General features: G+C 43.8%; 2 protein-coding genes and 1 non-coding gene across 8 annotated transcripts; 2 read left to right on the forward strand and 1 right to left on the reverse strand.

Annotated features, from left to right (window-relative positions):
• Nucleotides 1-10,718: 10,718 nt before the first annotated feature.
• Nucleotides 10,719-36,465, forward strand: TAF1A (TATA-box binding protein associated factor, RNA polymerase I subunit A). 6 transcript variants are annotated; one of them, XM_060246188.1, is made up of 12 exons: nucleotides 10,719-10,905; nucleotides 11,248-11,424; nucleotides 13,527-13,676; nucleotides 18,640-18,809; nucleotides 19,357-19,470; nucleotides 20,455-20,653; nucleotides 23,833-23,963; nucleotides 24,666-24,824; nucleotides 28,474-28,540; nucleotides 30,800-30,923; nucleotides 32,268-32,428; nucleotides 36,150-36,465. In XM_060246188.1, exons 3-12 carry the CDS (start codon nucleotides 13,529-13,531, stop codon nucleotides 36,266-36,268), a joined length of 1,392 nt encoding a protein of 463 aa, XP_060102171.1. In that variant the 5' UTR covers nucleotides 10,719-10,905; nucleotides 11,248-11,424; nucleotides 13,527-13,528; the 3' UTR covers nucleotides 36,269-36,465. The 6 variants fall into 6 exon arrangements, with proteins under 6 accessions (XP_060102171.1, XP_060102181.1, XP_060102206.1 ...); XM_060246198.1 differs by having other exon boundaries at nucleotides 11,276-11,424; XM_060246223.1 differs by having other exon boundaries at nucleotides 10,721-10,905; nucleotides 18,640-18,749.
• Nucleotides 36,466-42,321: 5,856 nt separating this feature from the next.
• Nucleotides 42,322-99,033, forward strand: HHIPL2 (HHIP like 2). The gene is made up of 9 exons (XM_060246238.1): nucleotides 42,322-42,762; nucleotides 55,006-55,658; nucleotides 61,195-61,338; nucleotides 67,935-68,266; nucleotides 72,320-72,446; nucleotides 74,094-74,239; nucleotides 74,948-75,029; nucleotides 95,481-95,563; nucleotides 97,992-99,033. Exons 1-9 carry the CDS (start codon nucleotides 42,334-42,336, stop codon nucleotides 98,408-98,410), a joined length of 2,415 nt encoding a protein of 804 aa, XP_060102221.1. The 5' UTR covers nucleotides 42,322-42,333; the 3' UTR covers nucleotides 98,411-99,033.
• Nucleotides 99,034-100,373: 1,340 nt separating this feature from the next.
• TRNAT-UGU (transfer RNA threonine (anticodon UGU)) lies at nucleotides 100,374-100,446 on the reverse strand. The gene has a single exon. It is a non-coding gene; the product is annotated as a tRNA-Thr (tRNA).
• Nucleotides 100,447-144,179: the final 43,733 nt, after the last annotated feature.

Raw genomic sequence — 144,179 nt, forward strand, 5'->3', positions numbered from 1 at the left:
TTTTGGCCTGTGCAGTTCCTCACAACCTCCTCCCCATTTTTGTAGGCTGGGGCCAGCCACCAAAAAAAGGTGTCTTGAGCCCCTGGTGGGTTGAGTGCTGCTTGTTAGACTGCAACAAACCTGAATTTTAGCCACTATCACTGCAAGATTGGGGTGGGTGGGGGGGTGGGCTCCCTCTGGGTATCCTACCCCCCCAGGGAAAGTGTATGCGCAATACATAGCCTCTCCTCTCCCGGTGTAGTGAATGCCGCGTGGTCACTGTCTGGCTATGCCTGGCAGATGGCCCCAGTTGCCCCACAGACCCTTCTCCAGAAGCACTCTGGGAACACCTAAAAACTACCGTCCTGCAGATCTCTGAAGAAGTCCTCGGGTTCTCCACAAGAAAGAACAAGGACTGGTTTGATGAGAACAATCAAGAGATCCAAGATTTACTGGCGAAAAAGAGATCTGCCTACCAAGCACATCTTGCTCAGCCCTCCTGTCCTGGGAAAAAAGCAACCTTTCGCGCTGTATGTAGCAACCTCCAGCGCAAGCTTCGAGACATTCAGAACGAGTGGTGGACCAAGCTTGCTGAGAGAACCCAGCTGTGTGCAGACACTGGTGATTTAAGAGGGTTCTACAAAGCCCTGAAGGCAGTATATGGTCCATCATATCAGACTCAGAGTCCCTTGCGTAGTGCAGACGGCCAAGTGCTCCTCACAGACAAGGCATCCATATTGAACCGGTGGTCGGAGTATTTTCAGGTTCTCTTCAGTGCCAACCGCGTAGTTCAAGATTCAGCAATTCACCTCACCCCACTTCAACCAGTGAAAACAGAGTTGGATGAGATCCCCACTCTAGAAGAGACTGTTAAAGCCATCAAGCAACTGAAAAGTGGCAAGGCAGCAGGAGTTGATGGAATTCCACCAGAGATCTGGAAGCATGGGGGCACAGTACTACATAGCTCACTTCACAAAGTACTTGTCACCTGCTGGGAACAAGGCAAATTACCACAGGACTTTCGCGATGCAATCATCATCACCCTATACAAGAACAAAGGGGAAAAGTCAGACTGCTCCAACTACCGGGGGATAACCCTGCTCTCCATCGCAGGCAAAATCCTTGCCAGAATACTCCTGAACAGACTGGTGCCCGCCATTGCAGAAGAACTCCTCCCAGAGAGCCAGTGCGGCTTCAGAGCTAACAGGAGCACCACCGACATGGTATTTGTTCTCAGGCAGCTCCAAGAGAAATGCAGGGAACAGAACAAGGCTCTGTATGTGACTTTTGTCGACCTTACCAAAGCTTTCGATACCGTTAGCAGGAAAGGCCTGTGGCAAATCTTGGAACGTTTAGGATGTCCCCCAAGATTCCTCAGCATGATCATCCAGCTACACGAAGACCAGCGAGGCCAAGTCAGACACTGCAACGACCTCTCGGAGACCTTCCCAATAGGCACAGGTGAAAAGCAAGGCTGCGTTCTCGCGCCAACTCTCTTTACGATCTTCTTTAGCATGATGCTTCAAAGAGCCGCAGTAGATCTAGATGATGACGATGGTGTCTACATCCGCTATCGCACCAATGGCAGCCTGTTCAACCTGAGGCGACTAAAGGCCCACTTCAAGACAATGAAAAAACTCATCCGAGAGCTACTGTTTGCTGATGATGCTGCACTCGTCTCCCACTCGGTATCAGCTCTGCAGCATATGACGTCCTGCTTTGCAGAGGCTGCCAAGCTATTCGGCCTAGAAGTTAGTCTGAAGAAGACAGAAGTTCTCCACCAGCCTGCACCCCAGGAAGATTATCACCCTCCCTGCATCACTGTGGGTGAATCAGTTCTGAAGACAGTCCAGCAGTTCAGCTACCTGGGGTGCATCATCTCCTCAGATGCTAAGATCGACAAGGAGATTGACAACAGGCTGGCAAAGGCAAACCGTGCCTTTGGCCGACTGCACAAAAGAGTGTGGAGCAACAAGCATCTGAAAAAAGGCACAAAGATCAATGTTTACAAAGCGGTTGTGATGACAACCCTCATCTACGGCTCCGAATCGTGGGTTTTATACCGTCATCACCTGCGACTCCTCGAGCGCTTTCATCAGCGCTGCCTTCGCACCATCCTCAACATCCACTGGAGTGACTTTGTGACCAACACTGAAGTTCTCAAGCGGGCGGAGGTTACCAGCATCGAGGCACTGCTGTTGAAGATGCAGCTGCGCTGGGCAGGGCATATTTCTAGGATGGAAAACCACCGCCTTCCCAAGATTGCCCTGTATGGCGAACTCTCCACCAGCCATCGAAATAGAGGGGCACCAAAGAAGAGGTACAAGGACTCCTTGAAGAAATCCCTTGGCACCTGTCGCATCAACCATCACCAGTGGTCTGACCTAGCCTCAGATCACAAAGCATGGAGGCACACCGTCCACCAGGCTGTCTCTTCCTTTGAGAACGCAAGCATAGCTGGTCTTGAGGACAAAAGGAGATTGAGGAAGAATCGCACTGCTACAGCACCAACCCCAAATCAGACTTTTCCCTGCAGCCACTGTGGCTGGACCTGCCTGTCCCGCATTGGTCTTATCAGCCACCAGCGAGCCTGCAGCAGACGTGGACTATTGCACCCTTCTTAAATCTTCGTTCGCGAAGCCAAGCCGAGAGAGAGACTGCAAGTTTTAATTTAATTTCAATGGCTAGTCAACCTCTTGCCCATCTTCCTTGAAGCTCCCCTTAATCTTTTTGGTTCCTACACACTAAGGATGTTAGGTGTGTGCTATGAGAAAGCCATTTTTGGAACCAACAGATAAGAATTATGTACATTAGCATTATATTTATATACATGCAGCTTCTAAGAATTCAGCTGAGTTAGGTTGAATAATTTTCAGGCACATGGGGGGGGGGTCTGATATAGATCATGTGCACAAGTAGGGGTTTAAATCACCCTTCCCCATGTCATTTACTTTCCCTGGCACTCTGGGCAAGTTTCTGGTTGGGAGAATGATGGGGTGAGAATCTTTAAAAATTCCTTCCTTTATCAATAGCTCCAAACCAAATTTGGGCCCTTGCACTTGAAAATTCAGTTTAAAACCTTGTGAGAACATAGAGCATCCAGTGTACAGCTTGTTTGACTCTGAAATTCCTGAAACACTTACCTTGTGGTGACATATATGATAAGTTCATTTTTCTGTCATTAGTGTGAGAAAACGACCCCTAATTTCAGAACATTGTAGTCACCTGTTTGGTTGCCAGGGTGCCTGGAGAACGTGGGTTTTGTCTACCAGACTCACACACATCTGCCAGGAGAACGTGGGTTTTGTCTACCAGACTGTAAGGGACTTATGTGAATACTAAAAGCCACAACGTTGCAGCAGCACTCCGTGTCTCTGGAAGGGTGCTAACCAGGAGAACATATGGGTTTCCAGTCGCTCCATGTGATCACCATCTCGGCCATTGCAGCGGAAGAAGTTGCGCCGCCAGGAACTATCCAGGCAAGCAGTTTCCAGCCTTGACCATAGAATCCATATTGGGAGGCTAACATCACCAGCAACTATCTTTCTGCAGTGCTGGACTCTATTACAGCAGGAGGCTCATGTACTCAACAGATGTCACCTATGCATGAGACCATCAAGCTTATCTTAGGCATGGACTCTGTCAGACCGCCTAAGCCTTTGTCCAATGGAACTCAAGACAAAGGATGGTGCCAGTAGAGGAATGAAGAAGAGGGAGAACATCTTCACCCAGAGCCAAGTTTCTTTGTATAGATCAGGTGTTACCTTAGGTTGCAATTTGGCCATCTATTGTCACCTTTTTAGATAAGTTTGATAGCCTTAATCACCTCCACCCCAATAATTTCTCCCATTGTTTCCCTTAATGGTTATCCTGGAGCCTCCCCCTTTGGCCCATTGTTACCTGGAAGTCCAATCAGGTAACTAAGGCCAAGTCTGCTCATTGGCCAGGTACGGGCATCCAATCAGGTGCCCCCAACAAACTGGCTATTGGCTACCACATAAGTCCAGCCCTTATGGTCATTGCGGAACCTCCCCTTTTTCTGAGATCATGTACCAGCTGACCACCTGTTATCCGCCCCTGTACCTCCCATCCCCTAAGGGCTCCAGGTAGTCCTTATAACCTGTGACCCAGCTTCCCACAGGTGTGCATCTAGCAGTACCCCATTCCTGCTGTTTAGATACATCCCCGATTCCTGATCAGTTGAGGGTTCCTTCCCCCTAGTCCTTGTTTGTCGCCATTGGAGCCTTCTTTGAAGACTACGATAGGTAATTATCACCCTGTTTGTCCATCCTTATGTTACCTCTATGCATTTCTCTCTATTTTTAATAGGACTGTATGTATGTTTATGAGTTTATTATCTTGTGTGTGTGTTCCATATTTTTTTGTAATAAATATTTAATGGTTTTACTCAATTAGTGTTTTTGGTAAATTCAGCAATAATTTCTGGAGGTAGAATCCTGTATACATAGATTCTAGATCCTTTTTAAGCCATAGGTGCCCACCTGTCAATTTCCCAACCTCTTTTGAGGGCATTTTGGCTTACATTAGAATGACCATCTCCTACACTGATTTCATCTGAGCAATCCAAGGGGGAAATAAATCTCATTACATGCTTTTGAGCTGGATTACTTTTTAGAAGTCAGATGGACAACCAGAAATGGAGCTACGTGTTTGCAATAGGATGAAAATTGACCCTCATGCAGTTGTGAGGCTAGCTAAGTATGAGCAAAATATTAAATTGAAAAGATACCTTCCCCCCACCACAAAAAAACACCACCCCTTAAATAGTCTAATGAGCACTGAGCATACTTGTAACATATCAGGAGCACAGAACATTGAAAGCAGCCAGTATGAATTAAAAGAAAAAATCTCCCATGGAAAGAAAAACCAGGAGGTGAAGTTGACCAACCAAGTCCCTGTCAGTTTATATTTTCCTGGTCCAGACCTGGAGGGTGTGCAGTGAAATATCCTCCTCCTGATTCTAATTTGCCCACCGTTATTTCAGTTTGGTATAAATTTTAAAGGCATTGACCAGTTCAATATTTCAGAAGTTGTCTTAGGGGATTTAATTAGGCAACAAGTTATCTCTGATATTAATTAATTGCACTCAAGGGCTCTTTATGCTATAGAGGGGCATCTCTTCACAGTGTATCCTGCATCTTCCTGCTTACCTGCTGAGATTCAGAGCTAGGTTAGGAAGATGCCACTCATCTGGTTCAGCAGTGTTGGCTGACTGTACTCACTAAATTTATATCTCATCGTCCATCATTAGATTCAAGGCAGCATATATTGGGTTTCTAGGAGACCTCCCATCTAGGCACTGGTCAGACTAGGGGTCCCCCCATATGGTGCCAGAGGACACCACTGTGTCCTTCTGACTTCTTTCCTGGTGCCCACCAAATGTTTTTGGAATGCGGGCAGGGCCAGATGGGGCTTTTGTCCAACAGGCTTATGACCAAGTATTGGAGATCTGATTGGATGTGAATATTTAAAAAAAAAATTGCTTTGGCAGCAGCTGGCACCAAAGCACAAGGATCCTAATTGAATGTTACTCGCGTTTACTTCATACTGCGAGACAAATTTCCTGTCTATAAACTATGTAAAATCCAATTTGTCCCAGCTGCCATCCATGTTTTTAATGCTAAAACAGTTTCTCAGTTGTTATATGGGGTTCCCATTTGGGTTTGCACCCTCAATTTCCAACTTGAGCAGATTCAGGCAGTATTTTTACGCCGTATTTTGGGGGTCTCCAACTGTGTTAGTTATGCTGCAATGTGCCTAGAGACTGGAACCCATTTGATTGAGACCAGGGCATGGCTACTAACTATAAAGTTTTGACTACGCCTACACTTTAGGGCAGACCCTGCTAGTTATATCCATATGATGCTAGTGGATTCCTTTGTTTCCACTTGATATAGTCAGATCTAGGAGAAAATACATTCCATAAGTGTACCCCTGGACAACCTCTGTATGCTAAGTGAAACGCAGACATTCAGAATCCTGAAACAGAGGATCTTAGGTATTGAGAAACAGTCCCTTTGTTCTTCTGGACATAAAACTTGTTCCTCTTTAGCATTTGGTATCTACCCAGATCATGGGCTGCCTGCTGCCTACCTTTCCCAGATTACTTCACCCCAGTTACACTGCTCTTTTATGTTAGCAAGTATAACAGCACCCGCCTCACGGTCCTACTGGATCGCTTTTATGTGCTGTTTATGGCTACCCCAGCCCCTCTTTCTCCTCAATTCTTCCTTTTAAAACTTTTCCCTCAGGACCATAGAACTAAAAAGGTGGCTATGATATGTGTCACAGCTGGGGCCGGGTCAGGCAAAGTCCAGGGACAGTCCAAGGTCTGTAGCCAGTAAGCAGGAGGGTCCGAGGCGCCAAATCCAAATCAATGTACAAGTATCACAGATCCGAGGTCCAGAAGCCGAGGTCAGGGAGTCCAGAAGTCACAAGCCAAAGTCAGGGAGTCCAGAAACCAAAGTCAAGCCGGAGTGGATGCTAGAACGTCAGAGAGATGACTAGTTGCTTCCACAAAGCCTCCTCCCAAAGCCTACAGCTATATAGCCCTCTGCTGGCTGTTGCCCATTTGGGCTAATTGCTGGCTCAGAGAGGCAGTCAGGATCCTGTTACAACTCAAGCATCCTTGCTCTTAGAAGGGCCAGAATCCTCTCAAAACTCAGGGCTCAGGGAGCGTCTTGCTTGTGAGCGTGCCGCCCTCCTCCGATCCCTGAGGTCCTGACGGAGGCGGTCACGCACACGCGCCACCCGAGAGGGCAAGGCAGGGGGGCTGGGATCTTCTCCAGCAGGAGGCAGGGGCACTGGTGCAGGTGGCAGGGGCACAGTTTCTTCTGCAGGCTCCACTTCCTCTGCAGGGTCCCCAGCACCCATGACAATATGGATTTCTCTGTACAAGTCTCTTCGGGGTTTTTGCTTTCAGATGTATAATTCTATTCGTAGGGGACCACAGCAGCTTGGCTAGTTATCCCAAAATATATAGGCTCCAGAGAAACTTGAACGTAAACTACAGATATTTATTGTAACACAAAGTCTTAAACTGGGGATATGGGAGATATTTACACGGGCTATAAAGTATCTCACGCAGTTAACTAGTTGCTCAGTATCTTCAGGCTCTATAATATCTTATCTTTTTTTTAGGTCTCCCAGGTTCACAGTTCCTCTATAAACATTCTCCAACACTAGCAAAGGCTGGCCTCTTGGGTGTAATGTGCCAAGTCTCTCAAGTCGACTGGAGCCTCTACTCCCAGCCCTTCAGACTCCTAGACCCACATATATTCCCTCAACCACCTCTCTAGTTCTTAAGAGATGTATATGTGTCTGTGACCATTCAGGTCTTCACAGTGACTCTCCTTCTTAGTCACACACAGCCCCTTGCTGTTTTTATAGAGCTAGCAGTCAGCTTTTCTTCTCATGAAGACTCTCCACAGCTACTGCCCCAGCTCCTTCAAAGACCAACTCTCTCAGATTCTGTCAGGCACTAACTGACTCTCCTCAGCCGTTAGCTGTCCATCTCACCCTGAGAGTTCCGAGCACTCTGGCCCCCACCTTCAGGGCACCTGACGCAGGCTCTATGCGTCCTTGGTTTTCTGTTAACCCATACCTTACTGTCACAGCAAGACTCAATGTTCTACCCTCAGCTGTACAGTGGGAGGTTTGCCAATATCCCTTATCAGGATAGAGTCTGCCCATGTAATGGAAGGCACCTTGAAATGGTTGCCCATGTCTTACTTCATTGTGATTTTTATGGGGAAGTGCAGGACTGTATAATCAAACCTATTCTGTCTAATTTTTATGGATTATTTGAAGCGAAGTTAGTTTTTTTTTCTACTATCTGATCAATGTTCCCATATCACAAGCCTAGTTGCAAAGTACCTTTTGGCTGCCATAACAATCAGGGAGCAAAAGACTAGCTCCCCTTCTTGATGTTTGACTGGTTTTTATAGCTGAAACTTCATGTAAATTTGCTATGCTGTACTTTTTATTTCTATGCCAATAAAGGTATTTAGAATTGGACTGAAGATATGTGCAAGCAGGAAAATAATTTTGAACGATATGTTCATGTTAAAAGGTAAGCTGCATCTATGAAAAAAAAATTATTAAACAATACATTCATTTTAAGGGGCACTGTATTAAGCAGAGCTTCAGCTGAAATGCTGAAGGTTTGCTATCAGTTATGCATAACCTCATGCCCTGATATTTTGGGGTTAGCTCTGCCTCCTGTGGCAGCCACTCTGCGGTTATACCCACTATGAGTGTCATAATTCCAAAGGTGTGTGCAGGTTCAAATACTTCAGGGAACCCTGGATCAGACCCAGACCAACCTAGCTTCAGCAAGAATACTGCATCATGAATTTCCTTATCTTTTCTCTCACATGCATGCTATATCAAATCAAACTATCAAAACTGCCTCTTGATATATCACAACTGAAATTTGTTTAGAAACTAGGGATATAGCAGGAGTTCCCAAAGTGTTGTCCATGGGTATCATGATACTCATCAGCCTTTTTTTCTGGCACTTGCCAAGTGTTTTTAGAAAGTGGGTGGGGCTAGTAGAGCGTTTGCCCAGCAAGGCTTCTGATTTGACTATCGGATTTTATTGGCTATGAAGATTTTAAAAAATGTTATTTGGCAACAGCTACCACCACAGCATGAGGAGCTACACTGTGTTACTGAAGTTAATCATTTTGTGGCTGGCTCCACCTCTTGTGGAAGCCATTTGGCAGCCATTTTGTTGCTGTGCCCACCATGCCGTGTCAAAATTCTGAATGTGCCTACAGGCTTAAAAAAGGTTTGGGAGGGGACCCCTGAGATACAGTATCAAGCTAAGAATTCTCAAAGGTTGTGTAGTACAGTTATTGTTTTTAAATTGTAGAATATTGCAGAATTCTATAAGCCCTTCCTACTAGGGTTGCTCTTCCTCCTAGGCTTGGAAAATTTCTGGAGATTTGGAAGTAAGGCTGGACGGGTGCAGTTTGGGAATGAGAAGGAACTCATAAATGCAAATTATATTCTGGTACCTGGTTTCTGAGATACAAATACAATATAGAGTCTACATTTTCTAGAGCATGAAATGATGTAGGTAATGGTAAACTTGGAGGGAGAGGACAATTACTTTCAGTAGTGAAAAAACTGTTCATATTGATTAAAATTTTAATTAAAATGGGGTCCAGTTCTGTCGAAAGTCTCTTTTTTTGGTGGTTAAGTGTAGCATTAAAGCCAATACTAGAAGATTTAGGCTGCACTCATAAGAGCACTTTCCTGAGAGTAAACACCATTGAATAAAATTGGACTTGTTTCTGAGTAGACCTGCTTAGAATCACTCCCAGTGCAATCCTAAATAGGGTTTACATTTTCCATTCTAAGTAGACTTGCTTAGAATCATTCCCTTCTAGTGCAATCCTAAACAAGTTTTCATCCTTCTAATCTAAATCAATGGGTTTAGATGGGTGTAAGATGACCCTGTAAAACACTCTTTCATGGATTTCTCTTTTGTGGAGACTATTCTGTTTTATTTCATTCTGCACTATCATTTTGCCCATCTAACAACAGCTGGAAGTGTCTCAAACCCATTCTGATGAAGTGACCTGTGACTCCAAATTCAATTATTCAATGATTATGTCACACACCTATGTCATGACCTAGACCTTCTGGCTTCACTATGTCTGACAAAGTGGTTCACAAATGCTTATGCAGGAATGAATTTTAAGATGCCAGGAGATTCTTGTTTTATCCTGTTTAGCCTTTATAAATGACAAAAGAGCATTGTTATCAGGTGACATCACAACCCTATAACACTGAAAGGTTGCTAATATTATTCATGTACAATGTTTCTGACTGTTTCATTAAGGTTTCTTTACTAGAGGAGTTAACATTTAACCTCATAAATGTTATTCAATGATTATGTCATGACCTAGACCTTCTGGCTTCTTTGAAATAACCCTGTCCTGTCCTGTCCCTGTTAGGACATTGGGTATAACGCATCTGCACTCACAAAAGCTTATGCTGGAATAGTTAAAAAAAAATTCTAAAGCGTCACTCGAGCCCTGGTTTAATTTTATTAACCTGGAACAATCTTACAAAATAGGGCAGTCCCTGGAAGCGAAACGCGGGGGGTGGGGTCTTTAGATAAGTAAAAATGTACTTCGTGCTATTAAAATGACCACAGGAGCTCGTAACAAAACAAAACAAAAACTAGAAAACAGGGCTTGTCCTTCAGGCATTTTTGAAAAGTTCAGTGTGTCAAATCCACGCTCGTTCCTACGTCCAGCATCAGCGCTCGAGACCCACACCAAAACCAGGAGCCGTCGAGAAAAAGAAGCTTCTCCCCTTAATTGCAAGGATTTGGGAGAGAAAAGGAAATGAAAGGTCCCCTGTGCAAGCACCAGTCGTTTCCGGCTCTGGGGTGACCTTGCTTTCACAAGGTTTTCAAGGCAGACCTTTTTTTACGGGGTGGTTTGCTATTGCCTTCCCCAGTCATCTATACTTTCCCCCCAGCAAGCTGGGTACTCATTTTATCGACCTCAGAAGGATGGAAGGCTGAGTCAACCTCGAGCCGGCTACCTAAAAACCCAGCTTCCACCGGGGATCGAACTCAGGTAGTAAGCAGAGTTTAGGACTGCATTATTGCAGCTTTAACACTCTACATGCTCCAAACTCGAATTCTAGAACGCCATCTTGCGCATGCGCTCTCAAAGGCGGAAGGTGTCACAACGTGTGAAGGTAACGTCACGTGCCCTACACAAAAATGGCCTTTGTAGTTATGGAGTGCTTGGAAGCAAACGAAAAATGCCTCGCCAGCGCTTTGCGATTTCGGTTGGGCGCCTGCTCTTTCGTTCTCAGCGCTGGCATTGTGTAGTGGTGGGTGCGCTCTTCTGAGAGAAGTTGCGGAGGACGAGAAAGAAGGTAGGTTGAGCAAGACGGACTCTGTTTCTGTTTGCCAAAGGGTTTTCCCGGGAGGCAGCAGCCGTTCTCGAGCCGGAACTGCCGCATGGCAGCATGGGAAACTTAGTTCTTCGTTTCCTTAATTTCAAGGGAAGTTCGTTCCTCGAAGCCACCTGGAGGCTTCCATGGGAAGATGAAGGCTAATAATAATAATGTTTAGTAATAAGCATGTTTGTGGTGCATGTTCCTTTTGCATACTGTTTTTCTGGTCAAGTTTTTCCATATTTTCTTTGAACTTTTAGTAAGCGTTTTAAGCTGTGTTGAGCATTTTTCAATGGAAAGATTTTTTTCTTTGTCGTCAAGTTGCAGCTGACTTATTGTTCGCTCTAAGGCTAAGCTGTGTGTCCGTGTGAAGTGCTGCTCATTAACACAGGAGGTCCTACTCAGCAGAAATCTCACTACCCATTCTGCTCCGTATGTGAACGGTGTCGGGGGTGGAATCAGAGGAAACGTTGATGGAGACTCCATAGGGCTTTCAAGGTAAGAGGTGTTCAGAGATAGTTTGCCACTGGTTGCCTCTGCATAGTGACCCAAAGAAAGAAAGCTCTTTCAAAAGAGGGAGGGTTAGGAAGTTGGAAATAAAGCAAATGGACATAAAGAAATAAATGAATAAAGAGGGGGGAGTGGGATAATAGACAGGGAGAAAGAAAGATAGATTGGGGGGAGTTGGAAATAAAGCAAATTGACAGGGAGAGAAAAGTGAAGGACAGAAAAAAGAGAGGGGCCCCTCCCAACCACCCACCTGGAGAGGCCATGCTGTGCAAAGGCTTCCCCAGCTGGGAACATCTCTCCGGCCACTCCCCCCACAACTGTTGCAAGGACAGCAGGCCACTTGCCCACCGGGAGAGGACCAGCTGCAGCAGGCTTCCCCAAGCTGGGGTAGGCCTGGTGAAGCATGGGTGCTCTCCGGCTGCCCACTCCCTGCCCCTGCCAGGCCCAAACCCCACCTGTTGCTCCTCCAGAGAGTCTGTGCTGCTTCTAGGCCTCCCCAGGGAAAATCTTCCTGTGGACAGCTGGGGCAGGCCTTGCATGGCATGGGTGCTCTCCGGCTGCCCTCCCCTACCAGGCAAAAAAACCACCCACCACTCCAACTCCCACCCCAACTCACCCAGTTTGGTGTAGTGGTTAAGTGTGTGGACTCTTATCTGGGAGAACCGGGTTTGATTCCCCACTCCCCATTCCCCTTGGCCACTTGCACCTGCTGGAATGGCCTTGGGTCAGCCGTAGCTCTGGCAGAGGTTGTCCTTGAAAGGGCAGCTGCTGTGAGAGCTCTCTCCAGCCTCACCCACCTCACAGGGTGTCTGTTGTGGGGGAGGAAGGTAAAGGAGATGGTGAGCCGCTCTGAGACTCTTCGGAGTGGAGGACGGGATATAGATCCAATATCATCTTCTTCATCTTCTTCTTTTGACTGGACTGAGCGTTGCTAGTGGTGGGGCTAAGCTGCTGCTGGCTGCCTGCCTGTCCTCCTGGTGAGTCTTCAGTTGTTTATCTTCACATGTGGAGGAGTAGGTGGGGGGCCACCAGAGGTTCTGGAGTGGCCCAAACTGACAATCAGGCCCATAGCCGCAGGATGGGGGCTGTGGGGGCACTGCCCCCAACTTCCAGGCAGGGCCCCCTGACTTCAAGGGAGCCCACCAGGGGGCAGCCTTTTTTTTTTTTTGCCATGGCTGAGCCACTGAAGCATCAGCAGCAGCAGCTGGAGCCAGGAGAGCTGAGCAGAGCACAATGCACTGTAGCAGCAAAAGCAGCAGGTGGAGAGGACGGAGGCAGAGGAACAGGAAGCAGAGGAAGCCATGTGAAATGGGCCGCAGAGGGGGGGGCAGATGGAACTACTGGCTGCAAAGTGCCAGGGGTGCGGAAGAGGGAGGTGGAAGGAAACCCCCCTGCTTGCATGCAAGGTGCAGTCCCTTCTTGACTCCAAAGTTTTAGGCTTGGCTGCCTTGACTTGGCCACTTTTGGAGTCTCCAGCTTTTGCCCCTACCGCAGAAAGTTTCTGAGAAGCAGCAAGCCCCACAGTGGATGGCAAAGGGTGCCCCCTCCCCCACTTTTTAAATCCTGGCTATGGCCCTCCTGATAACTTATAATATAGAACTAGATTTCTCCAGAATAGCCTATTTACAGTCCCATCCTAAGCATTTTATGCTATTGCTAGGCCACTGGTATCACTGGTCCTATGAAGAGTGTTACTTTGCATACAGTTATCACTTTGGTTTGGTAGAATCCTAGAGTGAATTTCCCTGTGTACTGTTGTGGAGTTTGCTATTGTGCATATTTCCTATCTGTTACTCATTCTTCATGTGACTTTGTGCAGGCTCCTTATAATGCAGTCCTGTGCTTGTTTACTTAGGTTGCATTGTATTATAAATGGAGTTTATTCACAGGGAGGTATGCATAGGATTACACCCTTAATTGCCTTATGTTGCCACTTCTATACATAGACCTTTTTGAACTGAAAATATTAAAAAACTAGCTGTGTTTCTTTTTTGATATAACATAGCACATTATTTTTTTCCCTTAGGTGAATTCTGTATTAGCCTAATTTTGTGTAATCTTGTCACACATATTTTTCTTTCTCTTCATAGAAATGGACAGTTTTGTTGATGGACTGAGAAGAGAAGGAAGCCAGGGATCTGTAGAAGAAGAAACTGAGGGTGCATCTGTGGGAACAGCAGGAGATGCTCAGCTTCCTGGAATTTATTTACCTCTGCTCCCAAGATATTTTCAACATCCAAGTAAGTTTAATTGTGTGGTTTGCAGGCTGCTGTTGCCATTCTCCCCTGTCCTGATTCTTTTGTCCACTCCTTTTCTTGCTTGCTAGGGCAGGGGCAAAATTAAAGTCTACTAGCAACAGCTGTTGCGGGGGGGGGGACTATGGACAGGAGGACCTTAGGAGGGTGGGAGTAGGAGCTGAAGCCTTTTAAAATGAATTCAAGCACAGATAGGACCTTTCCTTTGCATGACTCAGGCCACTGGTCTTATCAAGATAATACTGCATGATGATATTATTTCTCCAGGATGAGTCACTGCCATGGCCTGCTCCTAAAAGTAGTATTCTGGGTGACATTAAATTTAAAATTAATTACATTTTCAAAGTCTTAGATTAATTTTAGGTGACTGCATTGTGAAGAGATAAAAACATTCCAGAATCCTAATACTAGCACTCAGTGTATTCTTTCAGTGATGCTGTTATGTGGCTTGTTTATCAGCTACAGATTTAAAATTCATTGTATCAACTAAGCCTCCATATATTCTGTAATGCTTGAGAGTTCTATGTCCATGGGAATTTTACATGGTGGACGTAACTACTCTCTCATATGTCGTGGTGATTGCAATGCATGATCTGTTAGCCAAATTGCCTCTGAGATCAAATTGGGGAATTAAAATTAATAGGCAAATGACAAGGGCAGGATCAGCAACCTGTGTCTACGGGAGTCAGACTTCTCCAGGGACCCAATGAAGTATGAGGAGATTGACTGGTAAAATTCAGTGTGTTTTATTGGAAATTAAAGATTATACAATCATACAGTTACACTAGCATTCACACAATCATTACAGAACAAAGAATATATAGAGGTGAAAATTAGATAGAGACATAGAACATAGAAGCTGCCTTATACTAACTCAGACCCTTGGTCCATCGAAATCAGTATTGTCTACTCAGACTGGCAACGGCTCTCCAGGGTCTCAAGCTGAGGTTTTTCACGCCTACTTGCCTGGACCCTTTTTAGTTGGAGATGCCAGGGATTGAACCTGGGACCTTCTGCTTACCAAGCAGATGCTCTACCACTAAGCCACCATCCCTCCCCCTTTGCATTAGCAGATTTGAAGCAATGATCACAGGTTATATGATTACCTGTCTGAAGGGCAGAGAAGGTCTCAACAGCAACCGTCAGGAGGGAATGGGGTAGCAAGAACCAACCAGTGGATCTCACAATAATGGACCCACACCTGATCAGAGTATGGGGGCTGTCACTGCTAGCAGTAAAAGGGAAATACCATCAGGAGAACAATGAACAACCACTTAACTGGCCTTAAATAGATTCATAACCTAGGGTGCAGGGGCAGTGACCATTTGGGCAGTCACTCTGATTGGAGTGGACACCTGATCCCTGCCCTATTGATTGGTTCCCATGGAGGACCAATGAAGTCCAGGATTATGTTACCATGTGAGAATTTGGAGTCCAGATGCTAACTACCTATGACACCTCTAGGAAACTTCAGCAAGACACAAAGGAGGAAAGGCAAACAATGGATGTGGCCTGTTGAATACCCAGTCTTGATGGTGTACTCACAAAAGAGACAGCTGTGCAAAAGCAAACAAAGCACAAAGCTCACGACCTATTCACTGCAGTCTAAGTATGTTTTGAATATCTCAGACCCATTCTCAAACATGAACAAATCAATAATACCGGTTACATATAAAGACACTGACTTGAGAAAAGTCCACAATACAGATTGCTCCTCCACCCATCAAACCTGCGTCTTGTTGGTTAAAGAGCCCAAGCTCTACTATCTTCACGCAGTCACTGGGTGGTGAGTAGATACCTTGATGGCTATTTTTGCAGAATGTCTTCAAATAATTGTTGTGAATGGATCCAATGTCAGATATAAAAAGCGCAACGGTGGACCAGTAAAATGAAACCATTTCCCAGAAGATTGCTTCCTCAGGTGCTAATCACATGCATTGGAATTCGCTTTCATGGGAATAAATATAAAAGATGCACAGGTTAACTCATGTACAGATGCTATACAAAATCATTGAAACAGTAATAAAAATTGCTTACCTAGTGATACAATCACAAAAACTAGTCGAGTCAGAGCAGCTGGACTGGCGTTTCTGGAAGCCCAGAATGAAGCTCCCAGAGCGCTCACATTCTAAAGCACTGATTAGCATCAGCTGTTGACACACCACTTGCCATTCTTAAAAGGACATTACAATTTATTATATATAATATAAAAACTTGTTTGCAATTATGGAAATTTATTTGTGGAAAATCCTAACCTTATTCCTTAATATAATAATAAAGTTAAAAATCTATTTGACATTAGGCGAACCTACACTTCATACAGAAAATTCTAACTACAAAAGAAATTTTGCACTACAAAATATGCTAAATCCAGATTTGTATTAAGACCCTCTGGTGCCATAGCCCCTAATTTGAACGTGCAATAGGACTCCTGTAAGAGGACCCTTTGGGCAGTTGAACCATCCATATGTTCTGGCACCTTGTATATGTCTAAGAACTTGAAATCTTCCATGCCATGGTGGGCAGATTAAAAATGGCTCACAAGAGGAGCATCTTGGACAGCCAGGTGAACCCTGGATTTATGTTCCAGCAAATGAGTCTTTAAAGGTCTTGTGGTGCTCCCCACATAGATCTTTGAACACCCACAGATGAGACAGTACACTACCCCCTGCATTTGGCATGTTGTAAATGACTTTGCTGTTGATAGCAATTATATTGCTATTTAGAGAAATATGAATGCTTAATATTGCTGAAAAGCTTGGAACTCTTGTTGCCAATTTCATAAAGAGTATATTTAAGATCATAAAGAGGGCCAACTTAAAGAGAAATATAGAAACTTAAGATCTTTGAAGAGCTTAGTGTCCACTTCATAAGAGACCCAACCCAAAATTCCGCGACACCAGTGACCACGACAAAAGACTATCTAACCCTAATAGTAAAAGCAACAATTATTTAACAATAACTCAGATATAATTCTTCATTGCAAATTAGCCAATTTCTTTAAGCAACTAAGTTTATCTTCCACCTGCTCATATTGTTGCACAGAAGTGGCAACCATGTAATGTAGTGCCCCATATTTCTTCTTTTCTACCTCTAAAGGACCTGCCTGTGCATTAGCCAATGATAGTTTGTGATCCCTCTGTAGTCTATCAAATAGAGACCACACACTGGGGTGACTGAAATGCAACAAGGAATTAAGAGCATTGTGCCCCCACAACAGTTTATCTGGAATCAATAGCTTCATTATTTCGAACATTCTATTATAAGTGTCCATGTTATTTTTTTGAAGTAAAATGTAAATACCTGGTGGATATGAATTACCCACCTTGGCATGCCATGTGTACAGTTGGTAAAACATATTTGGCACTTTATCAAAGGTGCCATCTCCATAGTCCTTTAATTCAAGCATAAGATCTCTATCACCTAAAACCAGAATTCTGTCTGGATTTTTCCACACTGGAATCGTGGTATCAGTTGCCTATACTTTTCAGGAATGTCAAAATGTATGGTTTTTGGGTTAGGCAAATTACTGCTTGCTCTATGATAGCTTCTCTTTCTTAAATAGCAGAAGTAGTTAAGGCCTCATAGATCTAAGAAGCTAAGCAGGACTTACTCTGGCAAGTATCTAGAAGGAAGAAATCAATAAACAGTTGGAATTAATAAAAAAAATGGTATAATGGAGAATTGATACACGGGTATCTGGGACATTGGGAAGGCTGTTTTTTGAGGTAGATAAACCAAATTTGCAGCATAGCATCCAGTGCCTCTCCCCAAAATATCCTCCAAATTTCAAAAGGATTGGACTAGGGGGTCTAATTCTATGAGCCCCCAAAGAAGGTGCCCCTATCCTTCATTATTTCCTATGGAAGGAAGGCATTTAAAAGGAGCGTGGTCCCTTTAGATGTGATGGCCAGAACTCCCTTTGGAATTCAATTGTGCTTGTCACAACCTTTCTCCTGGCTCCACCCCCAAAGTCTCCTGGCTCCACCCCCAAGGTTCCCAGATATTTTTTGAATTGGACTTGGCAACCCTATTCTATGTGGACTTCTTTCCATGTAGGCTTCTTTCATTATGGGCTTTTTTCCATGTGGGCTTCTTTCCACGTGGGTATTTTTCCATGGTGGTTTTTTTCCTGTGAGCATTTATGTCCATGGGGTTTTTTCTTTGGGCTTTTTTCCTAGAACCGGGAAGAAGATATGTTGTCATTTTCCACCCTCCCTCTGAAAATGGCTTTTCCTTGGCTTCCTAGCTTTCTCCTCAGTATAGTGAAGCCTGGTCAGGGATGAGGGATGAGTGGGACAGTAGTCTTCCTGCCTGTTACTGTGTGTGTTAAAATGTGCATCTTGAGCTTGTGCATAGCTCTGTATAAGTCTCTGGAATAAAGCTTCCCACTCCTGGCAGCCTTTGGCTAACTGCTTGGAGTTGAAATACAGTCCATTGCAGATGACCACCAATAGATCACCAAAGCATACAGATGCCTTGCTCAATACAGCAATCCCCAGAATTGTTATTGTTAATATTTTTTTACTGCTACTGAGGTTGTTCACTAGTGAATATTTTTCATATTTTAATCCCTGTAATTTAAGAACATGTTACTTTTGCAGGGAGTGTTTGCATGCTCATAAGAAACAAGTGGCATAATATCTTGAATAAACTCTCTTGTTATTGGTTGCTGCTCTGTGACTGAATATACCAGTGTACAGCAAAAATAGACAGAAATGGGTGCTGCGACATATTTGCAAAATGTTACAAAGGCAGTTAGAGTCACCACAGAAGTTATATTTCAAAACAAGATGAACTATAGGCTTGATTTCTGCATTTACATACTTGCAAAATCCATTTTTGAATGAGTGTTTTAACATCTTTTTCTTTGAACTGTTACTGAAGTCTGTAACTGCATTGGGAACACAATTGTTGAACATTTATTGACAAAATAATGTTTTTGTAGCAACTGGAGGCCGCAAGCCCTCAGATTTTCAGAAGGCTAAAGAGGACTGTTTAACATACATACAGGAAGCCCTCTTGCAAAGTCAGTGGCAGAGGGCTGCGGAATTAATGGTAAGCTATGTAGAGACTCTGGAGAATACAAGCGTAGAGAAACAGCTGGCGGCAACTGAGGTAAGTAAGCAAGCTAATAATTTCATCCTAAACATTCAATTGGAAGAAGTTGCACTTTCAGTGTCTGAACTTCTAGTTAAATGACTTACATCCTGTAGTCTATTTCCATTGAAGAAAGGGGACTTCATTGGTCAAGGCTGCATAATTTGCACAGATTTCCTCCTTCCACTGATGGCTCCCTTCTTTTGCCTCTATCCTGTTTGTGAGGATCACCTATAGAGGGAGGAGCCAGGAATGTCCTGTTCTGCAAACTGCACCCTGCATATGGACCTTATTGAATGCAAGCCAATATGTTTAGGAATGAACTAGAAAACTACTTGGTCCATTCAGATTAATGTATCTTTCTGTGTTACAACTGAACCTTTCAGAATTGTTAGTTAGGTGTGTTATGTTTTGCTTCCTTGTATTTTAACAGCTTGTGTGTATTTAAGCTGCACCTATGCTTACTTAGTAGTCATGGGTCACTTTTATGGGCATGTGTTATTTTAGTCTTGTTTCTTATTGTGTAGCTTTTATTTGTCTCAGCATTTTTTTCTCCCCATGATAGGAGATCTGGAGAATAGGAACTGAAATTGTTCATCATCATCCAAGAAGCAACATAGAGGAGTCCACCCATTTTGCAGATCAAATGAAAAATTTAGGAGTAAAGAGATATTTAAAGGTAATTTCTTATTTAAAGCTCGCTAAGGGTGAAAATAATATCCTTCAGAAACTGACATGCTAATGTTGGAAGTGCCACCAAGGAGAGGGCTCTTGGTTCTTGGAAGTAGAAGAGTGGACCATGCCTAAAATTACTGCACACAGAAGGCAATTTTTGCCTTCCCTGCCCCACAGCAGACATTCAAACACACTCAGCTATTTCTGGGGGATGGATGTCTTTTTGAGGGACATTTTGGGCTACAACAAAGTAGGCAGGTAGAAGTCATACTTGCATGGATGAAAATGCAGTTTCTGGAAATTTTAGGCAGGATCTAGTTATGAAGTGGTTTGCTGAAACTCAGAGAAGCAATGCTCATGCATGATTATGTAGAATAGAAGATTAAAGCTTGTTTCTTGGGCACCCTAGTTGCATGAAGCTATATGTTCTGGTTCAGTTTTTGAATGGAGTGTCAAGGGGATATCATTGTATGCAGATCTTCACCCTGATTTCAGGCCAGTAACACACACACACTAGCTTGTACAAAATACTCCATCTGTGTGGTCTTTTCTGGGCTTGTTATACAGTGGCAGATCCAACGTGTGTTTTTTATATGTGTGTGTAAAGTGCTGATAAGTTACAGCTAATTTACAGCAACCCCATAAGAGCAAGGGATTAACAGAGGAGGTTAGTCATTACCTTCCTCTGCGCAACAACCTTGGAATTCCTTGGTGATCTGCCATCCAAATACTAATCAGGGCTGACCCTGCTTAGCTTCCAAGATCTGACAAAATCAGCTGGCCTGGGCAATCAGGTCAGGGCATGTTGTTGATAGCTTTGTAGATTCACTCCTTTATGCATGGGTCTGTCAGTGTCTTTTGGTACTGAAACCAATGAGGGACATCTACTTAAGATGGAAACGGAGAACTCCCATTGAGTTTGTATAGTTGTGGCATTGTATTCAAAGACAGTTGGTACAAAATTTAAGTGAGTTTGAAATTATTATAGGTTTCTTTAGAACATGCCTTCCACCTCCTGTGTAATGGGTATGTGGATGAGGCTTATCGGAACCTGGTCCTGGCAGAAAGCTGGCGCTATGGAGAACAAACAATTCTTCAGGAAAAAGAACTGAAACTCATTCAAGGCTACAAGGGGCTACTTGACTACTTTCAGTGGTTAAAAAAGAAGACTGAAATGTTGCAGCTTGGTGAGTATGTGATAGCAGTTGCCTGTGGGTGTGATTTGGACTTGGGCTCAAATCCCTATTCAGACATGACCTTGGACCAAATTACTTTCAGCCTGTCTTACTTCACAGGGTTGTTGTGCAGGAACAAAAACAGAGGAGAGGAAAACCATATATGTCACTTTATCCCTTTGGAAGAAGGGCAAGTTTAAAATTGTTTGATTGAAGGAGTTTCTTTCATTAATGAGGTCAACTACATCTAGGGTTGCCAGACCATCTGGTGGAAGCGGGAGTCCCTTGTCTCCAGGCCCTATCCCTAGGCACTAATCAGGTGACTGGGGGGGGGGGCTTACCAGGAAAAAGGAGAAGGTCTAGGCTTTGCCAGTGGCATCACACTAGTGATGTCCAGTTGACGTTCTGGTATTTGGGAAAGCACTTTATGGTAGAAAACAGTTTTATCATAGAGTTTTTCCCCAAATACCAGAGTGTTGCCCAGGTGTCACCAAGTGATATTACTTCTTGCGCAACACCAGCAGTGAATGCCCCCCATCCACGACAGGTTGCCAGGAGGGACAATACCACAGGAGGAACCTGGCAGAAGGAACCTGATAACCCTAGCTACAACACAGACTCTTGACTAAAAGTTTCACCTGTGTTCTAATGGAAAAACATTGGTGGAACTTGTAGTCAAAAGATCCCATGCTGTAGTTTACCGTATAAATTGCCTAGGTTAGCCTGATTTCATCAGATCTCTGAAGCTAAACAGGGTGAGCCTTGTCTAGTATTTAGAAGGGCAATCTCCAAGGAAAGTCAGGGTTGTGATGCAGAGGTAGGCAATGGCAAACTACCTCTGAAACATCTCTTGCCCTAAAAACAAGCCTAACTCATAAGAACATAAGAGAAGCCATGTTCGATCAGGCCAATGGCCCATCCAGTCCAACACTCTGTGTCACACAGTGCCCAACCCCGCCCCCCCCCAAGTGCCATCAAGAGGTCCACCAGTGGGGCTAGAAGCCCTTCCACTGCCCCCCCAGCACAAGAATACAGAGCATCACTGCCCTAGATAGAGAGTTCCAATAATAAGGTGTGGCTAATAGCCCCTGATGGACCTCTGCTCCATATGCTTACCCCTCTTGAAGCTGTCTATGCTTGTAGCCGCCACTGCCTCCTAGTGATGCATAATGCTAAAAGAGCTAGAACTTCTGGCTGCCAGACTATCTTAGGATCTTCTGGCTATTCTACACACAATGCCATACTGTAATAATAATAATTTAATTACCTCATAATTTAGAGATGTTGCTTCAGTTACAACGAAATTTATCCATGTGATAAGAATGTTTTCTAACTGCATGATTTGGGCAATCCACTGTAAAAATTAACATTTGTCACCAGTTAGTGTTTTGAATTAAAAGAAATAACTACAACTTGTCAAAATTTTATTTTTTATAATGTAGTGTGAAATAGAGGGGCATCTGGATCAGGTAAATAGAGGTTCAGGGTCTGATTTTCAAAATACGGTAAAATAGTTTTCCCTTATTGGACAAAGAATCACCTGCTTTGACTTTATTACAATAATTCTCAGCTTTTGTACCAATTCACTTAAACTCTGAAAACTCACTTTCAATTTCCACACATATTACACTTTCACCATATTTTATGATTTAGGGAAATTATCTTTATGAACAAAATTTGCACATATTCCTGGTGAGATGAATATTAGGCCCTGAAGTGATCTGTCTTTCATTGTCTCCACTGTGACAGCTACTATTCTCTGTCTACCAGCTTTTGTTGAACGTCTTCCCTCACTTAGGTGTGTTCAGAGCAACTACAGACTGGAGTGGCCTCCTTTGAGGCAATCGTCGTCTTACTAAAATTTGTGGAGCAGCTCCCTCTTCTGCAAACAGAAATGCTGCTCTATTGGAGATTGTGCAAAATTGGATTCATATAATTAAGTTTATAATGGCATGATAATAGTAGAAGACCAATGTCTGCTCTGAGTGAACCAAAGCAATTTTATATTTGTGTGCTTCATCAGATAAAATTTTGGGTGTCTTAGCATTTGGATGTAAGCCATAAAAAATGAAGTTGTATGTGTTTGGGCCTGGCCTGGTTGATTAAAATATTCATAACCTGACTATCTAGTTTGCACCTGGCTTCTTTGGGACCAAACACTAGAAAGCTAAAATGCTGATATGACGATCTTGCCCTCTTTTGTCCCTCACACGCAGGATTACAAATGAATGCTGGCCCAACCCAGGGAACTGAGGAGAGAGACAAAATCACCATCTTATGTACTGCTTTTGAAATGGCAGATAAGAGGCTTTTGAAAGATCAAAATAAACAAAATGTTTTATTTAACTTGGAGTAGAAAAGGTCAGATGGAATCAGGGGTAGGATGTATGAGGTGAACAGATAATAAAACTGAGGCAACTCTATATTCATACAAATGCCAGATAATTTGTTGCCAACAAATAAGAGTTTCTGCTATTCAACAAGGTCTTTTAAAACTTTGAGGAGAGAGGTTTCTTTTCAGTTTCTGCTTAAAGCACTCAAACATAGGTTTCTGAGTTTCATGGACACAAAAAAATTTAGAAGGCAGGAACATACAACCAAGCTCCCCAAATCCTTCGTTATACCTAAACCATGGATCTCTCCTTTTATCTGTTCTAACCTGACAGCTCAGCAATTTCATTGAATGCCCAGGAGTTCTTGTATTGTGAGAAAGGGAGAAAAGAACTTCTTTCTCTACCTTCTCTGTCCCATGCATGAACTTGTAAACCTCTATCATGTCACCCCTCAGTCGACGTTTCTCCAAGCTAAAGAGCCCCAAGTGTTTTAACCTTTCTTCATAGGGGAAATGTTCCAACCCTTTAATCATTCTCGTTACCCTTTTCTGCACTTTTTCCAATGCTATAATATATTTTTTGAGGTGTGGTGACCAGAATTGTACACGGTACTCCAAATGAGGCCACACCATCAATTTATACAGGGGTAGCCTGTTAGGCATTAACCCTTGACAGTCCATCACAGCACCTTGAAGTTGTATAATTTTTTAAAAAATTATCTCTCTAGTAGCTGTGCTCTCCTTGCTGTTTCTGTCTTTGTAAGCTCATTGTATGAGAGGTGAAAGCTAAAGTTGTCCTGGAGAATAATGTACTTCAGCACCCTCTTGTATTATCTTGTATTCCCTACCCCCACCCCAGAGGACAGTGGTTATGCAGAGTCTTCCATTCAGCAAGAAATGCACAGTTTCCACCGGCAGGCTGCAGTTGGCCTTAAGGAGATTATTAAAATTCCTGGAGTTTGGGATCCTTTTGTGTTGTGTTATGTGGATGTAAGTGCACACTTTACTAGCTTATCATTTGCTACTTTGTCTAACTATGGCTAGCAGTTAAAGATTTTGTAGCTTTATGAAATATTTGACACTTTCATAGCCATTAGCAAAAAAAAAAGGCATTCAGAAGTGTCTAAGCATGGATTGGGCAGTCTGACAATGCACTGCTATATTGTATTATGGTAGGCACTAGTTAGGATGGCTTTAATAAAGGAAGGCCACAGGCTTTCACAAGCCCACTTGCCAGGATCAAGGGTCTTAGCTTTCAGGTGGAAAGGACACCCCCCCTCCCCACCCACATCTGATTCTCTGATCCAGCGCTGTGGTTTGGGGAACATAAGAAATGGCAGGAACCTCTCCCCTTCTTTATCTTCTCCAGACCCTAGTGCAAGTGAGAGCATTACACAGATGTAGTTCCGTAATCAAGTGGGATAGCCAATCAGCCATAAAGCTTTCTGGGTGACCTTAAGCTTGTTCCTTACTCAGTCGCACCTATCTCAAATAATTTTTTTGAGGATAAAATGGGGAACAGAGATTCTTATATGCACCTTTGAGCTTCTTGCAAGTAAAGTGTACTAGACAGTAGCTTTCATTTGAAAAGCATTTTACATCTTGCATTATTTTTATTTTGGCAATACTAGTGATAATATAAGCAAATGTAATGATAACTAAATAATACTGGCACAATTTGTGTCCCCACAGCTCCTAGAATACTATAAGGAGTATGAAGAAGCCAAGGAAGTGCTAAGAGAGTATGCTTACAACTCCAAATTTCCTCCCAACCCTAATGCTCATGTCTACTTCTATCAGTTTCTAAAGAGAAGGGGTGAAACAAGGAAAGCACAGATTGCTGCGCTGCGGGTATGGAATTTGGTTCAGTAGTGTGGCTACTATTCTGAAAGCCAGTATAATGTAGGGTTAGAGTGCTGAACTAGGATTTGGGAGACCCGGCTTCAGAGCCCCACTCTGCCATTAACCTCTTAACCTAACCTACTTTGAAGGATTGTTGTGGAGATGAAGTAGAGGTGAGGAGAATATCTGTTCTGTTGAGGTCCTTGGAAGAAGAGTTGGGTGAAAAAGGTACTAAACATTTAATACATTACTTAGTAAATAACTAAGAGCCTAATCTATCCATGTCCAAGTCATGATTTCAGCAAGATTAAGCATAAAATTAACATGATGTTGAAATCAGTAAAATTTTGTGCTTCATGTTGGCTTAATCGGGCCCTAATTTAAGAACATAACAGACTTGCTAGATCAAACTCTGGAGTCAAAGTAGATCTTACACACACACACACAAAAGAGTTGTGTGTGGGTTTTCCAGACTTAACTCTCTCTGGCCATATCTGTGTGGATTGCCTCTTTAACAATAAAGGAGCACCTGATTGATCTGGGAATGATGATATGGGGGAGAGAGGCTGTTGCCTTCTCCATGCCTTTCCTTAGCTAGAAATGGTGCTGGGGAGGGGGAGTTATTTCCCTCTTTTTGGCTGTTGGAGTTCCTAACTCAATTGGGCTCTCTTGTATTTTAAATGGACAGTCCCTACAGCTGCTGTATGGTTGTGGTGCAAGAGGTGTAACATCTATTTTGACTTGGGATCCATCTAGTTTAGAATTCCATTTCCAATACAGGAGCCAGATACCCTCAGGCAGCCTGCAAGCAAGGCATGTAAACATCAGCTCTTCTGTATTATGACCCCAGCATCTAGTGGTCAAAGGCATACAGCTTGTGGAAGCTAGACATCCTCATTTCCTCATTACTTTGTCTAGCACTATGGCAGTGAATGCCACAAGCTAATTACATAGCTCATTAACACACTGCTGTATTTGTTGGATGACATAAGTTCTAGAATTGTGAGTGGGAGAAGAATGGGTTGGATCCAGTGACAATAGAAGGAATTCATAGATTTTCCCCCCCTGCCTTACCTCTCAGCAGCCTGCTGTCTTGAAAATTCTCTCTGTGGGCCACAAGACTTTTGTGAACAAAATGCACTAAGGGACTCTAATAAAGAGGGAGAATGAGTGAAATCAAGACAATATAAGAACATAGAGTTGGCAGGATCAGGCCAATGGTCCATCTAGTCCAGCATACTGTTTCATAGTGATCAACCAGTTGCCATGGAAGGCCAACGAACTGGTCGTAGAAGTCAAAGCCTTCCCTGGGACAGCTTCTAGCACTGGTATTCAGAGGTTTGCTGCATCTGTACATGGGTGTTCCTTTTAATTTGTATGGCTAATAGCATTTGATGGATTTTTCCTCCATCCATGAATCTTTCTAATCTCTTTATAAAGTCATCTGTGCGCCTGACCATCACCATTTCCATTAGCAGTAAATTCCACAGTTTTAATTCCTTGCTGAGAGTAAAAAGTATTTCCTTTTGTATGTTCTACACCGGTTTCCTAAGAACTTCATTGGGTGCCCTCATGTTCTAATATTATGAGAAAGAGAGAAAAAGCTTTCTCTATCCTATGCATGATTCTATATACTTCTTTCTCTCCTTAACTGTTTTTTTTTCTACATGGGAAAGCCCCAGACTCTCCAACCCCTTTATCAATTTGGTTGCCCTCTTTTTTTCTTCTGCAGCACTCCACTATTTTCTGAGTCAGAGAGATCTATCCTAATGTCTTTATGCACCATTTGTAATTTTATAAATCTGTTGTAACTTTTGCCTTTTTGTGTTCTTGTTTTTCTTAACTAAAAGGTTCCCAAAGTGTCAGCATTTCTATATAAGGAAGGTGTCCTTACCACTTGTTCATTTTAGTTGCCTTAATCTATTCCTTTTGCATAGCTAGAAAGTCCTTTCTGAGACTGAGTATAAAGATACATATATCAAATGTATTTTAAATAAGGACACATCCTATATTTGGAAGGCAGTATGATACTAGCAGTTTTTTATGTCCTTTCCCTGATCTGCCCTGAGCCCATTTGCAGAGAGGGCAGAATATAAGTTGAAATCCTATAGATATAAAACTTTTGTCTTGGCAAAATGGATCTCTCCCATTGGTAGGGGGTGCACTACATCAATGTTTGACCCATTAAACCATCAATTAAGAGTACTTCTGATCCATTGGTTGAGTGGCTGTTGCTAGCCAACCGAGATGATTGTATCAGTAAAAGGCAACCAACCAGTTTCTGGCTCTCCCTGCTCTCCCATTGGCTGAGCCGCCTGTTGCACTGCTTCACAGAGGAGCGAAAGAAACCCTTCCTTCAATTGACTGAGGGAGGGGGGAGGAGGGAAGGAGCCAGAGAAAACCTTCCCTTGTTTGGCTGAGGACTCCTTCCTATCCTCTTCTAGAAGGGAAACAGCCAGAGACAGGGGGAAAATGGCAACCTGTAGCAGCAGGCCAGATACAGAGAGAGAGATTGAAGTCCTGTGCTTAAGACCAAAACATTATCAGAGAGAGAGGGTGTTGGTCTAAAAGGTATCACTAAAGACCTCTGAGGGAGAACTCATTGAGGCCAGCCCTGACTAGGGCTGCCAGTTTCAGGTTAGTAGGAAATTCCTGGAGATTCTGTGGTGGAGTTTGAGGAGGATATAGGAGTTAGGGCTTCAGAGTGGGGTCTGCCAGACACAGGTTCTTGCTGTAGAAGCTGACTGGATGATTTCAGACCAGTCAGAGACTGGCCTAACCTACCTCACAGGGTTGTGGTGCAGATCAAAGGGGGAAGAGGAGAATGATGTAAGCTGCTTTGGTCCCCCCTCCCCCGGCACTGTGGAAAGAGACTGCCCTTTTCCTACATAGAGGCTGCAGGGAGTGGGGAGGAGATGGAAAGCTGAAGTCAGAGGGGCAGATAAAGGGAAGGAGATAGGCTTGCCAACTTCAGGTTAGGAAATTCATGGAGATTTAAGAAGTGGAGCCTGGAGAGGGTGGGATTTGAGGAGGGGTGGGACCTCAGACAGTTACAATGCCCTCCAAACCAGCTATTTTCTCCTGGAGAACCACTGTTACCAATCTCCAGGTCAGGGCAGGAGATCACTCAGAATTACAACTGCTCTCCAGATGGCAGAGGTCAGCTCCCCTTAAGGTGAGAGGGGGAGTGAATGCCTTCACTTGGGTGGGTGGGAAGACAGCAAAACTGGGGGAGGGTTCACCCAGAGCCTCTTTCTAGAGCCTATTGTATTTTTCTCCACAACAGGCCTTATTCTTAGTAAATAAATAAATCCACAGTATGGAATATACTCTTCCCCCCCTTTTTTTGCTGTGGCCTCTCACACAAATATAAAGTAAGGATAACCCACTGGTCCACAGTAGATATGTATCATATTTTTAATATGTTCTTTGTTTTTTGTGTTCTAGTTTTTTCCATGTGCAGAGTGGGGTGGGGAAAATATATTCAGAAATGAAGTCTGTAATGGTGCATAATGTGTTTAATTTCTCATAGCGTGCACTAGGGTGATAGTCCACACAATGCGCATCACTTCATAGTGCTACCAACTTCAGTGAGAAGATACAGATGTCTGTGCTTAAATTTGCACTGAAAATGTCTAACTTGTCTTTTTCTTATTAGGTCTTGCATGAGCTTGTTCCTTCCCATGAACTGATGTTGGAATTTTATGACATGCTTAAAAAATCAAGTAAGACTTTTATCTCCCCTCTTCCCCTCGAACTGAGAGCAGACCAGCTGTTGGACCTTTTTTGCTTGTTATGGGGTAGAGGAGGCCAAGGCCTTAGACATAATTGTGTAGACAAATTGGGTAGACAAAGCTGTATATCTCTGTGATGTAAATAAAGGTTATGTATTAATTAGCATAGTTTTGGTGCAGAGGTTGAAACTTCAAAGGACCTTAGAGTGCTTAACATCTTTGTTGTGAAGAATGGTCTCTATGTTACCAAGTGCCCTAAAGATCTAAGAGTAAAACCTAAGGTACCTATTAAGCAGGAAGGAAACTAAAGCTTCAAGAGCTGTATTTATTATTAAGAAATGACAGAGCAGAAGTTGGATTTAGCTTGTGAATTTGGATTTTGAAGAAACTGCCTTTAAAACTGATTGAACTGAAAACAAGCCACAAAGCTCCATGTTTACAAAACTTCTTGAATCTGTTACATCCAATAAAATGATATATCTATAATAAAGTTTAAAATAATTCCAATATGTTCAGACTGATCTCTTTGTTGAATATCAATCCCCATCAGTACATTGGATCAGGACTTGCATACAGGTTCTGCTTGTTGCTGCCTTCACACTTTAAATGGATTTGAAATTGGCATTCTTTAAAATCTTGGCACCAGAAGTAGTGTGAATCTGGTTGGAAGCTTGTGGACTGAGTTCAGTGATGTATAAGGATTGTGTGTTCTCCATGTCCAATATATTTGTGGGGACTGATATTCAACAAATAGGTAAGTCTGAACATATTAGAATTATTTGAATGTGATAGACTCAAGAGGTTTTCGTAAACATGAAGTTTTGTGGCTTGGTTTCAATTTTTCAGTCCCTGTGACTCTTTGGGTTGCTTTTTAAAACAGATGAGGCTGATGAAGAAGAACAAAGAGCCCGCAGGTGAAAAGAAACATAACTCAAGCCTTAGTGTCTGCTGTAGTTCCAGAGAGGTTGAGTATTAAAACAGCCATATCCCTGCTACTCTGGGATTTGACTGATGCTTTGTATTTTGGAATAGATATTAGTCCCCTCTGAAATGCTGTTCAGTTAATAACAGGACAGCCAACTTGAGTACAGTAGCAATGCAACACCTTGAGACAGGTGCTCTTTTACTCAGGAATATGACAAATATCACAGTAACCAGTGCTTTTAGTTTTTCTAGCCACCCACAAGGCCATCAGAAGGAGAGAATGTGGCGAAGCACCCCTCTGTTGAGCCTGGGTTGAGCCTGTTGACCATACACTGAGAATCACATCCCTGAGATGTATTCATTTGTGTTCATTTGTTGTTGTTTCCTTTTGCATGGGAGTCTATTTAGGGTTGCCAACTTTAACTTCATGCCATAAAAAACTTCAATTGCTGATTTCTGCTCATTATAGCTTTAAGGGACAGCAGTTATTTTCCCTGTTCAGCTGGCAACCTTAATTTTATTCTTCAGAGCTGCCTGGAAACCCATCTTGGGCTTAAAAGTGGGATAAAACAATTGTTCAAAATCATAAGTGTCATTGTCTTTAAACAACTATATTTCAAAGTGTGTGGCCAAGTTAGTCTTTTGGTTATTGAATCGTTCAAATGTTTTTATCCTTATGCTATCAAGCTTTCAGGACTGAAAATTGTAAAAGCTTGAGATTCTGTCAGGAACCTGGTATGCTTTAGAATGTGTCTTGAGGGCTACTACTCATTGGTCCACATCTGCTCCAAATTTTGGTGAATTATTTTGTCATTGATATTAATGGTCATCTTCACATGAGGGAAAATGGAGCTTCTTAAAAACGTCTCCAGCACATTGCAAATCTCAGAGCTGGAGTTAGATTGTGAGTAAACAGGTATATATTTCTCACCTTGCTGGATAGGTGAGTAAGTTGTCTTAAATGTGTTGCAAGTTGCCGAAGCATTTATGAATGTTTCCAGCGCAGGAGTCTAATACAAAAATAGTTATGTGTAGTCAGGTTTTGCTGTATGAATCTCATACTCTACAGAATGATAGAATGAATGGGTTTTCTTTTCTGATGATGTGTCACATTAGCAAGAATCTGAGAGCCCATACAATTAAACTGCTCCAAGGTGAGCAGTCTCAGTTGCATGTAGTGTTTTGCCAAATGGTTATGAGAATTTGACTACATGTTGGATACAGACGATGTAAAGTGGTTAGCTGTTTTCACCTTGTAAAACAAAGTAGAATTTGTTGGTTACTAATTAACCTAGGATGCTTCAATGTGGTCTGTTCTAATTGCAGAAAAAAGTAAAAACCACAGACTGTGTCTGAAAGTTATTTTTGAAGCCTTGGACTTCACTGGGTGGAAGGATAATGTAAAGGCTTGGAGCTGTCTGGCAAAACAGATTGTAGAAATACTGCAGAAGTGAGTGAATGACAAAACGCTTTTCTCTATTTGTTGCTGCACTGTGCCACTTCAGACTACAACTGTTCCCTACAAACTTTGTACCAGTATCTGGGAAAGCTTCTAGTTCTTTGCACCTATAGTTTTAAAAAATCTCATCGGTTTTGATGGGGCATAATAGTAATGATTGACTCACTTGAGCAGGGTTTTTAATAGCAGTTCTCTCACTTTCGTAATTCACTCTTGCAAATATATAGCGCAATCATACACTTTCTTTGAAAACAACACTTTTTTGAAATGAAATTTCAAGTCCCATTTTTTAAAAACCCCACTTGTTCTGCAACCAAAAATGTAAAAGAGGCCTCAAGGAAGAAAAAAGTGGAGGAATATACAGAAAAATTGTGGCTGCAATTAAATGGGAGTCTTTCTTACAGTTATATGAGCATTTTTTAAAAACTGCTGATTCCCTTTCCCAGGTTTTAACTGTTCAAAGAGGACACCACTTTTTTTGCCCAAGTGGTATCCATTTACCAGCAAACAGTACAGGGCTTTGCAGAAGAATCATGAGCTCTATGACATCATCTGGAGACAGTTTCTAATCACTATTAGCTACCAAGTGACCTGTTATGACATCAATGCAACTCTTCTGATACTAGCAGAATAGTTTCCTGTTTTTCACTTCGATTTCTAAAATTCAATGTCTTCCAAGTATTGAAGTGTTCTTGCTGTAAGCTCTTAGTATAGTTTTACATTGCTGTTGGTCAATTTAAAATGTCACTCAAGTTTAGTACTGGTTTCAAAAGTTTTCAGGCCCTTAAATAAAACAACAACAACCTTTTTGGCATAACATAAGTAAAGCTACATATTACAGTACAGTATAGCACAATTTACTTCAAATAAAGAACAAAGCTGCAAGCATCCAGATTTTGACATTTTAAATGTTGACTACCTGCAGTGTTTTGGTAACTTGTTTTTAAAAACCAGTTTTATCTTTCCAGTAGCAGTATGAAAGAGCCAAGACTCCAGTAGCACCTTAAAGACTAACAAAATTTGTGGCAGGATATGAGTTTTCATGAGTGAAGAAGTGTGCAGTGATTCATAAATGCTCATATCCTACCACAAATACGTTTTTTTAAAAACACTTTTCTGAAATGAAATTTCAAGACCCATTAAAAAAAACAACACTTGTTCTGTAACCAAAAATGTAAAAGAGGCCTCAAGGAAGAAAAAAATGGAGGAACTAAAGTCTTAACTCTTTTCTACTGCTACAGACAGACTAACATGACTACTCATCTTAGTTTATCTTTCAGTATTAGAGTATTACAGATTAATCTAACTGGTGCTTGACTTTTCCCTCCTCTCCAGTTCCAGCAAGCAATTTGGCTGGCTCAAAAAGGAATGGGATACTCGAAAGGACTGGTGGCCAGCCTTCCATTTCAGCCATTATTTGGCAAAAAGCAACTGGAAAGAAAATGAAAGTCTTGCATGTGAAAAAGTCCTAGTGGCTGGAATGCTGCTAGGGAAAGGTAATTTTAAAATAACATTCCTCTCCTTTCCATAGAAGAATTGGAAGGATTCTAGCAAAGCCAGATTTCATCTTCTTTTCTTGAACAAAGGTTTGAGGATTCAACACGAATGCGGTTTGATTTTATTTTTGGAAGAACTTAAAGTTGTCTGATACTTTGGTATGCAAGTGCAAAATGCTTTATAATTTGTTCTAGGTACACCTAGGTGGAGTCTGGTAGCCAAAGCAGTCTTTTAGCCAGCTTACAAGAAATACACATAATATCAGCACAAAAATGGTACCCATTTTAAAAAAAACCCTTTCAAACCTGTCTAACAGGCATGCTGAAAAATCACAAAATAAGTTACAGTAGTGTTCCAGAAAGGCCTTCCAAAATGAAAATATTTTAACTAGTTGTCTAAAAATAGGGGTTGCTGGGTAGGCCACTTCAGACACTCTTTGATATAATTAAGCAAGATTTATTACTTGAAAGCTAGGGTTTCGGGGGGGCGGGATTAGAACATCTAGCTGAAACCAGACTAGATTTCAGTAAAGAAAAGGAAGGTATTGGACTTGGAAGGGTAAAGGGATCAAATAAGTGCTGCTGCTTTGGATATGCCATACTATTGCAGTAATCTTTTCCTGACATAAGGTGGTAAATAAATGTGTTAGATTAAACGAAAGTTTTCACCTTTCTGAGCCTGATGGAGGGTAGTTTTGTGTAGCAGGGTAGTTGATTGACTTATAGGGACAGACTGGGAAAGTCTTAAGAACTATGCTTTTCTTCAGTATAGAGAGATGCATTTGCTATCTGTTTGTTCCAGAGTATGTACTATGTACAGTGAAGCCATCAAGTGAATAGTGCCATATTTATTTAATTCTTTTTGACCCCCAATTTTATGATGTTGTAGTGCAGAAAAATAAATAATGCTAATCAAAAAGACTAACTAAACACATAACATTGGACAGACCAGTTTTATCATGTGGATGTAGGCATCAGTCCTCAGCCAGACAGCGTAACAAATCCCAAGCTTGTTCTGGGAAGAGTGACAAGCAGGGCAGCAAATCCTCTACCACACCCTACCTACCTAGTACATCAGATGGAGGGTAATTAAAGGATCCCAACCCTCATGGGCATTCCAGACTGCCCAATAGGAGTTGTTGTCCTATTACTTCATTAGGAGGTTACTCAGCATAATTGCTCTGACAGTAGTAATTACCTTTGACAGTCATACTGTGACAGCTGTCAAAGCTACAGCCAGTGACCTAAGTCCACATTGACCTAAGCAGCAATTGGGCTTGTCTTGCAGGTGGGAAAGCCAGGCCAATTTACCTTCCAGACACTTTCTTAAAGGGGCCCTCCGTTACTGTAACTTTGCCCATACAGATAGGCCATTAAGTCTGATTTGGGACTTTAGGGATCAAGAAAAGCCAAGGCTAAGAAGCTTTTTCTTGACACAAGTGTTGTTTGCATGCTCTTCAGTGGGCAGAAGAGGAGAAGGAAATGAAGTTAATGCTGGTTGCTGAAAGGCCCTTCACCACATTGGCACCACAATTGTGGAACTCTCTTTGCTTTTTTCTTTTTAAGCATTTAAACACCAACCAAAGGTGACTCTCTTATTGAAGGGCTTTTGGGATATCATGACTGTCTTGATATGGATTGTTGCTGCATTTGTGTATTTTGCTTTGTATAGATTCTTGTATTTTGGTTCATCATGAACTTTTTGTTAGCTGACTCTCAAATCTTATTTATAATGATATAATATTTTAATTAATAAAATGGTAGCACTTGAGTCAGAGTGAATCAGTATGACATTCAGCATTCAGTAGTGCTATTTGTATTTTGTCAGTTTCAGTATTCCCACAGGCTATATTTCCAAAGTTGTTGTCAGATCCAAGGATCCTGCTTTGATTTCCATAAAACTGCCAACAAACACTGCCAGGTTTCTGGCATGGTGCCATTAGGCATGTGAGTTCCAGCTGCCCTGAGCCTGCTTTGGGGAAGGCAGGATATAAATCCAATAAAAATAAAATAAATTTTGGATATACTTGTTAGATTATTTGCTCTATGTTATAAAAGGAACAATAGTCTCATCTCATTCTCTTATGACACTTGAGAGAGAATTCCACTTAGTTTTGCTTAAAAATAGAGCACTATTCCCAGCCCTTGCAATACACTTGTGGAGTGCTTGATTCTTAGGCATGCTAAAAGGGAGTTTTTACTTTTTCTCCCTTTGAATAGCAGAACCCTTATACCAGGGGTGGGGAACTTCTGTCCTGAGGGCCGTATGTGGCCCTCGAGGTCACTTGGTGTGGCCCTCAGGGATTGCTGGGCCGAACCGAGCCATGTGGCAGCCTCTCTGGGGCCTGGCTGGCCAGCAAGGATCGTGGGGCCCAGCTGCGCTGTGCAGCAGCCTCCCCAGGGCCAGGCAGGGATCACAGAGCCCAGATGTACTGTGCGGCAGCCTCCCTGGGGCTTGGCTGGCTGGCCAGAATTGCTGAAGGACCTGGAAAAGTTACTGTCACAGTTCAGTTTGCACTTGATTATCCCAGATGGTGTGGCCTAATATGCTAATGAGAGTGTGACCTAATATGCTAATATTAGGGGATGTGGTCTAATATGCTGAGTTTCTGCTGGGCTTTTTCTACAAATGCATTTACCTAGAGCAGTGGGCCGAGTGTGTGTGTGTGCGTGCCAGATTAGGCTCTCTCCACATGACTTCAAATAGAAAAACAATTATTCGTATTAATTTTGCCAGCCTAAATCGTTCTCCCTTGGCAGAGCACTGTTTTTTTAAGCTGATAATTTTTTATGGCCCACAAATGATGTTATAAATATCCACATGGCCCTTGGCAGAAAAAAGGTTCCCCACCCCTTCCCTATACCATACCAAGAAATTATTAAGTCTGATTAATTTCAAAAACTGCTTACTATTCAGGATTGGTGAGCACTATTTTAAGAGCCATAAGTTGCTTTACAGCATCAACAATTAGATTAATGAAAGATAGATCTCTCAGTAGTTACTAGCTGTGGTGAGTGCGGGAACTTCCACATTCAGAGGCAGTATACCTCTGAATCCCAGTGCCAGAAGGTAACATCAGGGGAAGGTCTTAGCCTCCATACCCTGTTGTTGGCCATCCGGCAGAACTGGTTGGCCACTGTGTGAGACAGGATGCTGGACTAAATGAACCTCTGGTCTGATCCAGTAGGGCTCTTCTTATGAATCCCAGTTAATGGTAGCAGCCAGGCATATGCATATTTTAACATATCTTAGATATTTGTGATCTAAGGACATGACTGTTTTACAGACATGAATCAGGTTAAGAAACGCATAGAATAGCAATTTTATGATGTTGAGGTGTTTTTTTTTGTTAGAGAGCACTACGGTTTCCAAGGCTTGTTGAGGGAAAGCGTCGAATGTAACTTCTTCAGTTTGTAGAATAAATGCAGCCTCACTGATGCTTGGAGCGTGTAGTACCATCACGTTCTTTAATAAGGTTTTGTTTAACCGAACATATTTATCTTCATTTAACCAAATGTATTTGAGGAACCCTATGTAGCTACACTAAATTTATTAAACAAGGCTAAAGAAGAGAATAGAAGCCGGATGGTTTCTCCTTGTATAGCGATAAAGTGTATGGTTCAGATGTAATAGAACAGATTGCTTGGAGGAGCCCTGCTTGTTTCTCATTCTCATCCTTTTCATTCTAATCTCAATAACATTTCACTTTTTTGGGTCTAGATTGCAAATACTTCAAGTATGTCATACATCAAGGAAGTAAAGCCAAGAAGAAGTTCAAAATGCTGAAGAACTTTGTAAAAGAAAATGGCTGGGTCCATTTGAGATTGTCAGATACTTGATTGCTTCAGAGGTCAAATGTCCTTTTCTTTTTCTAAGAAAGATGCAGCTTATTTTTCCAGGTTGTATGATTTTCCATTTTATGATTTCCAGTGCAAAGTAGTATTTTACTGTTGGTTTTTTAAAAACCTATTAATGACAACCTTCTGTGTGCTGAGTTCTTATTTTTAATTTGAATAAATGCACCACTCCATTTCAAGTTGTTATTGGGAAAGTTTTATCATTTATACTTCAAAAGTCTCCATGTTTTCAAATAAATTCCTGAATAGAGTTGAGTGAGCATGGCACAATAACAGACCTATAGTGTATGTGCAATGTAGCTACAGCTTGCATGCTGCAAGCATGGGCCTTGGAAATCCTTTCCTCCTCCCAGTGCTTCTCTAATAAGAGGGGAAGGCCCACTCCTTTATATAATGTTACATACATATCTTGTCAGATTTTCAAACTTGATTATTTGCAGGCATGCAACATACATGTTTTGTATGCATAGTGTTTATTACAAAAGTTATCCTGTTTTGTGGATGACACCCACTTCCTGCATGTTTTTTTTGCCGTTGGTAAATGACTGAGTGTATCAAGATTAGAGCACATTTCTTAAAAATAGGGATTAAAATAGCTAACTATATATTTATATTTACCAACTGCAAAAAAAAACATGCAGGAAGTGGGTGTCATTCACAAAACAGGATAACTTTTGTAATAAACACTATGCATACAAAACATAGCTTTATCAACTATTCTTTATCCAGAAAAGGGCAACTAGAATGATTAAAAGTTTGGAACACTTTCCCTATGAAGAAAGGTTAAAACGCTTGGGGCTCTTTAGCTTGGAGAAACGTCGACTGCGGGGTGACATGATAGAGGTTTACAAAGTTATGCATGAGATGGAGAAAGTAGAGAAAGAAGTACTTTTCTCCCTTTCTCACAATACAAGAACTCGTGGGCATTCCATGAAATTGCTGAGCAGTCGGGTTAAAACGAATAAAAGGAAGTACTTCTTCACCCAAAGGGTGATTAACATGTGGAATTCACTGCCACAGGAGGTGGTGGCGGCTACAAGCATAGCCAGCTTCTAGAGGGGGTTAGATAAAAATATGGGGCAGAGGTCCATCAGTGGCTATTAGTCACAGTGTGCGTGTGTAATATATATATACATATATATATATATTGGCCACTGTATGACACAGAGTGTTGGACTGGATGGGCCAATGGCCTGATTCAACATGGCTTCTCTTATGTTCTTATGTTCTTATTCTATGCCTCTCCCCTCACAAGACTGACTTTTCTCCTTGGTTTGGATTGAATGGCCTCTGCTGGCATATTTTATACTCAAAGTTATCTTATGCAGCGTTCAGCGGTGAAAAACCTTGAAGAATCAACATTAACAAAATATCAAGACTTGAGCAAATACTTTCATGATACATTTTGTACTTCTTCACACCATTGTTTGTGCTAGCCAAAATATGGATTTTTTGTGAAGCTCAACTAAACTGTTTGCTTAGAAGGAAATAGTCTATGCAGCGAACTACCCAAAAGGGGGGTTGGGGGCAGGAACATGGAGTAGGCTTAAAGTATGATTTTGTATAATATACATTGATGGTGTTATTGCTCAACACATTGTTGAAGAAGGCTGTTAGGTGCTGATCTACACAAAGAAATATCTAAGGTATAAAACAGATCCATTGGGGCTCACTAAGCTGAGCACAGCCCATTAGTCATGTATGGTGGTGTAACTGCCTCAAGCAGATCTGTCAAGTTTTTACTGCCTGCCTTGGTGAATAATAGGGTTGTATTCAAAGTACTATTAATGGGGCTCTGGCTGTGGAACAGGATTTCCTTCTGAAACATTGTCCCCCTCACTGGTGACAATTCCTGGATGATACATGGGAGTCTACATTGGTTTATTTATTTATTTGATGGTTAGGAAGGGGCTTGACTAGAGATGTGAAAACCCAAAAAAAATGGAATTTTTTTTGTTTTTTTCTGAAAAGTTGGAAAAAGAAAAATTGATTATAGAACATTTTATTTTAACATGATTAATAAAATATTTTAAGACAAGGTGTTCAAATATTTTCCAAATCATTTCTAAAAAATATTTATGGTATCAGATTATTCTAATTTCTGTGCACTGAGGACAAGCAAGTCCTAGGTTACAAACTGAACTCTACAATGCAAGAACAAGATGCATCTCTTCCTTTAGAAGTCCATAATAACATAATGACAGACGCAACAGAGTAGTTGCAGAAGCAGAGACTGAAACTTATACCGATAATTACAGCTCAGAAAATGATTCTGATTAAATTTCATGTCCATTCATTGAAACTTAGTCCTACACTCCCTTCTATACACTTCTGCCCTCTTCAATTCTTTTTATGAGAGTGGTTTTAAAAAAAAAAATTAATACTGCAGAGAGGAAATATGAATAATTGATTACTTTTGGATTTTTAAAAATGTTTTGTGGGGATTTTTTTGTCTGTTCCACATAAACTAGTAAACAGTTCAGGAGATGGTTGCTCCATTTGTTACAATTACAAATTATAAAAAGTAAATTCTGTTTGTAATTGTTTGGATACACTATTTTTAATATGGTAGTTTTGATAATTTCATGTCAAGTAAAATTGTCCATAGTGTCATATTTTATGTTCCTAAAGTAACAATGACTTTCACTCTGGAAAAGAAAAAAAGTGCTAATGTATCATTTTTTTCAATTTTTCTGAAAATTTCAGTTTTTCCCCTGGAAAAGGGATTTTTTCAGAGCTTCAAAATTTTTGGAAATTTTACATCTCTAGGTTTGACACATTTATTTAATAAAATATGCATATCCTGCCTTTCCTCTGGCAGAGGTTGTCCTTGAAAGGGCAGCTGCTGTGAGAGCCCTCTCCAGCCCCACCCACCTCACAGGGTGTCTGTTGTGGGGGAGGAAGGTAAAGGAGATTGTGAGCCGCTCTGAGACTCTTCGGAGTGGAGGGCGGGATATAAATCCAATTTCTTCTTCTTCTTGGCTCAGTACTAATTAAAACATTACAAATTAAAACCAAACAAAATAACTCCAAAATATTCCTCCTCCAAAAGAAGATGCCTGTTGTTTATAGCCCTTCAAAAGCTCTGACAAACAACAAACCTTGTAAAAGCCACTGAAAATCTCCATTGAGGGGCCTCCCCTCACCTCTTCAAAGAGCTCACTCTGTAGAGGGGGAGCTATGATAGAAATGGTCTAGGCTTGCTCAGTACTGGATAGGCCACCCTAAACTGCACTTCCTTCATTGGTTAAAGTTCTCTTATGCAGAGAACAAATCAGCTTGGGGTTCATGCTTGTGATAAAGTAGACTGTAATGCATGAGAGTCTAAGGTAGAATAAAGATGTTGGTCTTCCAGGTGCTACAACAATCCTCTGCTTCTGTGACAACAAACTAACTTTGCAGCCCTGGAGTTGAGAGGCATTGTCACGTTCCTATAAGGCTATAATATATAGTGGCTAGGTTTTAGTATTGTAGTACAGTGAAAGGCTGTTGGAGTCCGGACTATGTCTACTGTACAAAGCAAGAACCTGCTCTACTAACCTAAACTGCATAAAAAAACCTGCTCTGCATAAATTAAGAACATAAAGTAAATTTGGAAAACCTATTCTACTGAATATAGATGAGAAGCTGGACAGAGGACTGAAGCCCTGCTCCTCTGACCCCAAGAAAGCTGATTCACAGCCCCTCTCCCTCGAGATTGCACAAAATATTGGTTATATATTATCAAAGAACTACTCCTAATCTGGGTCAGATGAAGACATACTGAGGCTCCATAACATTAAAAAAAAATCCCAATCTCTTTAGTCATTTTTGGTAATTGTTTATATTTAGTGGCTCCTCATAATTTGAGGCCCTCAACTGTAGTTGCCTTAGCTTGGCATGAATTCAGATCTCTCTTTAGCCAGAAACAAACTCTTCTATAAAAATAAAATGAAGGCTGGGAATCATAGAAATCTGAATTTTGCACTTGTTATCACACTAAGGACACTGGAAGTGCTTGTTTCCATCACTTGGCCTTGAATGAAAATAAAACTCCTTAGTATAAACATTGCTTTATATGCTTCATGAAAGTTCAAGTGCCAAGTGACCTGCTATTTGGGATCACTTTGGATAGTAAGTGCACCTGATAGGTGGATGTCACTCATGCTCAGAATTGTTTTGTTAGATATAATGGACATTTACAAAGTATTTCCTATGTACTGAATCTCATGTTGAAACAGCGTGTCCCTCCAACACAAATATTCTGGACAAACCAATCTCAAAGCTGTGACTGTATGAAATAATCTGTTCTGGTCAACCTACATAAAACCTAGCACTGAATGCTTCCAGTGAAAAGGTTGTGAGAGTAGTTCCCATTTCAATAGAGCTATGAACAGTGACGCTCTGCGGTGTCTGACAGGCACTTGCAGAGACACCATGCAGAGAATGTCTAGACTTGGAAATGGCAGGATTTTCTGTGGATGATAGTGAATGAGGAAAAGAGCTGCTGCTAAATGAAAATCTCTTGATTTGGCGCAAGTATGTTTTCCCAGTTATTATATTTAACTATTAAAACAATTAAGAGGTGAGAATACAATAAGATGAGGAGGGGACAGGAGGTAAGAAGGGATAAGCATGTTCCTAAATGTTCCTTTGGAATTATCAATATACTTAATTCTCAATGTGGCCATATCTGAGGGTACTAAATCTGGAATCAGAGCCACAGACAAAACAGATCAGAGAGACAGACAAACATATTTCTACAAATCTGAGGTTTGCAGAAAAATCTGAAATCTTAAAAAGGGGGGGTTAGTCCCCCAAATAACATAAGCAGTATCTGTGGGAAGGAGAGAAGGAAGCAGAGAATGCATCTTGACTCCATTTAGCCCTTCCTGGCAACCATTCCCTCTCCACCTCTATGTAATGGGTGGCAAAGTCTGTTTCAATGTATGTGAAGAAGTGTGCATGCACACTAAAATAATACACAGAATTAAACTTTGTTGGTCTTAAAGGTGCTACTAGACTCAAACTTCGTTCTGTTGCTTCAGACCAACACGACTACCCACTTGAATCCATTTTTATTAAACCAATTAATGTTCAAACGCTTTGAGCTGAATGTTCACTTTTTATTTCCAGGTCGAAAGTAATGCTTTTGGGGTAGAAAATAAAACTATTCTGTGATAGGATTCCCAGCTTTGAGTTGGAAAATTCCTGGAGATTTGTGGGCGGTGGAATCTGCAGAGCAGCCTCAGCAGGATATGATACCATAAAGTCTACCCTCCAAACTAGCTATTTTCCCCAGGGGAATTTTGTCATTTGGAAAGCAGCTGTAATTCTTGGAGATCTCTAGGCACCACCTGGAGGTTGGCAATCCTAGATTGTAACTGTTAATCTTGCCTTCCCTCTGTCTCTATCTCTTTCAATCCTGAATTACTTCTACTGAAGTGTATCATCTGGCAAAAAAACAAAACAAAACCCAACAAAATATAGGGAATCCTATGACCTAAAGGTGTAATTTAACATTTTATAGATTTATTTACTAAACAATGGCAGACCAACTCATATATCAGTTTTCAATGAGTAAAATGAAGACTGTCATTTTAAAATATAATTGTGAGGAAAACTCTATTAATTTTATCCTATTGCAATACGAAACATGTTACTGGGGAACATATAAACTGCTGATCATCGTCCTATTTGTATTTCAACATACTACTTATGAATTGGCAGGGGGAAAATGATTCATTTTCCTTCCACGCTGTTTGCTGACTTATGGGAAGCTTTGCTTTGTGAATGAGGAAAAATTCTCACATGGATTTCTAATTGTAGAGTGCTTACAGCATTTGCAGTTTATGAAAAATTTCTGAAACTAGTATTAAATTCTTTAGCATGTTACCAGGTAGCATCTGCCTCCCTCTGGGCTCTTCAAGTGGTCAGAGAAATTCACACAAAGGGGGCGGTGTGAATTTTGCAGTGTGAAGCGTGGAGATGCAGAGGCTGTCTGGAGGGTTTGTTTCTCAGCTCACCAAGAGCAAATGAGGAGTGAGCATGAGAAAGTAAGCAAAGCTATGCAAACACTGAGCTATGTGCTGCTGGGATATTTCAGAGCTCTGAAGATGAATAGCCTTAATCTTCTAAGTGGTCACATCTCTAATACTTCTCACCTCAGGAAACCTCCACTGAAGAAAGTTTCTAGTTGCTCGCACAGGAGCAAAAGCTGCAGGATTTTTTTCAGTTCCTCCAGTTTTCTCCTCTGCCTGTCCTTTGGCTTGTTGTACCAAACAGGGGTACTTCTGGGGCACCCTCAATGCCTTGATTATGGTCCTCCTTTCCAGCCTCCCTTTCACCTGGAGTTTTGTTCTGCCTATGAGACATTTGGCTGTTGTGACCAGGAAAAGGATAATGTTGTTGCAGCCAAATACTGGGAGATCATGGATTACATTGATCCCCAAGCACATGAGTTGTGTGGAAGATACATCAAAGATATCTTGTGTCAGGTAAGACACTTTTATGAGCTTTATTAGAAACTACTATGACCTTTTAGGGGGCACAGAATGAATGTAACTAATCAAATGATTTTTTAATTTGAGATGATTAGGGAATACCTCAGCAAGATTTTTTTTCTGTAGGCAGGGTGGTATGTATGAATGTGATGGAGTTGTTAGAATGTCAGGCTAAGACCTGGTTCAAATCCCTACTTATGACTCTTAGGCCAGTCACTCACACCTTCATGTGACCTACCTTGCAGGGTTGTTAAGAGGAAAAACAGAGAGAATCATTGGCTCCTTGGAGCTAGGATGGAATAAAAATGTATAAATATATAGATGGCCCTGGCATGAATTACCCAGGGTTGAAAATGATAATTCCTTGATGAATTCCACATTTCTGTCCAATATCACAGTATTGTGATGATGTTCTAACCAAAATTGTTATAATAAATAATTCCAAAACTACTGTAGAATTCTGTCTGGCTGTATGGGAGATCTACATTCACACATGTTAAGGCTAGAGAGAAAAAGTAGATCCCCCTCTGCAATCTGAAATTCTAACAGTGGGACTGTGGCTTCCAGTGTGGGCCACTCACAACACTTTTGCATCAGTCACACAATTTTTTCAGGCTTTTGCATTTGCTATTATTTGCAGGCGCTGTGAGACAAAAGAATCTATCTCTCTCTCTGAGCCACAAAACCTCTTTCAAATAAACTGTCTTAAAATTATTGACTGTCTCCAGACCAGGTGGGTTAGGCTTCTCTTGATTAATCATTCTCAACCCTGCCTTCTCACAAGACAATTGCAACACTCAGTAAAACATTTTTTTTTACATGGAAAAGGGCTATGAAAATATTCTTAGTCAGAATCAAAGCTTTGATCAGGTAAGTAAAAAACAATCTGTTGCTTGTTGGAAAGCTTATACTAATTTTTTATATCTGAGGACATAACAAAAAGATAATTGAGTCTTAATTTTGCTTGCAAATGCAGATGGATCAGACAGCAGACCAAAATCAGCCTGTACTGTTTTGATTCCCAGATACCGTGAAGGATATGTTTAGACTGTGCTCCTACCTAGTAGCCTGCAAAAGCTGCCATTCTGAAAGCAGCCCCAGATCAAACAGCTGCCTTTCTTCTGGTCTCAGTTGTGCCTCCTGTCTGCTTTCTAGTTCAGACTGACCCATCTGGCTAAGGGGATGAGTCAGTACATGGGGAGAACAATTAGCTAAGGGAGCAATCCTTCCTGGCCTCCTGCCTGTCCATTGATTTATGAGCAGAAATGGCTGTCATTTTAGTGACACTGTGTTAGTCATGCAGGTTGTTGTTCATCAGCTGCCAGCACAAAGCATCCAAAACACACACCAAGTCAAACACTTAATATTCTTCCAGCTAAGCTTCCTTAGTCCTCAAATATTATCTGTGTGTACTGAATCCCCTTTCAGGAGAAACACTGCTATGATTGTGAAGTCAAAATGAAACCATTTTCAAATGGGGGTGGGGGGCAGAGAAACCACACAATTTTCAGGAAAGGATGCCCAAAATTTTTACTGTGGGTCCATATAAAAACACATACACATGAAAAAACCCTGGAAGATACTTAAAACAAGTGTTTAAAAACAACTGAATGGAGAAACTAATGCAATTCTAGGAACTGTGAATAAGCTTGAGGATTGCTGACTCCTTTGCATTGTGGTCAGTTCTGATGAAGGGTTGTCTTAATCACATTTAATATGCCAGATGGTAAAAAATATTGCAAAGATTAGTGTTTATGTGGTACATTTTGGGTAAAAGCCATGACATTTTAGAAATCAAAAATGCTACATGAATTATAAATAGTTCCAGAAACTAAAAACTGTATGGCAGTTTATACTTTAAAGTGTTGCTCAAATTCACAATAAAAATAGAGGCACAAGTATATCCACCACACACTGCATATGAGCCTCCTTTTTTGATGGAAATGGGATTTCCATTTGTGGAAGGGGGCAGTGATTTGCCCCCCAAGTCGGAATGAAGAGTCGGACACAATGCATTGGTATAAATAATGGGCCACTTTATTAATCATAATAAAACGGCAAGGGCACCCAAACTGCGGCCTCAACAGATTGCTCCCCTGCCATTCGCGGGCGAGAGACCCAACCCCCAGCCAGAGCTGTGTGACGCAGCTCCCGCCAGGCTGGCCCAGCTGGGAGGCACGCCCCAGAGGGCCCAACCACCAGACGCACATCTCAATGGAAGGCACCCTCTAGTCGAGCCTCCGGGACAGTCTGCATTCTCCCCACTCTGGGTCATCAAACCCCAGGGTTGATCATGCCAGACCCCAAATTCCCCAAAAGGGGGATGCTTCATGGTCCTCCCCTAGCTGCATAGTACCCTAATCCAGAAAAATCTGCCACCACTAAGGCCAAGTCTCTATTTAGGGCTTAGCACCCACAGCCCTTGCCGGAGATCTCACAAGAAAAGCATATTACCCTTTTCTGAGAGATGTACCCCATCCCCTCTGTAGAGGTCAGGAAATTCTGTAGAAATATCCAGATGGGGCAGATAGTGGCCCAACCCCCCTTCAAATGCCTTCCTAATTATTTTATTACCTTTGTAGTGTGCCCTCTCAATAGCTGCAGGGTCTCACACACTGCGCCAAACAAGGCGGGGAAGCATGGCTGACCAAATTATAGTGGTCCCAGGCCATCGCTCCCAAATGTACTGAAAATCCTCACGGGCCTACAAGACGCCTTGCCTTGTACTAGCCCGAGATCATTCTCTCCTAGGTGAATAATTAAAACCTAAGGAGGAAGGCCCATGTTCCCTTGGACTAACAAAGGCAGCAGGCCCGGCCACTGAAGGCCCCGGTGCCCCTGCCACTTGACACAAACATTGGCTGAGTCCCAGCTGAGAGCCGAACAAAGTTCTCCGTGCCTGATGAGTGGCCCAAAACACATGGCTATGGCCACAGACAAGAACTTGGCTCCTCTGGCCAGGAACAACAGCATCTAAAAAGAAAAAACATTCAAACAAGAACATATACCAGTAACATTACAGTCAAACAAGCAAAGCTAGGGACTGAGCAATGGTCGAACATAAGATTTGTAATCTGATGAGCGCCAACGTCCCAAGCTCTGAATGGAGGAGGAAAGATACCCCAGGGTAGCAGCTGTCGACGCTGACCCAATTCTAAAAGAGTGGGCTCCAAACTGCACCCCAGACAACCCCAGCTCACCTAAAGCTCGTGACGTCACAGCCCAAAACTGATGCTTTGACAGCGGGCTACCCTTATTGTGACAAAACAAAAACCCTTCCTTGGGCCCCCGAACTGCCAAATAAGCAGCCAAAGCAGAACTGGGCACAGCTCAAACTCAGAGCAGGTGCCAAGCTCCAGCACAGTACCTCTTTGACACTGGTCCATCTTAGAGCGACGGACAGTAATGACCACCTTACCCTCAGTTAACCTCAGGTCCCGTCGCAACAAAGCATTACTATAAACATTGTTTCTAGACCATGCCACTAGCTCACTGACTCTTAAGAGCCCTGAAAAAAGGCTACCAAGGACGCAGCATGAAACAAAGTGGCCTCAAAATATGAAGCACACACCGTGCCCCAAACCCCCTTCAGGCCCCTAAGAATCAGAGGGGAAATTGGTTTCTGTGCGGCCAGCCTAGGACCAGCCTCTCTGGCCCAACTCTCCAGCATTTTTTGGAGACAAAAATCAGCTGTTTCCTCCTTATAACCCGGCGCTTTACTGGCAAAAGCCAATGCAGACAGGTGCTCCCTAATGGATCGCACGGCCAGTCCCTTACCTCGTAGAGAAATACAGTAGTGGAGCAACTGCTCACTGGGAGGAGCCAAACAATGTGATACCCCACTTCAGCCCTAAAGTCCTCAAACTGCTCCACAGCACGTTCGTAAGACTTCCTGTTGCTAGGTGCAATGGCTAGGCCTATTGCTCTGCAAGCCTCTGCTCTCCAATCAGCCATAGCTCCTGGAGCATTGACACCGCCTCTCAATCGGCATCTGGGGCCAGCTGACGAAACCTCTCCATCTGTTTATGAGCGAGAGCGTCAGCCACCTCGTTATTCACCCCAGGAACATGCTTGGCTAAAAACAATATGTAAAGCCACAGACAACGCAGAGTGAAGGCCCACACCAACCTCATAACCCGCTAGGATTTGGATGAAAGGGAATTAATGACATGGATTACCGCCATATTATCGCACCAAAAATGAACTGTGCGATTGGCCATATCCTTCCCCTACAGCCAAACTGCAACTAGAAAGGGAAAAAACTCGAGAAACGTAAAATCTTGGTTCACTCCCGCCTGCCTCCAGGAGTCTGGCCAACTGTCTGCGCACCAATGTCCGTGGAAATAGACTCCAAAGCCCAGAGATCCAGCAGCATCAGACATGACCTGAAGCTCAGCTTCAAGCCTCATGTCTTCTCTCCAAAAGGAGATCCCATTAAAGGACTCTAAAAATTCTTGCCAAACCCCCAAATCCTCCCTCATAATGCTGGTAACCCCTGTTCTATGCTGCGACAAGCGTAGACCTGTCATTGCTTTAACTACCTGCTCTAAACCCTTAACAGAACTAAGGTTCCCAGACAAAAACGGAACCCGGGGCCCCTAAAAAGGGATCCTAAAACTGAACTTGAAACCATTTAACAGGTAAACGCTGTCAGCTCTCTGTGGATACCTGGACAGCCAGCGTTCAAGAGGACCCACCTTTATTGGACTGGGCCCCTTTTCCAGCCTGATAACTTCCCCCTCCTCCTCCTGGCTTCTTTTGATTCTTATGCACCCGGGCTTTAGGGCAGTTATTGAAGGAGTGAGGCCCGCCACACATGGGGCATTCGTGCTTTCTGCTACACACTCCCTGAGAACCGAACTCCTAACAAAGCAGGCAGGGTTGAACCCCCTGCCCCGCAGAACTGTGGGAAGAGGCTGCAGAAGCCGAGGAGGTAGCACCCGACCTGGCCACCAAATGACCACTATCAGAGCCATCACCTAAATTTGGCCGGGCAGGAGACATGACCTGCAGCCACAGCTGCTGGTGAATACGGTCCCACTGAAGGGAAGGGTACAATGCGGCCCTCATCCTGAATTCCTCGTCATATTGAATCCAGGCAGGCCCACTAAACATAGTGTACCCTTTATAAATTATATCCAAGTACTGGATGAGTACAGCCGCCCTCCAAGGCTGGGCACGTGCAATCACTTCAGCATAGATAAAAAACCCTGGAACCAATTCGCCCAGCTCCAATCCACCTTGCGCTTCTTCAATTTTTCCTTCTCCTTGTCGTCCAAATCCTCCTTATCCTTCTTTTCCAACTCCCAAAAACAGAAGGGAGAAGATATCAACATACTCCCCCTTTAAGATCTTATCTTTTGTTGCAGGCAACAAATGATCTCGTAAAGGCAAAGCAACCTCCCCAAAAGGTAAGGCAGTAAAAGGAACCATCCCATAAGGAGAAAGGGAGCCCCAATTCCCGATGAAAGAGTCTGCACTACCTTGCTGTCCCACACCCGGCCAAACTACACCGGGGCCACATTGCCCAGTAGGCCAAGTCCAATTTGATAATGGCCCCACACCTGTGGGGGAAGCAAACCCTATACTCACAGCAGGGATGCCCTGCCCCACAGGCGAAGCCGGCCCCCAAGGCCAAGCCAGCCCTGCATACGCTTGCGAGATGTCCCCAGCCTTACCGACGGATCCAGATGGCACCACCAAGCTCCTGCAGCTCCAGATGATGACACCGATCCCGCGTCTGGATCGCCAAGGCCCATGGCACTGCCAGGAAAGAATGCACCAAATCTGCCCTCAAGAATAGACAACCTGGTTAGTACATTCGCTTGGAGCTCCCTCTTTGAAACCCTTTCCCCTCATGCCCCTTCAGAAGGAGAAATGCCCCGACGCCTGTTCCAGCACTCGCAGGCTTTGCGTAATGTTTGCATTAACAGCCTCATCACCCTCCTTGTCAGAAGATGACAGCTGGGGTGGAGGCCTCTTAGCAGGGGCCTTAGGGGCCTTTGGCGCCGGCTGCTTCCCTTTTGGCTTTCCCAACCCCTTTCCTCCAGGCATCTCTATAACTAAAGCAGACCCTCAAAATGGCTTCTGCACAATGCCAACTAAAATGGCTGCCCTACCTTAACTAAGAAGAAGGGGACCCAATATGGCCGACCTACAAAATAGAGAAGCAAAATGGCAATGCAGCTAAAATAGTAATCCTCCCCCTGCCTGCTTGAAGTAAAACCACCTAACCCAACCACTTCCCTGTCAAAGAAGGGAGGAGGCCGGGCACCCCAACAATAAGAAGAGAAAAAAGACCGCCTTGCGTGACTCTGGCTCCAAACAACTGATGACCCTCAGCGTTTGTCCTCACCGCCCCAAAATGTCAAGAGAGTGCACAGTTCACAGGAGAGGCCCTTCGCCCGTCAAGATGGCCACCACTGCCAAAGACGTAGCCTCCAAGCCTGGGGAGTGTCCAGCTCCCAAGAGACTTCCTTCACCTGCAAATATGGCTGCTGCCGCCACAGACCCGGCCTCTGAGCCTGGTGAGCGCCCAGCTCCCAAGAGACTTCCTTTGCCTGCAAAGACGGCCACTGCTGCCACAGACACGGTCTCCAAGCCTGGGGAGCGCCCAGCTCACAAGAGACTTCCCTTGCCTGCAAAGACGGCCTCCGCCTCCACAGACGCAGCCTCCGAGCCTGGGGAGCGCCCAGCTCCCAAGAGACTTCCCTCGCCTGCAAAGGCGGCGGCTGCCACAGATGCAGCCTCTGAGCCTGGGGAGCGCCCAGCTCCCAAGAGACTTCCCTCGCCTGCAAAGGTGGCTGCTGCTGCCACGAACACAGCCTCTGAGCTTCAGGCTCCTAAATCCCCGCAAGGCTGCACTAACCCCAACGAAGAGGCAAGGCCTCCTCCTCGTCAGCACTCCAAGCCTACAAAGATCGACTCTTCAAAGCCGATCGTCGTCGAGACTGAAGCGGGGAGCGGAGGTCTGGCCATTACAACGGCCTGGCCCCGCCCTCTCAAATACGTGCCCAAATGGGCTGTAGATCCTTCCTTCCCTCCCAGGGAGGCAAACCTTGCTACTGTAGCCTAGCAGCATTGCTGCAGGCTGCAAGCATCGAATTCTGCTGATTCTCCCCTTCCACTGTAGATTTCCATGTTGTCCCGAGTACTGTTCCTGAGGGTCTCCTGGTCCCCAGGAACAAAATTTTGGAGGCCTGCAACAAAGGAAGAAGTAGGAAGTTGCAGTTGCAGTTGTTTGGATAGAGACCAAAGTCTACCATCTGCTGTCACTGGATACATTTTAGTTGAATAAGCGTTTTTATTTAAATTGACACTCAATTTTAAAGGAGCATATTGCCAAAAACTAAATATTTATTTATTTACTTGATTGGTTTATTGGAATCTATTGTATTCCCTGGGGTTAACAGACAGATGGACAGAAGAATTTATGATGAAGTGCAAATTCAATTTTCATTAGAGTTCATATGTCATCAATCCTGTGAATTAGAATTTGGAACAACTAATAGCAACTTCACACAGATGAGAGACGTGAAACAGACAGAACAGCCTTTACTGAAAGACCTCTTAATTGTAGAAAGGTTATGTAGGCCCTGAGGAATGTCTTCACCTCAGACATTTAGCCACAACAGACATGGTTTGCATTCTTTGAAGCACAGACAATGCATGGGCAAATTCAGGATTTTAAGAGAGAGTATTGATCCAAAGAAAATGGTGCGGGAAGGAAATATGTTCATTTCTCAGAAGGAACATTTGGTTCAAGTAGAGTCCTATATACCATAATGATGTCTGAGGATTTAACAGTGTATCTTTATAAATGAGAATTCCATGCAAAACTAGATCACATAATAATTTGTGCTTTGCTAGGGTTACTGAGAGGCCTGGAGAAGAATGTCCCTTTAACAGAAATTAACTATGTGGAAAAGCCAGTCACAACTCTTCATAGGATAGAGGTGGATGAGATCCTCTGGGAAATAACATCTTATTAAGATGGGACATTTCCCCCCTCCAGGATATCGATAACCTGAGTGCCTTATTCTACAATCCTAGACAGAACCATTTTCTGACACATTTCCAGGCCTTCCATAATTTCACAGAGGCATAAGAACATAAGTGAAGTCATGTTGGATCAGGCTAATGGCCCATCTAGTCCAACACTCTGTGTCATGCAGTGGCAAAAAACCCCCAGGTGCCATCAGGAGGTCCATCAGTGGGGCCAGGAATCCAGAAGCAGCTCCCTTCCCCAAGCACCATGAATACAGAGCATCACTGCCCCAGACAGAGAGTTCCAACAATACGCTGTGGCTAATAGCCACTGATTGATCTCTGCTCCAACCCCCTCTTGAAGCTGTCTATGCTTGCAGCCACCACCACCTCCTGTGGCACTGAATTTCATGAGTTAATCACTCTTTAGGGGAAGAAGTACTTCCTTTTATCAGTTCTAACCCAACTGCTAAGCAATTTCATTGAAATGGTCTCATGTTCTTGTATTGTGAGAAAGGGAGAAAAGTACTTCTTTCTCTACTTTCTCTATCCCATGCATAATCTTGTAAACCTCTATCGTGTCACCTCTCAGTTGATGCTTCTCCAAGCTAAAGAACCCCAAGGGTTTTAACCTTTCTTCATAGGGAAAGTGTCCAACCCTTTAATCATTCTAGTTGCCCTTTTCTGCACTTTCCCCAATGCTATAATATCTTTTTTGAGGTGCTGTGACCAGAATTATACACAGTGTTCCAAATGAGGCCACACCATCTATTTATACAGGGACATTATGATACTGACTTATCTGTTTTCAATTCCCTTCCTAAATTCCCAGCACAGCGTTGGCCTTTTTTTATTACACTCACACACTGTCTCGACATTCAGTGAGTTATCTACCATGACCCCAAGATCTCTCTCTTGGTCAGTCTCCACTAGTTCACACCCCATCAACTTGTATTTATAGTTACAATTTTTGGTCCCAATGCACATTACTTTGCATTTGGCCATGTTGAACCTCATTGGCCATGTTGATGCCCACTCACCCAGCCTTGACAGATCCCTTTCGAGTGCCTCACAATCCTCTCTGATTCTCACCACCCTGAACAATTTAGTGTCATCTGCAAACTTAGCCACTTCACTGCTTACTCTCAACTCCAAATCATTTATGAACAAGTTAAAGAGCATGGGACCGAGTACTGAGCCCTGCGGCACTCCACTGCTTACCATCCTCCACTGCAAAGCCTGCCCATTTATACTCACTCCCTATTAATTAGCCAGTTTTTGATCCACAAGAGGACCTGTCCTTTTATTCTATGACTCTCGAGCTTACTAAGGAGCCTTTGATGAGGAACTTTATCAAAAGCTTTCTGGAAGTCAAGGTAAACAATATCTATTGGGTCTCCTTTGTGTACATGTTTGTTTACCCCTTCAAAGAAATGTAACAGGTTAGTGAGGCAAGATCTTCCCTTACAGAACCCATGCTGAGTCTTTCTCAATAACTGGTGTTCATCAATGTGCCTACTCATTCTGTCCTTGATAATGGTTTCTACCAACTTTCCCGGTATTGAAGTCAGACTGACTGGCCTGTAGTTACCCGGATCTCCTCTGGAACCCTTTTTAAAGATGGGGGTGACATTTGCTACCTTCCAACCCTCAGGAACGGAGGCAGATGTCAATGAAAGATTATATATTTTTGTCAGAAGATCCACAAGTTCACCTTTGAGTTCTTTCAGAACTCTTGGATGTATGCCATCTGGGCCTGGTGACTTATTAGTTTTTAAATCGTCTATCAGTTGTAGGACCTCCTCTCTTGTCACCTCAATTTGACTCAGGTCTTTCAACACCCCTCCCCAAATCAGCCGTTCTGGAGTGGGCAAGCACTTCTCATCTTCCACAGTGAAAACTGAAGCAAAAAATGCATTCAGCTGCTCAGCTATTTCCCTATCGTCCTTCAGTAATCCAAGGGCCCCACTGCCTCCCTGGCTGGTTTTCTGCTTCTAATGTATTTGAAATTTTTATTGTTAGTCTTTATGTTTTTTTGCAATATGCTCATCATTGTCCCTTTTTGCCTGCCTGGTCACAGACTTGCATGTTATTTGCCACAGCTTGTGTTCCCTTTTGTTAACCTCACTTGGACTAGCTTTCCGCCACTTAAAGGAACCCTTTTTACCTTTTACAGCTTCCATTACTTTGTTTAACCATGCAGGCTTTTTTTTTTCTTAACCAATTTGTGCCTTTCCTGACTTGTGGTATATATTACGTATATCTGAGCTTCTAGGATTGTAGTTTTAAATAGCTTCCAAGCTTCTCCAAGGGTTTTGACCCTATTTACCTTTCCTTTCAATTACCTCTTCACATGCCTCTTCATCTCAGAGAAGTTACCCCTTTTAAAGTTAAAAGTGGTTGTGTTGTGAAATTAACAACATTATGGTCACTGCTCCCAAGTAGTGCAATCACTTTTACATCTCTCACCAGGTCTTGGGCATTACTTAAGACTAAGTCCAGGATCGCCCCACCCCGGTAGGTTCTGTGATCATTGAGAGTATCTAGAAACTCAATCTCTTTCTCCCAATTGGAACACATATTGACCCAATCAATCTGTGGGTAGTTAAAATCACCTGTTATGACAGGTTTTACATTTAGTTGCTATCTTTAATTTTCATCATTTTATAATCATCCTCTATCTTTTGATCCAGTGGGTGATAACAAACTCACAGAATTAAATTTCCTTTTGGGCCCTGTATTTCAACCCAAAGCATTTCTAGAAGGGAATCTAATTCTCTGACCTCAGTCTTACTGGGCTGTATACCCTCTCAGACATACAGAGCCACCCCACCTCCAACCCTTCCCTCCCTATCCTTCTGATATAATTTATATCCAGAAATCATGGTGTCCCACTGATTCTCCTCATTCCACCAAGTTTCTGAAATACCCATAATGTCTATATTCCCCCCAACACTAAACATTCCAACTCCCCAATTTTACATCGGATAGTTCTAGCATTTGTATAGAAACATGTATAATTTCCCAGGCAAGTTAGGCCTGCAACCTTCCTCCTGCTGCCTCAAGACTTTGCCAGGCAGTCCATACTCTTTGTCATCTCAGTGGACAACTCTAACCCATTGCCTGGTAGAAAAGTAACAGCTAATCCGTCATCTCTTTGAGATTAGTCATTCCGAACCAGAGATGAGTCATCCTGAACCTGTCAGCTTTCCCCCAAGATTCAGTTTAAAAAACTGCTCTGCCAGCTTTTTGATTTTAAGTGCCAGGAGCCTGGTTCCTTCTGGGACAAGTGGAAACTGTCTCTTTTGTACAGCTCCCGCTTGTTCAAAAAAGCATCCCAGTGTCTAACAAATTTGAACCCTTCCTCCCTACACCATTGTCTCATCCATGCATTGAGACTCCCAATTGTGCCTTTCTCTTTGGCCCTGTGTGTGGAACAAGTAGCACTTCTGAGAAGGCTACCTTGGAGGTCCTGGCCTTGAGTCTCCTGCCTAGCAGCCTACATTTTTCCTCCAGGACCTCACAGAAGTTCAGCAGCTGAAGGCAAAAGTTCAACAGCTGAGATCTTCTTTTCCCATCACTTCATACCCATGGCAGAAAACCATCCCTCTGTTGGATGTGTGTCTATCACCATGGAATGGTTCAAGGCACAGGAGCCCTGACAGAAAAAAATATGGCAATCCTACTATCAGCATTCACACACATTTTTTTCTCAATATCTTCTACACTGCAATATTGCATGCATTATTTTGCTTTGTGTGTTATGTGAGCATTCAGAATTCAAGAGATGGTCAGATTCTTGCAGGGCATAAAGCACTGGACATTTCAGAGATGTAATAATCTGTCTACTAATTCACAGGCTGGTCAGGTATTTCAGAGGTGTAGTAGCAGGCACAGCATGCATTGCAGGTGTACAGCTAGAGAGCCAGCTTGGTGTAGTGGTTAAGTGCGTGGACTGTTATCTGGGAGAACCAGGTTTGATTCCTCACTCCTCCACTTGCAGCTGCTGGAATGGCCTTGGGTCAGCCATAGCTCTGGCAGAGGTTGTCCTTGAAAGGGCAGCTGCTGTGAGAGGCCTCTCCAGCCCCACCCACTTCACAGGGTGTCTGTTGTGGGGGGAGAAGATATAGGAGATTGTAAGCTGCTCTGAGTCTCTGATTCAGAGAGAAGGGCGGGGTATAAAACTGCAATTCTTCTTCTTCTTCTTCTCCTCCTCTGTCAGAACTCACAGAATTATTTTCTCCTTGATAGGAATGTTCACCCTATGCAGCACATCTTTACGATGCAGAGAACCCTCAGACACCACTTCGGAACCTCCCTGGCCTTTGCTTTGACTACTGTTCAGAGTTCCATTTATATTGCCGTTCTGCAATCACTTTGCTTACTGATGACAAACACATCCAAGAATGCTGTGAGAAGAATAAGACCCGCTTCTGCAATCTCCTCAACATCCAGGATCAAGACTATTGCTTCCCCAATGTGCTGAAAAACACAGACCTTAATCATAACCTAGGCTCTGTGGTAGAGGACAAAAAAGGCTGCCTTCAGCTGTGTCTCAGAGAAGTGGCCAACAAACTGAGGAATCCAGTCCTGATGGTGCATGCTAATGACAACACTCATCGCATGTTTGTGGCTGAGCAAGTGGGCATTGTTTGGGTCTATCTTCCAGATGGGAGTCGACTGGAAGAGCCATTTCTGGATATTAAGAAGTTGGTTCTAGCTACCCCCTGGATAGGAGATGAGAGAGGTTTCCTTGGTATGGCCTTCCACCCCAAGTACAAAGACAATGAGAAATTCTACATTTACTACTCCTATTTGGACAAGAAAAAAGTGGAAAAGATCCGAATTAGCGAACTCACAGTCTCTCCATCAGATGTCAACAAAGCTGATCCCAATTCAGAAAGGTAATGTTTATATTCTTTTTAAAAATGTAGATGGTTTCTTTGTGGAACAAAAATTCTTAGTAGCTGCCAAGGGTTTTTCTTATTTTGTGCTCATAACCCTGTGAGATGGCTAAAAAAATAGTAATAGAGGACTGATGTATTCTCACAAAAATAAATCCTACATAGGCTTAAAGAAACAATGTATTATCTGATCTGTATATAAAAAGCACATTTGGATAGTAACTGCAGATTAATATAAAAGAAGCACATTTGTTACTGCTAGACAATGAAAGAGAAAACAAAGTGGAGAGGGAACTGAGGTCAGTCACTACTGATTCTCTGACAGAACTGGCCTTTGGGAACACATGTCCACCAGGGTCACATATTGACATTATTTACATTCTGCCTGAGATTAAATTATTTACATTATTTACATTCTGCATGAGCTGTGAGCCGCCCTGAGCCTGCCCTGGCGGGGAGGGCGGGATACAAATAAAAAGTATTATTATTATTATTATTAAAGGCAAATAGCACAATGTATACCAATGCAATCCACAGGATGTGCCATCTAATAAGCAATGAAATAAGACTAGGAATTTCAGAAATTGGCAACAGAGCTGTCACCTGAAAACAACATGACATGTTTAACAATGCAGAACATGGTATTACTTCAATAGAAAGACAACCCAACAAAGAAAACCTTGAACAAACAAAGGCTTGGATCCACTGGGGTGTATTTGTGAGAAGTAATCAAAGAGAGGGCTCTATGCACAAAATAGGAACATCAATTGAAGGCCTAATTATCCATTATGTTTACTTGGGGACATTCCCTGGGATGAGTCAAGCAATGCTTACTGGCTTTGCCTGCTTTCCAGGTCCACAGGGATCCAATTTGGACCATGTTGTCAAGGCAAACAGGGCTTAGACCTTTCCTTGTGATACTTTTTCAATTTACAACAGCCTCATTGGTGGCTCTGCATTTATTGATACAGTATCTATTATGATATGATATCTGTTATGAATCTCGTGGTGCAGAGTGGTAAGCTGCAGTACTACAGTCCAAGCTCTGCTCACAACCTGAGTTCAATCCTGGTGGAAGCTGGGTTCTGGTAGCCAGCTCAAGGGTGACTTAGCCTTCCATCCTTCTGAGGTCGGTAAAATGAGTACCCAGCTTGTTGAGGATAAAGTGTAGATGACTGGGGAAGGCAATAGCAAACCACCCTGTAAAAAGTCTGCCATGAAAATGTCATGATGCAACATCACCCCAGAGTTGAAAATGACTGGTGCTTGTACAGGGGACACCTTTACCTCTATCTGTTATGTTTCCCCAAAGGGGCAAACAGTGTCTCCCTGAGGCCCATTCAGGGGCTCCCTTTCCCTGTGACCACTGTCTCAAACAGAATCAGAACCATGTGCTCCTGGGTAGCATGGAACTCAGCCCTACCCAGGGAAGTCTCTTGAGAAAACAGGTGTGTATAGTTAGGCCCTGAGAAGGCTTGCCATCTCTGAATAAACCTTCCTAGAAAGAGTAGCTGCTGAGCTGGTAAGTAGGCTTATATAGGGCCAGGTGGCACTTTGTGTATTTGTGTTTCAAATCCTAATGAGCTTTCTAGGTGACAATCAACACCATAAATTAAATACACAAATAATTAGGCAAAAAGTAGTCTTTAAACAGGCTTTAAAGAGAACAAGAATTCTGTAGCATCAGAAATTGTACTGTGCTCTGGTTCTTCTAATTCTGGGTATGATTCGAGACTACTGTCTTCGTAGGAAGCAGTAGCTCATCCAATGAAGACTTGTACATTGACCAAAGGCAGTGTTCAGAGGGCCACTCCCAGATAGGGCTGCCAAGTCCAATTCAAGAAATATCTGGGGACTTTGGGGGTGGAGCCAGGAGACATTGGGGGCGGAGCCAGAAGCAACGGTGTGATGAGCATAATTGAACGTCAAGGGAGTTCTGGCCATCACATCTTTTAAATCCCTTCCCTCCATAGGAAACAATGAAGGATAGGGGCACCTTCTTTTGGGGCTCATAGAATTGGACTTCCTGGTCCAATCTTTTTGAAACTTGGGGGGGTATTTTGGGGAGAGGCCCTGGATGCTATGCTGCAAATTTGGTGCTTCTACCTAAAAAAACAGCCTCCCCAGAGCCCCAGATACCCGTGGATCAATTCTCCATTATTTTCTATGAGAATAAATCTCCATAGGGAATAATAACCTCCCCTCTCCCCCCCCCCCCCGCACTTTCTTTCTCTCACTCACACGCTTAACTGTCTCTGGTGCCGCCACAACGAGGTCTGGAAAGTACAGGGGCTATGCTGCTCTCTTTTACACACACACTCACTTGTCTGAAAGAAAGCAAAACACTGTGAAGTCTACAACCCTGTAAGGTAGGTTAAGCTGAGTGACAGGCCCAAGGTCCTCCAGGAAGCTTCCATGGCAGAGTGGGGATTTGAACCTGGGTCCCCAAGCTCCTAGTTAACTAGTAACACTCTAAGATGAGGAAGAAGATATTGGATTTATATCCAGCCCTTCACTCTGAATCTCAGAGCGGTTCACAGTCTCCTTTATCTTCCTCCTCCACAACAAACACCCTGTGAGGTGGGTGGGGTTGAGAGAGCTCTTGCAGCAGCTGCCCTTTCAAGGACAACTTTGTGAGGGATATGGCTGACCCAAGGCCGTTCCGGTAGCTGCAGGTGGAGGTGGGGAATGGAACCCGATTCTCCCCCGAAGACCAGGACACCAGCAGCATGGGGACGAAGGCCACTCCCTGCGTAAAGGCACAGGGCATCGTCCCGCGCCACCCAGGGCAGGTCCCCTTGGGGATCAGTGGCTGCCTTTCGCCGGCAATGGGCATGGAGGCAGAGGCTGCACGGCTTGGAGGGCTTGTTAGCCGCCTTGAGGGTGAAGTCACAAAGCGCTTGAAGTCACACCAGTTTCCCTCAGCCTGATGAACACACCAACACCCACTCTCTCTTCACTTATCTCCGCAGGGGGACTGGCCTCACTTTCCTGCGCTATTCTTTCCTCACGGGGTCACTTCTTTTTCGGAAAGAGTGCGCAACCATTTGTCTGTTCTGCCTTCCTCACACCCGCTCGTCTGCCCTGGGGGTAAGGTGTTCCTCCCACGCCTTCCAAGCAATCTTCCCATTTTTTCAAGCACGCAGCTCTCACCCCTAAGGTGACTGTAGCGCGAGATTACTCTCGGCAGCCGCGATACGGTCCTCCTTGTTGCTCCAAGGACAGACCCAGAGAGACGTGGGGATCGCTTCCCGGTGCCACAAAGTTCCATCCGCGCCAACCGAGCAGGATCCGCCCTCTCCACCACCCCCACAGGGAAATTTCTCAAGCGCAAATGGACACTTCCTTAGATGGACCCTAGCGAGCTTGCGCAGGGCTTCTTTTGCCCTTTGCAAAATCTGGAAGTGGTTTCTCTTCACTGACAGAGAGGAGAGCGCTTCTCCTCCCCTCAGGAAGGGAAGGGGCAAGGAGATGCCGCTGCGATCGGGAATGGGTGGGAAGAGCCACCATTTCCCCCCACCCCCCGCTTTCCGGGTTTTTCACGAGCGGGGGACGGAGGCTCCAAATCTGGCGTCCCCCGGCCAGGCGGGGGATTTGGGAAGCCTGCTCCCAGATACTGGCCTATACATGCTGATAGACACAACATTCTGAAACAGGTTATGTCCTGAAATGGGATGAAGGACAGATAGGCTTCCCAAACCCCCGCCCTGGGCGGGGGACCCCCGATTTGGAGCCTCCTCCCCCGCTCGCCAAAAATCCGGAAGTGGGGGAAAAATGGCGGCCCTTCCCTTCCCACCCAGCCCCGATGGCAGCAACTTCAACTCGCCCCTTCCCTTCTGTCCCAGCCCCCATGGCAGCAGCTTCAACTTGCCCTTCCCTTCCCACCCAGCCCCGATGGAAGCAGCTTCAACTCGCCCCTTCCCTTCCCACCCAGCCCCGATGGCAGCAGCTTCAACTCGCCCCTTTCCTTCCCACCCAGCCCTGATGGTAGCAGCTTCATCTCGCCCCTTCCCCTCCCACCCAGCCTCGATGGCAGCAGCTTCAACTCGCCCCTTCCCTTCCCACCCAGCCCCGATGGCAGCAGCTTCAACTCGTCCCTTCCCTTCCATCCCAGCCCCGATGGAAGCAGCTTCAACTCGCCCCTTCCCTTCCCACCCAGCCCCGATGGCAGCAGCTTCAACTCGCCCCTTCCCTTCCCACCCAGCCCTGATGGTAGCAGCTTCATCTCGCCCCTTCCCCTCCCACCCAGCCTCGATGGCAGCAGCTTCAACTCGCCCCTTCCCTTCCCACCCAGCCCCGATGGCAGCAGCTTCAACTCGTCCCTTCCCTTCCATCCCAGCCCTCATGGCAGCAGCTTCAACTCGCCCCTTCCCTTCCTACCCAGCCCCAATGGCAGCAGCTTCAACTCACCCCTTCCCTTCCCTTCCCACCCAGCCCAATGGCAGCAGCTTCTCCTCGCCCCTTCCCTTCGCCTCCCACTAAGCCCCATCGCAGCAGCTTCTCTTTGCCCCTTCCCTTCCCCTTAGGCTTCGCAATCCCCAGGACCCAGCGGGGGATTCCTGGGCTTTACAGGCTTTCCCCAGCCAGCTGGCCGGCTAGATCTTGGGCAGGACCTGCAAACAGGTACAGTTTTAAAATGTGTGTGTGCTTTTAAATTGGAGCAGGAAGTACTTCATGGGGAAGTGTTAGCAACAGCAGACTGCGTGAGAGTGCAGCCCCTCTGTTTGTTTTGCTTTCTTTTCAAGAAGTGAGTGTGTTGTGTGTAAAAAGCAGTGTAGCCCCTGTACTTTCCAGACCTGGTTGTGGAGGCACCAGAGACTCCTGCTTTGTTCTACTGCTTCAGACCAGCACGGCTGCACCAGAGACAAGCATGTGTGTGAGTGAGAGAGAGAGAGAAAATGGGGGGAGGGGAGGGAACTCTATTATTCCCTATGGAGACTTATTCTCATAGGAAATAATAGAAAATTGATCCGCGGGTATCTGGGGCTTGGGGGGGGGGTAGCATCCAGTACCTCTCCCCAAAATACCCCCAAGTTTCAAAAAGATTGGACCAGGGGGTCCAATTCTATGAGCCCCAAAAGAAGGTGCCCCTATCTTTCATTATTTCCTATGGAGGGAAGGGATTTAAAAGATGTATGGTTCCTTTAAATGTGATGGCCAGAACTCTCTTGAAGTTCAATTATGCTTGTTACACCCTTGCTCCTGGCTCCGCCCCAATGTCTCCTGGCTCCACCCCAAAGTCTCCTGGCTCCACCCCCAAAGTCCCCAGATATTTCTTGAATTGGACTTGGCAACCCTAAGGACCAATGACATACTTGTAAAATGGTGATGCAGGGAAGGAATGTTAAGCTCCTTCTTGCTTAATCTACAAAAACGTAAATAGTGTGGAAACATCAAGCAAATTGTTCCAAAGATGTTCCTCATAGTGATTGAATAAGTAGTATGTTTTTGTAACCTGGTCAGGCCTTGGATCTCATCCAGATATTGCTACTGTCTTCCCCTCTCCTTTTCTTAACTCTGTTCTTTTTTTTTCTAGAAACCTCTTGGAGATTGAAGAGCCAGCCGCAAACCACAACGGGGGACAGGTCCTCTTTGGTCTTGATGGATACATGTACCTTTTCACAGGGGATGGAGGGAAAGCTGGTGACCCTTTTGGGAAATTTGGAAATGCTCAGAACAAGTAAGCTGGAGAATAGGCACATAACGCATCATGCTCTTATTGTATTTAAATATACTTGTTAAATATAAGAGGTAGCTATGTTTACCTTTAAAAGCAAATTATATGTGGTGATGATGATGATGATTGTTTTATTAATTCCAGTGTGAGGTATTTTTGGTTAGATTATTTGATATTTGATCTCTCTATTAGCTTGCTCATCATTCAACAGACATGTGGAATAGAAATCTTTATATAATTAAACAAATAAAATAATATTAGTACATTGGAGTAGATCCTCTGAACACCAGAGATACACTGGGAATAGGATTGCCAGTTCTCTGGTCCAGGCTAGAGTCCCCCTACTTTTGTGAGCTTCTCCCTACTGGCGGTCAGCTGGCTGGCAGAGGGAAACACTGCCTGCAATTGCCCTAAAACACGACATGCTGATGTCACTCAGAAATGCCATCATCACACAGCTAACATCAGGCAGCAATGCTTTAGTTTTTGGGCAAAACTCTACAGTAAATTTGGGCTCAAACCATAGTTTTTTGCCCAAAAATTAGAATGTCACTGCATGATTTCAGCGGCATGATGATGTCACTTTTGGGTGACGTCATCACATTGGGAACGTTGCACATGATGATGTTGCCTCCCCACTCCTGACTCCCACCCACTGCCAATGAGAGCTTAGGACATGGCAACCCTAACTTGGCAAGCAGAATCATAGGGGCCTCCAGTCCAACCCCCTGCACAGTGCAGGAACTTCACAAATACCTCCCCCCCCACATATTCCCAGTACCCCCTGCTCCATGCCCAGAATATGGCAAAAAATCTCCAGGATCCATTGCCAAACTGGCCTGGAGAAAAACTGCTGCCTGACTCCACAGTGGTGAACAGCATTTACCTGGGTGTATAAGAAAGGGCCATGAGAACTAAGCACTGATGCAACCCTTTCTGCCCTCCTTCTTGTGATCTGCCTAATTCACAGAATCAGCATTGCTGTCATAAGGCCATCTAACCTCTGTTTAAAAACCTCCATGGAAGGAGAGCTCACCACCTCCTGAGGAAGTCTGTTCCACTGAGGGACTGCTCTGACTGTCAAGGATTTCTTCCTGATGTTTAGGTGGAAACTCTTTTGATTTAATTTCAACTGTTTGGTTCTGGTACGACCTTCTGAGGCGACAGAAAACAATTCTGCACAATCTTCTATGTGACAGCCCTTCAAGTATTTGAAGATGGTAATCATATCACCTCTCAGCCGTCTCCTCTCCAGGTTAAACATACCCAGCTTCTTCAACCTTTCCTTATAGGACTTGGTCTCCATACCCCTCACCATCTTCATTGCCCTTCTCTGGACACATTCTAGCTTGTCTATATCCTTCTTAAATTGTGGTGCCCAAAACTTAACACAGGTGAGGTCTAACCAGACCAGAGTAAAGTGATACCATCACGTCATGTGATTGGACACCACACTTCTGTTGATACAGCCCAAAATCGCATTTGCCTTTTTTAGCCACTGCATCACACTGCTGACTCATGTTCAGTGTATGGTCCACTAAGACCCCTAGATCCTTTTCACACATACTACTTCCAAGGCGAGTCTCCCCCATCCTATAATTATGTGTTGAATTTTTCCTACCTAAATGCAGAACTTTACATATATCCCTATTAAAATTCATTTTATTTCGTTTAGCCCAATTTTTGCAGCTGTTTTCCCGGGTTCAATCTCTGACATCTCCAGTTAAAAGGACCAGGCTGTAGATGATGCGAAAGATCTCTGCTGGAGCCCCTGGAGATCTGCTGCTGGTCTGAGTAGACCAGGAGTGTCAAATTCTTTTGTTATGAGGGTCGAATCTGACATAAATGAGACCTTGTTGGGCTGGGTCATGTCGGGTTGGGCTGGGCTGGGCCATGTTGGGCCAGGCCATGTGTGTACTTAAGATTAGGTAGCAGAGATATAAACTTTATAAAGGACAAACACAATTAAATATATATATTTTTAAAAACTTAAAACATGCTTAAAACGTTAGCACTTGTTGGTCTTAATGGTGCTTTCTTTGTATTTCTCCCATGGGAGCCAGGGAACTGGGCAAAGGAAGCTGTGGCTCTTTCCTTCCTTCCTCAGGGAACTGAGGGGAGGAGCCTTTACCAATAGAAGGAAGAGAGGCTTGGCTTAGTAGCTGTGCTGTGTGAGTGAGAGAGCCTGGAAAAACAACCTCTGACTCCCACCCTTCCTCTTCAAGGGAGGAGCCTCAGCCAATGGAGAAAACAGAGGTTTTGCTCTGTAGCTCCTGTGCAATTGAGCAAGCCTTGCGAAGCACACTCTTATGCAGAAGGAAGCAAGATATAGGGAGAAGGAAGCAGATGATAGCCAGTTGCTCAGGGGCCTGATTTGGCCCCCGGACCGCATGTTTGATACCCTTGGAGTAGACAATACTGACTTTGATGGACCAATGGTTAGATTCAATTGAATCTTTATGTGATATTTGAATTATTATAGGAATGCATTGAGTTTCCAAAGAATGAAAGCCTTCAGACTTCCAGAATCCATCATCTTGGCTTCAGAATTGTCTGCAGATGCTCTCTGCAGCAACTCTGAGTCTGGTTGTTGGAGGGGTGTCACAGAAGTGATACTCCCATAGGGAAAGCTTGGAGAGCTTTCTCTTCGGCATGGGAATCCCACGGGGGGCAGGAGAGGGCCAGCAGCAACTGCCCCTGAGGCTTGTTGTGCATCCTGAAGCTCCGCAGCTATGAAAGCTGTTTTATCAGCAGAAAAAGAACTCCCGATTGCTTTTAAGCTTTCATTTTCTCCAGTACATCTTTAAAGCAACATTCTCCACTTCTAAAGCGACGACTCTACTTAACAAGTAGGGGTTTTTTTTCTTACTTTACCCCCCGATGGGTCATTCAGCATATCAACAATAGACTAGCTCAAGGATTACTTCAAAAGGCCTCGGAACATCATGAGCAGTCTTAAATATTCAAATTGGTTTGAATATAAGTATTAAAATTGACCCGGACTTTAATTGGATATATATTACAAAGATTATCAAGAATCTGCAATACGATCTCTCTTCAGTGGTTGAGGAGGCGGGCCACGTTGAGAAGAAAAAAACTGCACTTCAACCAGCTAATCTGGATTTGGAAGGCTATTCATAAAAAGGATTTTGGATTTTTTCTCTCTGCTTTGGTGAATGGCTGAACAAGGAACTCTGACCAAGAAATGTGAGGTGACATCAGAAGATAAACTATGGACAAATAGGCTGCCTCGGATACAATTTGGACGCAGAAACTAAAAGAACTTAAAAGTTTTTAACCCTTGGGAAGAAGAACTTTGGAATCTGGGTCTTTCCCCCCCCCCTCTCATTCTTCCCAGTGAATAAGTTAACATGTAACCATTAATAATGAGTAGATGTCAAATTTTAAAAGAATAAGAGAGATCTTGAAAAAGTGATGTTAAAGAGCCTAATTAACACAATTTTTTAGGTAACAGATGTACTGATAGTTTGCCTATTTAGAGAGACTGTTCCTAATGATGTGAAAATAGGATCAATGGTGAAAAGCCAGATAGCATAACTGCTACAAAATTTGAAAAACTTGGTAACTTGGCAGATAGTTTTTAACACATTTCAGGAGAAATGGTTTAGATGAAGATACATAAAGTAATCAGTTGTATTTGATGTATTTCATGTAATTTGCTATGAACAAAGAAAAGATTTTCATGTGCTTTCTTTAATAAGGCTTTTGCTAAATCAATAACCTAATTTGTGCTTGTTATAGGTGGAAGTTAATTTAGTAAATTTGATGATGAGACAGTTTTGTAAGAAAAAAAATATTTTTTCTTTTTGCTAGTTGGTTATATTTGATTTTTGTTTAAGAAGAATTGTTTAGTTGTATAATGCTTTATTAGTTTATTAAAAGAATTTTTTTATCCTGGTAAAAGAAGACAGGAAGGTAACATTTAAGGAGATTTTTATACTTGTAGGTAGAAAGATTTGAGTATTATATTGGGAGGTGGAGTTATAACTGATATATTTGTACTGTTTCCGTTTTTTCCATTCTGTATGACCCTCTTTCTCTCTTTTCCCCTTCTTTTATGCATCCTCTGCAATGCTTCTGTCCTGCAGTAGTTTAAATAAATAAATAAATAAAACTTTTAAAAACTAGAATGAAAGCCTTCAAGCAAAGTGGATTGGTTGTCAACCAACCACACACTTTAACAAAAATTAACAAGGGATTATGCATACATAAACACAATCATGGTTACAGAATTTAGAAATTACAACAAATAAGAGCATACTGACAGCATCAATACTTACATCTCATTCTTATTGAATTACCGGTCTTGAGTTTTTTTTTCTGACTTTTGAATTTTTATTTCAGTCACAGTTCTTAGAGATTATTGGGTAACAACCAGTCTCCTCTCCTTGTTTAAGCAAGGTCTCCTTGACAGCCAGTTTAGTGTAGTGGTTAAAAGTGCAGGCTCTAATCTGGGAGAACCACATTTGATTCCCACTCCTCTACGTGCATCTGCTGGCTGACTGTGGGTCAATCACAGTATTCTCAGAGTTGTTCTCTCAAGAGCTCTCTTAGCCCCACCTGCCTCACAGGGTATTTGTTGTGGGGAAACAAAGGGAAATGAGATTGTAAACCACTCTGAGATTCTGAATGGAGGGCAGGGTATAAATCTAGTCCAGTGATGGCGAACCTTTTAGAGACCGAGTGCCCAAACTGCAACCCCAAACCCACTTATTTATCGCAAAGTGTCAGCACGGCAATTTAACTGAATTGAATACTGAGGTTTTAGTTTAGAAAAAACAACTCATAATGAAATTAACAAACTGAAAGAACATTTGGTCTGGATAGCATTTGCTTAGGAAACCAACAAAATAGTAACATGTCAGAATGGGAGAATGATAGTGAGAGTGTCATAAGGCAATAAATGGAAACTGTTCATTGCTCTGTTGCTTGCAAGTCTGGGTTAAACTGAGAACATGCCTTTCCCAGAGGTGTTCTTGTCCACCTAATTTACTTTTGAACATGTAACATACATTATAAACATCATTCTAGTTTGCCATTAGGAAAAAAGAATACATTAAAATATAGTGTGTTTAGTAGGAGCTGGTGGTTAATGTCCAAATCTGCAAGGAAGTTTCCTCTGTGTGTTGTGCTTGGGGGCTGCATTGTGGTTGAACCCACCCCCATGTCAGAATTCCAAAGGTGCCCACAAGCTCAAAAAGGTTGGAGTGCCCTGGTTTCTCTCTGAAGTTGGCCCAGTTAGGATTGCCAGGTTTGGGTTGGGAAATATCTGGAGATTTGGGGGAAGGAGCCTGAGTTTGGGGAGAGGAGGAGCTTCAATGAGATATGACTCCATAGAGTCCACCTTCCAAAGCAGCCATCTTCTTCAGAAAAACTGATTTCTTATCGCCTGGAGATTTGTTGTAATCCCAAGAGGTTTCCAGCCACCATCTGGGGGTTGGCAACCCTGTTCTGCACCCATACTTGGAAGGGTATAATGCCACAGGGTCCACCATCCAAAGCAGATATTTTCTCCAGGTGAACTGACCTCCATCACCTGGAGATCAGTTGTAAAAGCCAGCAACCTCCAGCTACCACCTGGAGCAGGGGTGGCCAAACTGTGGCTCGGAAACTACAGATGGTTCTTTCGCAACTATTGTGTGGCTCTCGAAGCCCCCACTGCCCCATCAGCCAGCTTGGAGAAGGCATTTGTTTCTTTAAATCCCTCTCCAAACCAAGCCACTCAGAGCTCTCTCTATAGGTATGCGTGTTCCCTGCCCCCTACCGGCTTCAATGCGGCTGGCGCACCTTCTAACTCTTTGAAGCCGGAAGTGATGGGGAGCGAAGCTTTCTCCCGTGTGGGCTTCAAAGAGTTATAAGGTGCGCTGGCTGTCACTATTATATGTAAAGAGACAGCTTATAGCATGTGCTGCAGAACAGAAAGTAGATCTAGAGGCTTAGATGATCTACATGACAGCAGGTGGCTGGCTGCCAGAAGGATTGCATCAGCCAGCAGAGTCAGCATGACACAGCAAGTTGCTGATTGGCTGTCCCATGTATAAATGTACAGAGTAACTGTGGTGATTGTGGGTTAAAGGAGTTGGAGTGCAGCAGAGCATATTGTCAGTCAGGAGAGTGAGTGGTGTTGTAAATAAATGTATATAGTGGTTTTACAACTACTGTGTACAGCCTTCATTCTTGCGTTGCTAAGAATCACCCTCTTGGTCTCTAAGCGCATCGACACTGGCCACATCAAAGCTGGTAGGGTCCTGCATCATCGTGGCTTGGCATGCCTCTGAGGAGGAGGGGGGCCACGGAGTGCAGCTGCATTGCAGCTCCAGGGAGGGAGGGAAGGAGGTGGGCGGCAGTGAGGGGACAGCAGGGGGGAGCCGAGCCTCATACGCAGGGGGGGGGGTGAGGGAGCGCACGTGCCCACAGAGAGGCCTCTGGCACCCATGCCATAGGTTTGCCACCACTGCTCTAGTCTCTTTTTCTTCTTCTCTCTTGTGCTCTGTATATTTATTCTACCATGCGTATTTATGTATCTTCTGGTTTTATTTTATTTTCACTGATTGATTTATGACTTGATTTCCTTTCAGGAGCAGTCTCTTAGGAAAAGTTTTGCGGATAGATGTGGATGGAAGAGGTTCCAATGGGAAGCCTTACCGCATCCCTCTTGACAACCCATTTGTTTCTGACCCCAAAGCTTCCCCAGAAGTGTATGCCTATGGAGTGAGGAACATGTGGCGTTGTTCTGTGGATAGAGGCAATCCGGTTACTCATAAAGGAAGGGGAAGAATATTCTGTGGTGATGTTGGACAGAACAAGTTTGAAGAAGTGGACATTATTGTTAAAGGCGGGAACTATGGCTGGAGAGCTAAGGAAGGATATGAGTGCTATGATATAAAGCTCTGTCACAATGTCTCTTTAGGTAAGATAAAAGTTTTTAGCATATTCATAGAAAGACTTTCATTTCTAAAGAGTATTTGGTTAATATAATATATAGTATATTTCCTAAGGATTATGATCTTCTGGGGCTAACTACTGATTAAGAGGATAGGTGGCTATTAACCACACAATATAGATCAGAGGTGTCATGTATGTGGCCCATGGACCAAATACAGCCCGCACAGGGGTCAAATGCAGCCCCCAGCCCGCCAAGCAACTTCCTTCTCCTTCTTCCTTTCTAAGGCTGCTGCTTCAGCCACACCTTACCTTGCTTTTTCCCCAGGCTGTTTGCTTCCTGCCTCTTTCCTCCCTCCCCTTCCCTTGCTCTCTCTCATGCACTCAGAGAATGTGGCTGCTTTGTGTGGGATAGATATAAAGGTAAGACTGCCTCTCTCTCTCTGTCCCCCTCTCTGCCCCTTTTTCTACCACTCTCTCTCTCTCTCTCTCTCTCTCTCTCTCTGTGCTGCTCTCTGGTTGCCTCTCTGCTCCTCTCTCTCTACCCCCTCTTTGCCATTTTTCTGCCCCTCTCTCCTTGCCTCTCTCTTTTTCTGCCTCTCTGTCCCCTCTCTTTGCCTCTCACTCTCTGCCTCTCTCTGTTTGCCTCTGTGCCTCCTCTCTCTCTGCCTCACTCTGCCTCTCTCCATTAGCCTCTCTGTCCCTTTCTCTCTGCCTTTATCCCTTTCTCTGCCCCTTTATCTTTGCCTCTCTGCCCCCCTTTGTCTTTCTGCCCTCCCTCTCTGCCCCTCTCTCTTTGCCTCTCTGCCTCTCTCTGTCTTGTATTGGCCCCTTTATCTTGGAGAGTGGAGTGATTTCAGATGCCAAATGATAATAACACACAGTAGTAATGAAACAGGAAAACTAGCTCTCAGTTCAGTCCAGGAAGATGCATTGTCTTGAGCTTCATTATCAATTGCAATTCAGCAGTCTCTCTTTCTAATCTTCCTTTGAAATTCCTTTACAAGAGCACTGTCACTCTTAGGTCAGCAACTGAACGTTGTGATTCCTAATGTCACTTATGCAGGGCTTTTTTTTTTAATAGCAGGAACACACAAGAATGCAGTTCCAGTTGGCTTGGTGCCAGGGGATGTGGCCTGATATGAAAACAAGTTCCTGCTGGATTTTTTCTGTGGGCTTATGTCCATTTATTCTTTGCATCCTCCTGGATGGACCTGAGACCTCAGTTTCCTGTCTCGTTATCAATGCTGGTATCTCTACGCCTACTGCTGCTCTGCATATCACACCTAATCCAATCAAGCCTGTTATTGTCATTCACCTGCTATTGCAATTCGACATCTGAAATCACCTTTATAAAGTTTATATCTCTGATACCTTATCTTACATTTTATGGCACGTATAGCCCGGCTCAACAAAGTGAAATTTATGTCAGATTTGGCCCTCATAACAAATGAGTTTAACACCCTGATATAGATGGAACACTATGTCTGGGGCAGTGATGCTCTGTATTCCTGGTACTTGGGGGTAACAGTGGGAGGGCTTCTGGAGTTCTGGCCCTACTGGTGGACCTCCTGATGACACCTGGGTTTTGGCCACTGTGTGACAGAGTGTTGGACTGGATGGGCCATTGGCCCAATCCAACATGGCTTCTCTTATGTTCTTACATGTTTTTGAAATATCATGAGGAAAGCCTTTTGGGGAGGATCTGCAGCAGGGAAATGGAGATAGTTGTGGCAGGAAGGGATAGAAGTCAAACCCAAAGCAAAAAGATGCAGTTTATTTCTTGTTTTTCATTTATAGTATAACTTTCTCACAGGGACTCAAGCTGGTTCACAAGTACGATAAAACTATTATTCAATCAGTAAGCTGATTACAAAATATAATATTTGAATGATAATATTTGGATCTAGTAAAGACTCGTAGTAAAATTCCATGTATTTTGAAATTCTTCCTTCAAGTACTGTTTGAAACAGATGCAGATAAGCTGGTGAACCAGAGGAGCTGTGTCTGTTCATGATTTAGCAACTCCCTGCCACTTCCCCAACACTTCTCTGCTCTACTTTGTAAGTGTATCCCACATCAGTTTTTTTTAAAGGCATGGTTCCATGCATTAATGTGTTGCGAACCCTGAATTTCTTTTCCATATTCTGGAGCTTTAGTGATTGCCAAAGCAAGGACAGGATTCTGGATTGTGTGAAGTTTCGCTCTGTTCTTCTCTCAGATGTTTTGTTAGAAGACTGTGAGATGTTTCCACATTACATACTTAAGTCATTCATTCTTCTTAGAACACACTAGTAATGATACTGCTGTAGACGGGCTAGGGATCTCCAATAGGAACTTTTCAGCACCCTTGCCAAATCTCCAATATGCTTGACTTTTTCAAAAAAATTATGACAGTTACACTGTTGTTGCACCAATATATGTTTGTAATGTAGATATATCATTAGTGGAGGACTTTCCCCAGAGAGTACTGAGATCGGGTTCTCAAAATCTCCTTACAATCCCCGGGCCAAAGGAGGCCCGTTTGAAGTCAACTAGGGACAGGGCTTTTTCGATCACAGCCCCTTGTTGGTGGAACCAGCTGCTGGAAGAGGTGAGGGCCCTGCGGAACCTTGGGCAGTTCCGCAGGGCCTGTAAGACAGTCCTCTTTTGGTTGGCATACAACTGACAGGCATCTGAATATTTTAAGGAAGACTGTGGGATAGCACACTGATGAATTGCTTTTATTTTATTGTGTAAATTATTAATGTATTTTAATTCTTAATTTTATTGTTAGAATCTTTATGTTGTGAGCCACCCTGAGCCCGCTTCGGTGGGGTAGGGCGGGATATAAATCAAATGAAATAAAATAAATAAATACACTTTTACTGAAGGGTGCTTGCTCACCATAGCTGAGGTAGGAAGGGATTTTTGCACATAGCAGCAACACATTTGAGTGTTTTTGTTTGTTTTTGTTTTGGGTTACTATGTCCCGAAGTGTTTACCTTATGCTTCACTGAACAGAAAATATAGTCCAACCTAGAGCTCCTCAACCTTTTGAGCTTATAAGTGGCACCTTTGTAATTTTGACACAAGGTAGTAGGCAGAACCACAAAATGGCTGTCATGGAAGTTGCAGCCACACACAAAGATACAAAGCCCAAGTACAGGAAACAAGAGGAGTAATTTTAAAGGATACACTGGGAAAGAGAAGCATGAGAGAGATTAAAACCAGCACTGTGGTGGCAGCCACTATTTTAATTTGCATAGCCAATTAATTCTCCAAAAGCTAGCCAGAAGCCCTCCTAGGAACGAGCCCCATCCACTTTCTAAGAACAGTTGGCACATGCCAGGAAAGGTGCTGGCAGGTGCTCATGGGTGCCATGTTGGGGGTCATGGTCCAGACTCCAGCCAACTAGCACTAGTTCTTCAGTTGCTTCCATGATGCAACTGGCTTGCAGACTTTCTCAGCTTTTTAGGCACTCTGCATTAAACTGGAAAGCATGGGTATGACTAGGGAGTCTGGGGAGATGGGATGCAGGGGGCACTATCGATGATGGCATGATGTCACTGTCAGAGAAAACCTGAAAGTGAGATCTGCTTATCAGGAATGATGACTCCCCTCTCAATAACCAGTATAAGAAGACTACCTTAGGACAGTCATTCTTGTAGTTTCCCACCCCGCCCCCTTACCTAGTAGTTGTGCTCTTCTCTATCAAGCTGATTCAGAATCTGAAAGCTGAGGGAGAGGCTAAAAACTTGAGTCCTCTCTTACTTTTTGTTGAAATAAGTGGAGGCATGTGTTTGGCCCTTCTTTCTACTCAGCTCTCCTTCGATCATGCAGTGACAGTGCATATATTTTAAAGAGTCTTTATATTTTGTTTTGCAAACCATTGCAAATGTTGAAATGTCATATCGTACTTTAAGAAAACAGCTTGAAAGTGCTTTAACAAGTTTCTCCAATGGTAGGGGGTTATACTATTATGGACAAACTGTGCTGATTTTACTGAGATGCCCTATTGGGTTTTGAATCTCACTGTCAATTTACATGCATTGTCTTAAGATAGTCTGCTCATTGAAAGTTTTATTTTCTGTTTTAAAAGATGATATACTTCCAATATTTGCTTATGACCACAGTGTGGGAAAATCAGTCACTGGGGGATATGTTTACAGAGGATGTGAGTCTCCAAACCTGAATGGTCTTTACATCTTTGGAGACTTTATGAATGGGTAAGAAAAACCTACTTTCTGCTGAATGAAAGTCAATCAACTTGCATGAATTTCATACATAGTTCAAAGTTAGTATGGCGACCATTTGGTGCATGCTGAATGAGTGTCCGTGTTAAGTTTTTTAGATTGTGGTTCAACTTGGACCAAAAGGCAGTTATTAAGTAACAGTGGGGATATGCCCAAGGTTGCCAACAGTGATGGGGAAAAATGTCGCTCTCTTTAATAGAGCCTTGGTGTGTAGAAATGGACAGCTGGAGGCATGGAGGTAAATAATATCCCATTATGCCTAAAGGTATCTCCATGGCCCATTTTTTCCTACTGCTACAAGTCACAAAAGATGAGTAGGAGTTGATGGTCCACATCATAGACAGCATAGGGTGATGGGTCCCACCAGTAGTTAAAGAACTTTGCCTTGGCCTGGATAGTCCAGACTAGCATGATCTCATCAGATCTCAGAAGCTAAACAGGGTCAGCCTTGGCTAGTATTTGGAATTGTGACCTCCAAGAAATACCAGGGCCATGACCATGACACAGAGGCTGGCAATGGTAAACCAGTTTGGTGTAGTGGTTAAGTGCATAGATTCTAATCTGGGAGAATCGGGTTTGATTCCCCACTCCTCCACATTCAGCTGGGCCAGACACAGTTCTTACAGAGCTGTTCTCTCAAGAGCAGTTATCTGAGAGCTCTCTCAAACCCACCAACCTGACATGGTGTCTGTTGTGGGGAGAGGAAGGGAAGGAGATTGTAAACTCCTCTGAGACTCTTGAGTGAAGGGCAGAGTATATATCCAATCTCTCTCTCTCTCTCTCCCTTCCTCCACCTCTGAAATGTTTCTTGCTTTAAAAACAAGTCTAGCTTACCACCTAGTGGTGCATAATGCTAAAAGAGACAATCTTGGCTGCCAGACAATCTTAGGATCTCCTGGCTATTCTGCATACAATGCTATATGATAAAAATGTTAATAATTAAGTAAAGAATGTACTTTTTTGCCATGAAGTTGTAGCTAATTTATGATAGGATTTTCAAGGCAAGAGACATTCAGATGTGGTTTGCCATTTCCTAGCTCTGCATAGCAACCCTGGTATTCTTAGGTGATCTCCCTTCAAAATTCTGACCAGGGCCAGCCCTGCTTATCTCTCAAGATTCAGACAAGATTGGGCTAGCCTGGGCTATCCCGATAAGGGCAAACAATATCCTTTCTGAAGGGAAAACAATGCAGAGGTGATGATTAAGTGGTAGTGTAATTGTGCAGACTAGGAGTATTGGGTCCAGGTTAGGAAATATCTGGAGATTTTGGGAATAGAACCCGAGGGAAGGGAGGGACCAATGGAGTATAACACTATAAAGCACCTTTCAGAGTGGCCGTTTCCTCTAGGTGAACTGATTTTTGTCACCTAGAGATCAGTTGTAATCCTGGGAGATCTCCAGCCACCACCTGGAGTTTGGCAACCCTAGCAGGTCTCAAACAGTAGTCACAGCTGGCAAAATTGCTAAGGTCCATCTGCTTCAAGACAGTTTTTGATAAATGTAGAAATAAACTTAGATCAGGGATCCATCCAGCTAGTGATGTAGCAATTCATCATGAATTCTCTATGCTAAGGTGGAACTATGCAATTATAAAATATAAGATTTTATTTTTCACCCAGTCGCCTTATGGCTTTGCAGGAAGATGAGAGAGGAAGTAGATGGAAGAAGCAAGATATTTGCATTGGTAGCACTAAAGTCTGTGCTTTCCCAGGGCTGATCAGCTCTTATAGCAAATTCATCATCTCTTTTGCAGAGGATGAAGCAGGTAATGTATGTTATTGTTCTGGCATTTGGAGAAAGTGGGATTCTCTTTCACAAAAGTGGAAGTAGTTAAATAGAGAAAATGATGGCAAGCTGTTGGTAAATGCAGACAACAGAGGGCACAGCTATGATCTTCTTTCACAGTAGAGATTAGCAAAAATTCTTACTGTATAGATTTGCCCAGTTCCCAGCTGTGCTTATGCAGATAGTAATGTGTCACCCCCTCCTCCACCCCGAACAAGTGAGCACTCCTCTTTCCTTGCTTGAGTAGCACAGTGGGTGCATTTCAGAAACAACAGCATGAAAACTGATCAAATGCAACTGCAGAAAAAGGGTATATATGGTAGTGAGGAACAGCAGCCATACTGCTGTGAGCATAACCTCACAATGGTGGAAAGAAATAACACAAATAGTAGGTTTTAGTAAGAGGTCACATCAAGCTTGCTCAGCTCCCCTCCAGCCAAGCCAAATGCAGCCTGCTAGTCACATAAGGTGGACCATTATTTGCTGCCTGCCTAGTGTTGCAAGAATGGGCAGTTTGCCAGACACCCAGCAGAGCACATGATGTAGCTGATAGGCTGCACCTGGTTTGGTGGGGTCACGAATTGCGAAGACCTGGTTTAAGTAGCAATTATAAAACATTAAAGATTGTGCAGTTTTATCTGAACCCATTCATGTTACTGGCTTTATTGTCCCTTTCTGTTTATTCCAGGTGAACTTTATTTTCTGGCTACCTCCTATCCCAGTGCCTATGCGCCTCATGGCTCTCTCTATAAATTTGTGGATCCTGCAAGGTAGGCTTCTTTAAAATGCATGCATTCCTGTGTTCTGTTGTTGTTGTTTTTTACATTTTTTTTAGTAACAAAGGTTTTTTTTTGCAATATATTGAAAAATATTCTACTATCAGAATCTAAATATAATTCATCAATACATTACACATTCCCCCCCACCCCCCCTCCAAATTGTGACCTCCGCTGGTATACAGAACAAATTAAAAACCTTTTAAAAGTAAAAATTCCCATATATAGAATCTTAACTAAAAGTTATCATTCACTTAACTTTATCTTAACTCCAATATAATTACTATTCTTATTCCTTTACTTAATACTTTCTACTTAATCATCAACATTACACATTTAATCAGCTAGCCATAATCTATTCTCCTTTACACTTTAAAAATTCAATTATTACTTGTTAAACATTGAACAAAGATTTCGTAGTCATTAAATCATCACTAAAAATTATTCAAATCTTAATCTTATCTTAACTCACATGGATTTACTATATAAAATCAGCTACTTATATTTCGTCCCTAAAACAATACTCAGTAATCACAATCCTTTTTCTCTTTTTAAAATTCAGTTAATATTATCAAAAACCACTAGATGGCTCTTCCCTTTCCTTTGTATCTCCACATTGTTTTGGAATTTATTCCAATCATCTTTAAATTTCTCCAGGTTACAATCTTTTAAGATTTTAGTAAGTTTGTCCATTTCACTCCAATTAAGAATCTTTAAGATCCAATCCCATTTTTCTAGTATTTCATCTTGCTTCCACATTTGTGCATACAATGTCCTTGCAGCCGAAAGCAAATACCACAGCAATGTCCTGTCTTGCTTTGGAAAGCTTTCCATTTGTAATCCCACCAGAAAGACATCTGGTGCTCTCTTAATATTATATCCCAAGATTTTTGAAATCTCTTGTTGAATCATTAGCCAAAATTGTTTTGCCTTTTCACAAGACCACCACATATGGTAGAAAGAACCTTCATGTTTTTTACATTTCCAACACCTATCTGAAGCTTGATTGTTCATTTTTGCTAGTTTTTTAGGTGTCATATACCACCTATACAGCATTTTAAAACAGTTCTCTTTTATATTATAACACGTTGATATTTTCATAGAGTTCTTCCATAGGTGTTCCCAAGTCTCCATTTGTATTTCTTTATTAAAGTTTATCGCCCATTTAATCATTTGAGGTTTCACAACCTCCTCTTCTGTAGACCATATCAATAGCAACATAATATTCTACAATATGTATTACAGTTCTGATATTGTCTCTTATTTGCCTTCTGGGGAGAAAACCTGCTTGTTCCTCTTGAATAGAAATGCTGTTTGAGTCGTTCCGCTAGAATTCTAGCAAAAATCTTATAGTCGTTATTCAATAGTGAGATCGGTCTGTAGTTTTTTATATTCACGGAAACTCTATCATCTTTCGGAATCAAAGTAATAACGGCTTCTTTCCATGTGTTTGGCACCTTCCCATCTTGCCTTATACAGTTCATCAACTTTTGAAGTTTTGGTACTAGTTCTTCTCCCAAGATTTTATAAAATTTTGCTGAAAAGCCGTCAGGACCCAGAGCTTTTCCTAATTTCATTGAACAAATTGCTGCTTCAATTTCTACTTTCTCAATTGGATCGTTTAAAATCTTTTCCATATTCTCACTTAAGGGTTGTACTTTGATTTTTCGCAAGTAGGCATCAATTTTCTATTTACTTGTTGACCTTTAAATAATTTGGCATAGAATTTGTAGAACTCCCTTTTAATTCCAGCTTGATCCACTATTTCTTTACCCTCTGAAAAAATCTTGTTTATAAACTTTTTCTCCCTTTTTTATTTGCACGTTCAAATGATTTCTGTTGTAGCCTTTTAAAATTCCACTGCACCTCTTTATTCAATAAATGTCTCAATTGATTGTGTAAAATTGTTATCTCTCTCATTATACCCCCCCCCCCCCGGTCTTTTCTTCAAATCATTTTCTTTTCTGCCTGTTTCTACTTGCAAGTCCTTCAGTTGTTTTTCCTTGGCTCTTTTGTCTTTATTGTTCAATGTAATTAGTAATCCTCTCATAACAGCTTTATACGCGTCCCATACAGTCTGAATAATAACCTCTTGGTCTTCATTAGCCTGGAAGAAAGCTTTGGTCTCTTTTTCAAGAGATTTCACTACTTCAGCTTTTAACAACAGGTCTTCATTTAGTCTCCATCTTCTTCTCTTTCTCCTTCCCTTTGCTGACCACATTAATGGATTGTGGTCTATACCTATTTTTGGAAGAATCTCTACTTTATTAGTAATGAGTCCCAAATCCTTCGTAGTCCATATCATATCAATTCTTGAGAAGGAATCATGGCTTGCTGAAAAAAAAGTATAGTCACGTACATTAGGATTAAACTTTCTCCAGATGTCTTCCAAACCTTCTTGCTTTATTCTTTCAAAAAAAGATTTTGGCAGCTTACCATCTTTTTTCTTTTTGTTTCCCAATCTATCCAGAGAGTTCTTAATTATTCAATTAAAATCTCCCATTAACATTACCTGTTCATAAGTCATTTGATCAAGTTGTTGCTGAATGTCTTTTAAAAAAGCATCTCTTTTTTTACAAGCTTTATTTTTACATTTACTTTATTTCATTTATACCCAACCTTTCTCTCCAAGGGGGTGGGATTCCAAGTGGCTTACATTGTTTTCCTCTTCTCCATTTGCTCTTGGAGGGGTGGTGGATCAGAATGGACTACTGATACCAAATTATAAAGGAATACCACCTACTTTCATACCACCTACTTTCAGTTCCTAGCGTGAAACCTGCAAAACAGCTAGAACCCTGACTGGAAAGCCGCCTGCTTACACTAGTTAGTTTCTTCAGTTCATTTCTGGCCCCATTTTCAGATCAATCCTCAGAATAGTTAAAATGAAGTACATTGAGCAGAATCAAGGTGATTCCATTTCAGCCAATGGGACACAGTGTTGCCTATTCAAGACTGGGAAATTCTTGAAGATGTGGGGATAGAGCCTATTGAATACTGGGTTTGATGCATGAGGAGGCTCTTGCATAGTGATTAAAGCACTTTATCAGTGATTCATCATCTCTTCTAAGTGACTACAAACTACTGCTAAAGACCAGAACATGTGGCAATATATACAGTTGGGGGCAGAAGAAACCCAGCCCCCAAGAAGCAGAAACTAATCTGTGATTGTGCCCTTTTTGGATCCTTCATTAGAATATGCATTCTCATTGGCAGATCCTAGAATCCTCTCAGGCTATTGTGATGCGCCTTAAGCTCAGTCCTATAGCTCCAATGAGCCAGGCAGGAGCTTCACCCAACATGGCCAGGCATGCCTTCACATACATAACAGAGCCTATGGAGAGAGAAGTCTAAGGAGGAGAAGGAGCTCAGCAGGGTTGTGCTGCCATAGAATCCACCCTCTGAAACTGTCATTTTCTGCAGAGAAACCAATTTCTGTAATCCAAAGATCAGTTGTAGTTCGGGGATTCCACCCCTCACCAGCATATTGGCAACCCTGGTTAACTGGCTAAAATCACGTTTGAAAGACATGTAGATGGGGTATCTGCCAAAATTAACATTCAAGGGCCAAACTACATGTTATAAGTCATTTTGTGATTCTCTCCTCCCATTTTTTTCAAAGTAGGCATAGATGGTAGCATAAGAATGAGTGGAGGACTGGCTTAGATGTAATTTAGGTGACCTGGACAAACCTGACACCGCCCCCCCCCCCCCATGGCATGTTATCATTTCATGGAGTTGTACAGCAAATGCACAGTTAGAAACTTCAGTTGTTAGTTTTTTCCAAATCTGATGTGATGGCTGTTGTAGATTTTCTTGGCTGTGTGGCTGTGGTCTTGGTCTTGTGAGACCTGATGTTTTGCCAGCAACTGTGACTGACATCCTCAGAGGTATAACTCAGAAAACTGGAGTTCTCTCTGGGTCAAATTGACACAGTTTGACTCACAGTTGCTGGTGAAACATCAGATCTCACAATACCAAGACCACGGCCACATAGCCTAGAAAATTTACAACAGCCAATGGACTCCAGCTATGAAAGCCTTTGACAACATATTGCCATGTGATGGTTAGGAAATATGGTAACACTAAGAGGTAATCAGAAAATACCAGATATCTCCCTTACACAATGAAAACAATGTACATAAATACACAAAGCACTTGAAAATACACAAAACACAAGTAGTATAAGAAAATGATCAATCTATATGATCAATCTATATGATCAATCTAAATGCAAATGACAATAAATCTATTGGCATTGATCAATCTATATGATCAGTCTATATGATCAATCTATATGATCAATCTAAATGCAAATGCCAATAAATACAAAAGTAACCATGATATACCAAATCATCAAATAGCAATACAATTCCAGGCTTTCAAGCAAAATGTTAGCAATGTTCAGCACTCAAAATTATATGAATGTGAATTCTCCAAATGTGCATGAAGGTAAGAGCTCAACAGAATTTTGAGCATGTACATTATACTTCCCATTTCAATAAATATCTTTATCAAGAGATGCACATGCAAACAACCTAAGAATGTAAAAATAAGCAACATAGGTAGAAGCATCAATATCCAACTAGAATCTAACAACATTACAAAGACAAAAAGCAGATATATGCTTCAAAACCATACTTAAGCCTTTTACATTAAAGTTCTCATGACTATGCATCAAAGCACAAAATGTTTCTTAATGCTTCTTTATCTGGAGCTTTGCAGCTTCCATAACATGTATTTTATTTATTTATTTAATTTATAACCCGCCCTCCCCGCCAAGGCAGGCTCAGGGCGGCTAACAGGATACCACTCTTCCACTGGGCTAAGAGCTATCAATGAAAAATGTCCCAGCACATTTCAAATAGATACAATGTAGCACAGGTGCTTCAAGCAGGCAGGCAAGTCTTAAAGTGACAGTGTCTAATTACAAAAAGCAAGACAAATCATTTTGTTGGATAAGACCTCTTGGTTCTAATGAATTAAACGTGTATAAACCTGGCTTCTTGTTGCTGAAGTACCTTTTTGGTGCCAATATTACTATACAAACATGGCTTAACCTGTTGAATGACAGCAAATTTAAAATTATCAGGAGAGTGCCCCGCAGTATTGAAATGATTTGTCAGTGGGGTATCCTCTGTGGCATGTTTAAGACATGATTTATGCTCCAGCACCGTAGTTCTTAGCATTCTTAATGAACAACCTGTGTATTTGGTATATGGTTACTTTTGTAGTCAAGTCAAATTTTATTGTATTAGCCATTGGCCATAACAAGTTTGCAAAACTTTCAAATACTACAAAAATATTACAGTAAAATACCAAAAACCTAAAACTACAATCGCATGAATAAAATTATAAAATTAGACAATTAGATGGGAATAAGATTTCCACATACCTAAATCCATGCACAGTTGCAATCTATATGTGATACGTTCAAATGTTGATAAAGTTGTTAGGTTCTCAATCCATTGGATTATTATCTCTCTAGCACTGTAATATAAATCTTTTAGCAACAGGTGGGTAGCCATGTTAGTTTGAAGCAATATAAATGAGTTCAGTGGCACCTTTAAGAACAACAAAGTTTAATTCTGGGCAGGGCTTTCTTTCTGGTAAAAGAGGTGACAGAACTCTCAAGAGGAAAATGAAGGAGAAACACATGGGTGCCCCTCATGAGGGTATCCCTTATGAACTTTTAAACATTTTTCTGAGAATTTTGCTTCCACAAAGAGGTTTCAGAACTCCATTCTACCATGTTCCCCTGGGAAAAAAGTTCTGTTCTAAGTATAAACTTTCATGTGATGCACAGTTCATCAAATTTATTTATTTATTTAGTGGATTTATATTCTGCCCTTTCTCATATGGGCTCAGGGCAGATTACAGGCATAAAAACAGTTAAAATACAACAATAAATTAATAGTCTACAATTAAACAATACAACTCAGTAAAAATGTAATACAGGTGGGAGGGGCACATTTTGCAGATTAAAACATAGTTAACGGCCCGAATATAATGGGGCTTGGGGGGGGCTGTCTTTTGAAATAGAGGTACCAAATTTTCAGTATAGCATCTGGTACCTCTCCTCAAAATGCCCTCCAGGTTTCAAAGAGATTGGACCAGGAGGTCCAATTCTATGAGCCCCCGAAGAAGGTGCCCCTATCCTTCATTATTTCCAATGGAGAGAAGGCATTTAAAAGGTGTGCAGTTCCTTTAAATGTGATGGCCAGAACTCTCTTTTGAGTTCAATTATGCTGGTTACAACCTTGCTTCTGGCTCCACCCCCAATGTCTCCTGGCCCCACCCCCAAAGTCCCCAGGTATTTCTTGAATTGGACTTGGCAACCCTAGTACATGCACATGAAAACTTATACCCTGAATTTAACTTTGTTGGTCTTAAAGGTCACACTGGATTCAAACTTTGTTTTTATAGCAACAGATAGGGCATGGAGGGTTCATTTTTGTTGATCATGAGTCTCCTGGAGACAGGCAAACAGTTTAAGAGAGGCAGAGAGACTAAACACACCTAGTTATTCACAAGGCTAGCTCACAGCACTGTCTTCTTTTAAAGCTGTGGCTGAATAATTTGTGCTCTTGTAAGCCATAACAAAGACAGCCAGTGATCCTGGTAGCTATAAAATGCAATATTTTCAAAATAATCCTTCTTTATTGATTCTATATTCAGTGTAATCACTATTATCTTCTACTCATTCTCGCCCAGCTGGCTGCCACCACTGCAGAAGGAAAGCATTTAATCCTACGTGATGAAAGGCTAGTAACAGGAAGGGGAGCTCAATATGTTCAGAGAAGTTGATGGAATGCAATATTCTTTAAGGACTGAGGACTTAACAAGGGTTATTCAGTTCATTAATTCACAGACTGAACATTTTAAAGTGGATCCATATCCTGCAAAACAGCATTCTGGATTAGTGCCATTTTTCTTTCTTTTCTTTCTTCAGTGACTGCTGCTTTCTTTATTAGATCTTTTAGTTGCCATTCATTCAAAGGGTCAATAAGATAAAACCAACATAAAACAAATAACAAATACAGAATATTAACATCAAAATATTAAAACATTAACATGTGTGGCTCTCGGGGACAAAGGGTGGCAATTGGGGGCGAGCGGTCCCAGAGGCGCACACTGGATTGTGGAGTGCCTCAGGGGGCAGTTCTCTCACCAATGTTATTTAATATCTATATGCGCCCCCTTGCCCAGATCGCCAGGAGACATGGACTTGGGTGCCATCAATATGCAGATGACACCCAACTCTTATCTGCTAATGGACGGCCGGCCTGACTGCGTCCCAGAGAATTTAGACCGGGCCCTGCAGGATTTGGCAACTTGGTTGAGGAGGAGTGGGCTGAAATTGAATCCAGCGAAGACAGAAGTCCTCTGTCTAGGTCGGGGCGCTCGGGGAGGGGAAATACCTCTCCCTGTCTTCGACGGGTTAGGAGCCTGGGAGTTCTACTGGAGCCTGCACTATCAATGGAGGCCCAGATTGCAGCCACTGCCAAGTCAGCCTTTTTCCATCTAAGGCGGGCAAAGCAGTTGGCTCCCTTCCTAGAGCGCCAAGATCTGGCAATGGTGCTTCATGCAACGGTCACCTCGAGACTGGATTACTGTAATGCCCTCTACATGGGGCTGCCTCTGTACCGAACCCGGAAGCTGCAGCTGGTGCAGAATGCAGCGGCCAGACTGTTGTTAGGGCTTCCTAAATGGGAACACATACAGCCTGGGCTGCGCGAACTGCACTGGCTGCCAGTTATATACTGGGTCCGTTACAAAGTGCTGGTCATTACCTTTAAAGCCCTATATGGTCGAGGACCTGTCTACCTTAGGGACCGTCTCTCCCCATATGAACCCCAGCGAGCACTGAGGTCAGCCGGGAAAAACCTGTTGACTATTCCCGGACCGAGAGAGGTGAAGTTTCAATGTACCCGCAATCGGGCCTTCTCCTCTATAGCTCCGAGCCTATGGAACCAACTTCCAGAGGAAATGCGGGCCCTGCGGGCCCTTGAACAGTTCCGCAGGGCCTGCAAGATCTTCCTCTTCCGACTGGCTTTCGCTGATGAAAATGAAAATTGCTAAGGAAACCGCCATCATAAAAGCAAACATAAAGTAAACATAGCATTAGCACTTTTATTAATGTAATTTAATTTTAAAACTTAAGCAGATTTTTAATTAAATGTTCATGTTGTTTAACTGTAATTTTATCTATCTGTATAGCTAAACTTGAATTGTGTTGTTAGCCACCCTGAGCCTGCTCCGGCGGGGAGGGCGGGATATAAATAAAATTTTGTTGTTGTTGTTGTATATTAAAACAGCCCAAACATGTGGTTACCCTCCAAAGGCCAACCTAAATAATTCAGCTTTGCTTGCCTTGTGGAAACTAAACAAGTCTGGTGGGGCATGGGCATAATCTAAGAGTTTATTCCAGTGTTGGGGCCACAACTGAGAAGGCCCTTTTCCTGGGGCCAGGCACCTGCAAGAGGCCACTAGACGATGACAAAAGGGAGCGCAGGAGGTTGTAATGTGAGAGGACAGTCCTGTAGGTATGAATGTCCCAGACCATTAAGGACTTTGAAGGTTAACACCAACACCTTGAATTGAATCAGGAGACTAATTGGTAGTCAGTGCAGCCACCGCAGAATTGGAGTAATATGTGCAGGCCATGATGTTTCAGTCAGTAACCTGGCAGCTACATTCTGGAACACCTCAGTTTCTGAAGCATTTTCAAGGGTGGTCTTATGCAGAGCGAATTGCAGTAGTGCAACCTGGAGATGACTGTTGCATGATCAGTGTGGCAGGGTCTGACCCAGACAAATAAGGGGCCAGCTGGCAGACCTGGTGAAGGTGGGGAAATGCAGACCATGCTACTATGGACATTTGTTTATCCAATGATGGTGTAGAATCCGACCACACCTGAGACTCTTTACAGAGTCTACAGCTGTCAACTGGACACCATCAAGTCTTGGGAGTGGCCCTCCAGCTAGCATTTCAGTTTTTCTCAGCCAGATGACCTCTGTCTTGGATGGATTTAATTTCAGCCAATTCCCCCTTAACAATTAGACCACAGCATTCAGACACTGGGATAGTGCCAAGAGCCCTACTGCCGGCTGCTTATCCAGCAGGTGGAGCAGCTGAGTCATGAGCAAATTGATGGCACCCAACTCCTAAACTGCTGGTGATCTTGGCAAGTGGGTGCATATATATGTTAAATAACAAAGGAGAGAGAATTGAACCCTGTGGGACCCCACAATTCAGGTCTCACTGGGAAGACCTCTCTTCCCTGATAGTGACTCTCTCAGAGCATTCCTGGAGGAACAAGTACAACCAACTTAGGGCAATGTCCCTTACTCCCAGGAAGGCAAAGCAGTCAATCAGGACCAAATGGTCAGCTGTATAGATGCAAAAGGATCAACAGAGCCAGCATGCTTTCATCCATATGTAAACAGAAATCATCAACCAAAACAAGCAGTGCTGTCTCAGTCCCAAAGTCAGGCTTGAAGCCTGATTGAAAAGGGTCCAGGGCAGATGGTTGCACCTAACATTTATACATCACTGGATCTGAAGCCCACATTTAATTTTTTAGTGAACAAAAGAATTATGTACTGTTTTTGCACACAGCTTACCTCGCAGTCACAATCCTGTTCCCTCCGCAGCGTCTGGTCGGATTTCCCACCATCTGCGCCAGAGTTACAGGAAGTGCCGCAGCTTCTGCATAGCAAACATAACTGGGTTTTAGCAGTTTACGTTTGCTACGCAAAAGCCACAGCACTTCCTGTAACTCCAGCGCAGATGGTGCGAAATCCGACTGAACGCTGCAGAGGGAACAGGATTGTGACTGCGAGGTTAGCTGTGTGCGAAAACGGTAATGGTCTTTAACTAAGAGAAGCTGTTCACTAAGTATCCCCTGCTGTCAGGTGTATCATAATATTATTTAAATAGTTGTGGAAGTGTCTGTATTAGATTTATAGACCACAAAACAGTAGCTATAGTTACTGTGGTACAGGCAAGAGTGTTCCCATAACCAAAGGTATTCTTATTATCCAGATGAGGAGGGAACATAATTCACACTGTTGACATATTGGGTTCAAACCTGTGAATTTGTTCCACTGATTCTTCAGGTGCAACATCTGAAGACAGTTGTTGTAAGGACAGGGCCTGGAGGGTGGGGACACCAAATTGGGCGGCGAGGTGGCAGCTGCACCCCCTTCCCTTCCCCTTCCCTGCTGCCGTGATCACTGCGTGCGGCGAGGCAGTGGCGGCACCCCCTTCCTTTGCTCCCCCCCCCCCGTGCTCACAGCCTGACGCAGGTGAAACTTATCTTTAGAACGACCTGGCTGAAATGAAGGCTTGGCTCCCCCCTCCCTTCCGGTTCCAGAAAGGAGGGGGGAGCCAAGCCTTCATTTCACCTGCCAAAGAACAGTGGCAGCACAATATATGAAATACAAAAATACAAAAATACAAAATATTGTGCACAAATACTCTTAACTGGTGTAAATAAAGTTCTATTATAATGAAATGAACAGCCTACAACAGTGGGCATACATTCATACAGTATAAATAGAAATAGAAAACAACAGTCTCAAAACAATATTCCAAGGAGGACCCCACACAGTCACAGAGTTTTCAAAATGAGTACAATGACTCAAAAATAAAGTTCCACAGGAGTCCCTCCGTTGTTTGTTGACTTCTGAAGGACAAATTCTAGCCTTCACGCAAACCCCGGATTTGATTGCGTTCCGCTGCTCCTGCAGCTTCCTCGTAAGTCAACTGTAAACAACAAAAGTGACCGATAAAAACCACCCTAAACCCAAGTGATTTTAACAAAAACATACAGATACAGTAGGTAAAACAACCTGAAAAATCCAGCCAAGTTCTTTCTCAAACGCCCATTTTGATATCTTAATTTGCAGCTTGGGCTGCCAGAGCCCACGGCTTTTTTTAAAGGGACGGACACAGCTGTTGTTGTTTAACCATTTAAAAGAGACCACACCACACTCTCCAACATACCCAAGAAACACCAAACATTATATATAACAAGAGAAATCATTGTGTTGGTTAAGGCCAGAGGGTTCAATGGTGTTTAAACGATGTATCCACCGTGCCTCTTTTTGTAACATGGTCCTTTGTAAATCACCACCTCTACTATCACCAATTTTCTGAATCACAAAGAATTTTAAGGCTTCTAAGTTATGATCAGTCTCAGTAAAATGTTGAAGGAGAGGAACACCAGGAACTTGATGGCGAACCCTTGAGATGTGTTCCAGAACACGTGTCTTAATAGCCCTACGGGAACATCCTATGTACATTTTAGAGCAATCTCCACAGACCAGGGCATAGATGACCCCTTTAGAGTCACAATTAGTGAAACCTGTCAATTTAATGGTTGTTTGGGATCTAGGATCCACATACTCTTTTATTTGTAGAGAGTACTTGCACGCTTTGCAACCCTTGCAACGGAAATGACCAGGGGGCAATCGAGAAGACGTCTGTGCAGTATTCAAATCCATATGTACCAAATAGTCCCTTAGATTCCTAGATCTACGGAAACCAATTATAGGTGGGGAGGCACATCCTGCAATGCTGGAAACAATACCCCAATGGCGCAAAATGATGTTTTTAATCGCTAATGCCTTCGGAGTATATTGTAATGAACAAAATAATCTTTGATTTTCCCTAGCCTCTCCATTCTGTTTGTTCGTACGCTGAAGCATAAGGGAACGTCCTTGTTTGGCAGCCCTCGTCTCCGCCCCTTTGATGACTGTTTCTGGATAACCCCGTTCCTTAAACTGCACTGTCAGTTGATTACACGATTTTTTATACTCAGTGACTGAGGTGCTGTTTCGTTTCATGCGTAAGAACTGCCCATAGGGTATATTATTCCGCAAAACGGGAGGATGGAAAGAGTCATAATGTAGATACCCATTCTTAGCCACCGCCTTTCTATGGTTCTTAATAGCTAGAGTATTATTGGCAGTGCGATACACCACTGTGTCCAAAAATACAATGGTGTCAGGATCTCTATTAAAGGAAAACTTAATGCTAGGGTGACAAGAGTCCATCCATTCAACTAAACTCTCCAATCTTTCTGCATGTTTCATAATCAAAAAGATGTCGTCCACAAACCTAACAAAAAACAATATGTCTTCAAAGAAAGGGTTAACGTCACTGTTACAATAAAAATCATTTTCCAGCACAGCCATAAACAAACAGGCAATAGATGGCGCCAGAGCGCTCTGGCGCCATCTATTGCCTGTTTGTTTATGGCTGTGCTGGAAAATGATTTTTATTGTAACAGTGACGTTAACCCTTTCTTTGAAGACATATTGTTTTTTGTTAGGTTTGTGGACGACATCTTTTTGATTATGAAACATGCAGAAAGATTGGAGAGTTTAGTTGAATGGATGGACTCTTGTCACCCTAGCATTAAGTTTTCCTTTAATAGAGATCCTGACACCATTGTATTTTTGGACACAGTGGTGTATCGCACTGCCAATAATACTCTAGCTATTAAGAACCATAGAAAGGCGGTGGCTAAGAATGGGTATCTACATTATGACTCTTTCCATCCTCCCGTTTTGCGGAATAATATACCCTATGGGCAGTTCTTACGCATGAAACGAAACAGCACCTCAGTCACTGAGTATAAAAAATCGTGTAATCAACTGACAGTGCAGTTTAAGGAACGGGGTTATCCAGAAACAGTCATCAAAGGGGCGGAGACGAGGGCTGCCAAACAAGGACGTTCCCTTATGCTTCAGCGTACGAACAAACAGAATGGAGAGGCTAGGGAAAATCAAAGATTATTTTGTTCATTACAATATACTCCGAAGGCATTAGCGATTAAAAACATCATTTTGCGCCATTGGGGTATTGTTTCCAGCATTGCAGGATGTGCCTCCCCACCTATAATTGGTTTCCGTAGATCTAGGAATCTAAGGGACTATTTGGTACATACGGATTTGAATACTGCACAGACGTCTTCTCGATTGCCCCCTGGTCATTTCCGTTGCAAGGGTTGCAAAGCGTGCAAGTACTCTCTACAAATAAAAGAGTATGTGGATCCTAGATCCCAAACAACCATTAAATTGACAGGTTTCACTAATTGTGACTCTAAAGGGGTCATCTATGCCCTGGTCTGTGGAGATTGCTCTAAAATGTACATAGGATGTTCCCGTAGGGCTATTAAGACACGTGTTCTGGAACACATCTCAAGGGTTCGCCATCAAGTTCCTGGTGTTCCTCTCCTTCAACATTTTACTGAGACTGATCATAACTTAGAAGCCTTAAAATTCTTTGTGATTCAGAAAATTGGTGATAGTAGAGGTGGTGATTTACAAAGGACCATGTTACAAAAAGAGGCACGGTGGATACATCGTTTAAACACCATTGAACCCTCTGGCCTTAACCAACACAATGATTTCTCTTGTTATATATAATGTTTGGTGTTTCTTGGGTATGTTGGAGAGTGTGGTGTGGTCTCTTTTAAATGGTTAAACAACAACAGCTGTGTCCGTCCCTTTAAAAAAAGCCGTGGGCTCTGGCAGCCCAAGCTGCAAATTAAGATATCAAAATGGGCGTTTGAGAAAGAACTTGGCTGGATTTTTCAGGTTGTTTTACCTACTGTATCTGTATGTTTTTGTTAAAATCACTTGGGTTTAGGGTGGTTTTTATCGGTCACTTTTGTTGTTTACAGTTGACTTACGAGGAAGCTGCAGGAGCAGCGGAACGCAATCAAATCCGGGGTTTGCGTGAAGGCTAGAATTTGTCCTTCAGAAGTCAACAAACAACGGAGGGACTCCTGTGGAACTTTATTTTTGAGTCATTGTACTCATTTTGAAAACTCTGTGACTGTGTGGGGTCCTCCTTGGAATATTGTTTTGAGACTGTTGTTTTCTATTTCTATTTATACTGTATGAATGTATGCCCACTGTTGTAGGCTGTTCATTTCATTATAATAGAACTTTATTTACACCAGTTAAGAGTATTTGTGCACAATATTTTGTATTTTTGTATTTTTGTATTTCATTTCACCTGCGTTGGGCTGTGAACATGAAAGGGGGGGGAAGGGGGTGCTGCTGCTGCCTCGCTACAGCCGTGGGGGGGGTTGCAATGGAGTGTGGTGCTGCGTTGCAGCACCGAGCTGGGGATGCAAGGCTATCGTGGGGGGGCACCTTTGGGCTGCACTGGTGGGGGGCAGCAGGGGGGCACCTGCTTAGGGTGCCACGAACCCACAGGCCAGCCCTGTGTAAGGAAAAGGCTTTTTGTGTTGGGGGAACACGCCATTGTTAACAGAATGTATTCCACAGGATCCAGTCATGGTTGCCAGCATGAGACTGGGAGTCACTAATAGTGGGGGCAGGGGGAAAGGCTGCATGCTCCCAGGGACACCTTAGCATTCTACAAACACTATGGTTAAACCATAGTTTTGACTGTCTGCTACAGCATCACCAGTGACATGCTGACATCAGCACATGGGGATGTTAGCCATTACTAGCCCCCATTTCCCTCTCAGTTTCTCCCCGCTGCCCAGCTGAGTGGTGGCAGGAAGGACCCATTCACATAGGAAACTTGGGAAGCCAGGAAATGAATTATGGTACTTCAACTCCACTGAACCTATGAATACCAAAGATGGTCCCTTGAAGAAGGATACTTCATATCCAAAATGAAATTGGACAGGTTCTATTATCATTTGTTGGACTACAGTTTAAATGTTACATGGTTTTCGGACAGTAGTTGTTTTGTGCATAGGATGGTTTTCATTCTGTACCATTGAATTGTTATTTGCAACTCAGAAATCGTATTTTGTGGATTACATAGAGAATGATTTTCTACATGGAGTGAGTTTGTTGTTCCCCACTCCTATCTTTTTTGATAAGCCTTTTGTCCGTAGCCAGTGCTTCTGATTATTGTGTCATTGATACTTCCAAATGTGTGTTGTGAAGCTATAATTTGTTGGAGTGGCATATATGATCAGTAAAGAAAATGCTACCTGTTGTCTTCTCTTATCGTTATCAGGTGTTTGGTTGAGTATTTAAGGCTGGAAATTTAAATTCCACTTGTCATATGTTTGCTCAGCACCTCATTTATTTTTTGTGCCTTCAGTGTAATTACTCAAGTGTATGCTTAGAAGTTCAATAGAAGAGCTACAGGAGACTCACTGAAATGACACACCCTGCAGCAACAATGGCTGGAGTGAGTGTTCTTGAGACAGTACATGTGTTGCTTTCACTGCGATCATCTTATGATGTACCATTTCCACAGTGCGGCTTGGGAACTGTTTGCTACTTGTGTGGAGAGAGCAGCCATTTAAACAATGCCAATCCAATCCAAATACCTTTATAGGCATAAAAAGATACAAAATAGGACATATTTTCAGAAAAGAAATACAGGTGTAAGATCTGCCGATAGATTTTGAGTCCATTTAAACAATGTGTGAATCTCTTTGGACAAGTTAACACACAACATTTTTCTTCAACACTTCAGCAGTCTCAACAATCCCTGAGTCAGGGCCAGTGCAGGGGGTGGAAGTAGACATCATTGGGTAGCTGCCAAGGTTCTGTTGCCTTGGGAGAGTCTGTGCAGCAGCAGTGCTTGTCAGGTGCCTGTTTTCTTTCTGACAGCTATGGTGGCACTGGGAACTCCTGGAAGGATTAGACCTCCCCCTCCAACATTGGCCACTGTTCATTCCAAGCAAGCAGTGATAGCTGTTGGGTGCTGCAGCTGCTGGGTGCAGGGTGGGTGGGAGAGCGAGCAGCGACTGCTGCTTATAGTGGCTGCAAACAAGCTGCCATCCGCTCACCTGGCCAGATGAGTTAAAACTAATGGCATTTAGGTGAAACTATGATTTGAGTCAGGGCCATGTCTGAGACAACATTATGCCACTGGACAACATTATGCCAAGCTCCCCCCCCTCTGAATCTGCTTTGTTCTGCAGGAACATTTGCTGGGTACCTGCTACTCTGACTGGCGGTGTCTGAGGTCTCAAGATCAGGCAGCCTCTGCTTACCATTTACCTGGAGATGGCAGGGGTTTGAATGTGCAAAGCAGATGTTCTGCTCCTGAGCCTCAGGCATCTGAGAAAAGGCATTCAAATAACTGATGGTACACAGACCTGGCTCAGCCTCCCAGGTTTCTGGCCTAATCTTAGGGAGGTTGCAGTTTCTCTGGGACTTGGTCAGGGGCGGGGGGGGGGCGTGCAATGTTTCCCTATTTATTAGCAGAAGGTTTGTTTTTTTCCATTGATTTATTAGTCACTTTTCAACTGCAAAAGTTCTCAAAGCAACTTCCAAACTATTTTTGTAACATTTTGTACATGAATCTGCTAGCTATCCTTAGATGAAGGGAGAAGCAGAAAATGCTATTTGTTGTTATTTTTTAACATGCTCTGCCATTACTTGGAAGCTCTGCCTCTTTAACGTCCTTCAACACTTCATGTTTGTGCTCATCTTGTTCCCAGACTTCAGCTGCATTTGATGGGTGGCCACAACTTTAAAATAAATATAAACTAAGTACAGAGATCCATTTTTTCCATGCTGTGGTGCCCAAAGGCCTCCACCAGCCAACCTTCTTTGGGGACAAATGCAGACAGAATTCCCTACAATGTGAGCAAACCCTAGATATCAAATAAAAGCTCACAGAGCCCCCTTCCACGCTATGGGCTTGTGAGCCCTGCTCCACAACTGCAATGACATGACATCTGTGCATACCAGCCAATCTCACACAGGTGTTGCCGTCCCTCTCCCATCTGGCCATGCATTTAAGGCAGACTACCTTCTATTTTTAATTTGTAAAAGTGCTGCATGAATATTAATACATTTATTTAATTATTTGCTACCTTTAATTTTTTTAAAGTGTAAAACTGCTCTGGGAGTCAGGTATTTCTTGATAATAGGGACAAGCAGCCAATGAGCACCTCTGGCTTCTGCTTCAGACTTGCAGAACTATTTTTAAGAGCTCAGACCTGGAAAGGCAAGGTACGTTTGGGCCAAACCTCCTGCTATAAAACAGACCCCTGCTGTAAAAATAATCTTTCTTTGTCCTCTATTAGCCAAGTACCATAAAGTGGTGATTCAGGAACGCAAAGTACCCTTTTCATAGGCTCAAAAGGGTATTAAAGGACAGAAAGGAGGGAGTGGGAAACAACCCAAACAAATTGAATCAAGAACAGAAAAGGTTAGTTACAAACCAAGTACAGGGACAATTTCTAAAAACAATATATATAATCTTAGGTAATATCAAAATACATATATTTATTGTCAAAGGGTTAAAAACATTCATGGGCTCAACTGTAACCTCAATGCAGAATAAAACTTCAATATACTCAAGTGGAAATTATTGCAACCCGATGCATTTCAGCCCAATAGTCCTTCCTCAGCGGTCAAGCAATATCCTTTTCTATAATAAAAGCCCTTTGGTGAGGCCAAATCCAGGTCTCCCATTGGCTGAGGAGTGCACTCCATAAACCATTGGCCCATCATGTATCAGTCACCACCTCTGGGCTCCCATTGCCTGACTCCCCTGTCGGACCCAGGACAGATGAGGATTATGCTACTGGGGAAGCTACTAGGCTGTTGCTTCTGTCAGTAAAATGAAGCTTGGTTCCCTCAGTAAAAGGTGGGGGGAGGGAGGAGGCCCTTTCCAGGCCTCTTTTGCCCTTTGAGAAAAAACTCATTGGGCCCAGTGGTCTCCTGACTAGGGCTGCCAGTTCCAGGTTGGTGGGAAATTCCTGGACATTTTGTGGTGGAGTATACAGACACCAGAGTTCGGGGGACGGAGAGGCCTCAGCAGAATATAATGTCAGAGTCCGCCCTCCAAAGCAGTTATTTTCTCTAGGAGGAGAGAGGTTTTCTGGAGTTCAGTTGTGATCCCAGGAGATCTTCAGACTCCATCTGGAGGTTGGCTACCCTAGGCCTGGCTGCTTGCTACTGCTTCTGGGAAGGAGATAGGGTTGCCAACTCCAGGTTGGGAAATTCCTGGAGATTTCAGGGGTGGAGCCCAGAGACGGTGGGGTTTGAGGAGCTGTAGGACCTCAGAAAGGTACAATGCCAATCTCCAGGTGAGGACCGGAGATCACTCAGAATTATTGTGTGGGAAGTTCTGTAATATTCCATATTCAGATTATCTTTGTTCTTGTGGCTTGTAAAATGATACTTTATTTCATAAAATTCTGGAATACTTTTATACTGTTTTTAGGAATTAATGGATTTCATCTCTTATTGCATTTATCGTTCAATAATTCTCAAAGGGATGTTATTCCCTGTCTGATGCTAGACAGTGGTCCAAATATAACCTTATTGGTTGCTATATTCCTGTCTATCATATTTTAGAAACTGAGTACTCTTTCAGCCAGTGCTCAAGATCTGTTGATCAGAGGAGCTTTGAAAAGTAAAGAACTCCAACATGTTTAGGCAGGACTTCCGTTTACAGAAGACATGCTGATTTTCCTCAAGCAGGTTTTGTTCCTTGATGTGCTTAATAATTCTATCCTAGATAATTCTGTCTCAATTCTATCAGCAGAACGTGGTGGCACAATTACTAGCTACTGAAAGGGTCAATTCAAAATGCTGGTATTGACTGTTCAAGGTTACATGGCTTGAGACCAGGGACCTCAGAAAGCATCTCCTCCTATATGAATTTTCTTGAGTATTTATGTCATTGTATAGGGCTGTGCTCCACATATCTTGTTGGTTAAGGCTACAGTTGCATTTATAAGAAGCATTTCCTTCTCCACAGTGGCACCTGTTTGTTGCATGCTTTCCACCTTGAGAGTCAGTGGGCCAGCTCCCTTCTAGGCTTAGAAGACCTTTATTTCATCCAGCCATTAGTAATTCAGTTGTAATCTACTACATTTCCCACAGGTATTTGGTAAAGTATTATAGTGCATTTGGTCAGCATTTGGATGGGAAACCAGCAAGGTAGTCCAGAGTTGCTACACAGATGCAGGCAATCTCAAAACACATCTGAATGTCTTTTGACTTGAAAACTGCAACAAATAAATGTGCTTAAAGGAATGTGCACAGATGGTCAAGAGCCTGCATGTATTTCAGGATGCCTCCTTATTAGTGGAGGTTCAGATCACAAACATTGCCAGACTGGTATTTTTCCAGCTGATGCCAGATCAGGTAACTGGCCTCCTACCGGCCGTGCCCCAACCTAGCCACAGTAATCCATGCAACAGTCACCTCTAGGCTTGATTACTGTAACTCACTCTACACAGGGCTCCCCTTAAGGCTGATCTGAAAGTTGCAACTTGTCCAGAATGCAGTGACTTAGGCTTTTAAGGGTACATTGTCAATTGCATATATACAACTGCATATATACAACCTGTGCTTCACCAGCTGCACTGGGCCCAGGCTGAGCACTGGGTCAGGCTCAAAGTTCTGGTTTTGACCTTCAACTCCCTAAATGGTCAGGGACCAATATACTTATGGGACTGCCTCAGAAGCAGTGCCTCTCCTAGTTTGTTCCCCAGAAAGCACTACGCTCAGAAGACCAGCACCTACTGGAAGTCCCTGGCCCAAAGAGTGTCCAGCTGTCATCAACCAGAGCCAGGGCCTTCTCGGTCCTTATTCTGACTTGGTGGTCTCTGTCTATTAAGGCCAGGGCTCTGAGGGACTTGTTACAATTCTGCAGGGTTTGCAAGGCAGAGATGTTCTGCCAGGCATACGGTTGAGAACAGCAACTTCTTAACAGCAAGTGGTTTATCAGTTACTCTCTCACCCCCCCCCCCCAATAATGTTGATGTTGATTGAGGTTCATAAATTCTGTATTGGGTGCCCTGTAAAAAAGGATTTTAAGGTTTGGTATTTTAGATTGTTTTAATGTTTTATCATTTTTGGTTGACATTGTTGTTCCCTGCCCTGAGCCAGCTCTGTGGGGAGGGCAATACAGAATTTAAAATAAATAAATAAAAATAGTGCATCTAATATGATTTTATGTTATATTTCTTGGTTATTAGCTACTCTGTGGACTCCAGGATGCATAGTAAAACATTCCTCTTTCACTTCATTAGGCGCTTTATGCCTCATGTGTCTGGTGCTTGTGGTCAGCCAGTGTCACAACAGTTTCAGCACAACATAGTCATGAAATGCGTGTTTTTTTTTTTCAAAATAAAAGTTGAGAATTAGAATCAGATCTGTCAGGTCGCAGAAGCACACACATACAGTTCATCGCTCAGTACAGACCGAGACTTCCTATTCCTTAGTTACTGTGAATACTGTGGTTCCAACTAATTTAGCAATAAAACCCAATTCTTGTTCAAGAAAGAAACTAAAGTAAGGTTTTGAATAGTATATCATTCAGAAATGATATAGTGGTGAACACTGTCTCCCGCAATTTTTCTGCAGGCTTATGATCAGGGAAAGACACCAATAATCCTCTGGCAACAAGTTCTTTACTGTCTCTCAGACCCATGTAGCTCACATGACAAAATTTCTTTTCTAGGAGAGCTCCACCAGGGAAATGCAAACACAACCCTGTTCCAGTGAAAACAAAGAGTAAGCGAATCCCATTCACTCCACTCGCAAGTAAGTATGTAAAGACATTTTTTAATTATGTGGGACAATATTTAATTCACATTGAAAGGACAGATCTTTTGAAATATACACTGACCTTTAGAACAATACCTGTTTACCTGATAATGTTCTTGTCAGTTGGATCTAGCTGCTGACCATAATAAAATTGAACTGAACTGAGCCTAAAGGATTGGGTTTATTTATGTGTTTAGATTTATTGCTTGCTCTGTGTTGAGGCCTTGGGGCAAATAACACAAACACTCCAAACAGAACGAGTAAAAAAATTATTGAATGCCTTGTACTTCCCCTTAACTATGAGGTCCAAGACCAGGCCAGTCAGATTTTAAAACATTTCTGTCTTGTTTTAGTAAGCTGATTAAAGGAAGGAACAGGGCCCTAAGCATCATATGTCTCTAGATCGTACAGCAAGGCACCTGCACACTCATGGTCCCACAGATAGCAGAACAGAGGGCAGGGACATGGGTGGTAGCCAAAGCAACATTCTTTTTATGTCACTTCCAGGGATACCTGGCTCTCTCAGAATTCCACCTTTCCCCAAGGGATAGGCTTGAGAAGGAGTAAGATAAAGTTTGTGTATGTCTGTGCTATCTGTGCCAATTGTGAAATACAAGTTGCATTTTAGTCATACATGGGTTGCTTTAACATAAGGCTTGGGTCGCTATGTTTGGTTCACTCTGTTTTAACAGAGAAACCATATGATGTCTATTGGCAGCCCATTGCATTCCAGTGCTGTCATCCCACTTCATTTCGGACTTAAGAGTTAGGCCTGTAGCCACCGGGGGGAGGGTATGGAGGAAGCACAGCCCCTCTGTTAAAACCTCCCTTCCCCCTGTAGGACCCCTCCATTGGAGGGCCTCCAGGGCTGCTGCTGCTCAGCGGGGGTGGAGTTTGCACTAAGGGCTCCTCACAAGGAGCCCTCAGTGCAAACGGGGCCATCTGGCCCTGCTGACCTTGCCCTCAGCCCGCGGGGAGGCATGGGTGGCAGCAGAGCCAGGGAGAAGTCCAGCATCGGCGAGAGCAGGAGCTGACCCAAGGGCGCGCACTCGCCCTGTCCCTGCCAGGCTGGCAGGGCTCGCCCACACAGGAATGAGCCTCCAGGCAGCACCACACTCTGTCCATGCACCAAGGCTGCCACCACGCCAGCAAACTGGAAAACGGTCACAGCTGGAGCACCACTGAGGGGGCTTCTCTGCCATACTGCTGCCTTTCTACTGCCCCTACAAACACCTCTTTCCCTCGTGTTTCTCCCCACCCACAAAACCGGATCCCCCTGCATCGCCAGGGTGAGCGAGAGGGGAGACAGAGAGAAAGAGCGAGGGGGAGAGAGAGACTGAGTGAGGGGGGGAGAGCGAAGAAGCGGGGGGGGCAGAGAGAGCGAGGGGGAGCGAGAGAGCTTGGGCCGTGCAGGCTTGCCACTGGAGGAAAGAAGCAGCATGCCCCCCCCCACCAAATTTTAAAGCTCCCGGGCCCCTCCACCCCAAATTTTCTGGCTACGGGCCTGTCCAGCAGAGGATTTCCATAGATTACAATTTTCACCAGTTCTACCCTTTCACTGCAGACCTCCAGCTTCCCTCTCATGCTCTTCCTAGGGTCCAGTCCTCTGTCTCCCGGGAACAGCATTTTGCAGGGGAGTCAAGGAAGTCACACTTCATTGAGAGAAATCTCTTCCTTCAGTTGAAATTTCCAATGGATCCAAGCATGGCTAGTGCTAAGTTAAAATTCATTTGTAGCGTCAGCATGTGCAGCATGAACTGTCAAAGAATTATGAGGCTCTTCATTAGTGCCCTTAAACTATTTTCTCCTTCTATTTTGCTTCCAGACTCATTAATTACTTCCTGGTCACTGAAAGGTCCCAGTATTCCCAAACCAGTGCTAATGATCCACTGTTGTTTGGGGATAGGAGAAGCTGCTACTGTTCTCTTTGCCACTGAAGCCATCACTCATCAGCTGCTGGTTTAAACAAACCTGTGAGCTGCTGCTCATGGGGAAGATAATTGTCCAGAGGCATTGTCCATGATAGCCCTGACATGGAGGGCCTAGGTGAGCCCAAGCTTCCCAGATCTTGGAAGCTAAGCAAGGTCGACCCTTGCTAGTATTTGGATGGGAGACTACCAAGGAAGTCCAGAATCACTATGCAGAGGAAGGCAATTATTAACCACCTTTGTTAATCTCTTGCCTTGAAAACCTTATGGGTTACCATAAGTCAGCTTGATGGCACTTTCCAACAGTACCATATTCTCCAAAATAAAACTGGGTAGGATCCAACAGATGCATTCTGCTGCTTCTTTCAATGCAAGGGAACCCTTGCTCTGGTAGAAGGGATGTGTAAAGCTGGTGGAAGTCTCCTTCCACAGGCAGAAGGCTTCATGGTTGGTAGAAGAGATACAGACAAGTGACCTTTTGAAATGTCTTTTCACAGAGACTGTCCCTGAACTGCTTAATGAACTTCTTGCAACCAAGTCTCCTAAAACAGCTCTTAGCATCACAGAAACATCCCAAGCATCGTCCAGCAGCCCCAAATCTAAGAAGCCTGCATCCTCCAAAGGCTCTGCAAAACACAAGCCAGGAAAATCAAAGCCTGCTGGGCCTGGTAAGAAGCACCCAAAGGCTCAACCTGCCAAAACCAAAGAATCTAAGGGCAAGTCCACTGGATCAGAGCAAACAGTAAGGCCTCCACATAGCTCCAGAGCAGCAGCATCTCCCCCAAAGAGGAAAGGGTCACAATTCAGCAGAGCCAAGAAGAAACTTCCACAGGTTCCACAGCTGAGATCAACAGCTAAGGAGAAAAAACAAAAGAGAAAAGTGAAAAAGAGGTTCAGCTCCAGAAGTGAGATGTGAGCTTCTAATGTACCTGAGAAGAATCAAGTGAATGTGGATAGAATTGCTGGGCAATTTATTTGGCTTCCTTTTTGCTCTTTGTATGAGTCAAATTGTAATATATTTTTCATGTAAAAACATATGGGAAAACATTCACACCTGGTATAAGCAGCTGCTAGTCCACTGATTGTGATTATAATATGTGTGTTTAATTTGGAATTTAACTGCTCCAGATGTTTCCCAGATTGTTGCTTTTCACAAATCTTACTCTAAGGCCTTTTTCATCAATTAAGGAGGTAATTTGGTGACCACTTGCGGGAAGACAGGGTGACTGATTTATACCACTGATCCGCAGAAGCAGCAATGAAATACAATAAGGGTCTGAGAACCTTGGTCTGAGAAAAGGGAGGCTGAGTATGTCCATAACATTGTTGGTGCCGTAAAAAGGATCGTTTATGAGGCTTGCCCTTTCATTAATGGGAACCGAACAAACAATAAACAATGTTAATTCAGCTACTGATGATAAAAGGCAGCTGCATTTCTCTTTTCATCTGTAACACATTCTAAGAGAGTTGCCCCCTCTATTCCTGTCTCTTCCTTCAATTAAATATTGGACAAAATAATAAAGAAATCTATGCTTGTTCTATGCTGGTGTGATCTTTCTTGCAAGGCAATTAAAGCGAGTGTATCCCTAGGATGTGCCTGTGATTTAATTAACGGATGGAAAATCATTTCTGTTCAATCCAATACAGTGCATAATTTTGAGAGGCATCTGTAATTCAGACTACTCATATTAGACATAAAGGTGACTCTGGAGCACTGGAACATGTGGGCACAGTAGGGTAGGCACATAAGAACCATTTTGCCAACAGACAGCAGCCATCCTGTGAAGCTCACAAGCATGGCACTCAGTAAACAGAGTATAGTGCATCTGAACAGGAAGGCTGTTTTAGCTATCATGGTTGATATTATCCACAACAACTTTAGAGGGGCAGCTGTGTTTGCTGGCACCTTAAAGAGAAACGCAGTTTATTCTAGCATGAGCTTTTGTAAGTCAGAACGCAGACACGATCTATGAGCGTGTTCACTATTTTTTTAAATTTACCAAGTCTTGTGGTACTGGTACTAATGAGGAATGAGCGAGAGGAACTATTTTTTGCCCTACTATAGCATACCTCTTGGAGATAGTTTTATTGGGTGACCTGGTACTTCGATAGTGTGGCCCAATTTAAACACCACACTAGCAAAGAACAAGGAATTTGGATGTGCAATGTTGCACAATATCTCATTTAAACCGGGCCTCACTGCAGCAGCAAGGCAAAGAATCATAACCCTAGCGGGTGCTGGTTTAATGTACTTGCATTCCAGGCAGAGTCACCCGGCTTAAACTGGATGGTAGGGGGATGCAACGTCGCACAGCTGAGCTCTTTCCCATGGGTGACTGTTAGAAGCTGGGGGGCACCTGACTGCTTCTCAAGCGCAGCGTGCCTTTCGATTTGGATTGCAACGTCAGAGATTTATTTACATGAAGTCAAAGCGCAACAACATGATTTCCTTGCTTTGAGTGTACAGATTCGAATACTTTCACGCTGAAGCAGAATACCGCCGAATCCCTGCCCTGGAGCATCACGCGCTGGCTAAAGCGCGGAACGACGTCTAAAGCGGCTGCTGTCGCTGCCCCATAGCCACTCCCACCAACCCCTTTGAGGCGTCAAATCCAGTCTGGCACGAATCTGAACCATCGTTATTTTTATTTTACTACCTGAACACACAGTATTTTATAGATGAATTGTAAGCGTTCAACCTGGGTGGAATTAAAACAAGGATGATCCGCCCTCGCTCCGATTTTCACATTTTTAGAAACACTTGACAGAACCACAATGGTTGAACTATATCGAACATTTGAGATGAACTGAATTTTATATAAAATGTTTTGTATTAAGATTGCAGGTATAAATTCTGAAGGAAAAGAGGGAAAAGCTAAAGGCCCCAGCGAGGATCGAACTCGCGACCCCTGGTTTACAAGACCAGTGCTCTAACCACTGAGCTATGGAGCCACCTATCATTTCTCCTTATACAAATGAATGGTACTGTACTATTCTGCCACACATATCTAATAAAGCTGCAAACAGTACAGTCGTGAACCGATAAACTTAGTTTCCATTGCAATTAGATACGCGAGAGAGTTTCGGGCATTCAAAAGCAACGATGGTTTTTAAATAATAAAACAAACTCGGCTGGTGACTTTCAGGCAGTCTTTCAGGTTATAAATACTTTAGCAGACACTTTAAGAAAACGCTTCAGATGGTAAATAGGCATTTCACGAACATACTAAAAGAGCTAATGAACCCAATCCAACGACAAGTATTTATTGCAATTTATTTTTCTAAAGCAGGCTTTCATGCAACTACCCAAACGCAACAGAGAGTCTGCTGGCCAGAGGTCAAACCACGAGGTCCCCAGCCCTGAAAAGTACCACGCAGGGAAAAAAAATGTGGCTATTGTCACATTATTATTATTTTTTTAAAATAACCCCTAAGACGTTTCTTCGGTCTTGGACGCGCCGTTTCAAGACTCCGAATTCAGCTTTCAACGACGAGCTTCGTTCTTGATCCTGATTGGCAAACGAGGAAAGAGTGAAAGGCTTACTCTCCTCCCTCACAGTGTGGAATTGGCGGGAGAGTCGTGCTCTTCCCCAGGGAACCGGGTGGGGGGTGGGGGGCAGTGATGATAGGGCGTCGGGTGGGGAGCAGAAGGGGAGAGAGAGAGACTGGGAGAGGAAAAATCAAAACAAAATTAACATATTGGGCCAAATCTATGGCAAAATACCTAACAAAACAAAATAAACCCAACCAGTCACCAGCCAAATTTCAAAACTGTCACTGACTTGTTGAGCACTCAAAATTTCTCCTTAACAGATTTAGCAAAGAGATAATATCAATTCAAGACAGTCAAACCTGGAATAGCAGTACAGGTCTAATTTCTGTACCAGTGGGGAAAAATGGATATGGAACGAATGTAAGAAAGGATAGTCATGACTGGTCTGTGGAAGGGAAGTCACAAAAGGTAAGACCTGGAAGTTGAAGATATTGATGAAGGTTGGAAGCTCAGACAAGGTAAATATTTCAGAATCTCTTGAGTGCCAAATTCTGTGCTCCCCCTTTTTGTCTGTAAATAATCCTTATCATGGTTTTATCATCATTTTAAGAGATAAGACACAAGCACAACAGACAGCAATGTTAGGCCTTATTTCATGAATTTCTGGTAATGCATTAAAAAAAATGATAGTTTTGGATGAGCTTAATAAAATAGCAAACTCATAATGAAATTCTGTTGTAAGGTAAGAGCATCATTTATGACAATACTTTCTGAAGCTGGAATTAAGTCCCCAAATACAAAACATCACAGATAACCATACTAATGAGGTAAGATGCCTTTTAATGCAAACAAAATCACTTTGCCTGATTAGCTGGTCTTTTCAAAGTTCTGATGGCTTCTCTTTTTGTGTCTTCATATATTAGCTTAAAAGGGAATTCATCTGCTGTCTAATAATGTTATCATTCTTGGTGCTTACTCTGTAACTGATAAATAACTGATCATATTTGAAAAACTTGTATATGACCCACACACAACCTTGTGACCTTTCTTACAAAATCAAGCACTAGATGGATCTTTGAGAATGCTAGTAATGTATTTCTGTAGTAATGTAATTCTGTTGCTGTTGTTATTAATTCGATTTGATTGATCGCACCATCCCAGCCAAGGCTGGGCTCTGAGCTGTGTACATCAGATAAAAATGCATAAGAATTAAAACAACAACTAATTTTAAGCAATAAAAAATCCAACACTGATGCTGTCCTGCTAACATATGTTCATTCTCATCAGACTGTTGAGGCATACGGAGTGTGGGGAGGGAGGAACTCTTCTGGAGCGGGGTGGACAAAAGAAAAGGCAGCAACCATTGCTGTCCTCAGTCAAAAGCCTGGCAGAATATCTCTGCCTTACAGGCCCTGTGGAATTGCAAAAGGTCCCGTGGGGCCCTGACATTATTTGTCAGAACTGAAGGGTGAGAGCTAAAGGGCTCTTGGCCTGTGGCTCTTAGCCAAGGGTTCTGAAAGAAGTCCAGGAAGCCAGGGCCCTAGTCTCCTTGGGTTCCCAAAAATGTAAGTAGACTTTCCACAAAGAGGGCTGGGACCAGCTTCCTTTATTTCTTCCTCGTCCAAGGAAGTGTTGGAAAAACCCAAGAAGCACTGGATCTCCTGCCCTGCCAGTACTGCTTCCACTTTCTTCAGGTCCATCCAGATATCTTGCAGTGATTTATGGTGGCCTAGGAATTCTGCAGAAGTCAGATTAAATGCACATTTTCCAAGCTTGGCATACAAGTCGTGGTGCTTGAGGTGGTGTAAGACAGCATGGACATGTTCAAGATGTCTGCAGGGTCACGGGAGTAGATAAGGATTATTAACAGAAGTATAGTGTCCAGTAGTGATGGTATCACTTTACTCTGCTCTGGACCCCATCTGGAGTATTGTGGTCAGTTTCGGGCACCACATTTTAAGAAAGATATAGGCAAGCTGGAATGGATCCAGAGGAGGGCAACAAAGATGGTGAAGGGTCTGGAGACCAAGTCCTATGAAGAAAGCTTGAAGGAACTGGGTATGTTTAGCCTGGACAGGAGATGACAGAGAGGTGATATGATCACCATCTTCAAGTACTTGAAGGGCTATCATATAGGGGATGGTGTGGAATTGTTTTCTGTTGCCCCAGAAGGTAGGACCAGAACCAGTGGGTTGAAATTAAATCAGAAGAGTTTCTGGCTCAACATTAGGACGAACTTCCTGACAGTTAGATGGGTTCCTCAGTGGAACAGACTTCCTTGGGAGGTGGTGGGCTCGCCTTCCTTGGAGGTTTTTAAACAAAGGCTAGATGGCTGTCTGACAGCAATGCAGATCCTGTGAATTTAGGGGGAGGTATTTGTGAATTTCCTGCATTGTGCAGGGGGTTGGACTAGATGACCGTGGAGGTCCCTTCCAACTCTATGATTCTAGGATGCTATCCTGATAGATGATAACAAACTAATCAAGAAGGCCCCAGGTCTATTGCGCAATTGTAAGGTTGATGAGGGGGTAACCAATCAGTGCCCTTCTCTTCAAACACATCTAAAAATCTGCATTTTGGGGGGGATGAGAGGTGACTCTGGATGAGACGCAGCTGCCAGTACAGCCAGTGGGATCTGGTGTGGGAAGGGTTCCTGGAAATGAAGCTCCCGGTGGGCTCACTGGATGGCTGGTCATGGAGAGCCATCCAGGACATGCCCAGCATGATGGGGAATTGTCAAAACAGGGCTACTGGTGGTGGTGTACCTTTAAGGTGAGCAGGTGTGTCTCCTGGCTAACCAGGCTAAAAGTAGAAGATGGACATCAATGACCTCCACCAAGGTGGGCACATCTTTGAGTTGCAACAGAACCTGGTATTGGCAAGCAAACGCAAAGTCCATGAAACAGCAGGAAGCTTCAGAATCAACCATGGCGTTTGCTTGCAGCCAATGGTTGCCAGGCAAGAACAGTTTTACAGGGACCATGAGCTGTCCAGCACTGGGGCTGGCAGGGCCACTAGGTCAAGCAGCATGCCCCAGGTCACATGGCTCATCTTGACCTGGGGCTGAATCTCTTCTTTTTCAAGGCAATTGCTGGTATAATGCTCTGATCTGCCACAGTATAGCCACAGATTCTGGACCAGATGTCTCTTTTTTTCTTCAGGCATTGACCAAGGGCCAGCAGTACCCAGATGTATCAGCTTACAGTTGCCTGTGACCATAGGTGCTAGAGGAGGATGGTTGAGTTGGTGGAAGATACTGGGTATCTACACAATGGAGCACCTCACCTGAAGCTTGCTTCTGGGTCTCCAAACAATCATCAATACAAAGGCCCCAGAGGGTAGTGAGGTGGTTGACTCAAGCCATTTCATCCAGAATCTTTTTGGCTAGTCCTTCTGAAAACTGTTCTATTAGTGCAGTTTCAATCCAGATCAGTTCTTGAGCCAGCAGCTATAACTCCATGACATAGGCAGATACAGAGCCCTTGTCCTGTCTCAGGCAACAGATCCACAAGTTGACATTTCCTACTTTCTGTGGACTGGTGAAGGCAGCCTACATGTGGGTTACAAAACCAAAAAGGTTACTCAGGAGTGGGGACTGGCTGAGCAGCAACAGAGTACACCACTTGGCTGCTTGTCCTTTCAAAAGACTTAGGATGAAGCAGTTTGATGTAGTGGTTAAGTGTGCGGACTCTTATCTGGGAGAACCGGGTTTGATTCCCCACTCCTCCACTTGTACCTGCTGGCATGGCCTTAGGTCAGCCATAGCTCTGGCAGAGGTTGTCCTTGAAAGGGCAGCTGCTGGGAGAGCCCTCTCCAGCCCCACCCACCTCACAGGGTTTCTGTTGTGGGGGAGGAAGGTAAAGGAGATTGTGAGCCGCTCTGAGACTCTTCAGAATGGAGGGTGGGATATAAATCCAATATCTTCTTATCTGGAAAACCCCAGGCTCAGAGCTCATTGTACAGCTGGCACTGGGCCAGGAACATCAAGAACTCTTCCATGTTCTCTTGCAGGCTTATGGGCATTTTCCTGGGGGCAAAGGTACCAGAGCAGGCAGCACTACCCCACCAGGTGGCAGAGGGGCACCAGGTGGCTCCTTTTCTGCACCTCCTTCCCACTGGGCCCAACTTCTCTGGTGTTGGTTGGTGGCTAAAGGGTCTCTGCTTCAGCTTCCAATCCCAGGCTGCAGGCCTGATGGTGTGGCACATAGATTGTAGTCTGTGACTCTCTATTTGCATTTGATGGAGTCTCTACCATGTATGGTGAGTCTTCCTGTGGTATCTGAGGGCTGGGGCCAACTTCCTTCATCTCTTCCTCATCCGAGGAGGTGTTGGCAGGCAGGCCCATGACACAAGGTATTGTAAGCATGAGGCAAAAGTCAGGCACACTAGCGGTTCATTTGCTCATGGCCTTTTCTCTCATGCTCAGGGTAGTGCTGACTGCCATCTTTGGGGGTCAGGAAGGAATTTTCCTCCAGGGCAGATTGGCCAGAGATCCTGGAGGTTTTTTGCCCTCCTCTGGGCATCAAGCAAGGGTCACTTTAGCTCACAACATCAAACATGCTCAGATAAATACATCTTTTACAAATAAAATAAAAATTCTAAAAGGAAATGCATGGCTGACAACTGGCCATCCCCAATGCTACAAAATCATTGCATTGGGGATACAGTACCACCCCCCCCCCCCCGTTTTTAAAGGGAATCTTCTCTTTAAATGGTTGGGGGGAAAGCAATGACCATGCTCACCTGCCCTGCAACTGGTGAATTTGCAGCTTGCAGGGCATGTGCGTGTGGCCCATTTGAAAAGAGTGAGTGCCCTATGTGCCTGTCCTGCAAGCTGTGAATTTGTCACTTCCAGGACAGGCACTTATGGCACCACTCTTTTCAAGCAGGGCTGCACATGACTGTTGGGGCAGGGATTCAGCTGCCAGCCAGCTGGCTGGTGTTGTGTGTGTGTGTGTGGGGGGGGGGGGGGGCTGAAAAATTGTGGGATCCTCTGCCCCCACCTGGGGACTGGTATTCCTATCAGTGGAAAATACTTATTCCTTATTTTTTTGGATGCAAGAGCTAAAGGGTCTAAGGGATATTTTGCAATTGCTAAGGTAAATTTGGAATCATGATGGCTAAGCAAAAGAGCCAGGGTTTCTGAAGTATAAGAGGAAGGATGGTTGGTTAATTCAGGGCTTATATATAAACCCTATATTCAAGCAAGGCATAAATTAGCATTATCCATAAACAATTTAAAACCATTTACGAGAATACACCAGTAAAAATCAGCTAAAGACTAATAGCAAGAAGAAATAATAGAGAAGAAAATCAATAAAATGTATTTAAGTAAACCCACTTGTTATCTTTTGTTGTTAATTATAATATAGTGGGTTCTTAGGCATTGAAGAAGGAGGTGGTAGTGATAACAAGCTCTTTATTGAGTACAGCATGGTAGATGGCTGCACTAACATGACTGAGGAAGGGGGCCTGCTGGGCCAACTATATACAACACTAGGTTCCCGCGCTAGGACGTTATTGGGTCATTCAAACCAGCAGGGGGCCTGTGATTGGAGCAGGGCAGTTTGAATTTGGATCCTACTGCCCATTGTTCCTAAGTCCCCAAGCTCAGTTCTTCAGGCTTCAATGAGCCAGGCAGGAACACATTGGTAACAACATGGATTCTCATAACATTAATCCAGTTTGGTGTAGTGGTTAAGTGTGTAGACTCTGGCAGAGGTTGTCCTTGAAAGGACAGCTTCTGGGAGAGCTCTCTCAACCCACCTCACAGGGTGTCTGTTGTGGGGGAGGAAGGTAAAGGAGATTGTGAGCCTCTCTGAGACTCTTCAGAGTGGAGTGCGGGATATAAATCCAATATCTTTTTTTTTAATTGAGTACAGACTCTGGGCTTACATACAATACAGTCTCAAACAGGTTTGTTAAGGAATGAACATTGCCATCCAAAACAGTTTCACACTTCTAAGTCAACTGAAGTCAATGGGCTTAGAAAGATGCCAACTTGGTTTAGGATGGTACTGACAGGCACTGATTAACTACTGTCTTCCACACTCCTTAACTTTGCCATCACAGTTATGGATCTCACCTCACAGCTTCATGCCCTATAATGTCTCTTAAGAGAAGAATATAAGCACCCTAATTAAATGAACAAAGGATTTATAGTGTGGCTATAAGCCAATCATACTTCCCAGGATAGTTAATGGTATGCTATATTATAGATATATGGCTTCTTCTAAGACTTCATTGCATGCCTGCCTGTAGTAACTACACACATAAATTGGAAATGAAAGCAATAAGCTGGCACTACCAAGCTCAACTATAGTTTACATTAAATGTTCATGTTATTTTTATTGTAGGCTATTTACCAGATTAATTCCTTTCAAGTCATATAATTGTGACAACATACATTGGCAATTACAATGAGGTACCATACCTAATGGTGCTTAGAAGTATTGCCTCTATGGACTTCCGGGGTTGGAAAATGGCGAGCTGAGTTGCTTTCCCTAACGGGGGCAGGCTGGCACTTCTGTTCAGGGTAGTAAAAGGGAAATCAATGCCTTCTGCCTACATTTCTCAGCTAGAGAATTGTCCAAGATATGCACAGATACTTTGAGGAGACTTACTTTGGCTGAAAGGGAGTCCGGGGGGGTGGGGCTCCTTTGAGGGATCTCTGAAGAGAAGTTGCATATTCATCATCTGCAGAAGTTTCCAGAGTAATCAATTTGGCATAAGCTCGGCAGGATCCAAACCTTCTTTTGCAATTTTAAACATCTAATCTGCAAAGGACTGGTGTTCAGTTGGATAAACTATGGAAAAAAGGTACTATTTGTTATCTCTTTATTCCAGGACTAATTAAAGTTAAACAAAATAAAAGTAAAAGATGGGAGTTGGAAATACTGAAAGCCTGAAAGGAGAAGAAGATAAGGGGCTAAATTGAACTTTGTAAACTTAAAAGACAGTGTTAAAAGAAGAAAGGAATTTATTGTTTAGTCTATCTGTGGTTGAGGAGGCAGCCCCATCGTCACAGACCTGCAGTTCTCATAGTCAACACAAGAAATACGTCAGATATCATGAGATTTCTCTACCAGTGAAACGAGATTTGAAGGCAAGAAAAGCAGAAAGTATTAGAGGAAGAAGAAGGAAGTCAACGAAGCAAACAGCCTACTCTAGGATTATAATACCAGAGAGAAACATCGGTGGCCATTGTTGTTGGGAGGACTAAGTTTTAAAATTGTTTTTAAAGTGATTGGGACATTAAAAATTGGTGGAGTTAACAGATTTGGCAATTAAAAAATCACTACTGTTGGATAGTAGATAAGATTTGAACTGGTAAAAGGGAAAAAAGGAATTTTTTTTTAAAGTGAAGCAAAAGTTGTGACTGCCATTTTGGGAGAAATAAAAACTTTAAACATTAATATCTGAGCCTGAGAGGCTCAGAGGACAGTGAAATTGGATGCAAGCTTCACAAGCTTCACTTTATCAAACCTGATGGTTCAAATTTAATTTGGTGAGATTAAAATTTTTCATTTCTTTTATATGTTAGACCCGAAACAAACTCGTGCTAGGTCTGCTTCAATAGAGAAAACAAAAGGAATTGCAAAGATTAACGGGATGTGAAGTTACTCCTAAAGTAAAATATTTGGGCGTGGAAATAACAATGAAGAAATATTGATTTGTTTAAAAACAATTATGAAAAGTTATGGCGTAAAATGGGCGAAGATATGATAAAATGGAACAAGCTTAATTTGTCACTGCTTGGTAGAATAGCTGCAATTAAGATGAACATTTTGCCAAGAATAATGTATTTGTTTCAAACTATTCCGATTGTTAAAGACAGTAAACAATTTAATAAATGGCAAAGAAAGATTTGTATGGGCCAGGAAAAAACCAAGGATTAAAATGAAAGTTTTAACAGATGCTAAAGAAAGAGGAGGATTTCAACTACCAGATTTAAGATTATATCATGAAGCAGTTTGTCTAGTGTGGATAAGAGATTTGGTGACGATGTTGAATAAAAAACTTTTAACGTTGGAAGGTCATGGTAATAAATTCAGCTGGCACGCTTATATGTACTATGGAAAGAAAAAGTCAGATGGTTTTTTTTCTCACCATTATATAAGAAATAATCTACTAAATGTTTGGATGAAGTATAAGAAATATGACGATGAGAGAAAACCACTATGGATAGTGCCAGCAGAATAACAGCTGAGACTGGAGAGGAGAAAGGGATGTCATATAATCAATTATTAAAAATACAAAGCGGTAAAATAGAATTGAAAACTGCTGAAGAGTTGAATAATAAGTATGATTGGTTTCAAATGCAACAAATAAAAAGTTTGGTGGAAAGCGATGTTAAAACTGAAAGAATAAGATGAGAACATACAGAAATGGAAAAAGTTCTGCTTGGAGATAATGAAAAATTAATTTAGAAAATCTATAAGTTACTTTTAAAATGGTCTACGGAAGATGAAGTAGTGAAATCTCAAATGATTAAGTGGGCAATTAATGTAAATAAAGAAATACAGATGGACACATGGGAATATTTGTGAAAGAACTCTATGAAACTCTCAACATGTCAGAGTATTAAAGAAAATTGTTTTAAGATGATGTACAGATGGTATATGACTCCTAAAAAGTTGGCAAAGATGAACAATAAGATGCCAGATAGATGTTGGAAATGTAAAAAACATGAAGGTTCTTTCTACCATATGTGGTGGACTTGTGAAAGAGCAAAAAAGTACTGGCAGATGATTCAACAAGAGATTTCTAAGATCTTGGGATACAAATTTAACAAAGTTGCAGAGACTTTTCTGTTGGGATTACAAATGGAAAAATTTCCAAAAGAAGATAGAACTATAATTGGTACTTGCTCTCAGCTGCTAGGACATTGTATGCACAGTTGTGGAAGCAAGAAAAAATACTAGAGAAATGGGATTGGATTGTAAAAGTTATGACATGGAGTGAAATGGACAAGTTAACAAGGACCTTAAGAGACTATGTTTTAGAAGTATTTAAGATGGAGTGGAAAAAGTTCAGAAGATACGTAGAAAAAGAGTGGAAAATAAAAGGACATTGGACAATTTTTGATAATGACTAAGTACAAGAGGGAGGAGGATATTAATTTTGGTTCTTATTAATTAAGGGTACTATAATGGCGCGCCTCGCGGTCTCACTGGATCGCTTCCATATGTGGCTTATGGCTACCCCAGCCCGTCTTCCGCCTCAGTTCTTCTTGAATTTTACCTCACGGCTATGGAACTCAAGGGGTGGGTATAATATGGATTTCTCACTACTAGTCTCTTTGGGGGTTTTGTTTTTCTTTCAGATGGATATAAATTCAGTTTGTAGGGGACCACAGCAGCTTTGATAGTTTCCCCAATATACTGGCACCAGAGAACTTTAAAGTAAACCACAGAAATTTATTAACATACACACACCGTCTTCCAACTGGGGAATGGGAAATATATATATGGGCTATATTGTATCTCAAGCAGTTAACAGTTTCTTCATAGTTCAGGCTTTATAATACCTAGTTCACTTAGGTCTCTCAGGTTTCACAGATCATACAGCTTTCACTCTCCAACACTATTCTGGGTTGGCCTCTTGGGTATAATGTGCCAAGTCCCTTAAGTCGACTGGTGTCTCTTTTCCCAGCCCTTCAGGCTTCTAGATCCACATCTTTCCCTCAACCACCTCTTTAGCTCTTAAGAGAAGTGTCTCTGTGTCTGTGACCTCTCAGGTCTTTTACTGTGACTCGTCTCTAGTCACACACAGCCCCGTGGCTGTTTAAATAGAGTGAACAGTGAGCTTTGCTTCTCTCGAAGACTCTCCTCATCTCCTGTCTCAGCTCCTTCTCAGACCAACTGCTCTCTTCAGCAGTCTCCCTCAGACTCCGTCTGACACTAACTGCCCTCAGCCGTTAGCTGTCAATCACCTCTGAGAGTTCTGAGCACTCTGGCCCCCACCCTCAGGTCACCTGACGCAGGCTCTATGCATCCTTAGTTTTCTTGTTAACCCGTTCATTACCGTCACAGGTACCTTTAATATTAAGATTTTAAGTATATAACACTGGTGGGGGTCAAGTAACGGGGGAGGGGTGGGTAGAAAGTAATATATGGGATAGATTAAAAAAAGTAATTATTAATGAAGTAAGAAATTGAAATTTATTACCATATGTTACTATTAAAATTGTTTGAGATGAGAAGTATTGCCTCTATGCAGTGTGACATCATTAAATTCCCACTCTAAGACATCACTGGGCTCCAGCATGATATCACCAGGATTTCAGACGATGGGGATGCAACTCCCCCCCCCCCTCCAATATACTCCTTCATTGTAAAATTTCTGGCTTTGAGTATCTGACAGTGCCATGCAATAGCAGGTAGTATCTGATGAAGCAACTGCATTTTGCAATATTAGATCTCTGACATTCAATGGGAGCCAGTGACTCTATACAAAATGCAGCAAAGTATATCTGAAAAGGCTTGCAAACTAAGTAGCAGACATTTGACATGGTCTGACAACGGACATGTATCCTGTTTTTAACAAAGCAGATCACAAAGTAGTTTTGACGACTGGTCCATGACTGAATTTAGTAAACGAACAGGTGTATTTTGATGCCTAATCTACAACCAAATCCAAAAGTAGCAGAATTTTGTTTCAGTTTATCTTGTATCATAGAGGCTGATGTTGCTTGTCTGCTTGTACTAATTATGACAATTCCCCATCTACAGTGGGGAAGGATGTCAGATACACTGACTTATGTCAGCATTTATGGAAGCATTGTAGCAATCACAGGGATACAGGGAGAAACACAGATGGACCGACTAGATGAGGCTAAACGTTGAGGAAAAGGACCAGTTTAACACAGCCACTTGGTGGAGCCAAATGATCATACTAAACTGGGGTGGAAGGTGGGGGAAAATGAAGACGATGAAGATGCTGATGGTTGTGCTGCCAGATTTTAAAAAGTAAAAAAATAAAAAAAAGAGTTTAATGTGTTTTCAAAATCAAATGGTGGAGCAGAGCAGTACTTCAAGTATACTGGACTGTCCAACTTGAAAAGTGACAACTCCAAATTGCATGTTCTCTGTAAGAATTTCAACCAATTTCTGAGACTATTTAGGTGGTATTTTATTGCTATGCTATTCTGGGCCTTTTGCTATGTTTGCTTGGTCAGTGTGTTATGCCTATTAAGTAGGCCTGCCCAGGGCTTTTTTTGTAGCAGGAACTCCTTTGCGCATTAGGCCACACACTCCTGATGTAGCCAATCCTCCAAGAGCTTACAGTTAGGCTCTGTACTAAGAACCCTGTAAGCCCTTGGAGGATTGGCTACATCAGGGGGTGTGCCCTAATATGCAAAAGAGTTCCTGCTGCAAAAAAAAAGCCCTGGGCCTGCAAAACTCCAAATGGGTCCTGGGGAGCTCCTGAAATTACAATTGGATGTCTCCAAATGACAGACATCAGTCCCTCTGGAGAAAATGGCAGCTTTGGAGGGTGAATGCTACAGCATTATACCCTGCTGAAGTCCCTCCAACTACTCTTCCCAGAGACTTCAACCCCAAATTTCCAGTGAATTCCCAACCTAGAGGTGGCAATCCTATCTATAAGTCTTAATTGTTACTGGCACAGTCTCTGTAATATCCTACACAGTCTTACCACCCATAGCACAATGCACAACTTTGATATGTATTTGAATCCCAGCTGTTTGGATTGTCTAGTTATTTGCATTCTGTATCTTACAAATCAGTTTAACCCAATGGATTCTTATTCTATAAACCACAGGTGGCCAAACTGTGGCTCAGAAGCCACATGCAGCTCTTTCACACATATTGTTTGGCGCTTGAAGCCCCCATTGCCCCATCAGCCAGCTTGGAGAAGGCATTTGTCTCTTTAAATCACTTCTCCAAGTCAAGCCAGCCAATAGCTTGGAGAATGTGTTTAAAATTAAGGTTGCTTTCTTTCCACCCTCTTTCTCTCCCTCAATCATCTGACATTGATGTCTTGCAGCTCTCAAATATCTGACGTTTATTCTATGTGGCTCATACATTAAGCAAGTTGGCAAAGATCAGTTTAGCCAGTGCCAGCCTTGCCACTAGGCAAACTAGGCATTTGCCTAGGGGCGCTGGCCTTCTAGGGGTGCTGAATTGGGTACCCCACCACTTGACTGGGTGAGGCAGCTGCCCAGTGGCTTCCTCTCTGAGTTCCACATGCCTCTCGGGAGTCTCCCAAGAGGCACTGGTATCATTCTCCCTGCTTTTGCATCCCAGGGGTGCAAAAGCAGGGAGAGGATCTCCCCCCCTTCTCGCCTCTTGGGAGTCTCCCAAGAGGTGTGGCAGCATGAGCTCTCTCCCTGCTTTTGCACCCCTGGGAGAGGATCTCCCTGAAGAGGATCTTCCCCCTGTGCCTCTCCAGAGTCTCTAAGAGGTATGGCAGCAGGGGCTTTCTCCCTGATTTTGCAACCCAGGGGTGCAAAAGCAGGGAAAGGATCTCCTCCCCCCCCCATCCCCATTCTATCTTCTGCATCACAACCCCGGAGAAGGGATTTAAAATTTAAAACCCCTTCTCTAGTGTCATGCTGCAGCGGTAGCCCAATCCCTCCATTCTATCCTATGGGCCCATAGTCCATGGAATCCATTCTATCCTATGAGCCTATAGGACAGAATGGAGATTCTAGAGAATGGGTTTTAAACTTTAAACCCCTTCTCTGGTGTCACAGCAGAGGCGACCTGATTCCTCCATCTTATCCTGTGGGTTCTTAGGATAGAATAGACTCCATTCTATCCTATGGGGCCATAGGATAGAATGAAGTCCATTCTAGCCTATGGGCTCATAAAATAGAATGGAGTCCATTCTATCATATATGAACTCATAAGATAGAATAAAGTCCATTCTATCCTACATGAGCCCATAAGATAGAATGGACTCCATTCTATCCTATATGAGCCCATAAGAAGAATAGAATCATAGAGTTAAAAGAGACCTCCAGGGTCATCTAGTCCAACCCCCTGCACAATGCAGAAAATTCACAAATACCTCCCCCTAAATTCACAGTTACTGATGTAACTAACATGAATTTGAGCAGTCTTTGGAGGATGGTGGAAGACAGGAGGGCCTGGTGTGACTTTGTCCATGTGGTCGTAAAGAGTCTGACTCGACTGAACAACAAAAAAATTCACAGCATCCGCATTGCTGTCAAATGGTCATCTAGCCTCTGTTTAAAAACCTCCAAGGAAGAAGAGCCCACCACCTCCTGAGGAAGCCTGTTCCACTGAGGAACTGCTCTATTCTATAGGACAGAATGGAGTCCACTGTATCCTATGGGCCCATAATATAGAATGGAGAGATTGGGCCACTGCTGCAGCGCCATGCTAAAGAAGGGGTTTTAAATGTTAAACCTTTCTCTGGTGTCGTGCCTCAGAGGTGGCCTGATCCCTCCATTCTATCCTATGGGCTCATAGGATAGAATGGACTCTATTCTATTGTATGGGCCCATAGGATTGTTGGAGCAAGAATCTACATAAACCCAGTCTGACAGCTACAGTATGACAGCTGGTGATCTAGCTGCCAGGCTAGGTCACAGTGACCTGATCAGCAGACCGGCTTGAGCCGGCAGAAGCCAAGTGATGCAATCTGCTGAGTCAGCACGGCCAGGATTGGCTGCTTGGACTATATATGATCTGTGTGTGCATCACACAGGTCTCTCCCTGTGAGATGGTGGTTAGGCGAAGCACTTTGTCCGTGGAGGTGATATTGTATAGACTGCACAAGAGAGCACTTGTTGTGTATATATGTTAATACACCTTTTGGCACTAGTTGCACGTGTAAGCCTGATTTTCTTTCCTGAAGCCCTGTGTCGGGCAAGTCATCTCCCTCACTCTGCTACTCCCGCTCCGACAGGGTTATGGGCCCAGGGCGGTTCCGCTGCGCGGAGGAGAGAGTTGAGAGTTGAGCTGACTGTGAGTTTGGAAAGAGCCGGAGGCGAGGAACGCCGGTGAAGGACACAGAAGCACCACCGTTCTCTGTTTGAGAGCCAGAGGGACGTCGGCAGCCAGCTGTGAGGAGGAGTCGGCACGATGGCTCAGCAACAGCTTGGAGTAGCCGTTGAGAAGCTCACCTCAGCCAACTACGCGGTGTGGAGCCTGAGAATGCAACACTACCTCAAGCGTGAAGGGCAATGGCTGTTCGTGAGTAACCCCCCTGCTGACTTATCTCCTGCCGAGACTGTGTTATCGGATAAGGCACTGGCCAACATAGTGCTGTCTATAGGAGATGACCAGCTGGTTTATGTGCGAGGGAAGGACACTCCCAAGGCTGCCTGGGACGCGTTGAGTGCGGTGCATGTTAGCACCACTGCTGGTTCCCTCATGGCCTTGACAAGGAGGATGTTCCGCACCGTTATGCCGGCTGGAGGGTGTGTGAAAGATCACATCAAACGGCTAACGGACTGTTTCGTTGAGCTGGAGGCAAGAGGCAAGACTGTAGCTCCAGACGACAGAGTGTACATTTTGCTGTCGTCGTTGCCACCTGAGTACACTCCCCTGATAACTTCTCTGGAGACGGTGGACGTAGCGACCCTGACCATGGAATACGTCTGTGCCCACCTGCTTGACTTCCAAGAGAGAATTGCGGCCGTGAGCTGTCCGGGGGTGTCGGCCGGGCAGCGTGCTGTTATCGGTGTGTCCGGGAAGACAGCCAAGAATGAGCCAGCTTTTGCTGCTGGCAGGCGTCCGAAGGTGGAGGAAGTGGAGCCGACTGCGTTTGCAGTCCGTCGCTGCTATGGATGCGGGTCGTCGCAGCACCTGCTCCGAGCTTGCCCTGAGAGGGAGAAGAGGCGGGGGCGTGTGCGGCGAGAGCGGAGGACCGCCAGCCCGTGTGAGGAAGCAACCCGGCTGGTCACGTCTGCAGTAGAGAGCACAGGGTCTGCTTGGATTTTAGACTCCGGGGCAACGAGCCATCTCTGCTGCGAGAAGGAGTTGTTGAAAAACATTGACAGTCCTGAGCATAAGTATGTGAGATTGGCTGATGGGACCACTGCCAATTCTGTTTGCTCAGGCAATGTGGAATTTCCTGCACTGAAATGTATGTTGCAAAATGTGTTGTATGTACCCTCACTGCAGTCTAACCTGTTGAGTGTTAGCACACTGTTTGACCAGGGATACCAGGTGAGATTTGAGAAAACCTGCTGCAAAATCCTGGGAGGTGGGGGAAAGTTGCTTGTGACAGGAAAGAGGGAAGGTAAACTGTATGTGGTCCAGAGTGATTGTGCCCAGGTGGCTCAGGTGTCGAATGAGCCTGTGCACAATAATTGTATACATTTGCTCCATAGGAGACTTGGGCACTGCGGATTTAGGGCGTTAAAGAAAACCCTGGAGCTTGTGCCTAGTTTGAAAGTAAATCCTTGCAAATGTTACTTGGATTGCCAGGTCTGCAAGAAGACCAAAAGCAAGGCGTGTGCTGTTGCTAAAGAAAGCTCAAGGGAAAGCACACGAGCCCTGGAACTAGTCCATTTAGACGTTATTGGCCCATTGCCAAAGAGTCTGTCGGGGAGGAGATACTGCTTGGTGGCCACCGACGACCACACGAGGTACGCGTGGGTTTTCACCATGGTGCATAAGTCTGAGGTGTATAAGACATTCACCAAGTGGGTCAAAGCAGTGGAGAGACAATTAGGGGTTAATCTCCTGGCTGTACAAACCGACAGAGGGGGGGAATTCTTATCTAACCAGATGAAACGTTGGCTGGAGAACAAGGGCATCGCCCACCGTCTGACGAACCCGGCAACGCCCCGAGAAAATGGGCATGGGGCTGTATTGCAGAATGTGATGTATTGCATGTTAGAGGATGCACAACTGCCAATGACCTATTGGGCAGAAACCATACATGCAGCTGTTTTTTTGCAAAATAGGGTTTGGTGTAATACTGTGAAAAATGTGCCTTACAGGTTACTGTTGAACAAGACCCCAGATTTGAGTTCTTTAAAAGTCTTTGGGTCACGGGCTCGGGTTGGCATCCACTCCACGAGTTGCGGGGAGGGGGATGTCCGGGCAGAGAGCCTAATTTTTCTGGGCTACAAGCCAAGGGCCAGGTGTTATCGTTTCTGCAATAGCAAAAGCAAGATAACACTTAGTAAGAGTGCCCAGTTCAATGAAGAAAGCAGCTGGCCAAGGTTGCACTCCTTGCAGAAACAATTTGTCCTGCTGCCAAGTAGCGATAACGATGTTGGAGCGCAGCCCAGAACTCCAGCCCAGGAGGTGGCACCCAGTGGGGCTGGAGAAGGTGAGCCGAATGCTGGCACAGAGCCTGACGAGCAGAGTCAGGAGGCAGAGCCTCAAATGCAGGAACTGGAGGTAAAGTGTGAGAGTCAGGAGGTTCAACACCCAATTACAGGGGCAGAGCAACCAGCCCAGGAGGTGGGAACAGAGCAACCCGAAGAAGACAAAGCTGGTCCAAGCACAGGGCCACGGGTGTCTGCCAGGTCCACCAAAGGCCAACGTCCCGCTAGGTACAAGTGTCCCTATGTCACTCTGACTGTCAATCCAGACCCACCCGGATTTGAGGAAATGTTAAAAGAAAAGGCTAAGAAATGGAAAGCCTGGGTGGCAGAATGCGAGGCAAGGGAGAAGGAGGCTGAAGCCAAGCGTCTGAAAGAGCTGGCTGAACAGGAACACGATGATGTGTTTTACAATCATGATGAGTTCCTGAACGAATTCCGGAAAGGGTTCCGAGCTACGTGAATATGAACTGTAATGTTGCTGGTGGACATGTATGTAAACTGTGTAAAGTGTTTTGGTGCACTGGGTTTAAATAGATTAGGAGGTGTGTTGGAGCAAGAATCTACATAAACCCAGTCTGACAGCTACAGTATGACAGCTGGTGATCTAGCTGCCAGGCTAGGTCACAGTGACCTGATCAGCAGACCGGCTTGAGCCGGCAGAAGCCAAGTGATGCAATCTGCTGAGTCAGCACGGCCAGGATTGGCTGCTTGGACTATATATGATCTGTGTGTGCATCACACAGGTCTCTCCCTGTGAGATGGTGGTTAGGCGAAGCACTTTGTCCGTGGAGGTGATATTGTATAGACTGCACAAGAGAGCACTTGTTGTGTATATATGTTAATACACCTTTTGGCACTAGTTGCACGTGTAAGCCTGATTTTCTTTCCTGAAGCCCTGTGTCGGGCAAGTCATCTCCCTCACTCTGCTACTCCCGCTCCGACAAGGATACAATGGACTCCATTCTATCTTATGGGCTCATAGGATAGAATGGCGGCGGGGGGAGAGAAAAACTTAGTTTTGCTTAGGGCACCAAAGGGTCTAGGGTTGGACTTGAGTTTAGGAGCAGGGAGCAATTTCTTGATGGTTTTGACCACACATGAATGTCTCTTGGTAGTAAAAAGTACCAGCAATTGAGAGGTTATCTAGATATTTGAGATAAAATGCCATCAGAATACTGATAACATGCAGCTCTCTCTTTCCTTTTCATCTAAATCCAGGGAGGTAGTAGAAGTGCTTAACTAGTGTCTGGAGACAGTGAAGGGAATTAAATCTTAAAGAAAGATCAGAGTGTTATGGGTAGGGAATAAAGTTGATCGTGGAGCAGATGCTTCGCCTGGTTTGTATGGAATTATACTCCCTCTGAAGAATCAGGTTCGGTTTAGGGGTGCTTCTGGACTCTACACTAGGCACAACTAGACGTGAATCTGTCCCTGTGTTCACCCCAGGGATGCACCTCAATTTTTGAGTGCCTAAGAAAGCTATTTAATAGTGCTGAAGGTCACAATTCTGGTTGGGACCGCTATGGCATGGGGGGGGGGAAGGATTCCTGCCTACCCCCTGCATTGTTGTCTGACACAAAACAGCACTGATGGGGGGAGTATCACAAATTACCTCCAGTGCAGTTTTGGATAAGCAAAACATTGTTGGGGTGGAGACAGAAGCCCCTCCTCTTCCTGAGCCATGGGGTCCTGACCAGGGCTTTTTCTGTGCAGGAATGCAGTTCTGGCTGGCTTGGTGCCAGGGGGTGTGGCCTAATATGCAAATGAGTTCCCACTGGGCCTTTTTCTACAGAGAACCCCTGTGCAAAACAATGGTGATATCGGGTGTGTGGCCAAATATGCAAATGAGTTCCTGTTGGGCTTTTTCTACAAAAAAGCGGTGGTCCTGACTATAATCAGGTTGTGATCACTAAGAGCCAGCGTGGGTTTCTCAAGAACAAGTCCTTGGGAGGTGGTGGACTCTCCTTCCTTGGAGGTTTTTAAGCAGAGGCTAGATGGCCATCTGACAGCAATGCTGATTCTGTGAATTTGGCCGATCATGAGGAGGAGGGCAGGAAGGATTGCATCAGTGCTTAGTTCTCGTGGCCCTTTCTTACAAGCCCAGGGAAATGCTGATTGCTGCAATTTTTCTCCAGGCCAGTTTGGCAAGGGATCCTGGAGGTTTTTGCCATCTTCTGGGCATGAGGCAGGGGTCACTGGGGATGTGGGGGGGGGAGGTATTGTGAAGTCCCTGCATTGTGCAGAGGGTTGGACTAGATGACCCTGGAGGTCTATGATTCTTTGAAATATTTTTAGCAGTGGGTGCATTTACACACACTAAATAGCACACCATGTAACTGGATTTTTACTGTGTAAGAATAACAAAATCCATTTGCAAACACTCACTGTGTAAAAGCACCTAGTGTTTACATTGCAAAAGCATTGTCCAATCCTAGTTGGATATATAATAGGTATATATGGTAATTCTTCCATGGCTGCAATCAAAAAAGAAATAAGGGAGATAGTAATATCAGCTGAACTATCACATCTCGTAGATTTAGAGAATGATGAATTAATTTGCTGGCCTCCATGCTATTCACAGGGGACATAAGTCTATGCTGTGTATAAATCCCCCTGCTCTAATCATTTTTTTTAATGCCTCAGCCAAAGTGAGGCAGCTGCTAACATATCCGTTCCGTAATCCTTTGGGTCACATTCAGTATGGAGCTCAGCATGTGTTCAGAATGCTAAAAGCAAGTCCTTGAGAGAATGCAAGAGTGCATTGGCTGGCTATATGCAATTTGTCACTGTCAGGGCAATGTTTTTAATCAATAGTCTCATTGAATAACAACAGTAAAAACTGTAATGGAAGCATACTCTGGGATAATGATTCATATGTAGGGAGTCTAATGGATTCATCCTTTTGCTGAAAATACAGGGTTTTACTCAAAGCACCTGGAGGGACCAAGTTTCCTTGAGCGGGGGCTCCAAGGCCAGATGAGATATTCGATGCAGGTGTGTGCACCATTGTACCTGATGGGCTTTTTGTTGTAATCAAAAGCAGCTCTCTGGGTGACAATTGCAAGCTGAGTGAATTTAGGGTTGCCATCTCCTACCTGGGAAATTCCAGAAGATCTGGGAGCAAGGATTTCCTGACCAACAATTGGCAACTACAAAACACTACACTACACTGGTTTGCAGCTACTTAGGGCATATTCAGCTTTTTTTTAAAAAAGGGAACAAGTAGTAGTAGTTATTTATTATGGCCTTTAGACCAGCATACAATTCAATCAGGCATAAAATACAATAGTAAAAATTCAAATTTAAGAACTGTGTAGTGAAACCTTCCCCCAAAACACCTCAGGAGGAGGAATCCTACCTTTGTACTACCTACTGTGGCAGAATACTTTTCTCTTTTTAGGAGGTTCACTGAAGCGAGGAGATGCCTTGACTTTGGCACCTGCCTCTGTGAGGCTTGCCTAGCATCTCCCTGACTTTATTGAGATGATAACTCTGTTTCCACAAACAAGGAGTTTGGGGATGTTTTAGCTGTACATTCTTGTTAAGTTTTATAATTTTTATTGGTTTTAACAACAAAAGAAAAAGCATAAGCATAGATACAAAAAAAAGAAAAGGGAGGGAGGGGGAAAGAAGAAAAAATACAAATATATCAATTTTAAATCTACCTCCAAATAGAATATCCAATTCGTTCTACCTGCAAGTATAAAATTCTCCATATATTTTGCCATCTTTATCTTCCATTATAAAACATTTTTACTAAACTATTATTTGCAATACAAGTCTAAACAGTTCTTCAACACATATAACTACGAACAAGTCAGAGCAGTGTCATGGGTGCTGGGGGCCCTGCAGAAGAAGCCGAGCCTGCAGAAGAAACTGTGCCCCTGCCACCTGCACCAGTGCCCCTGCCTCCTGCTGGAGAAGATCCAAGCCCCCCTGCCTCGCCCTGTCGGGTGGCTCGTGTGCGTGACCGCCTTCGTCAGGACCTTAGGGATCGGAGGAGGGCGGCACGCTCACGAGCAAGACGCTCCCTGAGCCCTGAGTTTTGAAAGGATTCTGGCCCTTCTAGGAGTGAGGGTGCTTGAGTCTCAGCAGGATCCTGGCTGCCCTCTGAGTCAGCAATTAGCCCAAATGGGCAACAGACAGCAGAGGGCTATACAGCTGTGGGCTTTGAGGGAAGGCTTTGTGGAAGCAACTAGTCACTTACCTGACGTTCTAGCATCCACTTCGGCTTCTGACTTCGGCTTCTGGACCCCCTGACTCTGGCATTGACTTCTGCACCCCCTGACTTCGGCTTCTGAACCTCTGACACTTGGACTGTGATTTGGTTTTGGCGCTTTGGACCCTCCTTGCTACCCAGCTACAGACCTTGGACTGCCCCTGGACTTCGCCTGGCCTGGCCCCAGCCCGTGACAGATTGCTTCCACCACCACAAACACCCATTCCACAGGATGGATGCTGAAGCAAGTGGAACCGCAGGACTTCTGGCTGCTCTCCAAGCCCAGGTACAGCAGCTGACACAGGCAGTAGTGCACTTGCAGCAACAACCTGCGGCCAGTGCTCCAGCCAAGTGCCCAGTTCCCCACCTGACAGATTTGGGGGTGCTGTGGAAGAAATTCCTGCTTTCCTGGCGCAGTGTCGGCTGTACTTCGAGCTAAGAGCACGGGACATTCCCAATGACAAAACAAAGGTGTGTTTCATCATTAGTCTGTTAAAGGGGCAGGCGGCCAAGTGGGCCACACCCCTACTTGTTGAGTCCTCTCCCCTGCTGACTGATTACCAGGGGTTTGAGGCCCACCTGTCTGCTGCCTTCTCAAACCCAGTCCAAGCAGCTACAGCCAACCGGAAAATCAGGGCCCTGAAACAAGGCAAATCCTCAGTGGCTCAGTACGCCACCGAATTCAAGCTCCTGGCCCAAGACTTGGCGTGGAATGAGGCTGCCCAGTTTACCGAAGGGTTGGCGGAGGAAGTCCTGGACGAACTGGCCAGGGTGGAGCAGCCACCCATGCTCCAAGGACTTATCACCCTCTGCCTCCGCATCGATGGCTGCCTGGAAAGTCGCCGCCAAGACCAGAGGGCGCCAGCTCCCTGCGCCGTGCCACTCGGCTCCTCTTCCATCCCCAGCTAGTACCAGAGACGAGGGTGAGCCTATGCAGCTTGGAGCTGCTCGACCCTGCCTGACTCCAGAAGAAAAGGCCAGACGCCGCACGCAGAATCTGTGCCTCTACTGCGGCACGGCAGGCCACTATGCCTCTGGCTGCCCTGCTAAGCGTCGGATACCCGGACCTTTGTTGCCACCGCCGCCAAAAGGGCAGCCCCAGGCGTAAGTGGACCCTCCAGCCTGGGGCGACTAGCTGGGTCCTCCGAACAGCAGGCTGATACCCCGGGCCCGTTACCGCTACCAGTCAAACTCCGTCTGCCCGATGGACGCTGGCTGTTCGTGTAAGCCATGCTGGACTCGGGAGCGGCCCACTGTTTTGTAGATGCCGCCTTTGTAAAGCAGCACCAGATCCCAGTGCAGACAAAAGAGATTCCGACGCTGGTGGAGGCTATTGACGGGCGCCTCCTCCGTTCTGGCCCTGTCACCCAGGAGACCTGTCCCATCACCGTCCACGTCCAGCAGCACCAAGAACAGCTGCTGTTTGATGTCGCCCGCATGCCTCGCTTCCCGCTGATTCTAGGCCTTTCCAGGCTGAATCTGCACAACCCCATTGTGGACTGGGCCCAGCAGGAACTATGCTTCCGAGACCCATGCCCCCATCTGACTCCTCCCACCACTCTAGCAGCCGGCATCCCGAGTGGTGGTCCTCAGCTCCCTCAGAAGTATGCGGATTTCACCGATGTCTTTGAAGAGACAGGAGCTGATCAGCTTCCCCCTCACCGGCCCTATGACTGTGCCATTGATTTGGTACCTGGGGCACCACTCCCGGTGGGGCATCTGTACCCAATGTCAGAGCCTGAGCTGGCAGCTCTGCGAGACTTCCTGGACAAGAACCTGAAACGCGGATTCATCCGACCCTCAACCTCTCCCCTGTCTGCCCCAGTCCTCTTCGTGAAGAAGAAAAGTGGGGAGCTCCGGCTGTGCAATGACTACCGGGCCCTGAACAAGATCACCATCCGCGACCGGTACCCTCTACCACTGATCCCTGAACTCTTGGATCGCTTAAAGGGGGCCCAAATCTACACCAAGCTGGACCTCCGTGGAGCGTACAATTTGGTGCGCATACGGCCCGGAGATGAGTGGAAGACCGCGTTTGGGACCCGATATGGGCAGTACGAGCACCTGGTGATGCCCTTCGGACTGACCAACGCCCCCGCTGTCTTCCAGAGGTTCATGAATGATGTATTCCGGGACCTGCTCGACCGCTTCGCGATCATATACCTAGATGACATCCTGATTTACTCCTGCAATCCTGCCCAGCGCACCGAGCACGTTCGCCAGGTCCTGCAGCGCCTACGAGCCCACGGCCTCTACGCCAAGCTGGAGAAGTGCGAATTTGACCTGTGTTCCGTCGAGTTCCTTGGTCACATTGTGTCACCGCAGGGAATACTCATGGACCCCAGAAAAGTGGAAGCGGTCCTGACCTGGCAGGCTCCTCAGAATCTCAAGGACCTGCAGCGGTTCCTTGGTTTCGCCAACTACTATCGGCAATTCATTCCGGCCTATGCATCCCTGACCACGCCCCTGACTCAACTACTCTGCCCCAAAGAACCCTTCCACTGGTCCCCAGAGGCCGATAACGCCTTCTCCACCCTGAAGACCCGCTTCGCCACCGGGCCACTCCTGAGATACCCCGACCCCCAGCTTCCCTTTACGGTGGAAGTTGATGCCTCCAACGTGGCCCTAGGAGCAGTGTTGTCCCAGCGCAAGGAGCCGTCCCAGCCACTCCAGCCTTGCGCCTATTACTCGCGCCAGCTCACTGCTGCAGAGAGGAACTATACCATCTGGGAGAGGGAGTTGCTCGCGATCAAGGCGGCTTTTGAGGTTTGGAGACATTACCTTGAAGGGGCTCGCCACCCTGTCCAAGTGCTCACTGACCACCGGAACTTGGAGCATCTCCAGACCACCCGCCGTCTCAACCAGCGCCAGACCCGGTGGTCCCTATTCTTCTCCCGCTTTGACTTCAGGATCACCTACATCCCCCATACCCAGAACCGGAAAGCCGATGCGCTCTCGCGAAAACCGGAATACGCCCCTGCTTCAACGGAGACCGTGCCTGCTGCTCCCATCCTGCCGCCCTCAGTGTTTGCAGCCACCTCCACTTCACCAGCACTCGTGGAGGACATTCGTGCTAGCCAGGCCAATGATCCCTGGTCCAGCAACACCTCCAGGCACTCCAAGATGGCTCAACAGACGAGTTCACGACTCGAGGCGGCCGCGAATGCCTCTATGTGCCGCCCGGGCCCTTGCGGGCAGAAGTGCTATGCCTGACCCATGACGCGTTACCCGCTGGGCATTTTGGACAGCATAAGACCACCCACTTGCTGACACGGGAATTCTGGTGGCCACAAGTTCGCTCCGATGTTGCCCGTTATATCAATTCCTGTGACGTCTGCCGACGGGCCAAAGACATCCCAGCCAAACCCCCAGGATTGTTACAGCCCTTGCCCACACCCTCAGGACCCTGGGATACCATCTTGATGGACTTCATCACAGAACCGCGATTCAAGGGTCAGACTTGTATCTTAGTGGTCGTCGACCTGTTTACAAAGATGGCCCACTTCATTCCGTGCCCGAAACTTCCCACAGCTCAGGAGACGGCCCAGTTCTACGTGCAACACATCTTTCGTCTGCACGGACTCCCAGCCCACCTAATCTCAGACCGGGGCCCCCAGTTCTCCTCTCGGTTCTGGCAAGCCCTCCATTCCAGCCTGGGTACTTGAGTGCACTTGTCCTCAGCCTACCACCCACAGACGGATGGTCAGACGGAGCGCACCAATGCCACACTAGAGCAATATCTCCACTGTTACACCTGTCATTAGCAAGATGACTGGACCACCCTGTTGCCCCTAGCGGAGTTTGCGTACAACAACGCGGTCCATTCATCCACCCAAATGAACCCGTTTGCTGCAACCTACGGGTACCACCCTCGGTTCTTCCCGATCCTGCCACCCACGAATGTCCCCGCCGTTGATGCCTACCTGCAAGAACTCCGTGCCAGCCAAGACATGCTCCGAGAGCAGCTACAGCGGGCCAAGGAGGCATATAAACTGGCTGCGAACCGGAAGAGGCAAGAGGGCCCTCCAGTGCAGCCGGGGGATCATGTGTGGCTCTCAACTCGCTACCTGTGCCGGCCTGGTCGGTCTCACAAGCTCGATGCGCGGTTCTTTGGACCCTACCCCGTCATGGAACAAGTAAACCCCGTCGCCTTCAGGCTCCAGTTGCCACCCCACCTCCGCATTCACCCTGTGTTCCATCGCTCCCTCCTTGTCCTGGCTGCACCCCCTGACCCAGCTCGGCCTCCTTCCCCACCGCCACCACCACCGGTGCTGGTGGATGATGAAGAAGAATATGAGGTGCGCCAAATCCTGGACTCCCGGTACCATCGTGGAGGCCTCCAGTACCTTGTAAACTGGGAGGGATACGGCCCGGAAGACCAGTCTTGGGAGCCCGTGGACAACCTTCATGCCTCGGACTTGGTGCAGCAATTCCACACCGACCACCCTGACCTCCCAGGCCCTTCGACGGAGGGGGGCCCTGGGGGGGGATAGTGTCATGGGTGCTGGGGGCCCTGCAGAAGAAGCCGAGCCTGCAGAAGAAACTGTGCCCCTGCCATTTGCACCAGTGCCCCTGCCTCCTGCTGGAGAAGATCCAAGCCCCCCTGCCTCGCCCTGTCGGGTGGCTCATGTGCGTGACCGCCTTCGTCAGGACCTCAGGGATCGGAGGAGGGCGGCACGCTCACGAGCAAGACGCTCCCTGAGCCCTGAGTTTTGAAAGGATTCTGGCCCTTCTAGGAGTGAGGGTGCTTGAGTCTCAGCAGGATCCTGGCTGCCCTCTGAGTCAGCAATTAGCCCAAATGGGCAACAGACAGCAGAGGGCTATATAGCTGTGGGCTTTGAGGGAAGGCTTTGTGGAAGCAACTAGTCACTTACCTGACATTCTAGCATCCACTTCGGCTTCTGACTTCGGCTTCTGGACCCCCTGACTCTGGCATTGACTTCTGCACCCCCTGACTTCGGCTTCTGAACCTCTGACCTCTGACACTTGGACTGTGATTTGGTTTTGGCGCTTTGGACCCTCCTTGCTACCCAGCTACAGACCTTGGACTGCCCCTGGACTTCGCCTGGCCTGGCCCCAGCCCGTGACAAGCAGTCTCAGCATGAAACTAACTACTTTGGCTTAATCTTGTAAAAAACACAAACTAATTTGTTAATTTATCACTATCCTCATTAACATAAACACGAAAAATTCATATCTTTATCCTTAAAAAAAACTAAAAAGAAATACAACCTGGTATTATGTCTTTCTCAATATAAACAGTTTCTCCTGGGAGACATTATTAAAAAAAAATCTAGCAGTTTACATAACATCTGTGTTGTCTGCCTTTTTACCAATTAATCCACCATTAGGGTTTGTATAATCTTTCGGGATCAAGTGCCGTGTTCTACTGGAGAAAGTTTTCCTTCCAGACGTTTCGTTCTCAGCTGCGGAGAACATCCTCAGTGGCATTGCAGCCGGAGCAGGCGCTCAGACCTTCTTGGCTGCTGTGCATTCAGCCAACTCAATGCACAGCAGCCAAGAAAGTCTGAGCACCTGCTCCGGCTGCAACGCCACTGAGGATGTTCTCCGCAGCTGAGAATGAAACGTCTGGAAGGAAAACTTTCTCCAGTAGAACACGGCACTTGATCCCGAAAGATTATACAAACCCTAATGATGTTACCAGCCGTGAAAACCTGAAATCTTTGATAATTAATCCACCTCTTGTGTCCCTATTGGGCTAGGAAAAACAACTTTTTATGACCCAAAAATAAAAGTCTCATGCCTGTTCTTATTGAGAGTTACCTACCCAACTATCCACCAGGATAAAAACATTTCAGGGAACCCTTCTTAATGAAAAAAGTCTATCTCCTGAGTTATACATTAACTTGTAAAATTACCCATATTTATAACAAACATGAAAACTAATATCATTATCTATTAAAAACAAGTTCAGCAATTTGTCAGGAACTTACATTATCTGCCTTCTTAAAAATTAATCTGAAATAACTATTTTTACATAAAATTCTTTTCAAAAACTTTTTAGCCCTTTAACTTTTAAATCCATATTGTTTTAAACAAGACAGCTTATTGTAGCTGAAAAACAAAGGAAAAGAAAAGAAGTCTCACTTAACCTTCTAATTTCACATATCAGAATTTCTTACAAAGTCCATGTCCAGCTATCCACTGAGAAAAATCTAGTTCAGGAGGCTCTTCTTTCTGAAAGATTTCCACATCATGATTTTCTGGTTAAAATGCATCTTCTTACTTCTTAATGCAGTCATCCTTCTCGAAGGAGATGAGAAAAATTCCACAACCCTTGTTCCTCTCAACCTAGCTTGAGTCAGTCTCTATTTCTGGTCTTCTTTTTTAAGTACGCAAGATTCCATTTTAATTTTCTTTTGTTGATTTCCCAACAGCTGAGTCTCCCATTTCAATTCCACAGACATCACCAGGTTCTCTTTAGCACTCTGCTCATGTAGATTTGATGTTTCACTAGCTTTCAGCAAAAAAGCTGCCATTTGCTTCTTAACCAAATCTGCCAATAAACCAAGATCTTGGCTCAGAGATTTTAAACTGCTTAAAATGTCTTTTTTATAAGAAATTTCACTTAGCAAAGCCATTTTTCAGCAAACTCAGTCCATTAATCCTGATTAAAAAGTAGCTCAGAGTCCCAGATAGCCCGTCCTTCTCAGTCTCCTCCAACTGAAGTTTTAGATGTTAACGTATAAATTTCAGATCGGACATCAAGGAAAAAATCCCTCTAACAGGTATCTCATTTTGTTCAGACTGTATTGCAGCCAAATAGTAGTCTCTTTAATAAATATCCAATTCTGGGTCGATTTTAATGTCCATATTCCGATTAGTTCAAATTGTTTCCAGTACTTAAAGATGTTCTTTAACTTTCCACAGCCTCATTCACAGGGAAATTAGAGATATCAATCTCTTTCCCTTCCTTTGAACTACTAAGTCATTGAAATGTAAAAGGACCCATTAGCCCTTGGCAATTGAAAGCGAACTTACTTGCATTGCAGATTTGTCATGCTTGAGATAGAGGGGTGATAGATCAGAAGCTTGTTAAAAAAGAGAAAGGCAAGCAATTGAGTATTCACCTCTTGCTGCTGTATTAGCGATCGTGACAGGAAGAGCTTCAGAGCACACAGAAGGAACAGGAGCAACTGCCGTTGTGCCCCCGTCTCACTGTGAAAGCCCCATGCCTAAGAGACCCCCGATCAGGGGGAGTTGCAAGCAGGAAAGCTCCCGAATCCACCTAGCGAGGCGACATAGCCCGGAAGTCCTGCTGTACATTTTTGCTGGTGGTTTTGTGTCATTGATACGTTCCTCTGAAGCTATGTCTTAGAATGCAACTCACCATGCTCCTCACACTGGTAGTTTTTACTCCACTAAGCTTTCACTTATGAAAAGAGGAAACTAATCTTGAAAATGGAGTATAATGCTGAGCTCTGGCCATCCTCTTTCCTGTTCTCTGATCTAGCCCTGTTTCCAGCTCTGCTTAACTGTGGCAGAGAGGGTGCATTCACACTACATTACAAAATGCATTTTGCAACTGGATTTTTCCTATTCTTACACAGTAAAAATCTAGTTGCAAAATGCATTTAGTGTAGTGTTAACGCTCCCAGAGATCCATCTGCACAGAGTAGGAGCGGAACATTACAAAGGCATGTTTTTGCTGGATGCCGTAAGATTGTCTAAAGCTTGTATTGTCCCAGGATTCTTCACAGTTGCTTTCTCAGCAGATGACTGGACTGCATGACTGATGGGGCTGTAAAAGGTGTAAAGACATTTACAGCTTAGTATTAAGCCATATTAAAACAAATTATCCCATAAACAGTAAGCACTACTCCTCTTGCACTGCTAAAGAACACCCAATGCATAATGTGGAGAAAAATGCCTTGGGAGCAGATTCCAGTTTGGTATATCTCTTGAATAAGGTGAAATCAAAATGAAAAGACAGCATACTTGGCATACAGCAAAGGAACTTTAATACTTGTTCTCATCCATCCATGCATTTCCAGGTATCAGAGAAATGGCAATCTCCTGTAACTGGCATACCTGATAAAACTGATGTATTTACCTAAGTAGGTCAGCATTCATGTATCAGAAATATTTATACCTAATTTCCTTAAGTTGTTTGAAGGAAAATCAATTCACAATAAACATTGAAAGAGTAATCTATATAAATACAAAGCAAAATAAAACAAATGTACACAGCAATCCTAAGCAGAGTTTTCCCCCTCTAGGCCCATTGGTTTCAATGGGCTTGGAAGGGTGTTACTTTGCTTAAGACTGCAACTGGTAAAATGGCAAAGCCACAGCATGATCACTCAGAAAATTCAAACACCAGCAATAACTAATAACTAAGCAATACATCAGGATCATATCCCAGTTAGGAAACTGCCAGATCAACCAAAAATAAACACAAGCAAAGAAGGTCCCAGATAAAAACCTCATGGGGACACAATGTTTCACAGGCACCATGATTAAAAAGACCTCATTTCTGGTTATCTTTCATCTTAACTCTCAGATAATGGCACCCAGTGCAGGACCCTCAATGGATGAGCCAGTCTTTTGGGATGAAATCTTTGTACCTCTCGGTTTAGGGTTGCCAGGTATCTATTTTTAAACTGGACAATCCAGTATTTTCCCTTTCTGTCTGGTAAATAAATTTAGAAAATACTGGACATCTAAAGTTCCAGTATTTTCTAATTAAGTAAGCCTGCTACCACTACGACCAAGTTCCATGCATGTGATCTTTCTTTTCCCTGTGGCTTGATAAAGTGACAACATCTCCATCTGCTTGTTCTTCATCAATGCCAGCAAAATTTGAAAAGAACCAAATCCTCTACTCATCAACCAGGCAGGATGCTCCTGGAGAAATCCTATTGGCTTTATGAAGAAAGCTGGAAAGGGGGAGACTTTCATGGCCAACCAATTGGCTTCTCATGTTGGTCCCAGCTGACTGTGGAGTAGATGGTGGCTGGATTGAATCTTCTAAAGATCTGGGGGGTGGGTACATGGCAGGAAAAGAAGGCTGGAGGGTATGGAGGCAATGAGTTCCCTGGAGGCAACCAAGTGGACTGGGTATATGCTCTGCATTTTTTATCTTTTGTGCAGCCCTGTTGACTGCAGGGGCTTTATTGCTGTTAAGTATTTTAAAGCTGCAATACTATGTATATTTATCAGCAAAAAAGCATTACTTAGTTCACTGATGGTTACTTCTGAAATAAATATGGTTAGGATTCTTTTCATATGAACATATACAGTTACTGTAGTATCAAGGATATGTCAATGATGAGAAAATTTTCTATGTACAATTACTAGAAATGTTTAAAATAGATAAGGAGGAAGGGAGGAAGGAAGGAAGGAAGGAAGGAAGGAGGTGGAAAGGCTTTTGTTGAGGAATAAACAGCTGTTGGACCTGGAAAGATCTGGGTGACATGCATATTTATAGTATGATAAAGTAAAAGTTAGCCATTTAAAATAATTTTATTAGGTGTGCCGTTCTGAGAATATGGAATAAATATAAGCTTAGGCTTTGTCAAAAAACAACTTTGTGGCTCTCAACTCAGGAAGTATTTTTTAGATAAGAGATGGTAACAAAATACAAGTGGTTGATATATCAAGACATATTAGAATTTGTAAAATGAAATCAAGAGAAGATCTGTTGATACAAGGATATGTCAATGGTGAGAAAATTTTCTATGTACAATTACTAGAAATGTTTAAAATAGATAAGAGATCTTGTGGTTTTGAAGAGTTTATGATGGAATTTGAAACAGAATTATGTAAAAATGATGATATTTACAATTTATAAGTTGTTGAAATTTGAGACAGAAGATGAACAAATAAAAGACTGCATGGTAAAATGGGCTAAAGATTTTGGATATAATATACAACTGGAACAGTGGCAAAATATGTGGTCAAAGGGTCTTAAATTTACTTTAATTTAAAAGAGAACTTTTATAAAATGATGTATCGATAATATATGTTTCCAGAAAAATTAGCTAAAATATATAAAAAATATTTTGAACAAGTGTTGGAAATGTGAGCAACAAGAAGGGACATTTTAACATCTATGGTGGACATGTTCTAAAGCAAGGGTGGCCAAACGTGCTTAATGAAAGAGCCACATAGATATCAGATGTTTGAGAGCTGTGAGACGTCATGAACTTCAGAGGTTTAAAAGCTGCAAGACAGAAGGGAGGGAGGGAGGAAGGAAGGGAGGTGAAGGAGGGAGAGGTGGAACGGAAGCAACTTTAACTTTCAGTGCATTCTCCAATCTGCTGGCTGATAGGGTGGGGGGGGGCGGGGTTCAAGAGCCATACAATATGTGTGAAAGAGCCACAGTTTGGCCACCTCTGTTTTAAAGCTAGAAAGTTCTGGATACAAATACATTTTGTTATTCAGAAATTTTTAAAGACTATTATACAATTGAAACCAGAGGGTTTTTTTTTGCTGGGTCTGACGGATGGCCAATTGGAGAGAACACATGGAACTTTGCTTTTGTATATGATTACAGTGGCAAGACTGCTATGGGCTCAGAAACAGAAGTCTTTAGTAATACCTACAATAGAAGAATGGATAGTGAAGTTGCTGGAACTTGTGGAGATGGCTAAACTTACTTCTCTGATTAGGGAAAATACACTAACTACATTTAAAGCTAACTGGAAACCTCTTACGGACTAATTGCATGAAATGGAAAAAAGTGAACTGATGATTTAGGGTTTTTGTTAAATACTGGGTTCGATACATAGCATAGTGAACATGGCTCTTTATTAGTGATTACAGCATGGCAACTGGGGAAAAGACTGGAGAACTGGGTCAACCAGGTCAACTATATACAGTCCGATGGGTTGTTTTGTAGAAAAATAGGTGGCAGAGCTCATCCAGGGATTGTTATGCAGCTGCAATACTATTCAATGGACAAGGAGGTGGAACTCTTAGAAGGAGAAGGTGGAACTCTCAGAAAGGTTTAGGAGCTACGTTCCTGTGAACTCCCACTGAATCTGAGGCCTCTAGTCCGAAGTTCCCACGCTGACACACTGTTGGATTGTTTGACCCAGCAGAGGCCTGCTGATTAGTCCCTGGAAGCAAGGGGATCCTGCTTCCCATTGTTTCTGGTCCCCAAGCTTGGTCCTAAAGACTCCAATGAGCCAAGCAGGAACTATCAAGCACCACAACAAGCATGATTCCCAATACATAACAGTTTTGAAGAATAAGAGGAGTAGAAATGGATTATAGATTAAAGACAGTGCTTCTTTTTTATGTATCTATATATAGAGTAAATAGAGAATTTAGTTAGATCAGTCATAGATGAAAATTACATATTCTCATCAGTCATCAGGTGCTGCTGCTTGTTATGCATCTTTTGAGTTCACAGACTCTTTATTCATCCCACATCCTATTTTGCAGATGTAATAAAAGTGAGAAAATTACATATTACTCTAGCAACTATTCTCCTTTGCTTTCTTCCTCTTATATGTGCATAAGAATATTTGCTCACAGGGAGAGACAGTGCATAAATAAACTCTTTCCTTGTAATTTAAACATTTTTAAAAAATCACGAACCCTCCAAAATACCAAACAGAACAACAAAGATAGTTAAATATATAGATTTAACTTAACTGTAACTAGAAACTTGTCATCGTCATCTTGAATATAGGATGTAATTTTGACTGTTCGTAGGAATTATTTTAATGTATTTTAATATTATATCAATCTTATCTATATGTATTTGGTTTTGATGTAAGCCTCCCTGAGCCCTGTTGCAGGGAAGGGTGGCCTAGTAAATTGAATTAAAATTCCCTTTTTATCTTTGCTTTTTTCTTTATGTTATGGTTTTTGTTTTTTTATGTATTTTGTTTAAAATCTTAATAGAATTTGAGTATGCTCTGACCTGGATGTCACAGACACACCAGTAGACAGGACTAATGAACCGCCTGGTACTGACGCAAGAGCTTAGCATCAGGGTTCTTTCTGGTCAGTAAATAAGTAAAGCAGATATCAGTCTGTACTGATTAGGTCCAAGGAATCACTCCTGCTTTGTTTTAGGGTTGCCAAGTCCAATTCAAGAAATATCTGAGGACTTTGGGGGTGGAGCTGTCGGAGCGGGAGTAGCAGAGTGAGGGAGATGACTTGCCCGACACAGGGCTTCAGGAAAGAAAATCAGGCAGACACGTGCAACTAGTGCCAAAAGGTGTATTAACATATATACACGACGAGTGCTCTCTTGTGCAGTCTATACAATATCACCTCCACGGACAAAGTGCTTCGCCTAACCACCATCTCACAGGGAGAGACCTGTGTGATGCACACACAGATCATATATAGTCCAAGCAGCCAATCCTGGCCGTGCTGACTCAGCAGATTGCATCACTTGGCTTCTGCCGGCTCAAGCCGGTCTGCTGATCAGGTCACTGTGACCTAGCCTGGCAGCTAGATCACCAGCTGTCATACTGTAGCTGTCAGACTGGGTTTATGTAGATTCTTGCTCCAACACACCTCCTAATCTATTTAAACCCAGTGCACCAAAACACTTTACACAGTTTACATACATGTCCACCAGCAACATTACAGTTCATATTTACGTAGCTCGGAACCCTTTCCGGAATTCGTTCAGGAACTCATCATGATTGTAAAACACATCATCGTGTTCCTGTTCAGCCAGCTCTTTCAGACGCTTGGCTTCAGCCTCCTTCTCCCTTGCCTCGCACTCTGCCACCCAGGCTTTCCATTTCTTAGCCTTTTCTTTTAACATTTCCTCAAATCCGGGTGGGTCTGGATTGACAGTCAGAGTGACATAGGGACACTTGTACCTAGCGGGACGTTGGCCTTTGGTGGACCTGGCAGACACCCGTGGCCCTGTGCTTGGACCAGCTTTGTCTTCTTCGGGTTGCTCTGTTCCCACCTCCTGGGCTGGTTGCTCTGCCCCTGTAATTGGGTGTTGAACCTCCTGACTCTCACACTTTACCTCCAGTTCCTGCATTTGAGGCTCTGCCTCCTGACTCTGCTCGTCAGGCTCTGTGCCAGCATTCGGCTCACCTTCTCCAGCCCCACTGGGTGCCACCTCCTGGGCTGGAGTTCTGGGCTGCGCTCCAACATCGTTATTGCTACTTGGCAGCAGGACAAATTGTTTCTGCAAGGAGTGCAACCTTGGCCAGCTGCTTTTTTCATTGAACTGGGCACTCTTACTAAGTGTTATCTTGCATTTGCTATTGCAGAAACGATAACACCTGGCCCTTGGCTTGTAGCCCAGAAAAATTAGGCTCTCTGCCCGGACATCCCCCTCCCCGCTACTCGTGGAGTGGATGCCAACCCGAGCCCGTGACCCAAAGACTTTTAAAGAACTCAAATCTGGGGTCTTGTTCAACAGTAACCTGTAAGGCACATTTTTCACAGTATTACACCAAACCCTATTTTGCAAAAAAACAGCTGCATGTATGGTTTCTGCCCAATAGGTCATTGGCAGTTGTGCATCCTCTAACATGCAATACATCACATTCTGCAATACAGCCCCATGCCCATTTTCTCGGGGCGTTGCCGGGTTCGTCAGACGGTGGGCGATGCCCTTGTTCTCCAGCCAACGTTTCATCTGGTTAGATAAGAATTCCCCCCCTCTGTCGGTTTGTACAGCCAGGAGATTAACCCCTAATTGTCTCTCCACTGCTTTGACCCACTTGGTGAATGTCTTATACACCTCAGACTTATGCACCATGGTGAAAACCCACGCGTACCTCGTGTGGTCGTCGGTGGCCACCAAGCAGTATCTCCTCCCCGACAGACTCTTTGGCAATGGGCCAATAACGTCTAAATGGACTAGTTCCAGGGCTCGTGTGCTTTCCCTTGAGCTTTCTTTAGCAACAGCACACGCCTTGCTTTTGGTCTTCTTGCAGACCTGGCAATCCAAGTAACATTTGCAAGGATTTACTTTCAAACTAGGCACAAGCTCCAGGGTTTTCTTTAACGCCCTAAATCCGCAGTGCCCGAGTCTCCTATGGAGCAAATGTATACAATTATTGTGCACAGGCTCATTCGACACCTGAGCCACCTGGGCACAATCACTCTGGACCACATACAGTTTACCTTCCCTCTTTCCTGTCACAAGCAACTTTCCCCCACCTCCCAGGATTTTGCAGCAGGTTTTCTCAAATCTCACCTGGTATCCCTGGTCAAACAGTGTGCTAACACTCAACAGGTTAGACTGCAGTGAGGGTACATACAACACATTTTGCAACATACATTTCAGTGCAGGAAATTCCACATTGCCTGAGCAAACAGAATTGGCAGTGGTCCCATCAGCCAATCTCACATACTTATGCTCAGGACTGTCAATGTTTTTCAACAACTCCTTCTCGCAGCAGAGATGGCTCGTTGCCCCGGAGTCTAAAATCCAAGCAGACCCTGTGCTCTCTACTGCAGACGTGACCAGCCGGGTTGCTTCCTCACACGGGCTGGCGGTCCTCCGCTCTCGCCGCACACGCCCCCGCCTCTTCTCCCTCTCAGGGCAAGCTCGGAGCAGGTGCTGCGACGACCCGCATCCATAGCAGCGACGGACTGCAAACGCAGTCGGCTCCACTTCCTCCACCTTCGGACGCCTGCCAGCAGCAAAAGCTGGCTCATTCTTGGCTGTCTTCCCGGACACACCGATAACAGCACGCTGCCCGGCCGACACCCCCGGACAGCTCACGGCCGCAATTCTCTCTTGGAAGTCAAGCAGGTGGGCACAGACGTATTCCATGGTCAGGGTCGCTACGTCCACCGTCTCCAGAGAAGTTATCAGGGGAGTGTACTCAGGTGGCAACGACGACAGCAAAATGTACACTCTGTCGTCTGGAGCTACAGTCTTGCCTCTTGCCTCCAGCTCAACAAAACAGTCCGTTAGCCGTTTGATGTGATCTTTCACACACCCTCCAGCCGGCATAACGGTGCGGAACATCCTCCTTGTCAAGGCCATGAGGGAACCAGCAGTGGTGCTAACATGCACCGCACTCAACGCGTCCCAGGCAGCCTTGGGAGTGTCCTTCCCTCGCACATAAACCAGCTGGTCATCTCCTATAGATAGCACTATGTTGGCCAGTGCCTTATCCGATAACACAGTCTCGGCAGGAGATAAGTCAGCAGGGGGGTTACTCACGAACAGCCATTGCCCTTCACGCTTGAGGTAGTGTTGCATTCTCAGGCTCCACACCGCGTAGTTGGCTGAGGTGAGCTTCTCAACGGCTACTCCAAGCTGTTGCTGAGCCATCGTGCCGACTCCTCCTCACAGCTGGCTGCCGACGTCCCTCTGGCTCTCAAACAGAGAACGGTGGTGCTTCTGTGTCCTTCACCGGCGTTCCTCGCCTCCGGCTCTTTCCAAACTCACAGTCAGCTCAACTCTCAACTCTCTCCTCCGCGCAGCGGAACCGCCCTGGGCCCATAACCCTGTCGGAGCGGGAGTAGCAGAGTGAGGGAGATGACTTGCCCGACACAGGGCTTCAGGAAAGAAAATCAGGCAGACACGTGCAACTAGTGCCAAAAGGTGTATTAACATATATACACGACGAGTGCTCTCTTGTGCAGTCTATACAATATCACCTCCACGGACAAAGTGCTTCGCCTAACCACCATCTCACAGGGAGAGACCTGTGTGATGCACACACAGATCATATATAGTCCAAGCAGCCAATCCTGGCCGTGCTGACTCAGCAGATTGCATCACTTGGCTTCTGCCGGCTCAAGCCGGTCTGCTGATCAGGTCACTGTGACCTAGCCTGGCAGCTAGATCACCAGCTGTCATACTGTAGCTGTCAGACTGGGTTTATGTAGATTCTTGCTCCAACAGGAGCCAGGAGACATTGGGGGTGGAGCCATAAGCAAAGTTGTGACAAGCACAATTGAACTCCAAAGGGAGTTCTGGCCATCACATTTAAAGGAATCGCACACCTTTTAAATGCCTTCCCTACATTAGAAATAATGACGAATAGGGGCACCTTCTTTTGGGGCTCATAGAATTGGACACCCTGGTCCAATCTTTTTGAAACGTGGCGAGCATTTTGAAGAGGATCATCAGATGCTATGCGGAAAATTTGGTGCCTCTATCTCAAAACACAGCCTCTCCAGAGTCCCAGCTACCCCCAGATCAATTCTCCATTATACCCTATGGGAATCAATCTCCATAGGGAATAATGAAGTGCCCAGCAGACATTCCTCCCCCCTACATTTCTGACTACTCTGAAGCCGGGCAGGGCCTGCTCCTACCTGGGGATTGGCATCCCTACTCATGAGTTGCTGAACTTCCAACTTCAAAGTAACACAGAGCAACCAAAGGTTCAAATTTACCTTTCCTATGCAAACGACCTCTGAAAAGATTGTGCAACCAATGGAGGGCCTGGGCTGCTTTCACAGTCACTGGAAGCAGCCATGTTGTTCTGCCTGCTCCCCCACCCCCATTCAGCCTTAAAGACACAGACACAAGAGGAAGCCTTTCCAAGTGGAGTCTGAAGCCTCTGGAGGTGGTAAGGCACATGGTGACTGTGGAGGCTGGACTCCCCCCCCCACCCCCGTCGACCAGCTGACTGGGAGCGGGAAGGAGCCTGGGAAAGTGGGAGAACCCCCGCTGGGATCTGGGGATTGGCAAGCCTGCTTTGTTTATAGACACAGATTCTGGTGTGCATGTGTCTGTATGCACACACATATATACAAAAATGGTTATATGAAACTGAATTTCCAAAAGTGACTTTCAAGTGAAAGCGCTTGTCATAATCTGTAATGTTGAGAATTCATCAAGATGTCTGTAAATCTTGAACACTCCTTTTGTGACAAAGGAAAATAATGTATTTCAAGAAAACCTTTCCTTTTATCAGAAACTAGTTTCACCCAGGATGGGGAGGAAAGAGATTGGTATTTCAAGGCAGGAGCTTGAGGTAAGGAAAGGCCCAGCTCTTCATAATAGTAGTATTGTACTCCTTTAACTGACTGACTGTCTGATTTCTCTGCTTTTTAGACAAAAATGGCTTCCAGTAGTTTACAGCAATTTAGAACTAATAGAATTATTGATTAAAAATATAATAAAAAGGTGTTAAGAGAGGAAGTTTTCAGTGAGGTCCAGGCACAATTTAATGATTTCTGACTGTTGCTTCTTTTTCCCTCTGGCCTCAGTGATGGCAGCTGGTAGGTGGGAGAATGGGGCAATTGTTACACTAATATTTCTAAAATATTAGAAATATTTCAATGGAACATAGACTGCCAACAAGCCTTGATCTCTGTGCCCCTATTTTTAGAAGTGAGGTGGGTGTGGAACAGAGACAGGGCTTTTTTAGTGGTGGCAACTCGCCTGTGGAATGGTCTTCCGCTTGAAGCTAGCCTGGCACCCACTCTACTCTCTTTTAGGTGCCAGGGCAAAGTGTTTCCTTATACACAAATTTTACTTTATTCTACTTAAGGGGTTGATATTTTAACATTGTTTTATAGTCTGCATCTAGTCTGACAATTGTTCATATGAACACCAAAGTGGGAAAAATCAACTACCAGAGCATCTTACTGACAAGTCCCTGCAATATACCCCATACTGCTGTTTTGCCCCTCACTTGGCAACTGGTGAGCTGACTATAGACAATGTCATCAGGTGCTGCTGCTTGTTATGCATCTTTTGAGTTCACAGACTCTTTATTCATCCCACATCCCATTTTGCACAGATATAATAAAAAATGAGAAAATTAAACATTACTCTAGCAACTATTCTCCTTTGCTTTCTTCCATTCATATATATATTAGAATATTTGTCACAGTAGGGTTGTCAATTCCCAGGTGGGGACAGGGGATCCCCCGGTTTGGAGGCCTTCCCCCCAGTTCAGGGTCATCAGAAAGCGGGGGGAGGGGAGGGAAATATCTGCTCGGAACTCTGTTATTTCCTATGGAGGTTTATTCCCATAGGAAATAATGAATTGATCCACAGGTATCTGGAGCTCTGGGGGAGCTGTTTTTTGAGGTAGAGGCACCAAATTTTCAATATAGCATCTAGTGCCTCTCCTTAAAGTATCCCACAAGTTTCAAAAAGATTGAACCAGGGGGTCCAATTCTATGAGTCCCAAAAGAAGGTGCTCCTATCCTTCATTATTTCCAATGGAGGGAAGGCATTTAAAAGGTGTGCAGTCCCTTTAAATGTGATGGCCAGAACTCCCTTTGGAGTTCAGTTATGCTTGTCACACCCTTTCTCCTGGCTCCACCCCAAAGTCTCCCGGCTCCACCCCAAAGTCTACTGGCTCCACCCCCAAAGTCACCAGCTATTTCTTGAATTGGACCTGGCAACCCTAGCTCACAGGAGGAGAGAGTGCATGAATAACCTCTTTCCTTGTAGATTTATGGCACCAAGTGGTGGCTGGCCATCATTTTCACACCCTTTCTTATCTTGACTGTCCTTCATATTTCTGCATTCCAACAGGATTCTGAACAAAGCCCTGCCCATCATAAAGCAGTAAGACTGCAGTTGAAGGTGAAACTTTCCCGCCTGCTCCAAGAAGGGACAGTGATGCTCTGTATTCTTGGTGCTTGGTGGGGGCAACAGTGGGAGGACTTCTAGTGTCCTGGCCCCACTAGTGGACCTCTTGATGGCACCTGGTTTCTTTGGCCACTGTGTGACAGTGTTGGACTGGATGGGCCATTGGCCTGATCCAACATGGCTTGTCTTATGTTCTCATGTGCAGTGAGATCAGGTAACATATGCACCAAACAAACAATACTTCCAGTATATAGTGGTATAGTCCATGGTCCCTTCCTCTTTACAAAGTGCCTTCCTGAACCATTCTATTATAGTATAGTATAGTCCCATTACATTTATAGAAAATCCTTTCAGGTCATGTCCATTGTAAAGAGTTTACAGAATTACAGATGTGTAGGAACCCCCTTGACCACTTCAGGAGGCCATTAAAAATTTTTTTTTTAATCATTTTTAATTTGTCACTCATAAGTAATATCCTTTATATGTGTAATTAATTTATGGAATTATTCCCCTAATGTAGATTGCTTAAAAGGAATTAGAAAAACACTTGGAGTAGTACTGTCAATGGCCAGTTACTATGTTGGGTTATGAATATTCAGATTTAGAGGCAGTATCCCTGAGTATCATTTGCAGTGGAACATCGGTGGAAGAGAGCCCCATTTGTGGGCTTGCTACAGTGTCTAGGTGGGCATAGAATGTTGAATTAGATCCACACTAGCAAATGATTTTATTTGGAGTTAACCCCCCCCCCCCACCGGTTTATTTGTGTGTTAAGTGCCATCAAGTTGCTTTTGACTTATGGTGATGCTAGGGTTGCAGATGCACACCTCTCAGTGGTTACAACTGATATCCAGACAATAGAGATCAGTTCAACTAGAGAAAATGGCTGCTTTGGAAGGTGTACTCTATGGCATTATAGCTCATTGAAGTCCCTCCCCTCCCCTCGCCAACCCCACCCTCCTCAGGCTCCACCCCCAAGAAAGTGGCAACTCTAGGCAACCCTATGAATTAATTGCCTCCAAAACCTGTCCTTGACAGCCTTGCTCAAGCCCTGTAAAGTGAGGGCTGTGGTGTCCTTGACTGAGTCTCATGTTGGGACTTCCTCTTTTCCTGCTACCTTCAACTTTTCCTAGCATTATTGTCTTTTCCGGTGACTCTTGTTTTCTTACATTGTGACCAAAGTATAATAGCGTCAGTTTAGGCATTTTAGCTTCTAGGGAGAGTTCAGGCTTAATTTGACCTAGAACTCACTTATTTAGCCATGCTAAATACGGTAATTAGCCATGCAGAAGTGTGGTACACGTGCAAATATAGCAAAACTTTTTCTTCATTATAGGGGCAATAGCACCCATGTATCCTGTAACCAAGCCTTATGAACATAGCTCATGGAGTGCATTGCATAAGGTCCATCGGGAACATGTGTTAAGAAGTAAGAAAATTAAGAATTGCACTGGAGGTCTATTGTAGCAAATACCCACTTAGTATATGAGGCCAACATGGGTAATTTTCATGTCAGGTTCTAATTTATATTTTGAAAATTTGTGGGGTCTTCTAGGCAGAACAAAATCCTGGCTTCTGAACAAGTAGATTGGAGGGAAAAACTTAAACTATCTTTGCTGATCTGTACAATATAAAAATAAAGACCCCCCCCCCCGGGATCTATTATATTCAGCACGTTTAAAAACCTCCCCTAGCATTCCTAAAGAACACATCAAAGCAACACCACCATCATTATGACTCTTTTTCAATGATTTCCTCTAGCAAAAATAGTCAAAGTTCGTTCCTCCACTATAGTGGTATTATAGCAGACAATTGATACTGCACAATCTGGAAATGGGAAGCTTTTTCAATTTGTTGAGATTATCCGGCTGGCAACAGTCACTGTGTGAAAATCACACAGCAGTATGCGGGGAGTGATGCAAACTATGATTTACAGGGAAAGCTTTGCAAAACTTGACTGTAGCTGTAAAAGTGCAATATCAATTTAGTCAGCAGATTTTACTTGTTGTATTTACAGGCTGGCATCTATTCTGCCACTCCACTGAGCAGCTTGAAGTCTTCTTCTAGCCAAAGAGCCTTCCTTCAACTTAAGGGGCTCTTTCTCTGGCAGCAGAGCTGTTTGTATCTGAGGAAGGCTCATTAGGCTGACTTCAAATGTTGCTTAGTGGTGTGGTGGGATACAGGCCTCTATGAGCCAATGTCTTTGTTGTGGGGCAAGGGAGGAGAAGCATTCAGGAGTCTTATGGAGAGAAGTCCTGGAGTGATGTCTTCTTTTGGTGCTACAGCAGATTTTTTCCCCCACAATGAAATAATTTTAATGCTAACAAACTAGGGACACCCTGGTCATTAAAGTATGGCAGCAGATCCCCCAGATTGGTCAAAATTGATAAGCAGGTCTCTGGAGAGGCAGCATTATATATTCCCTAAACAAAATAAATCTTCCAGAAAACTTGAAGAAGGTATTTATTGGTGAATTAGTAGCAGTTAGGTTTTTCTTAATGAAAAGTACACTGAATTTGAAAATCTAGGTTGCCAGCTTTATATCCCAGAGTTTTGGCTGACATCTTGAAAAATGGATTACAATGTTTGAGGGAAATTGTTAACAATCAGCTGGTTTCTAATGATAAAGTACACTAAAGTTAAAAATCCAGGGCTGTTTTCACATGGGGTTGGGAAACATCAAGAAAAAGCACAAGGATCACAGCAGAAACTAAAAATAGAAATTAAAAATATAAAATGCTCTGGGCTTAGGAAAACATGAAATGGCTGGGCATTGCAAGCTTCTCCACTTGGCCCCAGGTCTACTCATATTGGTAATGGCTCTTCTGTGTAATACTCCCCTTTGGCTGTGGATTCCCAGGTTAGAGTACTTACTAGGCACCAGTTCTAAGGTCCATTCAGCAGAGACATGGCTCAAAGCATCAGCCCTTTATTTGCAAGGTCACACAACTCCAGCAAGGAACAGCTTCTAACTGGCCATATGAAAGCTGAAGAATGAAACTGAACTCCACTTCATTAAAATACATTGTAGCACAGACAAAGCTGCATGGAAAACATGGAATGGATTTTCCATTAAGGTCTCTTTGCCCAGATAGACTAGTCCATTCTACATTTTCTTTGCAGATTTGCAAGCCCAGAATTGCTTCCTGCTTCAGCCTGCAAAGACAAGGAAGAAGGAGTTTGAACTTTGGTGTCCTTGGAGCTTCAAAGGGTGAGGACAGGAGGTGGGAGGGGGAGAAAATAGCCCCATGGGCCTGATTAAAGCCCTGGGTGGGCCAGTTCTGGCCTGTGGGCCGGACACTTGACACCCCTGATTTAGAGGTTCATGCAGTGTTCTTCCAGAAATCACAAAATCATTTTTTTTTAAAAAAGCTGTCGTTCTGTGGAGTCACATAACTTTCCAGGGCTTCTAGTTAAAATGTAGTGTCTTCCCCCTTTTCCCTATGACTCTTTCAACAAATATACCCATAGAAGCAGAAAATGAGGCACAGAAAAAATTACAATTTGCTGAGAGTTGAACTTTACCCACAGATCAAGCCTGATGCCAGAAATATACAGAGGCAAAGAGTATTTCGTGACAGTTATATTTCACTAGAGATAGATAGCATATGGATTTTCTATTGCTGTATTTGAAAACATACAAAATCTGGCGTGCAGAAATATGAAGGTCAAGCAAGATGGGAAAGTGTGTGAAAATGATGGCCAGCCACCACTTGGTGCCATAAATCAGCCATCATATTTCAGATGCATAGTTCTGCAGGATTTGTCATATGTTGCTGTTCTATTTGGAAAGGAATTTCAGGCTTATTTAGATTGTTGCTATATAAACCACATGTGCATATTCCTATTGAAAACAGAGCATCTCTGAAGTGCCAGGTACTCAGAAGCCATTTGAATATTTGTGTTGCTTTCTATAGTTAAAGAATGTATCCTGGGCAGTTTGATCTGTAATGCTATCAGATGATAAAAAAGTATCTTTAGAAGCTGGAGTGTGTTGATTTATCACAACCACTACTGACTGGTTCAAGGTGTATAGGGAAGGAAGTGGCAGTTGGACTTTGGAATGAGACTGAACTACAGGGTCTAGGGATATAAAATACTTCCTCAGCTGTGCCAGCTTCAGTTCTGGTTCTTTGCTGGATGGTAACAAGTTGCTTTTGAAGAAACCGGAACATCTGGATTAAATTATTTTGCTCTTCCTCAGGGAGGGTGGTAAATGAGG

The sequence above is a fragment of the Heteronotia binoei genome, chromosome 1 (genome assembly GCF_032191835.1).
Source record: "Heteronotia binoei isolate CCM8104 ecotype False Entrance Well chromosome 1, APGP_CSIRO_Hbin_v1, whole genome shotgun sequence".
Classification (NCBI taxonomy): domain Eukaryota; kingdom Metazoa; phylum Chordata; class Lepidosauria; order Squamata; family Gekkonidae; genus Heteronotia; species Heteronotia binoei.

Excerpts from the sequence above, each read along its gene's own strand:
- HHIPL2 (XM_060246238.1), top strand. The coding sequence starts at position 42,334 with ATGCAAACACTGAGCTATGTGCTGCTGGGATATTTCAGAGCTCTGAAG. Across the intron at positions 42,763-55,005 it reads TCAAAGATATCTTGTGTCAG|GAATGTTCACCCTATGCAGC; the intron begins GTAAGACACTTT and ends TCTCCTTGATAG. Across the intron at positions 95,564-97,991 it reads CCCATTCACTCCACTCGCAA|AGACTGTCCCTGAACTGCTT; the intron begins GTAAGTATGTAA and ends GTCTTTTCACAG.
- TAF1A (XM_060246188.1), top strand. The coding sequence starts at position 13,529 with ATGGACAGTTTTGTTGATGGACTGAGAAGAGAAGGAAGCCAGGGATCT. Across the intron at positions 23,964-24,665 it reads TTGTGTTGTGTTATGTGGAT|CTCCTAGAATACTATAAGGA; the intron begins GTAAGTGCACAC and ends GTGTCCCCACAG. Across the intron at positions 24,825-28,473 it reads CACAGATTGCTGCGCTGCGG|GTCTTGCATGAGCTTGTTCC; the intron begins GTATGGAATTTG and ends TTTTCTTATTAG.